This window comes from Dermochelys coriacea, chromosome 13 (genome assembly GCF_009764565.3).
Source record: "Dermochelys coriacea isolate rDerCor1 chromosome 13, rDerCor1.pri.v4, whole genome shotgun sequence".
In the NCBI taxonomy this organism is placed as follows: Eukaryota; Metazoa; Chordata; order Testudines; family Dermochelyidae; genus Dermochelys; species Dermochelys coriacea.
In genome coordinates this window covers 32,051,530-32,172,221 of record NC_050080.1, presented here as the reverse complement: position 1 = coordinate 32,172,221, position 120,692 = coordinate 32,051,530, and the positions used below count along the sequence as shown (strand labels likewise).

At 49.4% G+C, this 120,692-nt stretch overlaps 1 protein-coding gene across 1 annotated transcript; it reads right to left on the bottom strand.

Annotated features, from left to right (window-relative positions):
* Nucleotides 1-4,978: 4,978 nt before the first annotated feature.
* On the bottom strand, nt 4,979-117,064 carry LOC119842343 (fer-1-like protein 4). Its single transcript, XM_038370338.2, has 43 exons — nt 116,980-117,064; nt 115,139-115,238; nt 95,206-95,297; nt 94,437-94,478; nt 94,144-94,296; nt 93,414-93,474; nt 91,862-91,993; nt 91,243-91,305; nt 88,941-89,025; nt 87,031-87,190; nt 86,510-86,693; nt 84,915-85,101; nt 83,942-84,324; nt 78,929-79,037; nt 77,804-78,002; nt 75,110-75,230; nt 73,858-73,958; nt 73,226-73,313; nt 71,451-71,567; nt 65,868-66,020; nt 64,999-65,182; nt 63,996-64,120; nt 62,912-63,046; nt 58,993-59,166; nt 58,564-58,680; nt 56,573-56,734; nt 55,888-56,056; nt 54,201-54,304; nt 35,295-35,426; nt 34,565-34,613; nt 33,785-33,891; nt 33,270-33,401; nt 31,496-31,606; nt 30,783-30,910; nt 29,378-29,548; nt 25,711-25,865; nt 24,165-24,343; nt 15,715-15,800; nt 14,830-14,928; nt 13,813-14,054; nt 11,019-11,308; nt 9,019-9,119; nt 4,979-6,722 (listed from the first exon to the last, which is right to left on the bottom strand). Exons 1-43 carry the CDS (start codon nt 117,033-117,035, stop codon nt 6,542-6,544), a joined length of 5,919 nt encoding a protein of 1,972 aa, XP_038226266.1. The 5' UTR covers nt 117,036-117,064; the 3' UTR covers nt 4,979-6,541.
* Nucleotides 117,065-120,692: the final 3,628 nt, after the last annotated feature.

Below are 120,692 nucleotides of genomic sequence, written 5' to 3'. Positions count from 1 at the left end.
TCATGGGTTTTTGGAGTGAAGGAACTGAGGTGGGGCTGGGGTGGTGCCACCTCATATAGCCCAGGGAGGGGCCACAGCCACGAGGCATGAGCACCGCTCCTCTATGGGTACCATTAGGGAAAAATCTCTGTCTCCGGTGCACTGGGTGTACACACACCGAAGTGGAATACACGTCTTCATCATATCTTAAAGAACCGCAGTGACAGTGAGGACCCATTTCTTTTTGCAATTGGTTTAGGGGAAAGCCAAGCTGATGGTGTGATAGTAACAGATATTTCTTCCTTTGATACTGGTTGCTAGAGTTTTATATTTTCTTCTCTTATGTGTAGCCTGTTTGGTTCTGTGCATAAAGAATTCTATCACGGAGAACAAGAAGTTGTTCTGATCATAATAGGTTTTTCATTAAAAAGGCTGTATTTTTAGGGTCTGGTATTTCCTTTTTCTCGCAAGGGTGAGTTTCTTTTCTTCCAGTATAATTTGTTAGAGGAAGTATGTTTAATTATATTTTCCTCCCCATTGAAGCATAGCTGATGCAGCTGCCCCTGGTGGCTCTGAATGCTCCTGAGACTGTAATGTGGTCTTAGAGAGATTTCAAACCTGAGTATCTTTTTAACGATGTCAATGAGGTTTAGCCTTTAATAATAATAATGGGCTCTGCAATCTAGCAGCCAAAGGTCTAACAAGAGCCAGTGGCTGGGATGTGAAGCCAGACACATTCGGACGGGAAAGGGGGCCCTATTTTTAACGGTAATTAACCATGGGAACACTTTGCCAAGGACTCCATCACTAGCAAGTTTTATACCTGGGATGTTTTTCTAAGACATCTGCTCTAGTTCACCAGGGTTAATTCTGGGAGGAGCCCTGGCCCATGGTACCCAGGACAGACCAGCTGGACACAGTACTTCCTTCTGGCCGTGGCGTCTTTTTCACTTCAGCCCGCAGGGCTGCTGCCAGAGTTGAACTCTGCTGCCCCCTGTGGTACATCTTTATACCCCTCTGACATAGTTACTGACCCCTGACATGGCTAGTTATCACCTTGTACTTGTTGGTTCGATTAGAACATCTCTATTACCTACTGTTATCCTGATCTTATCTTTTAGGAGGGGTCAGTGTGTTCCTGTTATCTTTGGGGAATGTTTTTGTACCATCCTTGATATTGGGATGTGTTTGTGTGAATACTCTGTGCTTAGGAATGTGTATTTTCTGCAATATCAGCCCAGTTCTTGCCAGGTTTTGTGAGCAGGTCCTGCCTCATACCAGGCCTTTGGTCTCGGGCTCTCTTCCTACTACAAGCTGTATGTTTCATTTGTCAGGCAACCACTGTTGGGCCCAACACATGCGGCACATGGGTGAAGATGACGGACAGGCTATTTCATAGCTGTGCTCGCTAAGGCTCCCTCTGCACCCTGCAAATGCCCGTACCCTCTGCCCTCGCCCAGCACTGCTTCCAGATGCTCCTCATTCAACCTGCACCATCCCCCACATCATCACAACAAACCCTGAGCCTTTGCTTCCTTCTCACCCCTTTGCCTGCCCTGTCCATGCAGATGGTAAGTTCTCAGGGGAAGAGCAGGCCTCACTGTGTCTCTGCCCAGTGGGGCCTTGACCTTTGTGAGGGCTCCTGGGTGCCCAAGAATATGAACCCTAAAAATAGTGGCCAGTCAGCTCTCTGTGACCCTAACTAGCTTTGATGGCCCTAAACCTTCATGGCTGAGGATGTGAGGGAGATTCCCAAACCTGAGCCATTCTTTTTAGGTGACAAATCTGAAAACTGTCCCAGATTGATGTGTAAATAGAGGAAGTTTTGGAATAAACGGTAATAAGTCACCAGGACCAGATGGTATTCACCCAAGAGTTCTGAAGGAACTCAAATGTGAAACTGCAGAACTACTAACTGTAGTCTGTAACTTATCATTTAAATTAGCTTCTGTACCAAATGACTGGAGGATAGCTAATGACACGCCAATTTTTAAAAAAGGGCTCCAGAGGTGATTTGAGCAATTACAGGCCGGAAAGCCTGATTTTAGTACCAGGCAAACTGGTTGAAACTATAGTAAAGAACAAAACTGTCAGACACATAGATGCGGCAAAGAGTCCTGTGGCCCCGGGCCCCAATTCCTCGTGTGGGTATCGTAGTTCTGAGAATGCTTGGTGAAGATCTTGTAGGTGTTGGTACAGATCCAGACTACCCCTCTGATGCTAGACACATAGATGAACATAATTTGTTGGGGAAGAGTCAACATGGTTTTTGTAAAGGGAAATCATGCCTCACCAATTTACTAGAATTCTTTGAGGGGGGCTAACAAGCATGTGGACAAGGGGTATCCAGTGGCCATAGTGTAGTTAAATTTTCAGAAAGCCTTTGACAAGGTCCCTCATCAAAGGCTGTTAAGCAAAGTAAGCTGTCATGGGATAAGAGGGAAGGACCTCTTGTGGATCGGTAACTGGTTAAAAAATAGGAAACAAAGAGTAGGAATAAATGGTCAGTTTTCAGAATGGAGAGAGGTAAATAGTGGTGTCTCCCACGGGTGTGTACTGGGACCAGTACTGTTCCAACATATTCATAAATGATCTGGAAAAGGGGTAAACAGTGAGGTTGCAAAATTTGCAGCTGATACAAACTACTCAAAATAGTTCAATTCCAGGCAGACTGAAGAGCTACAAAAGAATCTCTCAAAACTGGGTGACTAGGCAACAAAATGGCAGATGAAATTCAATGTTGATAAATCCAAAGTAATGCACACTGGAAAACATAATCCCCACTGTACATCTAAAATGATGGGGTCTAAATTAGCTGTTACCACTCAAGAAAGAGATCTTGGAGTCATTGTGGCTAGTTCTCTGAAAATATCCACTCAATGTTTTGCTGTTGTGAAAGCAAAAAAGCAAATAGAATGCTGGGTATCATTAAGAAAGGGATAGATAATAAGACAGAAAATATCATATTGCCTCTATATAAATCCACAGTATGCCCAAATCTTGAATATTGCGTGCAAAAAAGATATATTGGAATTGGAAAAGTTTCAGAAAAAGGCAACAAAAATGATGAGGGGTCTGGAATGGCTGCCGTATGAAGAGAGATTAATAAGACTGGGACTTTTCAACTTGGAAAAGAGACAACTAAGGCGGGGCTGTGACTGAGTTCTATAAAATCATGACTGGTGTAGGGAAAGTAAATAAGGACGTGTTATTTACTCCTTCTCATAACATAAGAACTAGGGGTCACCAAATGAAATTAATAGGCAGATGGTTTAAAACAAGCAAAAAGAAGTATTTCTTCACACAACACACAGTCAACCTGTGGAACTCTTTGCCAGAGGCTGTTGTGAAGACCAAGACTATAATAGGGCTCAAAAAAGAACTAGATAAGTTCATGGAGGATAGGTCCATCAATGGCTATTAGCTAGGATGGGCAGGGATGGTGTCCCTAGCCTCTGTTTGCCAGAAGCTGGGAATGAGCGATGGGATGAATCACTTGATGATACCTGTTCTGTTCATTCCCTCTGGGGCACCTGGCATTGGCCACTGTCAGAAGACAGGATACTGGCTAGATGGACTTTTGGTCTGACCCAGTATGGCCATTCTTATATTCTTACAATGAAAGAGGAGAGGGCACTCTCAGACTCTCTGCTCCTGGACAGCAGCCCACAAGTGGCCCACAAGCTAGCCCACCCCGGATGTCCCCCACCATGCCAGCACCCCCACTGTCCCATGCCCACCCAGCTCCCATGGAACCCCCATTATGCCCTTCTAGCACCACTGCTCCCACCCACAACCTCTGCTGCTACAACACTCCACCGAGTCCAAGGGCCCCGACAAAAACTACCCCATCGCCAAAGCCCCCAGTTTCCTCTAAGACACCTGCCATGCCACGCCACCTCCAACACCTTCCTTCCCCACAGGGCTGGCACACTGCCCTGCATGCTGGGGAGAAGGACTGTACCATTATGCACCCTGAGCCACACCGCCAGAAACAATAGCCACGTCGAAATCTGCCCCAGGAATGCAGGCCTCTGTGGCCCCACGACCAATGCCCTCCCGCCGACAGAGTAGCATATAGGGAGGCGCTCTGGCTACATGCTAGCAATTCCTGGAGGCACCCGCGCACTTACCACTTCCCTCCCCATGGCTAGGCCTGGCCCCTCCTGCAGAGCCCTGTGTCCAGGACAGCAAGGCAAGGCAAGAGGGAGCTCTTGGCAGTGAACACAAAGGCCCTGCCTGAAGCTAGCATTAGCCCAGACACCTGCCTACCACATGAGTGCTTTAAATGGCCCCAGCATGTCCCAGTCCCAGGAGCTGGCCAGGCCTCAGCTCCGCAGCCAGAAGGGAAGGGCTGAAGTCCCAGCAGGGTGGAGGTGGCTGGGGCAGTGGTGGGCCAAGCCCAGCCTGCACACTCCACCACCACCACAGAGCTGAGAGTTTTGGACCTATTCCAGGGAGCTTCCATGCAGGCTCCCTCCTCAGCATGCGTGTGCACGTATGTGTGCGTGCAGTATGGTGGTGTGTGCTCATGCGTGTGTGTACATGTTCTGGCTTCACCCCTCCCCCCGGGGCGGCCAGGCTCTGACTACACCCCTCCCAAGGCCGGGATCTGGCTTCATCCCCCTGGGTCAGTGGAACACAGGCTGTCAGCCCCCACGGGGTGGGGGGTCTCAGGCTGTAGCCCCCAGGGCAGCGAGGCTCAACTTTCAGCCTGCTGGTGACAAGGCTCCGGCTGTCAGCGCCAGCCCTGGGTGGCAGGGCTTGGTGTTTCAGTGCCAGCCCCAGGGCAGGGGAACTCAGGCTGTCAGCCCCCCGCCCTCAGGCTTCAACTTCAGCCCACCCCTCCTCCAACCATACCCTGATTTTGTACATTTTTACCATGACTATTCAATGAATTTTGCTTAATTTTACCCTGATAAAATTTTATCTCTACTGACTTGTATCAGTAAAATCAGTACCCAGAGCACAAAGAATGCAGCAGAGGTGGAAGCTGCTCTGAGGCTATTTCTCGACGTTTGATTTACCTCAGTCTGGTGCCACTTTGCACTGTTCATATAAATACCATCTATATAAATATCTACAAATCTGGTGCAAAACACAACAATACAGGAGTGACTGTTAATCCCCTATATCAGTTAGTATGAGAGAGAAAGAAGCCCTGGGATGGAGTCTGAACCAGACAAACAAGTCGCCATTACGCTCTCCAGGTATGTTCACACTACAAATGCGCCAGTGGTGCAGCTGCACTGCAGTGTAGATACTTACTACAGCAACGCAAGGCGGGTTTGTTAGTTAACCCGCCCCGTTGCGAGACGGCAGCAGGTTCAATGGGAAAATTCTTGCACTACAGTGGGGGTTAGGGCAACCTCTGAAAGCCAGCTGGGAAACCCTAGCAAATGCTGAGTGGATGAGAAGCACCAGGTAATGGGTCAGATCCTTTGCGGGTTTCTATTCCAGAGGGAGTAAAGATCTAACACAAGGATTAAAAAGAGCTTCAAGTCCAGCCTTACTACATGGAAAGAAGCGTGTTTAACAGCAGTGTGGAGCATGGGCTGGGGGGCACGCCTGGGCTGGGAAACCCCAGCTCACAAGGGGACTCAGACTTTGCCTGTCCCTCACCCCTACCCAAGTCGTGGTGAGGGTCATGAACAGTTTGGCTCCTTCATTCTTTTCCCCTGCTCACTTTGCTGGCCTGCTGCAGCTCCTCTCTAGTTTCTCTACTTGTCACTCTGCTGGTCCCAGCTCTGCCACTGAGGCCTGGTCTATACTTGACCGCCAGGCTCACACAGCTACATTAGTCAGAGCTGTGAAAAAACACTTCCTGACTGACACAGCTCTAACCTAATCCCCCGTGTCAGCACAGCTGTCAGTCCTATGGCAATGGAAAAGCCCCTTCTGCAACGTAGTCTCCATAGTGCAGACGTGCCCTGACTCTCTGATCTGTACAAAGGGGACAGGAACGCTCCGTCACCTTGTAAAGTGCGCTAAGTTCTCTGGGTGAAAAGTCTCCACGTTAGGGTGACCAGACAGCAAGTGTAAAAAACCGGGATGGGGGTAGGGGGTAATAGGCACCTATATAAGAAAAAGCTCCCAAAATCAGGACTGTCCCTATAAAATCGGGACATCTGGTCACCCTACTCCTCGTTATTACGCTGACGCCATGCAGAGAAAGCAGCACTGCTCCTCCCACTGCTCTAAGAGAGGCTCCTCTGCTTAGCACAAGGGAGAGAGGTACAGAGGTGATATTTGTTGCAAATCTCCCCACAGCCAACCCCAGCTGGGACAGATTCCTCCCAACTAATGAAAACCAAACATTTTACCCAAATCATTATCGCTCTGCTCCACAGTGCTACAATCACAGTGTATCACAAGTTCTAAGTGTGAAATACAACTACCCAGAAAGGGCAGCTTCTCCACTCGTCTTCCTCCTGATGCAGCATTTACAAAGAGTCCCAGCACCTTCATCCACTGGCAAACTGTCCTTAAAATATTTGGTATAAAGTGTCAATTTCTGGAGCAACAGCCATGGTCCTCAGGGGAGCCCAGTCTCTGCCCGCACTTATCCATTGATGATCTTCTGGCTGATGTACCCAGGCATTGTGTAGAGTAAAAGGACCAGGAAGATGGTCACCACAGCAATAATGACCAAAGCAATGATGTACTTCTTGTACCGCTTCCAGATGAAAAAGATGAAGGTTTTCATGGGATTCACAAACCAGTTGAAGGATGTTTTTGGACGGCTAGAACAGAGAACGGAAAAGGCCGTTGAGCTCAGACAAAGCAAAGCAAAGCTCCACCCAGTCCAATTCAGTGCCCTGGAAATCTACAACGTACTATTAGCTGCTGCTGCTCATGGGCTGCAAATAACCAGGTATCACATCAGTGCAGATCAGCCTGTATCCCTGAGCCCCCAAACTCAAATTGATGCCTGTGCCTACAATGTATTTCTTCAAAACAGGACCCCATTCCCTGCATCCACATCACTGCCAGCACAATCTGGGGGCTTCATAGGATTCTTGCACAGACATTAGACTGGGGTAGCCAATAGGCAGACTGTGGGCTAAATCCGGACTGCCAGGCACTTCTGAACAGACCACAAAATCTATGTATTTACTTATTGTTATCGGTATTCTTATTTTTGTATTATTTTCTCTGGAGCCTGGACCCTGCACTAGACCAGGGTTCTGCAAGGCACCCATGCTGCAGATGATAAATAGACTCTCCCGGGATGAGTGAGGGACTTTTCATCCCCCCCCCCTTCATCTTCTGATGGATGCAGAGCACACACCGGCAGGGCCTGCAGAGCGCTGGAGGATGACTGCACTGGCAGCTGAGCCACCAGAGCAGCTAACTAAGGCCTCGTTAGTAAGGCTGATCTCCATTTTTGCACCAATTTAACTAGCTCACTAAAACCAATGTAGTTATATCAGTGCACCCTCCTAGTGCAGGCACAACTACAGTGATACACAAGCCCTATCACTTGTTTCAGTAAATATCTCAGAACTGCTCTGCTCCAGGATGGCTCCACCCCAGGGACTCAGCCCACACCCTCAGCGGAGATGGCTTCACCCCAGGAACTCTGTCTACAGCCTGAGCCCCGGAGTCCCCAACTGTCCCTGGATTCTGATCTTGGTTCCATTAAGCCTGAAAGCTTCTCCCTTTTCCCTCAGTGCCTGTGTGCAGCCGCAGGCAGACCCAAGCTGAGAGCAGGCATGGTATCAAACCCCAGCCTGAAATTCCAGTGCCTCTCTAACTGGCACATGCACATGGCATAAGTTGGCAGGGCCTGCTGAAATCCATCCTAGAATACTCAAGGAGCTGACTGAGGAGTTTTCTGAGCCATGAGGAATTCTCTTCAACAAGCCTTGTGGATGGGGGGAAGCAGTAGATGTGGTATATCTTGACTTTATTAAAGCTTTTGATACTCTCTCATATGACCTTCTGATAAACAAACTAGGGAAATACAACCTAGATGGAGCTAGTATAAGGTGGGTGCAAAACTGGTTGGAAAACTGTTCCCAGAAAGTAGTTATCAGTGGTTCACAGTCATGCTGGAAAGGCATAATGAGTGGGGTCCCGGAGGGATCAGTTCTGGGTCTGGTTCTGTTCAATATCTTCATCAATGATTTAGATAATGGCATAAGTACACTTATAAAGTTTGCAGACAATTCCAAGTTGGGAGGCATTGCAAGTGCTTTGAAGGATAGGATTAAAATTCAAAATGATCTGGACAAACTGGAGAAATGGTCTGAATAGAATGAAATTCAATAAGAACAAATGCAAAGTACTCCACTTAGGAAGGAACAGTCAATTGTACACATACAAAATGGGAAATGATTGCCTAGGAAGGAGTACTGCAGAAAGGGATCTGGGGGTCATAGTGGATCACAAGCTAAATATAAATCAACAGTGTAAGACTGTTGCAAAAAAAGCAAACATCATTCTGGGATGTATTAGCAGGACTGCTGTGAGCAAGACATGAGAATTCTTCTGCTCTACTTCATGCTGATTAGGCCTCAACTGGAGTAATGTGTCCAGTTCCGGGCACCACATTTTAGGAAAGATGGGAACAAATTGGAGAAAGTCCAGAGGAGAGCAACAAAAATGATTAAAGGTCTAGGGAACATGCCCTATGAGGGGAGTTTGAAAGAACTGGATTTGTTTAGTCTGGAGAAGAGACGACCAAGGGGACACATGATAACAGTTTTCCTGTATATAAATGGTTGTTACAAGGAGGAGGGAGAAACATTGTTCTTCTTAACCTCTGAGGACAGGACAAGAAGCAATGGGCTTAAATTGCAGCAAGGGTTGTTTGGGTTGGACATTAGGAAAAACTTCCAGGGTGGTTAAGCACTGGAATAAATTGCCCAGGAAGGTTGTGGAATCTCCATCATTGGAGCTGTTTAAAAGCAGGTTAGACAAACACCTGTTGGGATTGGTCTAGATAATGCTTAGTCCTGCCCTGAATGCAAGAGACTGGACTAGATGACCTCTCGAGGTTCCCTCCACTCCTACAATTCTATGATCGATACTCACTTGGGCTTCTCCAGGGGTTCAGGCTCTTTTCGGCCCAGACCAACAGGGCTCTTCTCAGCCTCCTCTGCAGTCAATAGCTGGAACTCAGCTTCCACTTTACCCTGCAGAGAAACACACTTGAGATACACTCGTGTCTTCAGGACAAGCCAGGCTGATACTGTCTCGTCTAGAGTCGCAAGGCCAGGTTTTCAACAGTCGCTCAGTGGGAGTCAGGCACCAAACTTGCTCAGGCACTGAGGCATCTGTGTCTATAGGCACCTAAATACCTTTGAAAATCTGCCCTTTGGGGCCTTTCTGGCCTCTGTGTCCCACTCCCCTGCATGGAGTGCCCTCAGGAGCCTCTCACAGCACTCCCAACACTCACTTCTGGCCAGCACCACCAGGAGCAAGTCAAGGAAGCATCCAGACACACCCATGCCACCAGAGCCCTGGCAGGCTGCCCTGCCCATGGAGCCACCTCCTCAAGGCTCATCTCCTAGGGCAGGAGCTGCCCAGCGCAGGGCTCTGTGCATTGTGCCTGTCATGGGGGGTCGACGTGCCGAGCGGCGCCGGCCCGTTTGCCCAGTGCGGGTTGATACCCCCCGTCACAGTGCCGTTCCTGGTGCTTTAGACATATCCTCCTGAGCATAGACTCTACAGGACTGGTGAATGTCCACTCGAGACAAGTGCTCGGCACAATGACTGCCCTCTCCAGAGATCAGGCACAAAAGGCCTCCCTCTTCCACTTGCCCAGTGAGAGAAGCCAGAGCCGTTGTCCAGCAGCCCACCAGGAGTGAACACAACCTTCCTCCTGGCACACTGAACCCAGCCTGCACTCCACCGCGCAGCCGGGTCCCACCAGGACAGCACTAGGTGCTGCTGTGTGGAGTTGTGAACACGGGCACGTTGCTGGCATGCTTCCTCAGCTCCTGGCACCTGGCTGGTTTGTGCAGCGAGCGGGGGAACCTGGTGCAGGCATATCAGCAGCATGCCAGGCTGCAGCTCCCTCCCCCTCCCGCTGCTGAGATCCTGGCTGCACCTCTCCCCACACCTGCTGATTTTCACATGCCCTGTCCACAGCCCCTCAGAGTCTCAGGACCTCCTGGCTACCCTCTCCTTGGCTGGGAAACTCCAACTAGTCATTGCCAAGGTCAGGGGCCATTTCAGCTCCTAGCCCCACATCCCCGGCTACCAAATATTCCTGCCCTGGGGGGAAGCGTCCTCAGTCAAACCACAGGAGACTGCTCAGGGCTTTCAGGGGAAATGTTTGCCAAGTCTAGGATCAGGCTTGACAAAGCCCTGGCCGGGATGATTTAGTTGAGGTTGGTCCTGCTCTGAGCAGGGGGTTGGACTAGATGACCTCCTGAGGTTCCTCCCAACCCTGATATTCTAAGATTCTATGATCACATCTCACCGCTATGGCTGATTCAGTAACTGCCAGTGTTAGGCTCTGTCTGAGTCCCAGGAGGACCCTGGGGCAGCCAACCCCATGCCCTCTCCTGTGCTTGTTGACAGGAATCACAGACCAGGCAGGGAAGGGTGAAACGTCTGTGAGATCCAGGCAGCTGGAGCTCACTGGGGAACCAGGCCTGACTTCTTGCTAGCCCAGGCAGGAAGCTGGAACCAGCCTGGGGAGGAGGCTGCCCTGTGCCCAGGAAAAGGGGCTCAGAGAAGCAGCTGCACCCTCACCAATGACAATGCCTTCACACCAGCCCTCCTCCTCTCCTCTGCATGGCAGGGAAAACCTCCCATAGACCCTGCTGCCCCCAGCAGGCTGCTCAGCTAAGCAAACAAGCTGTGAACAATGCTGAGCTGGAGGCTGAGAGCACTGAGGTACAAGGCTCTCTGCCATGCCCACCAGTCCTGAGACATGCAGCCGCACGCCCACTACAAAGCTTTTGCAGTTAGCCCTGACCCAGTCCATGCCAGCTGCAGGCCTCACACTCCCCACAGCTCAGGCAGGCAGGTACTGAACACTGCCTCACAGCACAGGGGCTCTTCCCCTCTCTCCTGCTCCTTACCGTCAGGAGGTACTTGTTCCCACTGGGGTCTGTAAACTCAATGTCTTCTGGATTCATCGACCTCCTCTTCTTTTTCTTCTTCTTCTTCTTCTTCTTCTCCTTGGCCTCTCGGTCCTCTCGCTCCTCATCTTCCTGGTCTTTCAGTTTGATGAAGGGCCACCAGCCCCTTATCCGCTTGTTCCGGAAGATGGAGAAGCGGGGGGTGGCCTTTTCCTTGGCCATCTTAATGGTGCACTGCTCAGAACTCTTGGCTCCCCGCACCATGTCGTTCAGCTTCAGTTCAATGGACCCTTCAAAGACAGGCAGGAAGTGAGAACCTCAGGAATTGATCATTTGTGTCAATGCAAGTAAAACATTAGGGCCAGCATCAACATGCTGCTTGGCCTGCACCCATCCCAGTCACCAGAGAATCAGTAACACTCCCACCACAGGCAGTGATTTCTGTTTGTAGCTCTCAAAGCAAAGGTCCATCAACAGTGTTATCCTCACTTTAGGGATGGGGAAACTGAGGGTCGGAGGGAGAGGAAGTGACTTTCCTCACATGCTGAGTTGGTGGCACAACCTGGAACAGAAACCAGATCTCCTGAGTCCCACTCTTCCAGCCTAGCCATTTGACCACACTGTCTCTTATACAGAGTCACACCTGAGCTGTGCCACATTGTGCCTCTCATCAGTACCTCTAGGTCTAAATCTACCTTCTTCTCATGCCCCAGCTTGTCCCTCATATTCAGTACAGAATGATAAAATCTTGACACTGTGGTGGGAGAACGCTTTGTTCAGGCTACAGCCAAGAAGCCAGTACCATCGCCTGCTCCCTCCTGTTCTGTTTCCCTCATTTTGTGTCTTTGTCACAAATGTAAGCAGCTCATGTCCCAGAAATACCATGATGTTCTGGGTCTAATGTTCTCTTCTTGCCATCAGTAGATGGCACTGCTGAGCAGGTTTCAAGTGGTAGCCGTGTTAGTCTGTATCAGCAAAAAGAACGAGGAGTCCTTGTGGCACCAAAGCTTTTCGAAAGCTTATGCCCAAATAAATGTGTGGTGCCACAAGGACTCCTTGTTCTTTTTGCTGCTGAGCAGGTTTGCTTTATATGCCTTTCCATGCCAATGAGGCCTTTTGAGTTGATTGGTAATGGGTTAATGAATACAAGGAGTTTTTGTCGTGGTTAAAGGTGTTGCCTAGAGCTGGACGAAATGCAGGATTTCCAGCTCACAGGAAATTTCATTTTTAGAAATTTCGTTTTGTTCCAAATCATAACGAATCTAAATTTTTTGAAATTTCCGGAAAACCAGAAATCCTGAATGAAAACTGTTTCGGAAACATTGACGCATGCTGTTTCCCACACACAACCAGCTCCTGGGACTCCGACAGCAGCTGAATAAAACTGACATGCTTAAAGAGACATGGTGGGGGAGGTAATATCTTTTATTGGACCAACTTCAGCTGGTGAAAGAGACAAACTTGTCTTTCCGATGTCCTGGGATCACCACTACTACAGCAATATTGCAAATGCCATTCTTGTCAGTTTCACAGCTGCTGTGAGCAGACCCTCTATGTCAGTTTCACCCAGCAGCACCAGGGGCTCCCAGGGCCTGCAATTCTGGGGCATCCTCACCATGGGGACAAGACGCCCTGTCTCTGGGCTCCTGGCTCTGCAGTAGGAAGCCTGGAAGAGGGAGTTCTCAGCCCTTCCAGGCTCCCAGCTGTGGAACCAAGAGCTGAGCCAGGGCTCCCAGGGATTTCAGGCTCCTGGGTCCACAGCAGGAGCCTGGAAGCCCCTGCTTGGTTGTGTGCCCTGGAGCCCTGGACTCTGGAAGACTGGGGTCTCCTGAGCATGGGGCAGCCTATACGGTGGGGCTGTCTCAGAGCTGTGGTCCCATGAACTCTGGGCTCATTTGCAGCCTGGTAAGGTGGCAGCTTTCCCAGAGAACACACTGAAAATGGCTGAATCTAAGATGTATTCAAGAAACACTTCAGGTTCAATGAATTGGCATTTTCAAACAAAACTGTTTCAGCAGAAAATTGCCAACCTTCTGTATTATTATGCTTGCAGTATAGCACATCCATATCCTTATGTTCCCCTCAGAGGGCCTAGTGTTTAGTGCCGAGGTTCAAAGTTTGGATAACTTAAGCATAATGGAAGTGGGGAGCATTTGCTGCACAGTCTGAGAATGAAAGGAACATCCTGAAAGCCCCTGGTATTTCTAAGGCACCTGCCACCATGGCATCTAAGTGCCATCAGCATCACCAGCCACTACCTCTAGCTGAAGGCTTCCCCCTTCAATCAAAGGCCCTGGATCAGGATGACCCTGGGACACAACAGTATTTTAAAAGCCGCATGAGGGCTCCAAGTCCCTGAACGGGGGAGCTCAGAGGCAGCGGGAAAGTGGCTATGCAAGAGCCAGAAAGAAGGTGAAGGTCACTATGCAAAGCCCCAGTGGGGTCAGCTTTGGAAGAAGCTGCTCACTCGCCCCCTGTTCCGCGGTTAGGAGGAACAGTACTGCACAGTGCAGAGATGGGTCAGAAGATGAATAATTGGTTTGAATGAGAGAGTTTAATCCCAATGCCAGGAGTCAACTGGAATCTGGTAGGACCCTGGTGCTGTAAGCAGAAGTTCTACCAGTGGGCCAGGAGGGAGCCTGCAAACGCAAAAGAGGGCAAGTGAGCTCCCTGCAGCCCCAGCTTATCTTGACTGGGAGCCATTTCCTGCAAAGCTCAGGGCAGGCGGTCTGGGCAGGCACAGAAGGTGAGGCACAGAAAAACAGCCCCTTCTCTCAGCAGGAGGATACTGTACCTAGAAAGTCATTTGCTGAAATCCTGTCATAATCCCAGACCTGAAGGACCAGGACAGCTGGCTCCCTGAACTCAGATTCCTCCAGGGAGAAAATGGAGTCCTTCTTCTTATAGGAGATCTCCTTCTCAGTTGGGAGGTAGTCGAAGTGGAACACAAACCTCCAGTTGAAGTTGCCTTCCCCAGTCAGGGAGTTAAAGTGAACGTCTGTTTCTTGTTTCTCATGGTCCAGACCTTTGATCCAGCTACAAAAGAAGCTCAATTAACATCAATCGTCAGGTTAAAGCAGCCCCAAGTGTCAGCATCACTAAGCCGCAGGGTGGTGGAGCAAGGGTCCCAGGCCAACGGGCAGCGCTCAGTCACTGCTCGACAGCACTTCACAGCAACAAACTCTTATTCAAAATAATAATGGGCTTAGCCAATGAGGCTCAACTGATTCGAATGTCAGGGGTGCAAGGTCTATGCTGGGCCACAACCATTACGAGGGCTCTAAAGGGGCCTCTCTCCAACCTCTCTTTTTTGGGGGTGCAAACCCCACCATTTAGATGGTCCAGTATCTGATTATGGGGACAAATTAGGCACTTGGTTTTCTAAATAATAGGAACTGAGCCCACAACTAGTTGCTGATGCAAAAAATGCAGGAAGGAATTGCACGCTTTGGTAAGCTGGTGCAAGATGTGTAGAATCTGCATACCATGTAAAGGGGAGACAGTGCCTGGGTCGGCTCAGAGAGCTGAGGGGTCATAGGGATGAGGACTGACATGTTCTGAAGAACAAGTGTGGGCTGGTATCAGGGCCAAGGCCTTTGTGGGTAGACTAAATGGACAGTGAGCTAGACTCCCCCAGGAGCTGGAGGCCCCATGGCTGGTGAAATACGAGGAGAGGCTGGTGATGCCTGCGGGACTCAGGCAGTAGGGAGTGCTGCACAGTGTCCAGGCAGGGTTAGACTGGACAGGCCAGCTAGTTGTTCTCTGGCCCTGCGGCTGTCTCTGTCATTTGATTCCCCATCAACTCGGGCACCTTTTCACGTAGATGTCGCTGGAGGTTTCTCCTGTTATTGGATTAACGTCATCAAGAACCACGTCGTCTGTGTTCCAGATGATGACGCGTAGCTCGTAACTACCAGAAGGGAAAGCCAAGGGCAGGTTAGAGAAGCACATTCCAGTTCAGTGTTTGTCAGGGCCAGGCGAAACTATCCCCATGGGACAATGGCCTGCAGCAGCACCCACTCAGCCCACCACCCAGCCTAGTGCTGTGCTTGTGCCCTCTGCAGCTCAGGCCAGGGTCCCAGGACACCTCGCAGAAGGCCCCTCTCATGTCACTCTGGCCCAGTTTTGCAGACTCTAGTACAAAGAAGTGTCTGAACAAAAGCACATTTCCAGAGTCCTGGAATCTGCCCAGCACGTGTCCGGCAGAACCAGCAGCAAGAAGAAAAGTAACGGCCCAGCCTTGGGTTTTTGAGGCACCGGTGCTGAGCTCTGCGCAGACAGTGGTACTGCTTCAGCTCTGACACTGCTGTCTGGGGTTTGGTCCCTGCCGGGAGCAGGTGTAAACCCAGGGGACACCTCTCCTCCCAGCCATGTCTGTGTGAGAGGCAGGAGCAGCTTTCCCTCCTCTCTGCCACACGGCATGTGGGGACAGAGGGAGTCCCTGGGGAGAGCAGGATGAGGTGATGCCTGCAGCCCCCCTGCACCGGCACAGAGAGGAAGCCATGGAGATGTGCCAGGGTCCCAGAGCTGAAGCAGTGTGAGCCTCCAAGGCTGACAGACCAGTTAGTCTGCCCTTCTCACCCAGCCACACCCTTCGTGGGCACAGACTGCATGGGAGTCATGCAGAGCAGGACCCCAGGCTGCGCATAAACACTGGGTTTGTAATGGCTCTGTCCCCATCTCCTAAGGCCTGTACCTGATTGGCAGCCGTGGCTTGATATTGACAGGGGGAGGTGCTGGGACGTCATTTGGAAACATGTCAATCCACATGTGGAGGGAGCCCTGCAGAAAGTAAAGGGCAGAGCTGCTTCAAAGGATTCATCAAGGCTGAATTCACAGACAGATTTACTCTCCCACTCCCTGACCTCCAGACCTCTTCCCAACACCACTGACCCGTCCTCACACTTCTGGGTCATGACAACCCTCAAGGCAAGCCCGTCAGGACACGCAGAGCACATGCCATCACTGGGAAAGGCCTGCCCATATTGTAGAAGTTGCTTGTATTTAAAATGTCTCCTTATGGCAGGGTCGGGGGAGTATTTTAAGAAATAATATCTACTCAGGACGTCGTTAACATGACGTTCACCAGTGTCCTTACAAAATGGTTGAATACAAGTTATTTATTATGTAAAACTGAAATAGAACATTTCTTTTCTATCTCACAATAGCATTACTTCACTGGATGTTTTATACTTGTCAGTGGCAACCTTAATTTGCTCTCTACTAAAACATCTCACCCCCAGGCTTGGCTTCCCATCAGTCTGATATTGATCCTGGACAAGATTGTGAAACGGTTGATATGGGATTTGATTCATAAAGAAGTAAAGGAGAGTAATATAATCAATCAGCATGGGTTTATGGAAAACAGACCCTACCAAACTAACTTGATATTTTTTTCTTATGAGATTACAAGTTTGGTTGATAAATGTAATAGTGATGGCATAACATACATGGCCTTCTGTAAGGTGCTTGATTTGGTACTGTATGACATTTTGATTAAACTAGAATGATATCAAATTAACATGGCACACATTAAATGGATTAAAAGCTGGCTAACTGATAGGTCTCAAAATACAATTGTAAATGGGGAATCATCATTGTGTGGGTGTATTTCTAGCAGGGTCCCACAGAAATCAGTTCCTGGCCCTATGTTAGTTAACATTTTTCTCAATGACCTAGAAGAAAACATAAAATCATCACGGAAGTTTGCAGATAACACAAAACATCGGGGGAGTGATAAATGGTGAAGAGGGCAGGTCACTGATACAGAGTGTTCTGGATTGCCTGGCAAACTGGACACAAGCAAACAATATCATAGAACCATGGGTTAGAAGAGCCCGCAAGGGTCATCTAGTCTAACCCCCTGCCAAGATGCAGGACTTGTTGTGTCTAAACCATCCAAGACAGATGCTCTCCAGCCTCCTTTTGAAAACCTCCAGTGAAGGAGCTTCCACGACCTCCCTAGGCGTCTGTTCCATTGTCCTCTGTTCTTACAGGTAGCAAGTTTTTCCTGAGATTTAATCTAATATGAGTTTTAACAGGGCTAATTGTAAATGTATACATCTGGGAACACAGACGGTCAGCCATACTTACAGGATGGGGGGCTCTATCCTGGGAAGCAGTGACACTGAAAAAGATTTGGTGATTGTGGTGGACAATCAGCTGAACATGAGCTCCCATTGTGATGTTGTGACCAAAAGAGCTGATGTGATCCTGGGATGTATAAACCGGGGAATCGCCAGTAGCAATAGGGAGGTTATTTTACCTCTGTGTTTGGCACAGGTGTGAATGCTACTGGAATTGGGTCCAATTCTGGTGCTCACGATTCAAGAAGAATGTTGATAAATTGGAAAAAGTTCAAAGAAAGCCACAAGAAAGATTAAAGGATTAGAAATCTGCCTGATCATGAGAGACTCAGCTCAATCTATTTAGCTAAACAAACAGAAGGTTAAGTTAAGGGTTTGATTAGTCTATAAGTACCACCATGGGGAGCAAATATTTAATAATGGGCTCTCAATCTAGCAGAGAAAGGTCTAAGAGAAAGGTATAACATGATCCAATGGAAGGAAGTTGAAGCTAGACAAATTCAGACTGGGAATAAGGTGAACATTTTTAATAGTGAGTGAGTAACTATTGGACCAATTTACAAAGGGTCATGGTGGATTTTCCATCACTGACAATTTTGAAATCAATTGGCTGTTTTTCCTCAAGCCCTGCACTAGGGATTATTGTGGAGACGTTCTGTGGCCTTTGCTGAACAGGAGATCAGATGAGATGATCACTGTGAATTTAGATAGGATCTCAAAGTGCGGTACCGAGGACATCAGTATCATTAGCCCCATTTTACAGATGGGAAACTAAGGCCCAGGGAGGCGACGTGCTTTGCCCAAGATCACCCATCAGACCAGAAGCAGGAAAAGAACTCTGGTTTGCTGAGTTCCAGGCCAGTGTTCTAGCCACTAGTCCACCCTGCCTCCTGCGATAGCCAGCTAGCCATTTGGCATCTATACACATCAATGCAGTTCTGTAGCATCAGCAAGTGAGGTGCTGCCTTTGAAAGACTGGCCTTGCTCAATAAGGTAAGGCTCTCCATATTACAGCTCATCCGGAGCTGAGCGCCCCAGCCACATACCTGTGTATTGAATCCGTCCTGGCTAAGGATGGGGCTACCTGCTGAATCACCACAACCACTTCCTCCTCGCTCAGGGCTCTCAGCCAGATTCTGCACAGATCCAGCCAGCTTGCGAGATCCAGGAGCCTAGCTGCAGTATTTCGGTGTGGTCTCATCCATGCCGTACAGAGAGACTCTCAGCTCCCTGTCAGGTGATGTGATGCTGTAACTTTGGCTATGCTGCCAGCGTGTTGCGGTCCATCATCAGGCCTGGTTCTTGCCACATTATAGGTGATGTCTGTAGCCGTACTCACCAGGTGTTTGGGGCTGAGATGGAGAGCTGGGATTGTGTCCCAGACGGCATCTCAGCAGCACACAGCGATGGAGCCACACACAGTACATCATTAATGCCTGGTGTTGCCCTTTGTGCTTCACCTCCCCCAGCTGCCACTTTTGAAGGTACGATTTCTGCTGTCCTGTCTCGTTTCCTGCACCCGGCATTACCCTGAGTGCTCCTCTGGGAGCATGAGGGACTAACCAGGGTGCAGGCTCTCTAGAGTCTCAGCTGCCATTTACAAACAGTCAGTCTCCAGCTGTTCAGAGTGCGAAGAATGCCCCCAACAGGTGATGTGCATGACACGGGGTGGGGGCTGCTTCATCTGCAGAGAACCTGACAGAACGGTTCTGAGGGGTGAATGGCCTGGCTCATTTCAGTGGGTGCTAACTCAGATGCCAATTCACTCCGCTCTAGTTGTGGTGGATTCTCCATCACTGGCAACATATAAATGAAGAGTGGATGTTTTTCTAAAATATCTGCTGTAGTTCAAACATAGGGAGATCCTATGGTCTCAGTTATCCTGGGGGTCACTTCTGCACTTAGAATCAATTAATCTAACTCAGGGGCAGGAAAACTTTTTGGCTTGAGGGCCACATCGGGTTTCCAAAATTATATGGAGGGCCAGTTAGGGGAGGCTGTGTCTCCCCAAACAGCCAGGCATGGCCCATCCCCTGCCTCCTATCCGACCCCCCCGCTTCTCGCCCCCTGATGGCCCCCCAGGACTCCTGCCCCATCCACCACTCCCTGCTCCTGGTCGCCTGACCACCCCCAGACCCTCCACCCCTGACTGCCCCCTCTCACCCCATCCAACCCCTGCCCTCATTCCTGACTGCCCCCCCGGGACCCCTGCCCCATCCAACCCCCACTGTTCCCCACCCTCTGACCACCCTGACCCCTATCCACACCCCAGACCACACCCTCAAACTCCCCTGCCCTCTATCCAACCCCCCCTGCCCCCTTACCGCGCTGCCTGGAGCACCAGTGGCTGGCGGCACTACAGCCGTGCTGCCCAGAGCACTGAGTCAGGCCGCAGCTCTGCAACTGTGCTGCCTGGCCTCCCAGAGCATTGTGCCGGCAGCATGGGGCACTGAGGCTGTGGGGGAGGGGGAACAGCATGGGAGGGGCCGGGGGCTAGCCTCCCAGGCCAGGAGCTCAAGGGACAGGCAGGAGGGTCCTGCAGGCCGGATGTGGCCCGCGGGCTGTAGTTTGCCCACTTCTGATCTAACTAGATGTGTGCATGCACGCAGCCCTGGTATATGGCAGTGACTATCTGTACAGAGGAGATTCACTGCCTCTCACGCTCTTTCTTCTTCTTTGCTATAAAGATCTCCCATCACTTTTGCAAAGCAGGGCGATAACTTGGAATCCTGGATAAGTTCCCTTTGGGGCAATTATGTTTTGTTTTGTTTTTTATCAGCAGATCTGAACAATGTGCATCCAAAAGTTTTAAAAGAAGTGGCTCAACTTCTGGACAGATGATGTTGGGGACATTCCAGAGAACACGAAGAAAGCTGATGTTGGGCCAATATTTAAAGAAGTCAAACCGGGTGGCCTGAGTTAGCCTGATATCAATCCTAGGCAAAATCATGGGACTGCTGACACCAAGAACTAAAGGATGGTTATGTACTTAGCACCACGCACCACATTTGTTGGGTGGTGTATTTTTTTTTAAATAGGACTCGTCAAATTAACATGATATCTTGGCAAACCCAATTCTAGATCTTTATCAGTTATCTAAGGGGAAACATACAATTGTTACTTATGCAGTGTGACGATGACACAAATACTGGTGGAGTGGTATACAGAGAAGAGGGCAGGTCACTGATACAGACCGATCTGGGGCGGTTGGTAAGCAGGCCTCGAACAAATAGCAAGCATTTTAATTAGGGCTGTTGATTAATCAAAAAATCAAATTATGGTTTAAAAAAATTAATCACGTTTAATCACAGTTTTAATCGCACTGTTAAACAATAGAATACCCCATTTAAATTTATTAAATATTTTGGATGTTTTTCTACCTTTTCATATATATTGTATTCTGTGTTGTAACTGAAATCAAAATGCATATTATTTTTTATTACAAATATTTGCCCTGTAAAAATGATAAACAAAATAAATAGTATTTTTCAGTTCACCTCACACAGTACTGTAGGGTAATCTCTTTAATGTGAAAAAGCAACTTACAAATGTAGATTTCTTTTTTTGTAACATAACTGCACTCAAAAGCAAAACAATGTAAAATTTCAGAGCTTACAAGTCCACTCAGTCCTACTTCTTGTTCAGCCAATCGCTCAGACAAACAAGTTTGTTTACATTTACAGGAGATAATGCTGCCTTCTTCTTATTTACAATGTCACCAGAAAGTGAGAACAGGCATTTGCATGGCACTTCTGTTGCCGGCATTGCAAGGTATTTACGTGCCAGATATGCTAAACATTCGTATGCCCCTTCATGCTTCACCCACCATTCCAGAGGATATGCTTCTATATGGATGACACTTGTTTAACAAATAATGCTTTAATTAAATTTGTGACTGAACTCCTTGAGGGAGAATTGTATGTCCCCTTCTCTGCTTTACCAGCATTCTGCCATATATTTCATGTTACAGCAGTCTCGGACGATGACCCAGCACATGCTGTTAATTTTAAGAACGCTTTCACTGCAGATTTCACAAAATGCAAAGAAGGTACCAATGTGAGATTTCTAAAGCTAGCTACAGCACTCGACCCTAGATTTAAGAATCTGAAGTGCATCACAAAATCTGAGAGGGACAAGGTATGGAGCATGCTTTCAGAAGTCTTAAAAGAACAATACTCCAATGAGGAAACTACAGAATCCAAACCACCAAAAAAAAAAATCAACCTTCTGCTGGTGGCATCTGACTCAGATAATGAAAATGAACATGCGTTGGTCTGCACTGCTTTGCACTGTTATTGAGCAGAACCTGTCATCAGCATGGACGCATGTCCCCTGGAATGGTGGTTGAAGCATGAAGGGACATATGAATCTTTAGCGCATCTAGCACATAAATATCTTGCAATGCCAGCTACAACAGTGCCATGAGAATGCCTGTTCTCACTTTCAGGTGACATTGTAAACAAGAAGCAGGCAGCATTATCTCCTGCAAATGTAAACAAACTTGGTTGTCTGAGCAATTGGCTGAACAAGAAGTAGGACTGAGTGGACTTGCAGGCTCTAACATTTTACATTGTTCTATTTTTGAATGCAGGGGTTTTGTTCATATTTCTACATTTGTAAGTTCAACTTTCATGATAAAGAGATTGCACTACAGTACTTGTGTTAGGTTAATTGAAAAATACACTATCTTGTTTTTTTACAATGCAAATACATGTAATCAAAAATAAATATAAAGTGAGCACTGTACACTTTGCATGCTATGTTGTGATTGAAATCAATATATTTGAAAATGTAGAAAATATTTAAATAAATGGTATCCTATTGTTGTTTAACAATGTGATTAATCATTAATTTTTTTAATCACTTGACCTAATTTTAATACAATCAATATAAGGTCCTTCATTGAGGAACAAAGAATGCAGGCCACACTAACAAGATAAGGGACAGTATCCTGGAAAACAGGGACTGAAAGAGACTGAAGAAGAAACGAAAATTCTGTCAGGAGAAACTAGCAGAGATTCCTGTATAACTGACCATACCAGATTTTACACCCTCCAATAAAGTTACAGGACAGAAAAAAAATCCATCAGCAGCCCCACTTATCCCAATCTCAGTAGCTCCCAAGCAAAGTGAAAGAATGGTGTTTGGATAGGAAGAGCATACATGAGACAGGCAACACACCATAAGCAGAGGATAAACATTAATGGAACAACATCCCACTAGGAAGAGATGTCCAGTAATGCTCTGTTGCAGTCTATAGTATGGCTAGGACTAATTCATACAGATATTGGCAATCTACAGGAAGTAAAACATACACTGAGTGTTGTTTGTCAGAGATACTAAACAAGTTAGAATTGTCGGCAGAGGGAGAGAGAAACTGCTGGATGTTCTGGTAAGGTGAGAGAGATGGGGCAATGGGAAGAAACTCAATTCAGATAAATAAGGCAGCAGGGGGAAGCTGTCTCCAAGCAGGAGGTCCTTACAGATAACCAACTGAATAGGAGCTCACTGTGCAATGATGTGGCTAAGAGGATGAATTTAATCCTTGGATTTATAAACAGCGGAATATCAAGTAGGGCCAGAGAGGTGCACATTACCTCTCTAATCGGCACTGGTGAGACCATTACAGGAACACTGTGCACAGTTCTGGTGTTCAAACTTCAAAAAGGATGTTGAAAACTTGGAGCAGGCTCAGATAAACGCTACAAGAACGATTTGAGGTCTGGAAAACCTGCCATATTGCGAGAGACTAACAGAGATCAAGGTATTCAGCTCAGCCAAGAGAATGTTAAAAAGTGGTCTACACACACCCCCCGTAAGGAGAAGACTGTGGATGGATGAGGGCTCTTCAGTCTAGCAGAGAGTCAGAACAAGATCCAACGGCTAGATCCATTCAGACTGGAAATAAAGTGAAAGGTTTTCGCAGTGAGGGTAATTAACCACTGGGGCAACTTACCAGGGATGTGGCAGGTTCTCTCTCACTTGAAGTCTTTAACTCAAGACTGGATGTCTCTCTCCAGATGACCTGCTCTAGCTCAGTCACAAGTTACTAGGCTGGATACAGCAAGCAGAAATCACCTGGCGAGGTTTTCTGGCCTGTGCTATGCTGGAGGTCAGACTAAATGAGCACAATGGTTCTGTCTTGCCTTAAAAACTATGATGTATGCCTATCTACATTACATTCTGTCTAACTTCAGCTCCTTACTTGAAGCTACTGAGCAGTGCTGTTGCTCACTTTAAAATGCTGCCAGGTTCTGCCCCAGAAGTGGCTGCACTTTATCTATAAGTTATTAACTGATCGCTGAGTCCATAGTTTTTTCTTATTATTTGTACTACAGCAGTACCTAGAGGCTTCAGCCAAGCTCAAGGCCCTATTGTGCCAGGATGTCCCTGCCCTGAAGAGCTTGCAATCTGAAGACACAAGAAAGGCAAAGACTGGGAGGGGAAAATGAGGCATAGAGAGGGGAAGTGACTTGCTCAAGGTCACATAGCAATCAGTGGCAGAGCCAGGAATAAAATACAGGTCTTCTGACTCCCAGTCCAGTGTCCTATTCACTACAGTCTAGACCACACTGCTCTCCAAGCACAGTGTGCTGCTGTCCGGAGGATGAAAAGCTCTGCACTCTGAGGAGATGGCAATGATTTACTGTGTTCAGTGATGGTCATTTCACTATCAGAAAAATGATAAACAATTGAAGGGTGTGACCCTGAGATATGGTGAAGAATTGCCCATGGCACTGCAAGGGGAGTTAGGAGTCGCTGGACAAATCTGAGCAAAGGAAAACATAGACAAGACAGGCAAGATATGGGGGGAGAAACTGCTGAATGTCAGGACACCTTTGTTATTGATGAGATCTAGTCCAGTGTGGAACAGTTTGCCAAGGGAAGAGGTGGGAACTCCATTGCTTGGGACAGTTCCTGCTGGACTGGTCAAAGCCCCAGGGAGGAGATGGTGAAGAATAGTCATGTTCTGGCTACGGGTCTGACCAGCCGGCCCAAAGAGCTTCTCTAGGCTTAGAACACAGTGGTACTCTGGTGTGAATAAATGTGTTAGTCTCACCTGTACGAGTCCGGGGTTCTCTGCGTTGTAAAGGGACCGAACCTCCACATGCTCCGGGACCAGTTTGTACCCGTACTCTGGCATCTCATCCCAGTGCTGCAGGACATACAAAGCCTTCTGCTCATCATATGCTGACCAAGTCTCATGGTCCATTTCTCTCTTGTCTTTTACAAAGGCCTCTAGAACACAAGGCAGCCAGTCAGAAGGGTCTAAAGACATGCGGCCAGCCAGATTAACAATGATGACTAGAGCTGTAAGGGAGAAGGCAGGAGCATCCTAGCACACCAAACGTCTACACAGAACAATGGAATGGGGGAAGAAGAAGGGGACAGCTGTGTAGAGGAGAAGTTGTTAAATGTTCCCAGGGAGCTGCTTTTGAAGAAGGCAGAGTGAGGTGGAGAAATCTTTTGAGTAAAGATTCAACTAAAGAGAAACAAGGGAAAATGACAGTGAGCGCCTGCTACCCCACCCCCCAGAACAGGAGAAGTGGGGGAACCAAACCTCCCAAAGCAGGGTCCCTGCCCTCTGGGGGAGTTCAACTCCCCAGATCTCTGTTGACAAGCAGGAGGCTCTCATGGGAGGCTGCATTTCACTCGCATGTGTGGTGTTGGGATAAGTGGGTTGTGGTATTTTCCGTATGCTGCATGTTCAGCTCAGCCTATGCAGCTAAATCTAGCCTCACTCCATGTGTAAGTGAGACGGGGGCATGCGTGAGGCACAAGTGGTTCAGGCACAATCTAACTAAGCCTGAATGAGATGAAGGATAATGGAAAAGAAAAGCACAAAGAAAACGCAGTAAGGAGATCTGTCAGCATGTCGCAATGGACAGCGGGTCACAAACAGCTGCATACAGGGACTGTCCCTTGTAGCTTCAATGAAAAATAAGCAAAGCTCTCTCAGGGGGAGTGTTAAAAGAAACAATCAAACCAAACCTAGCACACACGGCCTGCATGAAGGGCTGATGCTCAGCAGGGCAGCTGGTCCATGGGGTTCAAGTAGGGTGACCAGACAGCAAGTGTGAAAAATCAGGATGGGGGTGGGGGGTAATAGGAGCCTATATAAGAAAAAGATCCCAAAATCGGGACATCTGGTCACCCTAGGCTCAAGCATCGGCTAGGAATTAGTGTTTGGACTGCGCAGTCTGGGCCACGTTGCCACTTGGTAGAACTCCATTCTCTGTCTAATCTGAGGCCACATTGTGAACCCCACTCACATTAGTGAGCAGTTACTCATAGTTAGTGGGTAAACTCACATAAGTGACTGCTCACCAAAGTGAGTACGGGGTTCACAATGAGCCCTTCAACTGTGAACTCCTTGGTTCAGGGGCAACATTGTCTTGTGTGGCCTGTCAGCTCTGAACATGCTGCTGGAGCTCCTCGAAACATGCTAACAGTGGCTGAGTGGTTGGTCCGGTGAGTGAGGAGAGGGGGGCTCAGAGTGTATCCCAAGACATGAGCCTCACACAGCTGAAGGGCTGACAGAAGGCAACAGCTGGTCACCCTTGAAAACACCTGGAGGTAACTCTCCCCCCAGACACACACGGTACCTTCAGGGAAAGCTTCAGGAGGGACCTTGAAGATCTTGTTGTTCACTTTGACCTCCTCCCGCCTGTACTCTGCCGAGGGGAGAGAGCTCTTCTTGCACAAACTCTCCAAGATCTGGGTGGGCTTGAAAGCGTCTCGCCACATGTTATAGCCATCTCTGTGGGGAGGGGAGAGGATGTTCAAACATACACAATTCTCCCTGCTGTAGCCACAATAGATAATATTTCTACTGGGATGTGAGAGCTGCCTCCTTTGGCAGACTCTCCACGAGGTGGTGGGGCTGCCAGAGTACTGCGAAAGCACTCCCTATAGGCTCCCTCGGGAAGGTTATGAAGCAAGCAGTTGGCTTATCAAGAGACTAAGAACCTCTCCCTCTTGGATAATGAGGCAGTAACAGGCCCATGAAGAGAAATCTCCCACCTCACTTCACCCACTGGCCAATAAAAGCAATAGAAGAAATGACAGCAGTGATCTTTGCTGGGAAATTCTGGATGTAAAGTTGCTGGAGGGTGTCCATGGGGCTCTCTCCAAAGTGATAAAGGCCTGTCCTCTCTTGTTGAAATGGCAAGCTCACAGGCAACCTGTTCTGTTCGAACTTCCATACTTCCCTGCATTGAAATTATTATCTTATTCTTCTGTGGCTCTTTTTATAAGGGGCTAAACAACTTAGCAAGACAAAATCTTTCCCAGTACAACTGAATGGGGGCTTTCGAGGGGTAGGGGGCAAAGATTAGTTTAGGAACCTTAATATAAATGTAATTGAATTTTTTGTTTGGGAAATACCCCAGTTTCAAAAATGTTTAAGGAATGATCATGATGATGAATGATGTCAATGGATTATTACTATATTCATGAATAACTAGTATGAATGTATTTGTAGTTCATGTTATAATAATTCTTGGCTGCCACATGCAAAATGTGCCAATTTTCAAGAGAGCTCTTCAGAGACTTGGGTTGGCCAAAGTTGAAACACCTGAGATTTCAAGTTTGAGCCTCTCCTGCAGACTCACTGGTAAATGCAGGTCTCTGCACACCCACCAATACATGCATTATTTTCCTGGAGCACATCCAGATTTCTGCATTGCTGATTTGCATTTGCTCTGTCACTTAATTAGCCTATTTGCATTAAAAGCTGTAATTTTTTTTTAAATGTACAGCCATTTTGTTCAATGGTAGCCTGTTGTAGTGCAGGCATCACCCCCACAGCTCCCATTGGCCACCGTTCCCGGCCAATGGGAGCTGCAAAGCCAGTGCTCTGGGCAGAGGCAGCATGCAGAGCTGCCTGGCCATGCCTCTGCCTAGCAGCTGAGCGAGGGGGATGCATGTCGCCACTTCCGGGGAGCCACCCGGTGCAGTAAGATGAGGCCCTGAAACATAAACCCTTGTATCAGAGGCCCGGTATGAGGCCTAAGGACTGAGCTAAAGTAATGGTCAAGACTTTGCTAACATAAAGCAAAGTTAAGCTGTGAGCCAGAGGCAGGCCCTGCTCACAGACGCTGGCAAAGAAAGGGCTGATGTTGCAAAAACACACACATCTAAAAGGTACTGGACACTAGAGATATACACATATGCCAGGATGATACCAGAATACTCCAATATTTGCACATTCCACACAGATAACAAGGGACAGGCGGACCCATCCTAAAGACAGGGGCAAAAAGGTAATATGGTGGATAGAGCTGTTTTGTTTGAACCAACACATACAAGGTGAGAGGCAGCACCTTACAGCATAGAGGGGTTGCACCTCGATATGTCAGGAGTGATGTGTAACTTGTTTGTACCTGTGTATAAGAATGCATCGCTGGGGCGGTGTCTCTTGCCAGCCTAGGGGGGCAGTGGAGTGTCCCACCACTGACTGAGCTGTGTCCATTGTCAGGGAGCACATATGTACTAGCAGAACTGTAGACATCTGACCTGGGGAGCTAGAGACTGTGTTTCATTTAACAATAAACCTGGCCGGGTGCCTTTGTACCTTATTGGAGTCTGTGGTCATTGGGGGTTCTCTAGGGTTCTGCTGTTCAGTGATCTGCGCAGAGCCGGGGCAGCACATAGAGGGAGCACACACACGCAGCCGACTGTTATCAACATTGGACAGAGCAGAGCACCACACCGGTGGCGTCTGACAACACCAGGTAAGAGCCGCCCAGAGTCTGCCTCACCTCGTCCTGTGCCCCAACTCTCTGTCCCCTCCCACACCCAAACTCTGCTGCGGTGGGGAGGGTGCCCCAGCAGTGGCCAGTGTGCCTGGCGCAGAACATTCGGCAGCTCACCCAGCTATAAATGATGTAGCCCTGACAAAGTCCTGGACCAAGGGAGAGATCAGGACGGAAAGGCAGAGGAGGTCCATTGCCACCTGTTATGCCATTGGCATGGCAAGAGCTGGTGTCTGCATCTCCCTCATTGGCACCAGACTCAACAGATGCCCCAGAGCTGGAACCAGAGCTGACAGATCAGGGACTCTCCCTTCGCTACACAGTTGTGGGGAGCTGTTGGAAGGACCTGCTCTATCCCATGTGCCGGGAGGAACGCCGTGCTGGTCCATACTCCTCCTGGAGAAGGAAGAGTCTCCCTGAGGTCTGGAGTGGTTAAGAAGGAACTGAGCGGGATCAAACTGGCACTGCCTCATATAGCCAGCGGGATCAAACTGGCACTGCCTCATATACCCAGAGAAGGGACTATGATTACAAGGCCCGAGTGCCCCCTCCCACACGTACTGCTAGGAAAATTCTCTGGCTTCAGTGCGCTGATCGCACAAAACCTAAGTGGAATACATGGCTGCATCTACTTGACGAAGAACCAAGGCTGCCTTTCCAGAGTCCTGTTGCCCTTCCTCCCAGGGCCACACTCACCACTGCTTCTCTCACTCTCTCCTGGCTTTCTGCCTCTCACACACCCATGCACACAGCTACAACCAATCAATGCCCCAGACCCTGCATTTGCAGTCAATCCCAAGGGAAACCCCACAGCTCACATAACTTCTGCTCAGGCCTTGCCATGCTGCCAGTGCTTGAGCAGTGGCTTATACTGTTTCAGCTGTCACTACACAAGGGGGCATTTAATTGCTCCCTCCATTTACATTGAACAAAAGGTGCCTAGCACATCCATAAGCTTTAACTTCAGCCATGTCTACACATACAAGCTTACAGCAGCAAGCTATACCGATACAGCTGTGCCGCTGTAAGATCGCTCGTGTAGCCGCGTTATGCTGATGGGAGAGAGCTCTCCTGTTGACATCATAAAACCAGCGCAACGAGCGGCGGTAGCTCTGTTGGCCGGAGAATGTCTCCCACTGACACAGCACTGTGCACAGGAGTGCTTATGCAGGCAAAACTTATGTCGCCTGCAGGGGTGGGGGAGTTTTTTCCACACGCTTGAGCAACAAAAGTTTTGCCAACATAAGTGCTAGTGTAGACATGACCCAAGTCTGTGACTGATGGCATCCATCAGCACCATCCAGCATAACATCAGCAGGGCTCCATACTACGTAACTAGAGTGCTCGAGTTCATCCAGAAGCAATGGGCTGGACGCAGGAAGCCCTGGACGAAACTTTCTGGCCAGAGTAATACTGGGAGGTCAGGCTAAATGGTCATAAGGGTTCCTTCTAGCCTCAACATGGATGATTTTATGAAAGAAAGTCATATATGCCAGCCCCGTGTTCTGGAACGTACGTGTCATACTGGGAGGCCACTCCGCAGTTAGCTCGGTGTTTGCTGTAGAATCGATTCTCCAAGTCAATCTTCGTCTCCCCAATCAGGTCATCAGACCCAACCAAATCATGGTCAAATATTGAAACAGTGAGTTCTGATTCCATCGGAAAAGATATGCTCAGTTCCAGAACTCTGAATACAAAGCAAAGAGACACTCAGTCAGCAGAGAGGATGGAAGTTTCCCTCCCTGCCCGGGTCTGATGGCAGAACCGCATGTCTGTGGGCGCAGTGCTGGTGAAGCTCCAGTCTTCCTGCCCCACAGACCTCGCCAGCTCCTGAGCAAGCTGCCTGGTGCTCCCCAGGAAGGAACTATCTAGAAGGGGCAGCACCTTCTCCTGACTAATTCCCTGCTCCAAATACATTGGCACGCACAGGGCTGGACACTCCTGGTTCTGTAACCTCAGCAGGAGCCGGGCAGCCCTGATCAGCAGGTCCTTTTACTTCAAACAGCTCATTGTACATCATTCCGGTGACTCTACTCTGAGTTTCAATGACAATGGGATATAACAGGCTGCCGGGTTACAATGGCCTCCCGTTACCTTCCCCCACTTTGGACAAGCTAAGATTTCCACCCAGGGTACAATTCAGTGAGCCATCTGCACCACATTCACCCTGACTGTGTGAGCAAACCTGGGGGCACATCCAGGAGCACATTTGTGTGAGTGGAACTCTGTCCTCCATTTCTAAATTTGCCCCAAGGATTCCCTTGGAGATCAGACCCTAGAAATCATGACCAAGCTCCGAATCCCATGATCCTGAGTCTGCAGCAGTAACACAGGAAGTGTCCCCACTGGAGTCACAAACACACAAAGGGGCTGGGGCTTGCTGCTGCACAGATGTTCCTGCACTGTCACGACGTGTAATGCTCCCCTGGTTTTGGCTGCCAGGGGCCTGGGGTCTCCTTTCTCCTCACCATTTCTTGCTGTTTGAGAAGCGGCCTGGGGCTTTCCTTTCTTCCCCTTGGAAAAAGGGGTTTCCCTGCTCTCTGTTCCCTCCTGGAGTGTAGGTTCTCAAGGTATTATGCTGCTTTGCCCGTATATCAGTTATGGAATTTAGGGGTGCTTCTGTAATCAACACCCCAGATGTTCTGCCCATATGAGTGGAAGTCCAGTCAGACACATGCACCTACAGAAGCCCTGGGCAGAGCCCATCAGAGCTGCTGATGTGCAAGACATAGTCCCTGGCTTCTCGAGATAGCGCTACACAACGCGCCAATGTCCCCAGTGGACAGAGAAAGAAGCCCCGATGTCACACTGAGCTCAGAGTGTTGGCTCTGTGCAGTGACCCGGCCATCAGCCTTTTCAAGATGCACCAGGGAAGAGGCTGTTCCCATTAAACATCACCCGAGATAAAGCCTGCTCCTTACTCGCCAAACACAGGATTGAGCTGCTTAGGGATGTAGCGGTCCTTTGTGTCCTTCTGCTCTTGCCCAAGCGTTACCACCACATAGGGATCTGCCTTGCCGTTGGAGTCTGCAGGAGCCAGGTTCGTTGCCTAAAATACACAAGACAGGAGGTGCTGGGGCTGACATCCACAGCCACAGCTGTGACGTCCAGGCCAAGTGAGAGCATGTGCAGGGCACAGAGCTGCTGAGGAGTTTCTGAGATGGAGCACCGAAACCTCTGATCCTGTCCATCACAGGCCGCAGATGAATCTCTCGAGGATACGCTAGTCATATATCAGTACAGAAGCCCTTAGCCAGGGACCGAGAGCAGAATTTCCAGTTCATCTCTCAGGTAATGCCTCTAGGCAGAGCATGGGGAATGCCCCATCCGCAGTTCCAGTGCCCTTTGGAGGTTTGGGAGTGGGCAGGTTGTCTCCCTAGGGAGGACGGTGGAAACCCCAGCACTTCAGACACTTGACTCTAAACTGGACAAAGCTCTAGAAAAGATCCTGTGGGGACCAATGCTGCTATGGGCCAATCAGCTGGCTGGAAATGAAGAGACTAGTTGGGACCCAATAGCAAGGCCTTCTCCAGTCTCAGTTTTGCTGGTTCCATGAATACAGGCTGTGGGATGGCCAGGGATTCTCTAGCTGCTGATCTGGACAAGGTCTCCAGGACTCAATGCAGTCACTTACCTTAACAATATAAACTCGGACAAGCACCTTGATGGGTCTGTTTCTGGGAACACCCTGTGAGATCTTGTGCTCTGTACCTGCCTCCTCAGCAGGATAAACGAAGAATGAACCCTGCAGTGGAGACATTGAACAGGAACAGCAACATTGTTGGGATCAATACCCTTCTACAGAAAATATTTCAAGCAAATTGTAATGCCCAGGATTCGATCCGTAGCACCACCTTAATTGTGTCAAACTGAAACTGGCAGATTACATGTGTGTCCGTGCCCTGTGCCAGGCCACATAGTCCCTGGCTTCTCGAGATAGTGCTACACAACGTGCTATGTTCCCAAAGAGATGGCCAGGGCTTCTCTCACACACTCAGGTCAGCAGACTTGATCTTCTTTCCTTAGAGACAGGCTACTCTGCAGGGAACTTACCCCCAGCCCATGACAACCTAGGGCTGGCCTGCAGAGGAGGGCAGGGAGCCAGGCTATTCACAGTTACCTGCTAATCACTCCTCTGAAGTCAGTCTCGGGAGCGGACACTTCAGGAGACCATGGATGAGTGGAAAAGGCCTTTGCTGAAGGAAGGACTTCCAAAGTAATAGTACAAATTACAACTAATCATGTGTCATGGTAGCATGCAGAGTTGCCAGCCAAGACCTGTACGGAGTCCCTACCCCAGAGAGCTTCCCATCTAAAGACTAGTGACACAAGCGTAACAAACAATCAGAGGGAGGAGGGTAACAGAACATATGTCCACACAGACCAGATCTGAGGATTACCTGCTAATTCATAGCCCGGGGTGTCAACACAACACAGCAGACCCATGCCCTCCCCCTCCAACTACTTTGATACTGACAGATGCACATTATTTAAGCCATCTTTAGGGAGGCACCATCCAGGCATGATCCAGGTTAAATTTCACCAGAGGCAAACAATAAATACACAGCAGTAACAGAGCACTAAATACAGCTAAATACTGCCTCAAACAGACCTTAAACTAAAGCTGACAGGCCCCAAATGTCAGGAAGAGGCGATTTTGTGAGCTCAGAGACACTGGAGAGGTGGGAAGAGCCACTGTTGTCTGTGGTTAAGCCTCATGCATCTCCTAGTAGTGCAGCGGTACTCAAATTTCTCATGTCACGCCCCCTCCCCCATCAGTAACGGAATCTGCGCCCCCCCCTCCATTACTGCACAGCTGGCTCAGCAGAGGAGGTTGGGCTGAAGGTGAATGACAGCAGAGCTGGCCTGGGGGCAGAGCTGGCCTGGGTGGATTGGAGCTGGGGCTGGGAACGGAGTGGAGCTTGAGCTGGGTGGATTGGTGCTGGGGCTGGGGACAGAATGGAGCTGGGGCTGGGGACGAAGACAGAGTGGAGCTGGAGCTGGGGGCAGAGCAGAACTATGTGGTGCTCCCTCCCCACCCCCTGTGGGGGCTGGCCTGGTCCCGCTGCATGCCCCTCCGAACGTTCCTCCGTGCCCCATAGGGGGGCACGCCCCACAGTTTGGGGACGACTGCCCTAGCGGCTACTGCTTGTTTCGGTTCCATGGTGCTCAAGGAATGGCATGAAACTTCTACAACGCAGATCTGCCATGAGAATTTCATGCAGGAGACTTTATGCTACAAGGCATGCCTCCTGACTACACGCTATAATGAAGGAATTTAGTGTCCCAGTTCTTTTCTTAGTGAAGGATAAAAATATTCCAAAATGTTCTTACGCTGCAAATTGCTTTCCCCTCTTTCATGCATTGCTGTCACGCATAACATGAATGGCACCCAAATGACACAGTACCTTATACTTCCCCACAAAGTTCTCATCCTCATTTCCGTCCTCATCCTCATTCGCCTTCCCCCGATGAAGCGGAAAGATATACAGCCAGTCTTCAAAATTATCAAACTCGTTTTCCAGCTCTGAGTTGTAGATCTGAAATAAACTGCAAGTTATTTAGGCTCTTTCCTTCCAGCTCAGTCTCCCCAAAGGGAAGGAAAGAGTTAATGTGATCTAAGAATGATTTCTCCCATTGACCACGTGGCCCATTCCCGCCCTGGTTCTATGGCATTTCGGACAGCGTCCAAGGGAGATGAGGGCACTCAGCACTGAGCTGGACCAGGCCCTTTGTTCCGATGGACTCCCCATCAAGGTAAAGGGAGCTGTGCATATGAACAGATGGCAGGGCTGAAGGTCAGCATTCTGATTAGCTTTTCCACTTTAAGATCTGTGCTGTCACAGCTGGCAGGACTGTGAGGAAGAAGGAGCAGGAGGGAATAAGCTGAGACAGAGCAGATCAGTCACCCTCGGAGACTCACCTGCAACGTAGCTATGAGTTTCCTTTTGTGTCGCACTGGCTCAGCTTCCACTATCACTCCATTTTCCGCTTCCACATCAATAGAGTCCACATTTAAGTTCCCTCCATCTAAAAAGGGCATTAACAAGATCACTAAATGTCCTGGCTTCGCCAAACAAGGTATTTTTCTCTCTGATCTGATTGTTACTCCATGACATAATCTCAGCAATAGCTTTTGCTTTCAGACAGTCGCTTGTAAACACGATAAAATTTCATTGTGCAACATGACAATCAATGTCTTGTAAGAACTGTCCTTGAAAAGCATTTCCACTATTTACCTTCATGGAAGAACATGGGGCATTTACACAGCACAGAGGCCAGCAACAAAGGAAACAAAGTCACTGAGGACTTGGTACAGAAAACAGAGCGAATGGCTATTTGCCTACTGTCCAAATGGTGTGTCTGGCATAAGATTAGGAGAGATGACAGTGGCTGGGCAGGGGAGGGTCTGTGCCAGGACCTGGGTATAGTAAAACAAACAAAAAGATTCTGAAGCAGTTGGAGATCTGTTGATGAAAAGCACTGTTTTATCAGACTGAGGGGCACAATCTGCATGAGCCTGGGAAACTGCCCAGCATCAATCTCTCTAGCCCCAGTGCTATCAGCTTGCGGGCTGTACTCTGCTTCCAACTGAACAGCTGTCTGAAATATAGCACCAGCGTGTGCAGTGGCCTCTGATGTCAGGTCAGGATTTGGAAATGCCAGCAAAGCCTGTGTTTGCCTGGCTGGTCTAAGAACTCACCTGCCTCATTCGGGTCGTCGTTGTCCCCATCCTCCTCGTCACTATGGCACTGAAACACACACACGTTACCGCATTGCTCAGCCAGTGAATGCTCCTAGCTCATTTCATGCCAGAGTACCCCCTCCCCTGATAACATTATTATCTGGTATTACTAGATTGATTAACGCTATTGTGGGGGGCACAGCACTGTAGTTACGTGCTGCTGGGTTCAGCTCATTAGCCAAAGCTGCCCAGTGAACAACGAGACAGGCTGTAGAAAAAGAACCTCGGAGACACTTCTGATTCTCTCGGGGCTGACTGGAGGATGGCTAGGAAGGAGCAGTAAGATCCCCATTACTGCAGTGTGACTGTCCAGAACAAGTGAAGCCATGTGTAACACCCCCACACACACGACTTTGGAGCCAAAATCCCATTTTCAGGAGTGACATAGGCACTTCGGGCCAAATTCAGAAGATGCCGCTTTGCTCAGCACTGCAGCACCAACCGCTGGGCACCCTGCCACCCAGCCAAACTCTCAGCCCTGAGCTAGGTGTCCACAGGGTGAGTAGGGGATTCTCAGCAGTCAGCATACTGAACTGGGAGCTGCCTTCGCAAACCAGCAATGAAATGCTGAGACCAGGGCTAGAGCTTAGGAGCTGGATCTACACAAGTACTGTGAAATTTAATTCCCACTGATCTTGTGGCTGTCATGCCAATAAGGGACAAAGGAACTGAAGTGACAGACCATTACCTGGTTGCTCATTTCCTTTAAGGACTCATAGTACTTAGACCACCAATCCAGCTCTTCCAACTCTGGCTTTTCCTCCTCAAACTCATCCTCTTTCTTTATTAGTTTATTGATAGGAATTTTCTTCAGAGGAGCCTAAAAACACAAAGCAAAGGCCTGAGAATCAGAAAAGGGCCAAGCACAGGTTTCTGAGAGTCATATGTAGTGGACTGTATTGGTGCCTGACATTAGAGAGGCTTTGTCCCGCACCACCCCAGGGGCTCAGCTTTCCCAAAGACCACAACAACACATGGCTACCTGTGGCTCAGGTTTTGTGCATTTCTACCAAAGTCGCACTATTCCCACCAAAAAGACAATCCAAGGTATTAGCGATGCCAGAGCTCCTGGCTCTCTCAGCAAGTGCAGGATAACAGCACACAGTGAACAGGCAGGAGCTATGCGGAAGAGAGTCCATTAAAGCAGGTACACCAGTTTGACACGAGAGCCCTCCAGGTGCTGCGCAGGGTGACCATGGATGAAAGCTATCTCCACCTGGGGGACAGAGAATTAGACCTTTCTAGGACGGGCCCTTTATGGATGTACCATTCATTCCCCAGTGCACTCTTTCAGATTAAATATTCAATCAACAAAACCTTTCTGTCAGACACCAGCTAAGGCTGCTAAATGAAAGTAATGCTCTTCCCAATCACGTCATTTACAAACACAAACCCCAAGTCATAAGGAGATAGCTGGCTAAAGAGCACCTTGGGCTAGGCTCTCTGGCCTGCTCTGTCCTTTGTGGTGTGTGGATGGCATTCAGCCCTAACTCCCTTGCTGGGGATACGTCTAGCCTCAGGGAGTCCCCAGCAGCCTCTGACCCACAACTGTGCTCTAGCTATTCCCAGTTGGCAGGTGGCCTCTTCAGACTGTTGTCAACAGATGGAAGCTAGAGCAGCCTCCAGGCTGGTCTAAACTGCTCCTTGGTTGAGACAGGGGCACAGAATCAGGAAGGCAGAGCCAGTGCCCCGACAGCAGCCAGTAGCCAATGATTTTAGTTGATTGTTAATTTATTGTGTGGTTAGACAAATTAGAGGATTGGGCCAAAAGAAATCTGATGAGGTTCAACAAAGACAAGTGCAGAATCCTGCACTTAGGATGGAAGAATCCCATGCACTGCTACAGACTAGGGACCGAAAGGCTAGGCAGCAGTTCTGCAGAAAAGGACCTACGGGTTACAGTGGATGAGAAGCTGGATATGAGTCAACAGTGTGCCCTTGTTGTCAAGAAGGCTAACGGCATTTTGGGCTGTATAAGTAGGGGCATTGCCAGCAGATCGAGGGATGTGATTGTTCCCCTCTATTTGACATTGGTGAGGCCTCATCTGGAGTACTGTGTCCAGTTTTGGGGCCCACACGCGTCCAGAGGAGGGCAACAAAAATGATTAGGGGACTGGAACACATGACTTATGAGGAGAGGCTGAGGGAACTGGGATTGTTTAGTCTGAGAAGAGAAGAATGAGGGGGTATTTGATAGCTGCTTTCAACTACCTGAAGGGGGGTTCCAAAGAGGATGGATCTAGACTGTTCTCAGTGGTAGCAAATGACAGAACAAGGAGCAATGGTCTCAAGTTGCAGTGGGAGAGGTTTAGGTTGGATATTAGGAAAAAAATTTTCACTAGGAGGATGGTGAAGCACTGGAATGTGTTACTTAGGGAGCTGGTGGAATCTCCTTCCTTAGAGGTTTTTAAGGTCAGGCTTGACAAAGCCCTGGCTGGGATGATTTAGTTGGGGATTGGTCCTGCTTTGAACAGGGGATTGGACTAGATGACCTCCTGAGGTCCCTTCCAACCCTGATGGTCTATGATTCTATGATTCACTAACATGTTATATATAATCATTGTATGCTAAATGGAGTTAAATTGTAGGATTATAGAAGTATAATAAAATTGATCAGTATGTAGAGCAGGGGTCTCAAACGCAATTTACCTTAGGGCCAGTGCTAGTCCTCAAATTCTCCCAGCAGGGCAATAACGTCACTCATGCCGTCCAAACTCTGCCCCCCCACCTGCCTAAGTCTCTGGGGTAGGGTGACCAGATGTCCCATTTTTATAGGGACAGTCCCGTTTTTTGTGACTTTTTCTTGTATAGGTGCCTATTACCCCCCATCCCTGCCCCATTTCTTCACAGTTGCTATCTGGTCACCTACTCTGGGAGGGAGTTTGGATGGGGGAGAAGGTCCGGGGTAAGGGATTGGGGTGCAGGCTCTGGGAAGGAGTTTGGGTGCAGAAGGGGTGAGAGGTTGGGCTCTGGGAGGGAGTTTGGGTTGGGGAGGGGGTCTGGGGTGCAGGATCTAGGATGGAGTTTGGGTGCTGGGTGCAGGCTCTGGGCTGGGGCAGGGATGCAGGAGGAGAGGGGTGGGGTTCCAGACTCTGGGAGGGAGTTGGGGGGGAGAGGTTCAGGCTCTGGGAGGGAGTTTGGGGGTGGGAGGGGGTGTGTGGGAAGGGGGTGCACGCTCTGGGAGGGAGTTTGGGGGCTGGGGAGTGTGGGGAGGGGGTGCAGGCTCGGGGAGGGAGTTTGGGGGTAGGAGGGGGTATATGGGGAGGGGGTGCAGGCTCTGGGAGGGAATTTGGGGGCAGAGGGGGGGGTGGGAAGAGGGGGGCAGGCTCTGGGAGAGGGGTGGGGGGTGTGGAGCTTACCTGGGGCTCCAAGGTGGGGCAGACCAGGGGGCCTCCGCACGCTGCTGCCCCCAGGCACTGTCCATTGGCCACAGGGGCGCTTGGGGCGGGGGCCGCAGGGAGGGACCAGCAGACACATGGAGTGAGCAGGAAGACACTGCTCCACTCCGCTGCGTTGCTGGGGCCCTGGGCCATTGTAAATTGCCTTGGGGGAGCGCTCGGGGCAGCAGGCAAGTGAATGGATTGATTAAGGTGAAACTCTGAAACTACTTTAGGGATAAATTTGGGGTGTAGGTGTAAGGAAACTATCTTTGTGGAACACAGGGAATGGAGAGTCTGCCATCACAACTCTGAGTTCACCGCCCCTTCTTGCTGAAGTGATGACCACAAGGAAGGTGACTTTCATGGATAAAAGGGACATGGAACAAGTGGCTAAAGGCTTCAAGGGGGGCTCGTTAGAACCAAGAGAACAAGATTCAGGTCCCACTGGGCTGTGATCTTTTGAGAAGACGGAAAGGTTCATAGGAGGCTTTTCCAGAGTCGATTGGTTAGTGGGTGTGCAAAAATAGAGTGACCCTTAGTAGGAGGATGGAATGCACTGCTGGCTGCTAGGTGGACTCCTAGAGAGCTGATGAATAGACCTAATGTCTTTCAAGACAGGATATAGTCTAAGATGAGGGGAATGTCTGCAGTGTCTGGTGACACACTTCTTCACTGGGTCCAGGAAGAGAATCATCTCCATTTACCCAGGTAACATTTTCTACTAGAGTCCTTTCTGCTATTAGAGAGGATGTCCTGCATGGCTGAGGAGCATGCATGTTCTAGAGATGATGCCCCTCCAAATACCATGCCCTGCAGTGGAGTAGTTGTGGATTGGGGTGTTTGATTGTGCCATTGCACTGGGTCAGGAGCTCAGGGAATGTTGGAATGGTAATTGGTGGGTGAGCCGACATGCACAAGAGGTTGGGGAACCAGATCTGTCTGGGTGAGAAGGGGACAATCAGGATGATCATCACCCTGTCTTGTTGGATCTTGTGCAGCACTCATTGTAGGAGTTGTAGCAGGAGGAAAGCAGACTGAGCTGGCCCTACCAGGAGAGAAGGAGAGCATTGCCCTGGGAGTGATAACCAAGGGGTCCTCTGGAGCAGTATGTGTTGCACTTGGGGGTAGTCTGAGAAGCGAATAGATCTCTGGCTGGGGTTTCCCATTGCATGAAAATGTCACGTAGCACCCGCCATGGAGCTCCCACTCCTGACTGATCACAAAGGGTCTGCTGAGGGAGTCTGTGGGCACATTCCGTTTCTTAAGAAGGTAGGCTGCAGATAGGGTGATCTGACTGCTGAGGCACCAGTTCCTGAGGCCAACTGCTTCTGTGCACTGGGAGACAGATTTTGCTCCCCCTTGCTTGTTGCTGAAGAATACAGTTGTAGTGTTATCTGACATTATCAGGACATGGTGAAAGCAGATGAATGGAGGAAAGAATTCACATGCAATTCTTACTACCTGAAGTTTCAGAACATTAATGTGCATTCTAACCCATGTGTCGTGTGGTTACCCATATGAACTCCCCAGTCTATGAGGGACGTGTTGGTAATGATAGTCTTCTCCGGAGAAAAGGGAATGAAGGGGACACCTATTCATATGTGATAAGGATTTGTCCACCATAGGAGGGAAGACAGAACCTTGGCAGGGACCCTGAGCAGAAGGTTCAAGGAGTGGCAGCTCGGTGAATACACTGACAGTAGATATGCTTGAAGACAATGAAGGTGGAGTCTCATAAATGGAGTGACATAGGTGCAGGAGGCCATGTGGCCGAGTAGGGACAGATATGTCTTGGCTGTTACTTGAGGATTGCTCATTATGTGAGCTATGATCTTGGTCATAGTCTGGAACCTGTCTGTGGACAAATATGCCTGTGCGATGACAGAGTTCAAGGTTGCTCTGATTAAGTCCAAAGGGGGGCGAGCACAGATTTTTCGATGGTTACACTGACTCCCAGTGAGGAAAGGAGGCGGAGCATCATAGACGTTGATGTGTACGCCTCTTGGCAGGATCTGGTGGCGAGGAGCCAGTTGTTAAGGTATGGAAAAACAAGCTCTGACATGAGCAGCTACCACTGAAAAGACCTTGGTAAATACCCTAGGGGTGGTAGCTATCCTGAAGGGTAGTACTGGAAGGGTAGTACTGGAGTATCCCAAAGGGTAGTACCCTGAACTGGAAATGGTGCAATCCTACCATAAATCTGTTGGCGGGATGAATATCAATGTAAAAGCAGGCATTATTCATATCAAGAGCTGTGAACCATGTGCCTTTTTCTAATGATAGAATTATCACTGCCAATGTGACCATGCAAAATTTGAGATAGTGGATGAAGCAGTTGAGGTGACAGAGGCCACAGACTGGTCTCTACTCTCCCTTCTTTTTGGGTATCAGGAAGTAGATCAAGTAAAAACCTGTGCTCCGGTATTATGGAGGAATGTCCTCTGTTGCTCCTTGCTGCAGTAAGGAACTCGCCTCGTGAGTGAGGTTGCTGTCATGAGAGTGGCCCCAAAGAGGCTGGGTAAGGAGGTTTTAGAGGAGGTAGCATTACAAACTGAATCGTATGGCCACAGGGGATGACATTCAGCATGCACTTGACCATTGTTATCACACTCCAAGTGTCAAAAAAGAGTGCTAGGTGACCCCGAATGGAGTAGTGGGGTCATGAGGTGTTAGGCTCAGTGGTTCACAGCTCTTGAGCTCATATCAAAAAGAGATCGGGGGTTGGGATTGAGATGTCAAGGCTGGTGCAGAAGGCATGGGAAATTGGGATCTTTCAACCTTTTGCTTTTTATGTGGTGGTTTGTTCGTTCTCCGATGATAAAATTGTTGATACCTATACCATTGAGTGGTTGACTAGTGTTGAAACCTCCTCTGAGAGGCAGGTGTGTAGATGCCCAGAGAACAAAGGGTGGCCCTAGAGTCCTTTAGGGTATGTAGGGACTCATCTGTCTTCTCACTGAATAGGTGTAATTCATTGATGGGAAGGTCCTCAATGATGTTCTGGACCTCCCTGGGGAATCTGGGAGGCATGCATTCAGGACTCCCTTCACGTGACAATGACTGTAGCCATGGCCTACAGGTAGTACTGGCCAAATCAACTGCAGACTGGAGGGCAGTTCTGGCTATTAGTTTACCTTCCTCAATAAGAGCTTGGAAACGGGCCCAGTCCTGCTGTGACAGTCACAGTCCTGCTGTGAAAGACTGTTGATGAATTCCTCAAACTTAGCATAGTTAAGGAAGTCTTATTTAGCCAATAGGGCTTGATAACTGGCTATCCAGAATTGTAAACCAGGGGAGGAGGAAACCTTTCTTCCCAGTAGGTCTAAGCCTTTTCCCTCTTCATCTGTTGACATAGATCAAGGATGTTGCTTCTTGGATCTCTCTGAAGCAGCCTGACTACCAGCAAATTGGGAGCTGGGTGTGAGAATTGAAATTCTGAGCCCTTGGCTGGCACATAATACAGTCTCTCCACACCTTTGGGGGTAAAAGCACAGAAGTTGAGGGTATGCTGTACTGTCTTAGTATGGCCTCATTGACCGACAGGGCAATTCTCATAGGTGCCAAGGCATGGAGGATATTCAAGAGCTTGTGCTGAGAGTCTTGGATTTCTTATAATGGGATCTGAAGTTCCCTGGCAACTCTGTGAAGCCGGTCATGAGATTGTTTAAGGTCATCCTGAGGGGATACTGAGGTCACTGCTTCGTCTGGCAATAATTATGTAAATCTAGTCGGTTCCGGTGGAACTGCCAGAACTGGAGCACAGTATTTCTCCTGTCATCAGATCTGGGGGCAAGTTCAGTGGTTCTCTTGGAGGGGAAGCAGGTGGTGACTCCCTGTTGGAGAGGATGGATTCTGGAGGAGAGTACTGTTCACATGGTCTCCAATTTGGCCAGTAGAAGGGATAAAAGAGTCCATAGAGTCTCGGTAGTAGAGTCCCCATGGTATGGGATCTAGTGGCTCCTGGGGCACATTGCTCCCAGGATCGTGCAGGTCTCCTGGGAAAAGGATAGGAGTGGTACAGGAGAGATGGTTCTTCCAGTGGATCCGAATCTCTTGAGGAAGAAAATGCGGGTTCGGGCTCCAGCAGTGGTACTGTCAGTGCTGCTGGAGAGGCATATGCTGTGTATGGAGGGGCAATAAGCTCCACACTGCCGGGGGTCACTCAGAGGAGATATAAGGTCCCTGATGGAGAGGGGGATTCTGGATCCAGGAGAGTGAAAACGTCTTGTAGCACAGCCACGAATCTGGATCTCCCAGGTGTCAGAGAGATTCTCTTTCTGTTTGGGCCATTGGTGCCAAAGATGGTATCCAGCGGTGGTCAGTCCTCACTGGTGCTGGAGGGTCATGGGTCTTGTGAGGAGCCAATGACAGTGGTACCAACAGAGCCCAGTCTGGAGCCAGTGGAACCCAATGCTTCTGGGCTTTCTTCTCATGCCTAAGGGACTTAGGACATACCAAGTCCTCAAGGGCAGAGCTGGTGGATGGAGCGTATGATTTTTTGAAAGGGAAGACTTAGTCCCATGCTTATGGGGAATGCTTCCGAATGTCCCGACTAGGCTCTGCCATGGGGTCTGTAGGGATGGATTCTCCAGCACTGAAGTTGGACTTTGTAGCAAGAGGAGCACTCCTTGCTGATTCAGGCCAATGTACGCGGGGGAAGGGAGGGACATTGTTCAGGGGTCTGGGTCTGATTGGGGTCTCATGGCCATCTCTATGAGATATTTATGGAGACAAAGTGCCCACCCTTCTTGGGTACAGCTGGGGAAGGACTAATAGATACTGCACCAAGCTGCAATGTGAGCTTCTCCCAGGCAGTAGAGGCAGTGTTGATAGTCGTCTCTGACCGAGAAGGATCGCAGGCAGGAGGCACAGAGTTTGAACCCGAGAGTTCAGGACATAGTCTGATACCCACTGGGATACAGGGGGCGGGGGAACCCCTTAATCTACTCTAAAAGTACTAAAGGTACTAAAAACTATTAAAACTGCTAAGAACTACTAATCTATAAGTTATCTAAGAAAAAACTGTTACCTACCTTTCGTAACTGAGGTTCTTTGAGATCTGTTGCTCACGTCCATTCTAAGTAGGTGTGCACGTGCACAGTCATTGGAAGATTTTTCCACTAGCAGTACCAGTCAGATGGGCTGTGGAGCCCTCTGGAGTGGCACCTTCATGGCGGTGTATATAGGTCCCTGCCGACCCCCTGCCTCTTCAATTCCTTCTTACCGGATACTCTGACAGAGGGGAAGCAGGAGGGCATGGAATGGACCAAGCAGTCCCCCGGAGGGGTCAGAGTTCACTGAGTTACAGACTGTAGCATGGCTCTACCAAATGCGGCATCATCTCTAGCCTGCTGAGAGATGGCATAGTGTGACGTAAAGGTGTGAACAGACGACCATGTCACCGCCCTGCAGATGTCCTGGATAGGGACCTGCACCAGGAACGCTGCAGATGAAGCTTGTGCTCTTGTGGAGTGCGCTGTTAATGCTGGGGCTGGTATCTTTGCTAGGTCATAGCACACCCTGATACAGGGTGGGATCCATGACGAGATCCTTTGGAATGAGACAGGGAGATCTTTCATTCACTGAGCAATTGCGATGAAGAGCTGTGTAGACTTTCTAAATGGCTTGGTCCACTCAATGTAAAAAGCTAACGCCGGTCTGACATCCAGGGAATGGAGCATGTGTACCCTGTCATTAGCATGCAGCTTAGGGCAGAACACTGGAAGAAAGATGTCCTGATTCACATGAAATTGTGAAACTACCTCCAGGAGGAATGCTGGGTGTCGTCATAACTGCACTTTGTCCTTATAAAGCACGGTATAAGGGGACTCGGACGTCAGGGCCCTGAGCTCAGACACCCTCCTGGCTGACTTTATAGCCACTAGGAACACCACCTTCCAAGAAAGGTAAAGGAGAGAGCACATTGCTATGGGCTCGAAGGGAGGGCCCATCAGCCTGGAGAGCATCAGGTTGAGATCCCATGTGGGAATCAGCTTCCTACTTGCGGGTACAGTCTATCTAGCCCTTTGAGGAAGTGGCCAACCATGGGGTTAGTGAATACTGAGCGGCCCGCTGAGCTAGGGTGGAAAGCTGAAATCGCAGCCAGGTGCACCTTGATTGACACCACCACCAGATCCTGCTGTTTTAGGAGAAGTAATAGTCCTGAGAACGGAATCAATGGATTGGGATCAATGAATGGGAATCAAGGGAAAGGAAAGAATGAAGGGAATCAATGACTGCAATGGAGGAGTGCTCTTCTGTACAAACCAAATCAAAAACCTCTTCCACTTAGCCAGATAAGTGGCCCAAGTGAAGGGCTTCCTACTGCCTAGGAGGACCTCCCTAACTGAATCCGAGCATTCAGGCTCTAACGGGTTTAACCAGGAGTTTCCATGCCGTGAGGTTGAGAGACTCCATGTTGGGGTGCTGGAGGTGGCCATGATCCTACATGATCAAGTCTGAGACCAGGGGCAGGGCTATAGGTGCGTTCACTGATAGGTCTAACATCATGGTGAACCAGTGCTGATGGGGTCACACTGGTACTATCAAGATTATTGATGTGCCCTCTCTTTGGACCTTTAGGAGAACTTTGTGGATAAGCGGGAAAAGCACCCCTTCCAAGGGAGGAGAAAGGCATCAGAAAGCAAGCCTGGGCTGTGATTCAGAAAGGAGCAGAATTGCTGACATTTCCTGTTGCTTCATGTTGCGAACAGGGCTATCTGGGGAGAGCCCCACCTTTGTTGATCCTGACATCTGGGCGGAAAGACCACTCCGACCTGTGAAAAGACCTGCTGAGATGATCGGCCAGTTTGTTCTGCGAGCCTGGAAGATATGATGCCTCCAAGTGTATCGAGCGGGTGATGCAGAAGTCCTGCATGGCTTCCTGACACAGGGGAGAGGAGCGAACACCATCATCTGTTTATATAGAACATCGCTGTGGTATTGTCTGTCAATATCGATACACATCTGCCCTGTAGATGGATTTGAAATATCTGGCAAGTGAGGCGCACAGCACGCTGCTCCCTGACTTTGATATGCAGCAAAAGCTCTGCCTGGGACCATAGACCTTGAGTCCTGAGTCCAACTAGGTGTGCTCCCCATCCCATTGAGGATGCATCTGTGACTAGTGACAGCGAGGGCTGAGGTTTGAAGAAAGGTATTCCCACACATACTGTTTGTGAGTCGAGCCACCACTGGAGGGATTTGAGGACCTGAGGAGTCATCATGCCCAGTCTGTCTAGGTGGTCTCAGTTTGGCCTGTACACTCGGGCTAGCCACGCCTGAAGGGGACAGAGCCACAGCCTGGCATTCTGTACCACGTACGTGCAAGTCGCCGTGTACCTGAGCAGTTTTAGGCAATTTCTTGCCATTATGGTGGGGAATCTTCCATGAGTGCCTCATAGAGGATCTCAGGGTGAGGAACCGGGATTCCGTGAGGAATGTTCTGGCCTGACTGGAGTCCAGGGGAAGCTCTGATGAACTCTATCCTTTGAGTGGGAGTTATGGTCAACTTCGCCACATTCAGGAGGAGGCAGAGCTGGAGGAATGTTGTCTGCACCAGGCTCACATGGTCTTCTACTTGAGCCCGGGAGCGGTCCTTGATTAGCCAATCGGCTAGGTATGGGAATACTTGCACCCGATGCTTCCGTAGGAAGGCCGCCACAATTGCCATGCACTTGGTGAACACCTAAGAGGTCGCTGAGAGGCTGAAGGGAAGGACTGTGAACCAATGGTGAATGTTGCAGAGGAACCGTCTGTGGGTCGGGATTATGGACACATGAAAGTACGTGTCCTCCAAGTCAAGGGTGGCATACCAGTCCCCTGGATCCAGGGAGGAAATGATGGAAGCCAGGGAGACAATGCAGAATTTCAACTTCTTCATTAATCTGTTAGGTTTCGCAAGTCTAAAATAGGCCTGAGCCCACCGTTGGCCTTGGAGATTAGAAAATATTGGAAGTAGAACCCCCTGCCCCTGAACTGCAGAGGGATCTCCTCTACTGCCCCAAGTTGTAGGAGCATTTGCACCTTCTGCACTAGAAGTTGCTCATGAGAAGGGTCTCCGAAGAGGGACGGGGATGGTGGGTGGAAAGGCGGGAGGGAACAGAATTGGAGAGAATATCCCAATTCTACTGTGCTCAAGACCCATCAGGTTATTTCAGCCCAGGCACAGTAGAAATGGGATAGATGATTCACAAAGGGAGGCGAAGGATCCAGGATTTGGACTAGTACGTCGCCCCTGGGTGCACCTTTAAAAGTTTGGTTTAGAGGCTGAGGGCTGCTTTGCTGCGCCCTGACCCTGATAGAAGAGAACTGAGAGGGCCTCCTCCTGTTACTCCTGCCCTGCTTCCTGTTATAGTCCTGCCTGAGAGGAGCCGAGTAGAAATAAGGGGTGGGTTGAGGCTTTCTCTGTGGGGCTGGCGTATGAAGCTCAAGGGACTTAACAGTTGCCCATGAGTCCTTCAGGCTGTGGAGCCTAGTGTCTGTTTGCTCTGAAAAGAGTCCTGAACAATCAAAAGGCAAGTCCTGGATGGTGTTTTGGACTTCATGCAGGAGTCCCGAGACTTGAAGCCAAGAGCTGCATCTCATGGCTATCGCGGTTGCCATAGTCCAAGTCACTGAGTCCGCGGAGCCCAAGGCGGCCTGTAGGGAGGTCCTCCCAACTTCCGTGCCCTCCTCCGGGACAGCCGCAAATTCGGAGCAGGAGTCCACTGGTAGCTGTTCCTGGAACTTAGACAATGTGTTCCAGGAATTGTAGCTATAGGGGCTCAGGACCGCCTGCTGGTTGAATATGTAAGGCTGGAGTCCTGCAGTAGAATTCACCTTCCTACCGAAGAGATCTAGCTTCTTCACCTCTTTGGACATAGGGGTCGGCCCCAGTTGTCCCTGTCTTTCTTTCCGGTTGGCCGTCTCTACCACCAGAGTATCCGGCTGATGGTGGGTAAACAAGTACTCATATCCTTTGGATGGCACAAAATATTTCCGCTCTACCCCTTTCGCCATGGGGGGAATAGAGGCGCGTGTTTGCCACAGCACCTTAGTGGTGTTCTGGATAGTTTTAATGAGGGGCAGAGCCACTCTCAAAGGGCTCTCAGGAACCAGAATGTCTTGCATGGGATCAGTCTCCTCTGAGACCTCCTCCGCCTGCATGTCTAGGTTCTGACCCTGACTCCTGAGCAGGTCCTGGTGTGTCCTGGTGTCCGTGGCAGGCAGTGTGGTGGAGGTACCCGCCACAGCGTCATCTGGGGAGGATAAGGATGATGCCTGCGGGAGCAATGGATCCTCCTGCCCCTCTGGTTCACGTGGATCCCCCTGCATCAAGATACCTTGTGTGGTGCCAGGTCCCGCAGCATTCTCGGCAACAACCTGCGTGCCCATTGGTACCTGCCTGCCCTCGCGGAGGTTCCCGGGCTACCAAAGTCAACGATGGATAGACCCAAGCCTCTGAAGCCAATGACAGGGATCTGAACCCCAGCCTTTGGGCTTGGTGGTAGGCCCATGGGGTCCAGAAGGGCCACAGAGCTGGCACCTGCCACCGCAGAGGCCAGGACATCACATGTAGTGGCTGCCCTTCTTCTTGCCTCAAGTGGTGCCGGGAACGGTGCCAGGAAAGGTGCCAGTTCCACCTAGAGACATACGACTCTGCCTCTGACTCCGATGAATACTCCGACCTTGGAAACCAGGGCAGTGCAGACAAAGATAGTGTCGGGGAGCGGTGCCGAGGTGAGGGCAAGTGGTGCCACATTATTGTCGGCTTGCCTCTCGAGGGCACAGCGCCTCTCTGCAGCACCAGTGCTGGGGACTGTGCCGTCATCGCTATTAGGTCCCTAGCCACCTCAAAGGTGTCCAGAGTGGAAGGAAGGTCTATGTCATCCTCCCGACACTCCCGCACCGGGGAGTCCACGAGAACCGAACTCGACAGACCTCCCTGCGAGGCTGGAGTCAATGGTGCTGGCAGAGTTGGAGCCGGGTGTCCCGATGTGGAACACACCCTGCTGGTACCTGCTCGCTCCACTACTTTAGTGGGAGAGCGCTCTCTGACCTCCTTCTTCTTGTGTGGCACCGACAAATGGGAGCAATGATGGGCACTTGCACTGGAGGAGGTCTTTGGCACTGGGGAATGGTGGTGCCAGGGGTCCTTGGAGCCAAGTCCTTTCTTGGCGCCATGGCCTCCCTTACCAAGACTGGTGCGCCCTGCACCGAAGTGCCAGGCTTGGGGTTGGACGCCACCTGGGCTGGCTGTGAACAAAGGGCTGACCCCACAAGCAGCAGTTTCAGCCTAAAGTCCCTCTCCTTTTTGGTCCTTGGTCTGAAGCCTTTGTAGATTTTGCACTTGTCTGTTCGGTGTGCCTCTTCCAGGCACGTCAGACAGGAGTCATGTGGGTCTCCCTTTGGCATAGGCTTCAGGCAGGACCCGCATGGCTTAAACCCTAAGACCGAGACATGCCCCAGTCCCCGGGAGGAGAAACAAGATGGGTGGGTGACCCACAACTGAAACTTATCTAAACTAACCATATATTTATACTAATTATTTATACTAATTATAAGATTTTAACTATTCACAGGTAACACTGAATGAAAGTCCACTACGGGATTGCTTGCTGTTCGCAAGAGAGAAGCTGCTCCAGCGACCGTCACTGGTGGCAAGAAGGGACCGAAGAGGCAGTGGGTCAGCAGGGTCCTAACATGAAAGGGAAGGGAGTCCAGGAGAGCTGGCTGTATTTCAAGGAATCCCTGTTGAGGTTACAGGGACAAACCATCCCGATGAGTCGAAAGAATAGTAAATATGGCAGGCGACCAGCTTGGCTTAATGGTGAAATCCTAGCGGATCTTAAACATAAAAAAGAAGCTTACAAGAAGTGGAAGGTTGGACATATGACCAGGGAAGAGTATAAAAATATTGCTCGGGCATGTAGGAAAGATATCAGGAGGGCCAAATCGCACCTGGAGCTGCAGCTAGCAAGAGATGTCAAGAGTAACAAGAAGGGTTTCTTCAGGTATGTTGGCAACAAGAAGAAAGCCAAGGAAAGTGTGGGCCCCTTACTGAATGAGGGAGGCAAGCTAGTGACAGAGGATGTGGAAAAAGCTAATGTACTCAATGCTTTTTTTGCCTCTGTTTTCACTAACAAGGTCAGCTCCCAGACTGCTGTGCTGGGCATCACAAAATGGGGAAGAGATGGCCAGCCCTCTGTAGAGATAGAGGTGGTTAGGGACTATTTAGAAAAGCTGGACGTGCACAAGTCCATGGGGCCGGACGAATTGCATCCGAGAGTGCTGAGGGAATTGGCGGCTGTGATTGCAGAGCCCTTGGCCATTATCTTTGAAAACTCGTGGCGAACGGGGGAAGTCCCGGATGACTGGAAAAAGGCTAATGTAGTGCCCATCTTTAAAAAAGGGAAGAAGGAGGATCCTGGGAACTACAGGCCGGTCAGCCTCACCTCAGTCCCTGGAAAAATCATGGAGCAGGTCCTCAAAGAATCAATCCTGAAGCACTTAGAGGAGAGGAAAGTGATCAGGAACAGTCAGCATGGATTCACCAAGGGAAGGTCATGCCTGACTAATCTAATCGCCTTTTATGATGAGATTACTGGTTCTGTGGATGAAGGGAAAGCAGTGGATGTATTGTTTCTTGACTTTAGCAAAGCTTTTGACACGGTCTCCCACAGCATTCTTGTCAGCAAGTTAAGGAAGTATGGGCTGGATGAATGCACTATAGGGTGGGTAGAAAGCTGGCTAGATTGTCGGGCTCAACGGGTAGTGATCAATGGCTCCATGTCTAGTTGGCAGCCGGTGTCAAGTGGAGTGCCCCAGGGGTCGGTCCTGGGACCCGTTTTGTTCAATATCTTCATAAATGATCTGGAGGATGGTGTGGATTGCACTCTCAGCAAATTTGCGGATGATACTAAACTGGGAGGAGTGGTAGATACGCTGGAGGGGAGGGATAGGATACAGAAGGACCTAGACAAATTGGAGGATTGGGCCAAAAGAAATCTAATGAGGTTCAATAAGGATAAGTGCAGGGTCCTGCACTTAGGATGGAAGAATCCAATGCACCGCTACAGACTAGGGACCGAATGGCTCGGCAGCAGTTCTGCGGAAAAGGACCTAGGGGTGACAGTGGACGAGAAGCTGGATATGAGTCAGCAGTGTGCCCTTGTTGCCATGAAGGCCAATGGCATTTTGGGATGTATAAGTAGGGGCATAGCGAGCAGATCGAGGGACGTGATCGTTCCCCTCTATTCGATACTGGTGAGGCCTCATCTGGAGTACTGTGTCCAGTTTTGGGCCCCGCACTACAAGAAGGATGTGGATAAATTGGAAAGAGTACAGCGAAGGGCAACAAAAATGATTAGGGGTCTAGAGCACATGACTTATGAGGAGAGGCTGAGGGAGCTGGGATTGTTTAGTCTGCAGAAGAGAAGAATGAGGGGGGATTTGATAGCTGCTTTCAACTACCTGAAAGGGGGTTTCAAAGAGGATGGCTCTAGACTGTTCTCAATGGTAGCAGATGACAGAACGAGGAGTAATGGTCTCAAGTTGCAATGGGGGAGGTTTAGATTGGATATTAGGAAAAACTTTTTCACTAAGAGGGTGGTGAAACACTGGAATGCGTTACCTAGGGAGGTGGTAGAATCTCCTTCCTTAGAGGTTTTTAAGGTCAGGCTTGACAAAGCCCTGGCTAGGATGATTTAACTGGGACTTGGTCCTGCTTTGAGCAGGGGGTTGGACTAGATGACCTTCTGGGGTCCCTTCCAACCCTGATATTCTATGATTCTATATATACTACCATGAAGGCGCCACTCCAGGAGGCTCCACAGCCGATCCGATGGGTACCGCTAAGGGGAAAACCTTCCGACAACTGTGCATGTGGTGTGCACACACCTACTTGGAATCGACATGAGTAATCACTCGAAGAAGAATTAATAAAATAATTTACAGCTGTTTACTTAGAATGATATCAGAGATGAGGACACTGGAGGTTCCAACCCAGACCATGCGGTGCTGAAAATGATCTGAAAAGGCGGTCAGACCACCCTGCCATTTATCACCTGTGACAGACCCAGACCAGTGGGCTACAGGAGTCTGGTAGAAGGCAAATATACTGGCCAACAGAGGAACAGTTTTCTGTTCCCTGAGTGACCAGAGCAGGGGCTGCCCTAGAACAATCAAGAACCTGCTAGAACCAATTAAGACAGGCAAGCTAATTCAGACACCTGGAGCCAATTAAGAACATACTAGAATCAATTCTGGCAGGCAGACTAATCAGGACACCTGGTTTAAAAAGGACCTTCCATCAGTTAGGGATGTGTGTGTGCAAGGAGTGAGAAGGAGTGCTGCTGGAGGACTGAGGAGTACAAGCGTGATCAGGCTTCAGGAGGATGATCCTGCTGTGAGGGTAAAGAAGGTGTTGGGAGGAGGCCATGGGGAAGTAGCCCAGGGAGTTGAAGCTGTCACGCAGCTGTTACAAGAGACACTGCAGACAGTTGCAATCCACAGAGCCCTGGGCTGGAACCTGGAGTAGAGGACAGGCCCGGGTTCCCCCCATCCCCCTCAACTCCCTATTTGAGACAAGAGGAGGTGACCTGGACTGTGGGTCCCACCAGAGGGGAAGGTCCCTGGCCTATCCCCTGACCCACTAAGTGGGTCAGCAGAGACTGCAGGGATTCTTCTCCTCCCTTTCCCCATGCTGGCCACTGATGAGGTTAGCTGAGTGAACGGCAGGTTTGAGCCACTAGCAAAAGAAGCCAAACTGAGGGCTGCCGTGAATCTGTGAGGCGAGCAAATCCGCCAATAAGCGCAGGACCCACCAAGGCAGAGGAGGAACTTTGTCACACACCTCAGTTGGAAGCACGAGGCGAGGCAGGATGCATGCATGTACCACAGACATTACTTTCAAATTCTCTGACTTTGGAGGCATGCTGCTCATGCAGAACCCACAGTAGAATACAATAGGGACCATCACTCAAAGAAGAACACATGATTTGGGGAAAATTCAGGACGGGGTGGGGAGAAGGGGTCACCTTGCCAGGTGTAACCAAGGCTTGTGGAGGCCAGAGTGTGGCTGTGGTGTAGCAAGCAGGCTGCTGGAGTCAGAGCTGCTGGTCCAGGATGACTTACAGGCTTGTCTGCTGGCTGGGAGCACCCAGACAAGGGAGCTACAGCAGCCAAACATTTGAAGGCATTCAGGGTTCCAGGACAGGCAGTGGCACAACCCCTGACTGGTCTGGATTTCTCCCTGCTACCTCCATTCTACCGCACAAAGGCCCAGGAAAATCCAGCCCATTGGAAGTGAGATGCCCTAGAAGTTATTCCAAATACTGTGATCCAAAGTCTCCGCAAGGTTAGAAATTCTACAATGGAAGGAATGTTTGTTTATGGGGATGCTGTCATTACTGAAACAAGAGTGTGAAAAATCAGGAAATGCAGTGGCAAAGTTGCCCAAACACCCTTAACTCTGACCCCGTGCTCTTGTTCACTAGGTGGCAGCAACTGAGTCACATCAGAGAGTTACAGATATTTGGAAGGGCCAGTCAGGGGGCTTGTCTAAAGTGGGAAAAGCCATCCAGTTAGAACACAGGTTAACTTACTGGTAACCTACAATCAGCTAACACAGTTTGACACACAAGTCTAATCTACACAGTCTGATACCTTGACTAACGCAATGTGTGTTCTAACAGGATGCATTCTCCCAGCTGAGCCAAGCCCAAGATGCATCTTGAAGGGTGGATGTGGAAGAATGGAGGCTACATGTGTGAAATTTTGGTGAAATAAAGTGGGGGTCTGTGTTTGGGGTCCTAGGGCCATGTATGAAGGGGATTTCTACAGTATGGTAATTGATGACATTTTCAGTACAAAGCAGGGTCCAAATCCCTTGTCTGTAAAGCACCTTGTTTACTTTTGGTGCTCTATAAATAACAGTGTAACTCCAATCCTGACATCATTCCAGTAGTTCCAGTTTGGTAGTTCAGGCATCCTGGTTTGTATTGGAATGTAACTGAGGTCATGGTGCCGCATGGCTGTAAGAGATGGGGCAGGGAGATTGCTGGTGGATAGGCAGAAGGTGGCTAATCATATGGATCAGAGCAAAAGCTGTTTGTGGAAGCCCAACTATGAATTTCCTGACTTCAATGCCTTGCTTTTTGAACCTGAATCTTAGCACTGAATTTCTGGTTTTCCGACAGCTTTTGTTATATTTTGTTATATTGTAATTATAACCTTCCAATGGCATTGTTTTAACATACTGATAAGCTTGTAAAAAGTTATTTATGTCTTAATGAGATATGGGCCAGAGCTGTACAATTCCCTTCCACTCCCCACATCTGAATGTAGAGGGGTTTGGATCGAGGGCGCTGGTGTGGCATCTCTAATCTGACATGTAGCACCATGGTGCAGATTCTCTTCTGATACAGAAACTATACTCTGCAAGAATTATCGGTATAATGGGAAGTGAAATATGTAAGTGAAAAACACATTTTCAAATCAAACACTCCACAGTGGAGTATTTAGCCTGCTTGATGAAATCGAGTTCAGCTATGAAAGCCTGTGACCAGCCAGATTCAGACTGGTAATGGTGATGGAGTTTATAGCTTCCACAGGCTTCATCTTTCCAAGCCAATTCATATTACAATCAGGGAAGCAAAGAAACTCTGCTGGAACCTGGCTGAGTACTCAGATGTATACAAATCTGTCAGAAATGATTCTGAAATGTTGCACCCATGCTTGTCTGCGGTAACTCCCATCCAGGGCAACTGAATGACCAGCTCAGAAGTTTCCAGACTTAGCCATTAATGAGATGGCACTTACGACTTTATAAACACTAGAAGAATTTTTCAGAAAGTGAAATACAACTAATTTTTTCCAAGTCTCATATCCCAGAAACCCCTCATCGGATTAACCTCAACGTCTCCTCTCCACGTATATTCTCTCTAGAGTCCAGACAAGTGCCATTTCAAGCCGAAACAGCGGGCGGGGGGTGAGGAAATTAGAGGGGCAGTCCATCAAAATCAGGCTTATACCGGAAACTGAATTATGTTGTCATATGATCTGCTAGACAACACTGAAACAGGGAAGATGACTGTCATTTCTGAACTGTTACTATTCTTGGGTACAACCTAGAGATAAGATCCACATCAAAGCCAGAGAGGGTATTTCAGGCAAGCAGCATTTCCATTCAAATAGTAACATGAAGGTTAGTGTCAACATGGCACTGCACTTACCTTCACCAGATTCAGGGGGTTTGCTTTGCTGCCCATTTCGCTTGCAGTCAGGCCAATGTTGATCACAGTCTGGGAGATGTTGGGTTGAGCAGAGGCTTTTCGTGCTGAGCGAGAAAGATGGAGACTATGAATTCCAACAGGAAGAAGATCATTCATTCATTGTCTAATCTTCCAAAGTCTCATTACCAATTACAAATGGCTGTTGAGCCAAGGGCATAAACGTACCTCTCAGGTGCGCCTCACTGCAAGGGATGCCATTCCTGTAATCCCCATATTACCTATGTTACCCCCATCGCACTTTCAGTCTGAAATTTTACACCAGAAAGGCGTCGTCATGAAGCTGCAGGAGTCATTCACACAGCAGGGTGGGGTCCTGCTGCCTTTCGCATTCCCTTGGCGCTCCTCACACTGCGCCCCACATTTGGGTCTTGGTAATGAGAGGTCTGGCCCAGAAACTCTTAGCGAACATCTGCCAGCAAAGGTCTGCTCGGGGTCCTACACCCCACCCACAGCTCTCACGCACAGGAGCAAATGGAAAAAGGTGCTCTGGACACTTCGCTGGCCCTGAGCCAGAGGCAGCCAAGCAAGGAGATAAAGCCTGCCCTGGACAACTCAGGCAGTAGGCTTAGGTCAGTGCAGAGGAACAGAGACCTTGCCATACGAGTGGGTCACTCCTCTGAACAGAGCAGGAACTTGCCTGCAGGAGTTGCCATTACTGAGCAGAATTCTCTGCCCTGTGCTATGCAGGTCAGGCTAGACAATCACATTTGTCACTGCATGCCGGCATTACCCCCCACCGCACCATGTTACCCTGTGTGACCCTCCCCCATGGGCCGGCATTACCCCCCACCGCACTGTGTTACTCTGTGTGACCCTCCCCCATGGCCCAGCATTACCCCCCACCACGTTACTCTGTGTGACCCTCCCCCACAGGCCTGCATTACCCCCCACTGCACTGTGTTGCCCTGTGTGACCCTCCCCTATGGGCCGGCATTACCCCCCACCACACCATGTCACCCTGCGTGACCTGCCCCCACGGGCCTGCATTACCCCCTACCGCACCATGTTACCCTGCGTGACCCTCCCACGTGGGCCGGTATTACCCCCCACCGCACCGTGTTACCCTGCATGACCTGCCCCCACGGGCTGGCATTACAACCCAGCAGGCTGTACTTCATCCCCAGTAGGCTGCTTGGGACTGGTGTTTCTGAATACCATCCTGGGAGACGCAGGAGAGCACTAGGAGGCTCACGGGAGGAAGCCTCTCTGCTTCACACCACAACACAATCCCTAGCCCCAAAGGGGACTTTGTGAAGCCCCCACCACAGGTTAACAGCCTTGTCTGAGGGGTGAGGAGTTACTCCTGCAGGAATTCAGTCTGCAGACTCTTCTCGCCAGCACCACAGAGAGTCCACGGCCTCACAGCAAGACACTTGAGACCATCAGACCTGAATTCTGCCCCAGCTTGCCCTGCCTGGATTAGCCAAGGGGTGCCTAATCGCACCTCTGCTGCACTGCCCTGGTGAGGGACGGGCAATGGGGACATGCCAGCCTTGCAGAAAATGCTGCACTCATGCTGCATGCTGGGACAGTCCCGCTCCCCCCTGCAGCACTTGGCCGTGGAAAGCCCCGTGCCACCCTGCCATGTGAGGGGGCTGCATAGCATAGTTCAAACCAGGAAACTCACCTTTGGGTGGATTTTCTGCCTCCTCCTCCAGCTCCTCCAGCTCTTTGGGAGAAAATTTCATGATATGGGACACCACGTGGGTCCCCACCAGCACGGTACGTCCAAAAGCTCGCTGCTCCACCACAAAGATGCTTAGGGGTGGGTGCAGGTACACCTGCTCCGGGAGCTCCTGCAAAAGAGCCTCTCATACTGTCACCAGGGCTGCGGGGGGGGGGGGGGAGTGTCCCGCAGATAGCTCAGAGCCTAGCTTATAGCTCACTCATGTCCAGCTAGCAGATAAGGGCTGCGCTCCCACCAGCTGCACCCTGGTGAGCCCCTAGCACAGCAGCCCTGATGCTCCCTATGCAGGTAGATCCTGACAGCACCAGTGCAGGGACCCAGCACCTCAGTTCTGAACTAGAGCCCTGCCCATGCCTCGCCAGCAGACAGTCCCTGATGCTGGCTGAATTGATTCATGCTGTGGAGAGTTCTTTCCCATCAGCAGCTGGTTTTTAATGGGCCCCAGTTCTCCAGAGGGGGAGCCCAGCTGGGGCTTAACCCATTCTCCAGGTATATGCCCATTCTCCAGAAACACGGGCCTTGGAAACTCTGCCTCTCCCCTCCTCGCTAAGGCCCTACGCCAGAGCTAGCGGGGGTGTCAGCATTGCAGCCCAGGCCCTGGCAGTGAGCACTGCTCCCTACTTACCACGTTGACGTATTTGACCAGCTCGTTGAAGTTGGGGTTCTCTTTGTATGACACGATCACTTCTGATTCCACTTTCTTCCCGGCACATTCGATGATCACCTGTGGCTGATCTACCTCAAACAGGTTCACGCGCTTCAAGTCTCGCAGGCCCCAAAACAGGATCTGAACAGCAGGAGCCAAGTGCGTCAGCTGCTCTAGGCACTCAGCACTCTTCACACACGCCTTCCCAGCCACCAATCCCTCACCCCCAAGAGTGGCAATCAGCCCCAATCCACCCACCTAACCCCAGTACTAATCTCACTACACCCTGTCCAGCTGCCAGATGGTCCCTCATCCCCACAGGTAACCAGCATCACCATCTGCTAACCCTTCCCAGGTCCCTGGCAGTCGGACCCCTCTTTCCAACACAGGAGGAGTGAGGGCTGCTCCTCACCCACCCAGACGCTCCCAGGAGGAAAACACTAGACACTTCATCAACAGCAAATGAATGTGCCGGTGTGGAGGTGGGCAGACTCAGCAGAGCAATTTGGGGGCAGATGAGTGAGAGCCAATGCGCTGTCTCACAGCCAGGCTCCTCTGTTCAGTGTGATCGGGAGTTAATCAAACAACATGGGACACTTTCCAGGTGAGATACTGGATGAAATGGGGGCTTGTGACCCAACACACTACTGTATACACACCCTACACACCACTGTGATCGTCTCTGTACAAAATAAGTCTTGTGAGGTAGCATTTGAAAACTAAACTCACTGGTCAATAATATACTGGTGAAACACATATAGCAACATGACATGTAAAGTTAAAGTTGCGACTGACATGCGTTCACCAGACAAGCCTGGGGAGGGGTAAACAAGTTTCTCGAAGACAAAGGACAAGCTGACACCTCTAGCCAGGTGTCGTCAAAATTGATTGACCATCACCGGTCACATGGCCAGTCTTTGGCAGCGAAGCGGGGCAGGAACAAATAGATCTTCATTTTAACAAACAACATGGAAGCTCTTTCCCCATGAGAGCCCTGTGTCTCCATCCTCATAGCTGGAAGGAACTTTGTCTAGTGACACTCAGGAAAATGCATTGCAAAGGGTGACTAGAGTATGGAAGGGAGGGGCAAAAACACCCCCGGTAGGTTTTTCTCTCTCTCTCACCTGAGAAGACCAAGGAACTAGCCTTTGGACTTTGGGAGGGATTCCGACCTCAGAATTTGGCCAGCCCTCGTACCGAGAACATGTAGTAAGGATTTTACCTTGAACCAAGTCTATTTGTTAAGTTTTAGTTACTAGAAAATGCTTTATCTTTATGTCTTTTGTGAACATTTCTGACTTCCATGCCTTATACTTGTACTCACTTAAAATCTCTCTCCGTGTAGTTAAATAAACTTGTTCTATTCTTCTTTAATCAAAACTAATCCAGTAGTGTGTTTAAACTAAATTGTTTGGTAACTGCAGTTAAGGTAGCAAACTGTTGTACATTGACCCCTTACAAGGCTCAAGGGATCTCCAATATCTGGACTGCCGAGGAGAGGGCTGAAGAGTGCAGAACATACATTTGGGGAAAGTCCAGGACTGGAAGTGTGTTAGGGCCACCCAGCAAGTGGAAACCAGGGCTGGTGGAGGGTTGCTGGCAGGCTGCTGCTATACGCAGACACTCGAAGTGACCTGCATGCTCTCTGGCCGTTTGTGAGGGGCCCAGGGTGGGAGATACAGCAGCAAAGCATTGTGAGGCACCCCAAGATGCAGAGCAGGTGATGACAGCCCCTCTCCGGCCTGGATTGCACCCCAAAATGTGACAGGGCTGGTGGGTAGATGTCACCCCAGTTCCAAGCCACACTCCCTTCTGGCCTGCGAAAGTCCCTGGCGTGAGGAGGCAGCACGGGCATGTTTGAGTCCCAGGCATTGTGTCAGTCCCTTCTCCAACCCCCCGCCATAAAGTCACGGCGCACTGGTACCAGTCAGAGGAAACTCTGCTCAGAACTCTACTGAAAGCCACAGTACCTCTATGCGGAATTCTTTGAGGATGGGCCGGATTCCCTCTGGGATAATGAACCGTCCAGAAGAGGGGTCCTCCAGGAAGTCTGGCTCCTTGGGTTCCACGTCTTTGGGCACTGAAGGCTGGACAGAAGGAAATGGCCAGGCCACACAGAAATTAAGGAGCTCGTCTCTCCTGACCCACAACATCCCTTCACCCACCTACCCACCCATCTCTCCCATCTCCAGCTTTGTCCTCCTTCTTCACTGCTGCCCATTGATACTGGGGGGCCCTCCTATGATGAGAGTGCTCCTCTCTGCTTGAGGATGTGGCTAGAGCAGGGAGCCCAGCGTCATGTCCCAGGTGATAATCTGCCCAGCCCAGATAGCAGAAAGCAGCTGGAACGAGTTGCCATGCACCTCTTACCACACTGCTACCCCAGAGAAGCCAGTTACCTCCAAGTAGCCACTGTAATCCAGCTCAATCAGCTCAAAGGTAGCAATTAATTCCCCTGCTGCTCTGGATCCTTTGTAAATGTCAAAAAACTGCAGGGCAGGTTTGCAGTATGGTTCATCCACCAGCTTCACCTGTGGAGTAGCAAAGGCCCGGCCAAGGAATTCTGGAGAACCCTACAGACAAGAAGGAGCAGCCACTGGATACTGCCTCAGCATTCTCACAGCATTTCAGGTCCCAGTACAACATGCCAGAATGGGCTGAATCCCCACCAGGTGTAAGTTCTGCAAAGTCACTGGAAAGACTCTCTCTCCATCTCTGACCACCACGCACTGCTGCAGGGAGCCCAAGGCAGGGCACACAGTACTGGGCGTACATTCAGAAAGGGCTCAAACCATACCTCCCTTCCTGGCAGGGCCGGCTCCAGGCACCAGCAAAACAAGCAGGTGCTTGGGGTGGCACATTTCTAGGGGCGGCATTCCGGCGCCGGCCATGACACCCCTAGAAATGTGCCCCCACCGACCCAGCTCACCTCTGCTCCACCTCCGCCTGCTCCCCTGAGCACGCCGCCGCCACTCGGCTTCTCCCCGCTCCCTCCCAGGCTTGCCACGCGCCAAACAGCTGTTTTGCCCAGAGAGCCTGGGAGGGAGAAGCCGAGCAGCGGCGCTCAGGGGAGGTGGTGGTGGTGGAGCGGAGGTGAGCTGGGGCACGGAGAGGTTCCTCTACCCCCCCGTTACTTCCTGTGCTCCCCCCCGCTCACCTCCGCTCCGCCTGCTCCCCTGAAAGCACTGCCTCTCCCTCACCTAAGAGGGAGGGGGGAGAAGCAGAGCGGCGGCGTGTTCAAGGGAGCAGGCAGAGCGGAGGTGAGCTAGGGCGGGAGGGCTGCGGCGGAGGGGAGCCGCAGGAAGCAATGGGGGCGGGAAATGCAGCACGCCCGGGGGAGGAGGTGGGGCTGGGGATTTGGGGAAGGGGCAGAGTTGGGGGAGGGCACAAAAAAAAAAAGCGGGGAGAGCCAAAAATTTTTTTGCTTGTGGCGGCAAAAATCCTAGAGCCGGCCTTGCTTCCTGGGCTTTCCACTGACAGAACCATAAAACCCTAGGCACTTAGCTGACCAACCCCAGTCTTCCTCTTTTTATCTTTATAGGTGAGGGCTTCAGGAGAGCATAGGGATTGGCTCTTCTTATCTGCAATGCTAATGGCCTAATCTGAACTGTGGAAAATGTAACCAGATACCACAGAAATGGGTGCAATACAGAACAAGGCAAGGAACTCCTTCCTCTCACTGACAATGCAGCATTGCCTTCCTGCATTTCAACAATCATTGCATGCCCTGTATCTACTGGAGTTAGACTTCAAGTTATTTACAGTATGGGCCTGGTCTCCTTGCCTGTAAATTATCTGTATATCTAGGATGGTCTGTAAATAATAAAACCTGTGACTACTCTTCAGAATTAAAACAGTCTGTGTAAGATAATGCATGCATCTATGTATATTCTTACATACACAAAATGTTAAATTAAGGGTATTTAAGTTGCAAAGTCCAGCCCTCAAAAGTTAGGAAATGACCAAATTGGCCACCATAATTCAGTCCCCTTGTGTGTTTGCATTATTATTAGACAGGCTTCTGTTATGTGATCACATGCTACTTTTCCCACATGCTCCATGTCCAATTCCGAGCACAGGATGGACAGTGTTCAGGAACCTGTTCAGCGTTTCTTTCTATCCTCAGTATTCAGTGTGCGGCCAATTTTACAATTGGGAAACTGATCCAGGAAAATAAAGTGACTTGCCAAGGCCACACAAAGAATCAGTGGCAGAACCAAGACCAGGACTCAGGGCCACCTGACGCCCAGCCCTTTGCTCATTCATTCAGCCACGCTTCCTTACTGCCAGAGGTGCTGAGCATCCACTGCACCCGATGAGTTCAGCTGCAGCTGTGAATACTCAGCACGTCTGCATATCAAGCCTCAAGTGTCTCAAGCTGGACACCCACGAAACGAGGAACACACAGTGGCTACCTGCCACAATTGTGGTGTAGTGACTTTACCAACATCACACAGAGAGACAGTGGAACAGACAAGGATGGACTCCAGTTCTCCATTCAACCGCCTTAGCCACAAGACCAGCCTTTCTTCCTGCAATCCACTGCCTCATTCCTATACACCTTTCAACTTCTAGTGTGAATGAGGCAAGGCCTACAGACAACAGCCTCCTTTGTTACACACCCCGACTCATCCTCTGAGCACCATCCATCCTGTGCACTGCATGACACAAGGGTCCTGTGAAAAAGACAGTAGGTGATCGTGTAATGAAAGACCATATCAAAATGCAGGTTGCCAGTTCTGGCATTTCCTAGCTTTCAAGAGCTGGACTTTGCAACCCTAACAGCATTATGTTAACAGGCTTTTGGGACTGTGATAGGATTTAATTTGATATTGAGTTCAGTTTATTTTACAAGGCCTGTTCATTTTCAGTTTTCATCGTGCTGCTGCATTCGGTAGTGAAGACACATAACTACGCTACCTCAAGGAGGTTTCGACAGCTGGGAGGGGACAGCTGGGCTTTGGCACCAGCGGAGGCAGCTAGGAATGGTGGGAAACGCATATTAGCATGATCATGCTGTGGTTCAGTTTGACAGTCACATTCAGTGTGTTACGAATAGACTGCGACACCTCCACTCGGGTCTGTAAGGGAAAAATAGCCCAGATTCTTGGCTGCACCAAACCAGATGTCAGGGCCGGTCTGCATCATCGGGCCGCAGCAGAGGTTAGAGCACGTTCAGAGCTTGTCACAGGGTGGGCTGGGCTTGTAAGGTGTGCTGGGATCAGCCCCACCTGTGTCCAGTGATCCCCGCAAGTGGGGTGCCCAAGTGATGGGTTCAGGCTTCGGCCAGGTGACCGGAGATCATTGGATAGTAGCCCAGGGCAGGGCTATGTGTGAGGGGGCCTGTTCTCTCAGAGAAATGGGAAGATCGGGGCTGGGAAGGCCTGGGCCAGGCCTGATACAAGGGTTATTGAGAGCTGGGAAAGAGGCTGTCCCTACCAGCCACAGGGAGAGGCTTAGCTGCAGCTACCTGCAGTGAGCCACAACCACAAAAAACCTTCCAAGGGGATTATGAGCCCAGAGGAACCAAATGGACTGTGGCACTCAGGCTGGGCCTAGTGAGCTGCGGGGAAGGTGGCCGAGAGTCTAGCTCGGAGTTAAACTGCTCTCGTTAGGTTAATAAAGCAGGCCCCAGATGGGAGAGTAACCTAAAGCACCAGCTGAGGTGATTTGACTAAGGAAGGAGGAAGCTGAGGCAGTCGGGGGGCTGACACTGGGTGTGGTAAGACTGTTACAGACCTGCTCTGACTTCCGCCTTTGGGCCTCTGGACCTCAAGCCCCTGCCACATTTCCTGTGCACAGGAGCTGAGCTGGGCTGGGGCAGTGCAGCAGCCTGTCTGGGCACTGACTTAGAACTGTGCCACACAGCGGAATTCGCAGCTTGGCAGGTCTGGCTGCTTTCCAGACTGCAAACCAGAATCCAGCTCAGTGTTTGCATGTGAACCATCCTCTCCTCTACGAGCTCCTCAATTCTCCAGGCTGGTGCCAGCTCGGCTGGCTTCACTCATCACACACACACACACACACACACACACACACACACACACGACTCCACTGTTTGGCACCACCAGAGCAGACTGACAACGGGAAGCTCATCAAAGCCTTCCCCAGAGAGCCACTCCTGGCGGCTTCAACCTCCCTGCAGCTTCCAGCTGCCGTCTAGGTAAGAACTAATCACAGGAGCAGAGGCAGAGCAAATTGGTGCAGTTGTCCATGTGACGTCCTGTATTTGGACAGACATTCCCTCAGCTTTCCCCAGACTCCTGCACACACTGATCTTATGGACATAGAGGGCCAGGGTCATTCTGTTATACTTACAAATTTATTATGGTCAAAGATATTGATGACAACAATGGGGGTCTCAGTCTTCAAATCCTCTCTCCGCCCATCAATAATCAGCTGATCATATAAAAGTAGCTCATTCCACAATGGGCTCAGGGTTTCCTCCAAGGTCTGCATGGAGAGCGATCAGGATTAATAGAGCTCAGCAGAGTCTCTTGAATTCAGTCAAGTTCATACTTACAATGGCCCTTTAAGGAAGCAGTAGGGAGGGGAAGGGGGAGAGGGAGGCTGCAGACATCCCTTCCCCAAAGCAGGGCGAGAGGGACTATAGCGCGCGCGCGCACACACACACACACACACACACACACACACACACACACACACACACACACACACACACACCCCTCTAAGTGCAGTGTGCGCATGGCCAATGCCTTCAAGAGCAGGAGATAAGAGAATTCTGGGGGCTGATCTGGGCATTAGCCAGTCTCCCTCAGATACAACTGTTGTCACCAAAGATTCCTTAAATATTCACATTGCTCAGTGCAAGCCTGGCACGAACAATGAAAGGAAAGTGGACAAGCCACAGATTCACAGGTGGCCTTGTAAATAGCCTGTGGCTAGGAGATAAAGAAAGCGTAAGAAGAATGACACATGATAATCTGCAGCTTTGCTTACTAGCAGCTTGTGAACAGTTCATGATCTGTGCAGGGATTGGTTACCAAAATTAGTAACCCAATTACGAAGTGTGATAAATGTAACAGGGAATGTGCATGAGTCACTTTGGTTTAGAATAGGTATACAATCCGATCGATTTCTGTGTGCTTTGGCAAACCCCTACCCCCATCCCCTCAGCGCAGGACTGCTATATGCCAATAAAAAACCGCCAGCGATGAGTCCGGATTTGAGCTGATTCCTTGGGAACAGAGTGTGGAAAGTCTCAGAGAAAAATCCCAACACTCAGAGGGCATGAAAATGTCTCCACATCTGGAGTCAGGTAATTGGACAGTCTCCTCCTGTGATGCCAGCTTCCAACACTGCAAGCAGTAACTGGCTTGGTCCACAGGTGTGTTTCCTGAGGTGAAGGAAATGGGCTGCAGTAGGACCAGAGAGACCTTACCCTGGTGGTCTGGCACTGAGTCGAAAACACCACTCTTGCAAATGGGTCTGAAAGGCCATTGTCGTCAGCAGGCAGGATCCCCCGAGCCTGGTACAAGTGGGCTCGCAACTGGAAGTAACTGAAGTCTGGCAAGGAGAAGCAGAAATCACTGAGCTGCTATGAGATCTGAGTAGTTATGCCCTTGGAACTCTTGGGAGAGAGTTTCTAGGCAGGCCCAGAGGGAGAGGGGGTGGCCCTCAGAGGTGAGGAGGGCAGGGGACAGCACCTTTACAGGTATCTGCTGAAGTGCTTTGGATCAGTATATCTCAATATAGCTTGGGCTAGGCAGTCCACTTTTGGTTAATTTCTTAGTCCCCAGTGACAACTAGTGTTCTGGAGTCTTTGGGGGGTTAATTTTGGAGTGATTTGCTATGAACATGTGCCCCTCAGAGCTGCATCAGGGCTCAGCAAAGCCAGTGAATTACTGGACAGGTCTTGAGCAGATTACACACCCTAGAAATCGGGACCCAGCCAGCGACTTCCCAGTAGCTTATGAAGTCACAGTGACCCTTTCTCACTGGGGGGTCCCTGTGACATTCTGCCAGAACTTTAAACCCTAGAGCAGTGGTTCTCAACCTGCAGCCCATAGGCCATTTGCAGCCCAATCAGCACAGAGCTGTGGCCCACGTGACATCCTCAGGGCCGTAGAGGTAGTACTGGATGCGGACCACAATGGCAAATAGGTTGAGAACCACTGCCCTAGGGACACAGGTTGTCTATGGCAGGCTGAGGTGCCCTGCTCTCTCTGCCCCCCATGCTAGCAGGTCTATGCCATCCGTACAGAAGGAGACGGCAGCACTCTAAATGATGCTGTGGCAAACACACGTTCTGCGAGCCAAAAAGGCTCTTGGCGGAGCCCACATCCAGGTGCCCAGGCAGGACTCACTCAGCTCACCGCTCTCTCATTTGTTTTCACTTTAGACACCAGTGGGACTGTAGAGTAACCAGGGCAGTCTGTGCTCACCGTCCCTGCTGAGCCGGCTGGGCGGTAGGTGTGCTGGAAGCCGCTCTGTCTGCTGGCCGCTCTCATAGATGGGCTTGAATTCCTCGGGAAGTTCTGCAGTGCTGTTCTTCACATACTTGGTCACCCCCAGCCACATATAGATCTCTAGTTTCGCAAAGATCTCCCCGGTGTGTGACCCTGGGACCTTGGAGCGCAGAATGTTAGTTTTACTTCCCATCCAGACCCACAGGCCATCAGAGACTATATCACACGCCGGTGATTAGAAGTGCACCATCACTGTGCCTGCAGCTTTACACGTGGGTCTGAAGGACAACTGGGCAGGGACCAAATTTTCTGTTTCTTGGGAAATTCCACAATCTCAAAAAAATGTTATGTTTCAGAAGGAAACCAAAACTTTCAAAACTTCACATGAAACAAAATTTTTTAAAAAAATGTGTTTCACAATCAAAATATTTTGTTTCCATAAAATCAAAACATTTCCTTCCGATTCTACCTTTTTTACAATATTAAAGAAATTTTGAAATGAAGTGGTTTCTAAACAAAAACCAAAACATTCTGTTCTGCAAATGATGAAATGTTCCCATGTCAAAACGTTCCAAATGCTTTCTGCTGTTTTTTTTCTAAATGAAAACAACCACGCTGTGAGAGGAGAAGTCAAGAAAATTTTTACCCAGTCCAGGAGCTCACTTGTTTAGACCTGGTATAGAAACGAACAGTATTCTCACTATGCAATTAGACTGTTTGGCTTTCACTAGTCTTACACATTCTCTCTCAGATACAGAACCAATAATTAGAGCTGGAGAAGGAAGGGAGACGAACATGGAGTGAAATAAGCAGGAATATGGTTAGGTTTTTTACATAAACTCTACCTTTAAAAAGACGGTCTGGATCTTTGCACAGTCCTTGCCTTTCTCCTCTTCTACTACAGAGTAGAGGACATTCTGTGCAGGAATTCTTGTGTATGCCACTCGCTTATTATTGCTGAACATCCAGAGTAGGACATCGGGGAGCGTGCACTGGGGCTGGAAGATATTGACAATGCAGAGTCTCAGAGAGAATGTCCCCATGAGGGAATACAGATGATCCAGTCCTGCTTCCACCAAAGTTAATGGCAAAACTCCCATTCTGCTGAGTGCTTGGCGCTTTTGAAAATCAAGTCACTTGCTAGGTGCTTAACTGTGGCTTTAGGGGCCTAACTTTAGGTGGCTTTTTTGAAAATCTTGATTACGTAATACATGATAAGAAAAGGAGTACTTGTGGCACCTTAGAGACTAACAAATTTATTAGAGCATAAGCTTTCGTGAGCTACAGCTCACTTCATCGGATGCATTTGGTGGAAAAAACAGAGGAGAGAACACTTTTTTCCACCAAATGCATCCGATGAAGTGAGCTGTAGCTCACGAAAGCTTATGCTCTAATAAATTTGTTAGTCTCTAAGGTGCCACAAGTACTCCTTTTCTTTTTGCGAATACAGACTAACACGGCTGCTACTCTGAAACCTGTAATACATGATATTTCTCTTAGTAGGTGTAATATACAAGATACAAAGATAATGTTGCTTAGTGAACTTCACTTCTGCATTTCCTGACTTTGACATTTAAAATGTGTATCCTATCTTAGGTTTTTGCAATTAATTTCCTGGCAGTTTTTAAAGGTGACCTGCAAAGAGTTTTGCATAGGGTAGTATATTTCTTGTGTTGCTCTTGTTTTTTCATTAAAAATATCTGGAATATCCAACCTTCTCTGTTCTCACTGACAGACTCCTTGGGAGATCAGAGCGGTGGAGTGAGAGTTTTCTGTGCCCTCAGATGAATGGGACACTGAATCTTTTCTCTCAAGTGTTAGTGACTGAAGGCATGTTTATATTAATGTGAGCCAGGGCCAGATGAGCTCTCCTCTGCCATCTAGTGATGAACTGAGGGAAAAGACTTCAGGAGCAGACCGTATTTGCACAAACACATCCACTCTGCCTAGGTGTTCAGCAGTCAGAGCTGCTTTGCCAATGTGATCGGTTTGGGCTGTTTGGGGTTAAAATGCAGGGGGAGTCCTTATTGTAGGAGCAATAGGCAGAAGAACTGTGCTTAGCCTACCCTGACTGAGGGGATCACCCTAACTTGAACATCACTTGCTACACAGGGGCGGGGTGCCAACTTCAAGTGAAAGTTAGAGGGGGGGGAGAACACTCTGTTTAATGCTCTTAGAGACCACTTGAAACATTCTCTCTCCAGTGTTTAAAAATGGAGTTGATCAGACTCAATTGAGAGGCCTTGTTTCTGTTCAGTGGTCACCACAGCTGACATCACTGATGAGCAGGTCTAGGGGCCGAGCCTGAGACCAGGTGTGGGGCCAGAGTTGCAGTGAAAGACAAGGCAGAGGCAGCACCAGTGAAATCACTAAGAGCTGGGCTAAGCAGTAGAACCTCAGAACATGGCACTGTAGCAGTGCCAGCAAGCAGCAGCAGAGATAACAGCGGCAGTAGTGGACAGAGGCAGAGAGCAGCAAGGACAGCAGCAGCAAGAGGCATTGTTCAATGGCCCTCCCTTGATGGGTGGGAGACAAACCCACATGAACACACCCCACTGTGTGCAGCGGAGGGAAAGGGGACTGGCATGTTAAAGGGACTTTCGTCCATCAGACTTTCATACCGCAAGGTGACAAACTGAGGCAAAGGACATTGCCCAATGTACTGTGGGGTGGGTGTTTGCTTATGGTTTCAGAGTAGCAGCCGTGTTAGTCTGTATTCGCAAAAAGAAAAGGAGTACCGGTGGCACCTTAGAGACTAACAAATTTATTAGAGCATAAGCTTTCGTGAGCTACAGCTCACTTCATCGGATGCATTTGGTGGAAAAAACAGAGGAGAGATTTATATACACACACACAGAGAACATGAAACAATGGGTTTATCATGCACACTGTAAGGAGAGTGATCACTTAAGATAAGCCATCACCAGCAGCAGGGGGGGGAAAGGAGGAAAACCTTTCATGGTGACAAGCAAGGTAGGCTAATTCCAGCAGTTAACAAGAATATCAGAGGAACAGTGGGGGGTGGGGTGGGAGGGAGAAATACCATGGGGAAATAGTTTTACTTTGTGTAATGACTCATCCATTCCCAGTCTCTATTCAAGCCTAAGTTAATTGTATCCAGTTTGCAAATTAATTCCAAGAGTGATGGCTCGTCCTTCAGGATAGGTTGTAGATCCTTGGTGGGAGACAAGATCTCTATCATGCATTCCTACAACTACAATACCCACCTGCTGAAGTGAAGAAACAGATTGACAGAGCCAGAAGAGTACCCAGAAGTCACCTACTACAGGACAGGCCCAACAAAGAAAACAACAGAACGCCACTAGCCATCACCTTCAGCCCCCAACTAAAACCTCTCCAACGCATCATCAAGGATCTACAACCTATCCTGAAGGACGAGCCATCACTCTCACAGATCTTGGGAGACAAACCAGTCCTTGCTTACAGACAGCCCCCCAATCTGAAGCAAATACTCACCAGCAACCACACACCACACAACAGAACCACTAACCCAGGAACCTATCCTTGCAACAAAGCCCGTTGCCAACTCCGTCCACATATCTATTCAGGGGATACCATCATAGGGCCTAATCACATCAGCCACACTATCAGAGGCTCGTTCACCTGCGCATCTACCAATGTGATATATGCCATCATGTGCCAGCAATGCCCCTCTGCCATGTACATTGGCCAAACTGGACAGTCTCTACGTAAAAGAATGAATGGACATAAATCAGACGTCAAGAATTATAACATTCAAAAACCAGTTGGAGAACACTTCAATCTCTCTGGTCACTCGATCACAGATCTTAGAGTGGCTATACTTCAACAAAAAAGCTTCAAAAACAGACTCCAACGAGAGACTGCTGAATTGGAATTAATTTGCAAACTGGATACAATTAATTTAGGCTTGAATAGAGACTGGGAATGGATGAGTCATTACACAAAGTAAAACTATTTCCCCATGGTATTTCTCCCTCCCACCCCACCCCCCACTGTTCCTCTGATATTCTTGTTAACTGCTGGAATTAGCCTACCTTGCTTGTCACCATGAAAGGTTTTCCTCCTTTCCCCCCCCTGCTGCTGGTGATGGCTTATCTTAAGTGATCACTCTCCTTACAGTGTGCATGATAAACCCATTGTTTCATGTTCTCTGTGTGTGTGTATATAAATCTCTCCTCTGTTTTTTCCACCAAATGCATCCGATGAAGTGAGCTGTAGCTCACGAAAGCTTATGCTCTAATAAATTTGTTAGTCTCTAAGGTGCCACCGGTACTCCTTTTCTTTTTGCTTATGGTTTACATGCTTTTGAATTATTGTTGCAATGTTTTCCTAAAGGAATGTGGGGGGTGTGGGTTGTTATACACAGACTCAGTGCTTGTAAGCGGGGAAGTATTGTCTTTCAGAGATGCCCGGGGTGGGAGGGAGGGTAATTTTCCCAGATTTCTGGGTTGGGGCTCGAGCCAGTTCTGTTCTGCAATGTTAAGAAGAACCCCTAGATATTGGCCTGGCCCTTGCTGCTGCTGACACCGCCTAGCAGAAAGGTTACATTAAGACAATGTGTCCTGTGAAATCGCTGCAGTGCAAAACTGTACTGTAAATGTATGGCACAGGCACAGAGTGGGGAACCTGGGCAACTATGGAGACAAACAAAGAAGAGAGGTTTTTTTAAACACTAACTAAAAAACCTCTTCCCCCTCTTAATTGCTCAGGTTCCAGCCTTTTATGGACAGTTCTAACATAAAAACCACAACCTTTTTAAAAAAAAAAATCTTCCAGGTTTTTTTCACTCCTCAGAGAGAAACACAAGAAGGACACACTAGTTGTTTCCTCCGTGGACACTTTAAAGAAAAACGGACATTTAAAGGGTTGCCTCAGCAGTGTGGTCTATGCACAAACTTGCATAAAACAACGAAAAGTGTGTGAATTAAAACCGATGTAGTTAGTTTGGCGCCGGTTTGTGTGTGGACACTAATTTCAGAATAAAACCAACTAAAGTCCCCTTTGCTAATTAGCCCCTTTTATTCTGAAATTAGTGTCCACACACAAACCGGCACAGAAATAATTACATTGGTTTTAAGAAATTAGTCCGTTTGTAGGTAGACAGACCGTGCTTGGTGCTAGCACTTAGATGGCTTTGACAGGTGCTGAAGTTCACATCTCATTGAGGTAAGGAAAGGGAGGAAGTAAATTCCTGCCTTTGTCTCATTGCTGGCTGGGAACAGCTCTCTACTGGCTGGATTAACAGGGCAGCATCTCATTAGTTAACATTGTGAAGAAGTAGACCTTATCTGTGTTCAAAGCTGCATCCATATCACTGAAGGTGCAAATCCAAACCAAGGGAGTTAAACCCATGCAATACCCACCGGGGACACACACAACCCAAATTAAGCCTAGTTTATATGAATTTAGCTTAATTCAGTAAAGAATCAATTAAGACCTACATCGAGGAAGATCTAGTTTTAATCCAATTAAGAATATCCACACTATGTTTTCACCGGTTTAATGAATTAGTTTTGTAAACTGATTAAAACTAAACTGTGAGGAAACTTTGAATATAGAAAGGCCCAAATTTCTGCTACAGAAAAAGAAACAGAATTGTTTTAAATGAAAGCTCAGAATTCGCAGAACGTGCTCAACACAGCTCCTCCGGGGGAGAGACCCTGAGACAGCAGAACTGGAGATTGTCTCCCTGTTCAAGCGCCCTGCTGCCAAATGGCCGGGATTTGACTGTGTGTCAGACCAGGCCTGGCAGGGACAGACAGCAGCAATGTCACATATAGGCCAAGGATCATTAGGTTCTGCTCACAAATCACAGCAGATCCACTATTTCTCCATCACTTAGAACCGTTTATTCTATCATCTTCTATCACGTACACCTTGGACAGAGCAGGTTACAGGGCTGCTACTAATATGTCAGGCTCTTGTGCCAGATATGGACGGGCCACAGAGCTTCCTACCCCCAGAGGTGCACCAGGGATGTGTTCACCCTTAAGACACTAATGCACTGCCAGGAATGGCTGTTGTGAGTGTCAATAAGGTCTGAGACGGTGCCACCTAGTGGCTGAGCAGTATAATATAATCTAACATTCTCTACACACCTCCCAAGCGGGGTGAGGGTCCAGCTACAAGGGAGCAGGTATGGCCACAGCTGCCTGGTCTCTCGCTGGCATTGACCCCAAGCTCACAGGAGTGTTTACAATCGGAAAAAATAATTCAGAGTAGGGAGGCCACCTGCTTAGCAAGGGAGAGAGCCCAGCCCCCACCCTCTCAACTGGGAAAGAGGGAGCTCAGCCCCCGCCCATCCACGGGGGTAGGGGAGAAGGAGAGCCTAGTCTCCACTCGCCCAGCCAGTGGGGACCTGGCCCCCCTCGCCTGCCTGCCCAGAAGTGGGGGGTGCCCAGGGTCCCGGCCAGCGCACATTGTACCTCTTTAGCCAGGGAGCGCAGCTTTCTTAGGATTCTCTTTGCATCATTCATTTTCTCCTTCACGTTGGCTCGAGTCAGCCGCCTCCTCACGCGGAGCCCCTGCTTCGCATACAGGATCTGAACACCAAGCATGCCCGTCACACGCCTGCAGTACGCCTGACGCCCACCAAGAAGGCCAGAGACACCAGCATCCCAAGGCCATGTGGTCACATCAAGGCCTGTCTGAGGAGCTGTGCTCAGCGGGGTGGACCCAAGCCTGTAGGTCCATCTCCAGCACAGTTCTCACCAGCCCCATGGCTCCCACCAGGCAGGGAACAGGAGCAGCCATGGAGCAGGGACAGGTGTCCTCGAAACTATCATCACCAACAACTTCCAGCAATGTATTAGCAACACTGAGCCTGTCGCTGAAACTGAGCCCCATACAGCCCAGCCACACCCCACACTGAGCCTGTCGCTGAGCCGCACCCAGAAACCCGGCCCCACACGGCCCAGCCACACCCCCACACTGAGCCTGTCGCTGAAACTGAGCCCCACACAGCCCAGCCACACCCCCACACTGAGTCTGTCACTGAGCCGCACCCAGGAACCCAGCCCCACATTGCCCAGCCGAGCTGAGTGGGGCAGAACAGTGTAAAAGCAATGAGTGTTTGAAAGGCTGTGAGGGCTGCATTTTCACTAGGGTTTCGGGACTCCTGAGGCAGCAGAGCTTGCAGAATGTCAGTATGATGGGCACAGCAGCAGGAGCTGGAGTGGGCAGGGGGAACCCTCCCTGGGCAGGTGGGGAGTGGATGAGTGGGATCTCCCTGGGCAGGTGCAAGGTGAGCAAGGGGTTTCTTCATGGACATGGAGGAGGGCAGGGTGAGAGCAAGTGTGTGAAGAAGCAGGGGGGCAGTCATGGGGCCCTCACCTCTCACATTCCCCTTGGCATGCTTCCCGAGGCCTTTGCCAGCTGCAGGAGCTGCCCTGGCTCCCCTTTCCAGGGGCTGATTCCAGAGCCCTCTGGAATCTGGGCTGGGTTCCAGGCACTGCCCCAAACGAGGATGCACAGGACCCAGATGTTTACATGTGTGAGCCACATGGACTAGGATAAAATCAGTACGGGGCATAACGCAACCACAGAACAAACTGCCTCTGGGGATGCTTACTGAAGAACTGCCCCTTGTGGGGAGCCTGGCAACTTCCTCTAATGCATCTGGGGCCAGCCCCTACCCAGGACAGAATCCATGGGGAGATGGATGCCTGCTCCTATTAAGTAAGGGGGGCATAACAGGGGCGGTATCCACAGACTCTATTAGCTATTGTCACAGAGAGCCTTTGGCATTAGAACCACCCCTCTCTGCAAGGTGACCGCCCCTCAGGGCACAGAGTGAGGCTTAGCAGTTTACTTAGGGATTATCTTGAGTTGGGCAGGTAAAGGGATAGCCTCCTGCAGACAGGCAGTAGCTCAGTTTTACTGGCTAAGGTCTCGATCCTGCAAGCTGCTCCAGACAGCCAAGCCCCATCAGTCTCGAGGGCGCTCCAGGTGGGCAGACCCACACACCTGTGCAGAACTGTCCCAAGGATTGGCTGCAGGAACAGCAAGAAGGAGGCTGCGGTGATGGGCACATAACAATGGCCATGCAGACACATACAGTTCCTTCAGATTCAGCAGAACAGGCACTAAACATCTCCCATGATGGCAATTCTACCTTGTCCCCCTCCCCAAACTCCTCTCAGAGCCAGTGACCACCCAAAGCCTCTCCCTCCCTCAACCCCATAGACCCTACCCCACTTACAATATTGTGTGTCAGGGATTTCAGCCGACATCTGTCAAGATTGTTTGGACGTGTCATTGGTTTTTTCTCCACATTCAGTGAATACTGCCTGTGATTAGAGAGAGCCTGTGAGCCCTGAGCCAGGACCACGCTCTCCACATCCCTCAGGCAGGGCACGGCTCCAAAAACATGAACCTAATGCATTTCAAGGGAAACCACTAACATCCCCCCTCCCTCTGAACTGCTTTTCCTTCTCCAGCCACCAACAGCCCTTAGCAGCATTTGAGTTGTGCATTACACAGGACCTTGTGAATCCAAGCTTCAGTTCTTAAAGACACCGATGATTACCTAGAACTCACCAGTGCTGTATCCTCCATAGTTGGTCACACTAGGTTCCCAACCAGTTAATATAACTAGTGATGAGCCTTCACCACAATGTTTGGATCTGGAGCTAAGTATGATCTGATCCCAAGTTCTGGGACATTTCGATACACCTCTAACTGTGACTGAAAAATTATGGGTTTTGGCCTACACCTGTGACTGGGGCAGAACAGGCTGGGCGAGGTCTGGGGAGAGTGTGGTGTCCGGGTACATTCACTGACATGCAAATAAAGAGTTCAGAAAGAAACCAAAGGAAGCAGAGACTCACTAACCTGCATCCAGCTACAAACTCCTCCAGCACCTGCTTGAGTCTGTCTTCTGCTTTAGACTTTGGCCTCCTCAGGAGTGTCTCCACGTCATCCAGTCCATGTTCCTGTTGAGACAAGCATCACGTTCACATTATCCCTGGGTGCAAGTGCAGACATGCAGCAGGGAGAGGAGTGCCTTCATGTCAAGTCCCTGAAGAATTTGCCTAAAATAATCTTGGGGCCCCTTTGCCAAGAGGTAGCAAATGTTAGGGCCTTGCAGGTCAGCTTCCTGTTGGAGGAGAATCAGTGATATGGAAACCGGGTATATGAGTGTTACCTGTTACACTCCATAAATCAGTCCTGGAACAGAAGTGGTCACAAATGGCACATAGGTAACCTCTTTCAGATTTCTCAGCCCAAACACCAATGCCCAGTTCCCAGGAAGCAATTGTGCCCTAAGTAAGTATTGACTCCAATTAGAGAAATTAAGGCTGAAAACAAGTTCCTTTGTGGTTCGCAACAGCTCCCCCAAAGAACCTGCATCACAAAACACAACAATGCAGCATGTTTCCAAAGATGGCAGACTGCTCGCACGCAAAGAAAAAGAGAATGTGAAAGACCATGGAACAGCGCATCCAGCTCCCACCATCTCAATATTGCACATACTGTACTTATCATGATCAAATGCATATGAGTGGCCAGAGCTCAATCCTGCAAGAGGCTCTGACTGCTCACAGGGGGAGGAGGGTATTAAACTCCTGACAGATTAACGACACATGCTTTGGGCTTCCGATTTTCTGTTTTAACTGATAAACACCAATGAAATACCCTGAAACAAAATGAAACCAGTGTTTTTCCAATGAACACTGGGAAAACACCAGAAATGGTTATTTGTATCTAAGAGCTTGACTACAGCAACCTGTGGCTCATTAATTGGCCCATGTAGAACCTGCTTGTGCACACTGAAGTCTGCCTAGTGCACTTTAATGTAGTGCTGTTTGAAGAAGTGCTCTGTTAAAGCACACTGCAGAACTTTACAAAGAGACTGCACTCTCGGTATACACTACTGCCAGGAGTCACGTATGTGAGATACAATTACTCGTTACAGCACATACAAAGAGAAAGCCCCAAACACCCCCAATTATTGGACATCTACGTAAAACTCAAAAATTGCAAAAAATAAACCTCAAAGAAATCAGTAAGCCCAAGAAACAGCGACAGGAGGAAGCAGTGCGAGGGGAAGCAGTGGGGTCTCCCAGTCACTGTGATACTTTACCAGACGCTCTGCTATTTTGACAATCCAGTTGGAATTGTAGAGCCTCCAGGTGTGATCTTCCCAATAGCTCCAGACGTACACACAGGGCTTCTCATGCAGCATGGACAGGCAGCTGTAAGAACTAAGAGCAGCAGGCAGAGCAGGTTACAACTCAGACTGAGAGACTGAAGCAGCCTCAGAGCCATCCTAATACATGTCAGTCGCTTTTGGGGAACCAAGCCATGGGATGCATGGCTCTGCTGCTGCAGCCTTAGCTCCAAGAAAGAAGCACAGTGCTGAGAAGAGAGGCCCAGATTCACAAGGGACATAGGCGTGGTGACGCTGAGCATTGCAGCGCCGAGCTCTCAGGTGCCTAGAAAATCACAGGAACACACTGGGATCCTCAAAGCCTGAATCAGGCACCTGGGCTCCCTGTATAATGCATGGGGAGAAACAGGCGCCTTAGAATGCCATTCACAGCAGCCAGTATGCTAGGCAGGAGCTGCTTGTACTAACCAATGGGAGATGCCAGCTATAGGAGTGAGTGCTGAGCCCCGTCCCGCTCAGAGAAAGAAGTGCCTAAGTCCAGGCTGCAGGGAAGCTCCTCTCTGTGATCCAGATCTGGGACGTCAGGTCGCTGCAGGCGCCCAGGGCGTTTCTTGTGAGAATGAATCAAGTAGGAGCCTAAGTCCGCACAGAACAGCCAAGGAGGAGGGGCGCCATCACGTGATAATGTTTAGCCTAGTGGTTAAAGCACTCATGCAGGATGTGGAAGACCCACCAGAGGGGATAAAAGGATTTGAACTGGGGTCTTCTGGTGCTCAGGGGGCTGCTCTAACCACTGTGCTGTGGGATCATCTGATGCAGGGCTCTGTCAGTCTCTCCTGTGAAGCTGTTCCACTGGGGACAAATCCTTAGCGTCACTGGACCAGAGCAAGAGAGAGAATGACTCTATAGCCCAGTGGTCAGGGCACCCATGTGAGGTTGGAGACCCAGAGTTCAGTCCCCCTCTCCAGTGACTCTATAATGCACAGTGGAATAACATCAACAGGAGAGATTAAGGAGAGCCCCACATGAGAATAACCCATAACTCACCCCTGAGCGGGTGGGACCTATGTTCAGACCTCATTTTCCCCCTGCTTCAGTAGACAGAGCAATTGAACCTGGGTTGCCCATATCCCAGGTGACTGCTCTAACTACTGGCACAAAATTAGGCACCTCCTCTAGGCAGATTTTGCATGGGACCTGACCCAGCAGATGACCTCTGAGTAACCCCCACATATCAGGCCCCATGGGCAAAAACTTATCTTCTCAGATTCATGGATTGCTCTGGGCTTCGGCAGAGACAGGTGACAGGCTGGTGTCCGGATGCCTAAAGGGAGGCAGCAGTGTGCATACCCAGAGACAGAAATACAGGTGCCAATGGAACTTTTACCCTGAAGACTTAGGCACCAAGTGAGTTTAGATCCTACAGAGTTCAGTGGGGGTTTTGTGGACCTCAGTGGAGTCTAAAACTGGGACTTAGGCACCTAAGTCCATGGTCAGGGAGCTGAAGTACCTTTATGAATCTAGCTCAGAGATCCTGCCATATGGGCTGGATGCAAGGGCTGATGCAGTGCTTATGGCAGAGCCATCCCCAACAGGGAAGGTCAAAGAACTCCTCCAGGGCAGCCTGGAATGACCCTCATAGCTGGCACTTGTCTTCATCAAGACCCTAGACACTGAACCTTCTTTGGGGGTCAAGCTTGTCTGGCCACTGACACTAGACTCTGGCACCAGTCTTGAACCCCCAACAGCAAATCCCATAGGCAGGAGGAGGGCTGCATGAGCATTTCCACCAGCTGAGGTTTGGAGCTGCTCTCTAAAGTGCAGCATGCAGTTGGTGAAGCCCCAGCGTGCAGAGCAATGCTCAAGGCTGTGTCCCCCCCTGCAGCAGAAAAGGCACTGAGCATTCTCCTCTCTCATGGACATTGTGCCATCGCAGGAAGAACACAGGTTTGAAGCCAAAGGATTTGTCCTCTGCCATCCCAAACGAGTAAAAGGAGCCTCAACAGAATAGGATGAAGCTCAGTGGAGTCTAAGATGGCCTAACCCACCCAATAAAATGGGAGAATAGCCCCATGAGGCCAGGAGAAGTGGGAACGTGACTGAGTTCCTCCTGGTGTCTACGGCAGTCAGCTGGTCTGAACCCCCTCTGGGGTGAAGGCTCAACAGACACTGGTGCGTAGACAGCTCCAAAACCAGATTGGAAGAGCTAAATTCCTGTCTTTTGTCCCATAGCAATCATCTCCCTGACCATTCGGGAGGATTCCCTGTACCAGAGACGCACCACAATCCTCCACTCCCACCCTCAGCTGGAACACTTCATATCCGGCATTTGAGATGCTGAACACTTAATGTACCCAGCATGGCATTTCTGCCACCATAGGCGGAACCACTGCTCTCCTGGGGAGAGTGGCCTTTAGCTATCTATGTACGGCATCTAGGGCTGGGGGATCAAAAGCACTTAGGCCCCGTTCATTCAAATCAATGGAAGCGAGTAGCCCACAGCTCCTACTGATTCACTAGAGAATCTCGCTGGCTAGGTGGAACATGATCAGCTATGAGCCCTACTGTCTACACCCATGTACCTATTAATGCCTTATGGGATGAATAAGAGTCCAAAGCACCTTTGCGAAGGAGCTGACGTGAGCGAGCACCATGAAGAGGACTCACCTGTCATATTCGGTAGGCTCTGGCCTTTGGCTTTCTGTCATGGACTTATTCTGTAAAGTTGGACTCGGGGCCATAACTTCAATATCCAGCTCCTCGTCTGAACTGGGATCCAGCAAAGGCTGTTTGTCTTCAGGCCCTTCTCCTTTCACAGTTTTCTTAGGCATTTTGGTGATAACCTCTTCAGCTTTCCCATAGTTCCCTTGCAAATACATTTATTGTTCATATTTTAAACTAAATATCTTCCGTAGCCTAGAGGTGACAGACTGCTACTGTCCAGCCACTGGAGAACTAGAAGCAAGTGCCAGTGTTCCCGACATTAGAAGTGCCTTAATGTCCAGCCATCAGAATATGATGCATACAAGCTGGAGACTCTGGATGGCCAGACATGCACTCCTCCTACTCTTCAGAGTTCACAGTTTTACTATCAGGATCCTTTTGGCCCCCTGACACTCTCACTAGACTCAGAAGGACCCAACCCAGCTCAGCAGCTTCCCTTCCTTCTCCCACCCAACCCACTCCATGTGAGAAGCAGCAGCAGAAGCTGGCAGGAGCCTTTGCAGCTTCCTAGCATCATCGTTCACTTAACTCCGAAGTTTGGGACTTTGGACTTCTTTAAAAAAAATCTTTTTCCATGGGTTGTTTCCCCAGTTGCCCCATCCCTCTGATGCCCTCAGCTGCCTGGCATCACTCCACAACCATTGAGCTTCTCAGCCGCTCTCTCTCTCTCCCTCCACTCCCCCATTTCCCTCTCCCACTCCCCTCTCTTATTCTGCAGTTCCTTCTCAACATCCCTTTCCCCTACTCCCATCATGAGTGTCCCCCACCCCGAAACCTAACTCTGGAATGTTCCCCGGGAATTTGGACAATCTCTAATCCATTCTGAAAAGACCTGAGGTAGCTAGAATATTTATCTCTGTAACCTGCACCAGGAATTTCCACCCTGTAACCTCGAGGGTGATTTTAGCTATGACATTCATGTTGTGCAGTTTTGTGTACCTGTTAGGGCACTTTACAGCCAGAACTGTGAACTAATCTGTCTGGAAATTAATGTATTTTGATGAGGCTCAAAATATTTTCATTTTGTTCCTTCTAATTCAAGAAAACAGAAGCACCAGAAATATTTACCTATTGAGATCTCAAAACGGACGGGCTTGGAGCCTATGGAGGGGTCCATCATAGTCACCTCAAAGAAGGCAGCATATAGGAGGAATTCTTCCTTCACTCCCAGTGAGTTCTAAATAAGGACACACCAATCAGTCCAACCGTCACGGGGTCATGTCAAAAATACTCCTAGGTCGAGCAGCGGGCCCTGAGGTCTGAGAATGGTTACCAGGTCTGGGGCCTAGGCTGACATGGCCCTCACACAGCAGCGCCTGCATCCCATGGGCCATGAGGAGTAGCTGCCTTGACTGGCAGGACCCAGCAGAGAGGAAAGAGCAGGATGGTGTCACCAGTTATCCTTGAAAAATCATGGAAGACGGGAGAGATTCCAGATGACTGGAAAAGGGCAAATATAGTGCCCATCTAGAAAAAGGGAATAAGGATAAACTGGGGAATTACAGACCAGTCAGCTTAACTTCTGTTCCTGGAAAGATAATGGAGCAAATAATGAAGCAATCAATTTGCAAACATCTAGAAGATAATAAGGTGATAAGTAACAGCATCAATATGTCAAGAACAAATCGTATCAAACCAACCTGATAGCTTCCTTTCACAGGGTAACAAGCTTTGTGGATGCAGGGGAAGTGGTAGATGTGGTATATCTTGAGTTTAGTAAGGCTTTTGATATTGTCTTGTGTGACCTTCTCATAAACAAACTAGGGAAGTGCAACCTAGATGGAGCTACTATAAGGTGGGTGCAAAACTGGTTGAAAAAACGTTCCCAGAGAGTAGTTATCAGTGGTTCACAGTCATGCTGGAAGGGCCTAACGAGTGGGGTCCTGCAGGGATCAGTTCTGGGTCCAGTTCTGGTCAATATCTTCATCAATGATTTAGATAATGGCATAGCGAGTACACTTATAAAGTTTGTGGATGATACCAAGCTTGGAGGGGATGCGAGGGCTTTGGAGGATAGGATTATATAATTCAAAATTATCTGGACAAACTGGAGAAATGGTCTGAAGTAAATAGGATTAAATTCAATAGGACAAATGCAAAGTACTCCACTTAGGAAGGAACAATCAGTTGCACACATACAAAATGGGAAATGACTGCCTAGGAAGGAGTACGGCGGAAAGGGATCTGGGGGTCATAGCAGACCACAAACTAAATATGAGTCAACAGTGTAAGACGGTTGCAAAAAATGCGAACATCATTCTGGGATGTATTAGCAGGAGTGTAGTAAGCAAGACACAAGAAGTAATTCTTCCACTCTACTCCGTGCAGATTAGGCCTTAACTGGAAGATTGAAAAAACTGGGTTTGTTTAGTCTGGCGAAGAGAAGGCTAAGAGAGGACATGATAACAATTTTAAAGTACGTAACAGGTTATTACAGAGAGAAGGAAGAAAAATTGTCCTTCTTAACATCTGAGGACAGGACAAGAAGCAATTGGCTTAAATTGCAGCAAGGGCAGTTTGGGTTGGACATTAGGAAAAACTTCCTAACAGTCAGGATGGTTAAGCACTGGAATAAATTGCCTAGGGAAGTTGTGGAATCTCCGTCATTGGAGATGTTTAAAACCAGGCAAGACAAACACTTCTCAGGAATGGTCTAGATAATACTTAGTCTTACCATGAGTGCAGGGGGCTGGACTAGATGACCTCTTGAGGTCCCTTCCACTCCTATAAAAGAAAAGGAGTACTTGTGGCACCTTAGAGACTAACAAATTTATTTGAGCATAAGCTTTCGTGAGCTACAGCTCACTTCATCAGATGCATTTGGTGGAAAATACAGTGGGGAGATTTACATACCCACACAGAGAACATGAAACAATGGGTTTTATCATACACACTGTAAGGAGAGTGATCACTTAAGATGAGCTATTACCAGCAGGAAGGAGGGGGGAAAGGAGGAAAACCTTTTGTGGTGATAATCAAGGTGGGCCATTTCCAGCAGTTAACAAGAACATCTGAGGAATAGTGGGGGGTGGGGTGGGGGGAGAAATAACATGGGGAAATAGTTTTACTTTATGTAATGACTCATCCACTCCCAGTCTCTATTCAAAGCCTAAGTTAATTATATCCAGTTTGCAAATTAATTCCAATTCAGCAGTCTCTCGTTGGAGTCTGTTTTTGAAGTTTTTTTGTTGAAGGATAGCTACTCTCAGGTCTGTAATCGAGTGACCGGAGAGATTGAAGTGTTCTCCAACTGGTTTTTGAATGTTATAATTCTTGACGACTGATTTGTGTCCATTTATTCTTTTACATAGAGACTGTCCAGTTTGACCAATGTACATGGCAGAGGGGCATTGCTGGCACATGATGGCATATATCACATTGGTAGATGCGCAGGTGAACGAGCCTCTGATAGTGTGGCTGATGTGATTAGGCCCTATGATGGTGTCCCCTGAATAGATACGTTGACAGAGTTGGCAACGGTAATAGCTCATCTTAAGTGATCACTCTCCTTACAGTGTGTATGATAAAAACCCATTGTTTCATGTTCTCTGTGTGTGTGTATATAAATCTCCCCACTGTATTTTCCACCAAATGCATCCGATGAAGTGAGCTGTAGCTCACGAAAGCTTATGCTCAAATAAATGTGTTAATCTCTAAGGTGCCACAAGTACTCCTTTTCTTTTTTGTGAATACAGACTAACACGGCTGCTAGTCTGAAACCTTCCACTCCTATGATTCTATGATCCCTGAGGCTGTGGCAGAGCAATCGCTCTATCTCCCAGAGCTCAGTCCTGGCCCTCCCCTGGTTCAGTGCTCATGTGACACCACAGGGGAAGCCCGTGAGGGTCTAAAGGCTAAGGTGCCAGTACACTACTGTCATAAAAATAAAGGGAAGGGTAACCACCTTTCTGTATACAGTGCTATAAAATCCCTCCTGACCAGAGGCAAAACCCTTTCACCTGTAAAGGGTTAAAAAGCTATGATAACCTCTCTGGCACCTGACCAAAATGACCAATGAGGAGACAAGATACGTTCAAATCTGGAGCGGGGGGGAGAGGGGGGACCAAAGGGTTTGTCTGTCTGTGTGATGCTTTTGCCGGGAACAGATCAGGATTGCAGACTCAGAACTTCTGTTAAGTTAGTAAGTAATCTAGCTAGAACATGCATTAGGTTTCCTTTTGTTTAATGGCTGGTAAAATACGCTGTGCTGAATGGAATGTATATTCCTGTTTTTGTGTCTTTTTGTAACTTAAGGTTTTGCCAGAGGGATTCTCTATGTTTTGAATCTGATTATCCTGTAAGGTATTTACCATCCTGATTTTACAGAGGTGATTCTTTTACCTTTTCTTTAATTAAAATTCTTCTTTTAAGAACATAATTGATTTTTCATTGTTCTTAAGATCCAAGGGTTTGGGTCTGTGTTCACCTGTACAAATTGGTGGGGATTTTTATCAAGCCTTCTCGAGGAAAGGGGGTGTAGGGCTTGGAGGGATATTTTGGGGGAAGACGTCTCCAAGTGGGGTCTTTCCTTGTTCTTTGTTTAACACGCTTGGTGGTGGCAGCATAGGGTTCAAGGACAAGGCAAAGTTTGTACTTTGGGGAAGTTTTTAACCTAAGCTGGTAAGAATAAGCTTAGGGGAGTCTTTCATGCAGGTCCCCACATCGGTACCCTAGAGTTCAGAGTGGGGAAGGAACTTTGACAACTACTGATGGACTCAGCTCTCTCTCCTCGTGTGACTGAGCCAGATGGAGGTTTCCCTACTTCCCCAGCGCTTGATGGAGACATGGAGCTAGATAACAGCTGGCTGGCTCAGGCTGAGGGCGGGCAGGATGGAAGTGATGCTTTTTAGAAGAGGGAAGCCTACTAGAATTTCACAAAATAGGTGACAGAGGGTGCGTACAATGATCGTTTGGGCCAGTGGTGAGGGTCCCTGGGGTGAGGGGAGGGGCCAGCGCTGAAGCCCCTCATCCCCCGGGTCCCAGGGGTCCCCTTTCCTCTGAGTTACAACTTTATTTACCCTGTGATGAGCTCATAGCAGCCTCACCCACCCCGCTGACTCAGAGGCTCCAGATTGGCAATTGCCAGGGTGCGTGGCAAGGCTGCTCTGCTGGTCGCAGTGGGAGCATGGCCCAGCGGACTGAGTGTCCTGAGCAACCTGTCCTGCATTCACTCCACGAGCTTCCCACAGAGCGGCAGGTGTGTAGGTTCCAGCAATGACAAGGGTTTAGCGAGCGGGAGGCAAGCTCTGTGGTGGGGTCAGGGGCCTTGCCTATTGTGCACAGACCCAATGCAAATATTCAGGTACTGCACTGGCTTTCTGTCAGTCAAAGGCCTCCAGAGGGCCCTGCCTGCGACGGGCGGCAGCCGCTCTCCGAGACCAGAGCTCAATTTCTAAAAGCAGAGCGTCAGAGCTGCAGACACGGGACTGGCCTCCACCAAAGCCAAATGTGCCGACTCTGTGGATGCTCAGCGGCTGGAGCATCCATAGAAAAAGACAGTGGTGCTCCGCACGCAGCGACGACAGCTGTGCCTCGGCCTCGCTCATTAGCTGATGGGGGCATTGCGCTGCTGCCGAACCGCAATGGGGTGGCTCGGGAAGGGGCTTGCAGGAGGGTGGAGAGTGGTGGATGGGCAGGGGCCTCGGGTAGGGAGCAGAGTGAGGGTGGGAGGAGGTAGCACGAGGGCGGGGCCTTGAGGGAAAGGGGCGGCATGGGAGCGGGGCATCAGGGCAAAGGGGGATTGAGCACCCCGGGGAAAAGGAAAAATCAGCATCAGTAGCCGAAGCGCTCCACAGTAACGGACCCAGCTGCAAGGCACACCTGCAGCTTCCAGAGCACACACTCCCTTGGCATAGAAAGGGCCCCTCTGTATTTTAGCTTGGGTCTCTTCATTTGGGGCCCTTCTCATCCCACATACATGTACGCTCCGAGTGGCACTGCAAGAACAGCAGGTGTGAGTTACTAGTTTCTCCAGCGCCAGAATGTTTACACACAGCTCTCAGCCGGAGTATAAACCCGAAGCTCCTGGTCCCTTCCCTGTCCCCTCCCTTGGAATGGCCCATCAGTCCCTGGAACGCTCACCTCTGGGAGAGGATGGAGCTCCTCCACCTCCACAGTGACCTCGCTGGGCTGCTCTGCCTCCTCGAGGCTGCCAGCCTCGTCCCCATCTCGCCTCTGGCTCTGCTCTTTGGTGCTGGCCTTGGATTTCTCCTTGGCCTTTTTACTCTTCTTCTTCTTCTTCAGTGTCAGTTTGCTCAGGGTGCCCCTCAGCACCTCCTTGCGCTTGCCATCTACTATGCTGGGGCTGCTGAAAATCTCCATAGAAATGGCCAAGAGGATGCGGCCGCGGTAGAATATGCCCTCCCCCAGGCCCTCGTTCAGATCCTTGTGGACATCCCGCAGAGCCGAGTTCTGGGGAGAGCCATACAGATTCACCCAGGCTGGGCCAAAGGTGGGGTTAAAGCCTGCAGGGACAGAAACGCTTGCAATCAAATGGTTCAGGATTTGCCTTCACTGGCAGGTACACCTCCAGAGAGAGGTACACCTCCAGAGATAGAGAGACGCCCCACCCACTGACAGACCTGGGCAGTTCACCACAGACAGACACCCTACACACACACTGACATGGGCATATCCCCATAGACAGACACTCCACCCACAGACAGACACTCCACCCGGACAGACCTGGGCTGTTCACCACTGATGGACACCCCACCCACAGACAGACCCGGGCATATCCCCACAGACACCCCACTCACAGACAAACAAGCGTTGTTCACCACAGACAGACCCCCCACCCACAGACAGTCAAGGGCTGTTCTTCACAGACAGCCCTCTCACAGACAGATATGGGTGGTTCACCACAGGCAGACCCACCCCCCAACAGACCTTGGCACTTCACGACAGACAGACCTGGGTGTACCCCACAGACAGAGGCATACATGACTGTGGCAGGTACATGGAACGGGGATGGGGGAGCAGAATCATATTTGACGCTCGAGGTGCTGCCTGGATAGCTCCATGGCAGGGGACAGGACAGAGGCGGGTTCCTCACCATTCCTCCCAGGATCAGATATCTGCTGCAGGTCAATGAAGTGCGTAGCGAGTGCCACGTCCCCAATGTTTGCATCGTCTAACAGTTGGATTTTTATTTTTCTGGCAAGAGGGGGGAACATCTCGATGAAGCTGATCTGCTCGTTCCACTCCGGTTCTGCAGTGTCATTTTCCACCGAGGTCTCCCCCTGGGGCAGAGAGAGGCATGAGAACTGCACACCGCACTGCTAAAGAACTCCACGTGCCTTCAAAGCCAGCCACAAGTTCAAGAGAAATCACTGAGGCATTCTGGGAAAATCTGGATTCCCCATTAGTGTGTGGCTCTGTTCTGACCTCATTGCAAACGCGAGGAGAGTCATTCTAAAACACTGGTGAGTGGCAGCAGCTGCCAGGGTACAGATGCTGCATAAACCACCCTCAGCCAGCTGCGGGAGCTGAGCATGGGGGAGCTCAGCGCACTGGAGCACATGCAGACCTGGCTCAGGTGGGAGCACTCACAGCTGAGCAAGGGTCGGCGTGGAGGGGCTCCAGCCCTCTAACGGCCAGAGCCAGCCCTGTCATGTGGAGTTAAGGGGGGGGGGATGGCTTGCCCTGGAGGAGTAGGAGAAAGAAGATATAAAATGGGGGAGAAGTAAATGTCATGTCCTCAGGTGCTGTCCTGCTCTGAAGAGAAGCTATACAAAGGCCCCGTGTTTATTTTCCCACTAACCTTTATCAAATGACTCAGTTTATAAGAAAAACAATGGAGCTGCTCTTCCAGCCTGCACCTCTCTTACCTAGCCTGTATATAGAGCTGTGCACAACAGGAGAGTGCTAGCTTCAAAGCTGGGTGGACCGCTGCTCCTGTCCTCTCGTGCACCTTGTAATCAGACTCTGGGTTTAACAGGAGTGAAGCATTTCCTGAGGACTCTGTACCACACTACAGGTGTGAGGGAACAGCTGTGCAACCCTGTGACTGATTAACAAAGGCTCCAGGCCTCAGGGCAGGAGAGAGTCACAGGGTGAATCAGCAGTCACATCAGGCTCTGCCGGACAGAGACTGGGGCTGTACAGGACAGAGCTGGCTGAGCAGTTTCAATGCAGCAAGACACCATGGAACACACCCAAGGGAGCCAGACATGGAACAATCTGTGTGATTTCATCCTTGGGATTTCTTTTGAGCTTTTTCCTATACTCAGCAGTGTGAGGAGTTCTAGAAACATCTGTGTCTGTCTATGTCTGATAGCCAAGCCACCTGGACTATCACAACAGGCTGGGACAGGAGGTCCTCAGAGTCTGGGCGGCAGCATCAGTATCTCATCAACAGCTCCTCTCCACGATGAACCTATGCAGGCTCAGATTCTCCCTAATCACATGACTTTTCTACTTTATTACTGGCTCATGCTGCTGCTAACCATATGACTATCCAAGCTCTGATTGGCGCAGACTGTTTCTCCAAGTTTCAGTATGCTCCCTACATCCATTCATATGCATTTCCGAAACAATGGCTCAACTGCACAGACAACAATGATGTGGGGCTTAACATCCAGAAACCAGAGGGTCTGCCCAGGCCTCCAGGTGGAATACAGAGACCCAAATGCCCAAGCAGAGACTTACCTGTTGCCCGGCAAACGAGACCTGCACATATGGATCAATGAAAACTTTCTTCTCGCCCACAATCTTTGAGAACCCCCCCATGATTCCAGCACTCATGGTGGGCAGGCCCTCGGCTCGGTAAACCTTGATGCAGATTTTGGCCCACGGTCTCTCAGCTGGGACTCTCTTAGGCAGCAGCAAGTTCCTAGAAGAAATAATCATTGTTTTACTGGTCACAGTAAATCACCACAGCAAGACAAAGCCCAAGAACACCCGAAATGTGGGAACTGCTAGGCCAAGGGCCCATTTCAGCTGGTGTCCCATCTCAGACAATGGCCTGCATCAGGGGCTTCAGGAAATGCAGCGACTCAGCCCCAGCCGCACCACTGGTGAGTGCTGGGGGGTGGTTCCCCCTTGCCCCCACAAGCGAGCCCCTCTTCCCCCCCCCCCGCAGAGGCCTGGGACCCCACACACACACCCCGCGGGGGGAGGGGGGGCTGCATAGGGCCCCAGAATAGCTAGGGACGGCCCTGCAGACTTACTTTTCAATGTCCTCATTCTGGCTGCTAGAGGAAGTGGGCAGGGAGCCCATTATATCACCTCGTGCAAAGACAGAAATATTACATTTCACAAATCCTTTCACTCCTGCCCTGGTGTCCTTTGGGTCATTGATAACAGCCCACTTCTGAAAGAACCTGTGATCTAAAGAGATAAGGACAGGGACTCTGAGCTGTGAATTCCTAATCACACCACTGCCAGTTCTCCAAGAAACTCTGGCTCTGCACTTCTGAAATCAAAAATACTACTGTGCTGGAACCAGCGCCCTGGGAAAACCCCGACCGGGTTTAAGATGGGTAATCCCGGATAAAATGGCTCAGATATTTAAATATGAAGTGTCACAGGCGTTGACTTTCCAATGTCCTGGGGGGTGCTCCACCACAGACCCTGTCCCCACTCCACCCCTTCCTCCAAGGCCCCACCCCCCGCCACTTCCCACCCCCTTCTCCCAGCACGCAGCACCCTCGCTCCTTCCTCTCCCTCCCAAAGCTTCCTGCAGCTGCAAAACAGCTGATCGTGGTGGGCAGGAGGCAGGGGAGGTGCTGATCAGTGGGGCCCGCTTGCTTGCGAGGGCAGCAAACACTGGGGGACTAGAGAGGGAGCTGATAGGGGGGCTGCCGGTGGGTGCTCAGCACCCACCATTTTTTCCCCTATGGAAATTTTTCCCCTCCAGCCCTGGAGCACCCACACAGTCAGCGCCTATGTGAAGCATAGTTATTGAGGCGCTGATGGGAATAGAAGTTTTACTTAATTAAAGACTAGAAGATTTGACCCTCCAACTTTCTTTCAAGAGGAAGAGCTGCCCAGAGCTCCTGTGCCCGTTTATTTTCCTTTCCTGCCTGCAGTGGCTCTGATATACCTTAGAAGTCTCAATTTGTCTCTCAACTTTAAAATGTGGAATTTTCTTGGTGTTTGGTTTTAAATATTCTCCTGTGAGAACCACAACTCAGTCACTGGAGTGTTGTGTTTAAGGGCCTTCTAGAAAGTCACTCGCCTTTAAACTGAAGTGCAGTGTTGCCAACTCTCATGATTTTGCCATGAGTCTCAGGATAATTATTGTTTTCCTTAAAGCCCCAGCTCCTGGAGTGAAGTGGATATGTGGTGATTTCAGCCTTCATTCTTAAAGAAAAATGAAGGTTCTAGCCCTCGGGGCTGTGGAGAAAGCTTCAAAATGTGACCCCAATGCACCCTCAAGGCTCAAAAAGCAGAAGGCAAATAAAAAGAACACCAAATCTATTATTTTTACATAATCTCACTTTTAAGACAAATCTCATGACTTTTGGTGAGCCTGATTCATGATTTTTGAACATTTGGGATTGACAGTACATTGAAAGTGACCTGGAAGTGTCAGATTCTAGGCTATTATTTGCAGTGGGGTAACACCCCTAGAGCCCCAGGCAGATGCAGCATAAACTGACGGGGCCTTGGCCTAGCAGGACATTTCCAAAAGTTAAATGATCTATCCCAAGCTTTTGGTGAACTGCAAAAAAGTGATAGAAAGTCATCTAGATTTTTCTGCAATTGGTTCAATTGTTATATTCAAGAGTTAGTAACAAAGTAAAAATATACATTAAAATTTTAAACCTAACCAGTGTCCCTTAGGTGAGTTGACACAAGATGTCAGAACATTTTAGTATTACAGCTGAGTGGGTCTAATATTTATTTAATTTTCTTTCTTTATATAGGAATTCAATACAGTGCTCCTATCAGATAATAATTTCCAAGTTATTATCTGCAAAAAAACAAGAGTTTTCAGGTGCCCAAGTAGCCCCTGGAATCATGTTTAAAGTTGCCCCCTCCCCCCCAAAAAAATCTGAAATGGTGCCCCTGAAACAATGTGGAGGGATAAAACAGGGAAGCAAGAGTAGCAGCCCCAAGGCTCTGCACACTGTACCTGGCTGGCTGTACACTGTCTCTGCGTCAATTTTGAATGTTCCTATGCGTGTTCCCAGGAACGGGATCTTCTTTGAATGAAAAACCTGCACATAACACACAAATCCCATTCAGCCGCTGAACGGCACGGCTGTCAACGGGACGGAGTGCAGCTGCTCAGAGAGGAATGGGCAGAGGGGACAGGCTGCTATGAACAGAAGGATCCTGCAAGCAGAGCTCCGCTTCATTGGCACGGATGGCTGCATGCTTGTCGGTGGTACAGGACAGGTGAGACACACATGCTGCCCAGAAGCCGAGTGCCCCCCCCCCAGACATTAGGCCAGTCTCCCCACTGGACTGGATCAAAGGCCCAAACCAGCCAACCTTTCCCTCATGTCCAAACCGACTCTCTCCTGAGCCAAGGCCCACACCAGGCCGACCACCCAAGGAGCTCGGGCCAAGGCCTGAGCCAAGCTGACTTCTCCCTTGGGCCCTAGACAAGCTGCTGCATTTGCCCAGACCTGCCTGAACCGTGCCAACCCCGCTCTCATGTGCAGGCCCAGGCTCAAGCCAGGCTGACCTCCCCAACACACTGCGGGCCCAGTGAGACCCAGGTTGACTTTTCATGTGCCTGAACTGACTGCATTCCTGCCCATGGGCCAAGGCCTGGACTGAACTGAGCAAACCTCTTAATTCATGCCCAGGAGGAGGCCTGAGCTGGGATGGCATCACTCCGGTGCCAAGCCAAGCTGGCCTCTCCTTCGTGACAGGGCTGAGCACATTCCTGCAGGGAAGAGGTGCCCCGCTTGGCCACAGGTGGAGGGCAGCAGGCTGCAGTGGAAGAAGAACCAGCATCTCTGGTCTCCGGCCTACGTTTCAACGAACAGGTGCTGCTTTTAACCCTCTTATTATAAAGAGCCTCAGGTGAGTCTTCTGAGCTTCAGGCCTCAGAATCTTTCAAGGGCCTGATTCTGCCCTGCCTTGCACTGGCATTTATACACGTGCCAGGGTGGCCGAGTCAGAAAGCCCTTCCTTCCCACCAGCATGTTACACTCCTCTGCAGGCCAGGGGACAGGCAATGGGAACCATTCCTGGGGTGCCACTGGCTTCAATCTCCATCTGACTGGGACTGAGAGCAGCTCGTGCCCTTACTAGGGGGAGCAAAACCACTACAAAATGTCAACTCCTCTCCAAGAGACAAAGTGGGTGAGGTAATATCTTTTATAAGCTCTTCCTCAGGTCTGGGAGAGGTTCTCCGCGTGTCACAGCTAAATGTCAGGTGGAACTGATTATTTAGCAGAAGTAGTTAGCTCATATTCTAGGACCCATTCAAGGTAGAGTGCCCCGTGACCTTTCCCGGACCAGAGGAAGAGCTCTGTGTGCCTCGACAGCTTGTCTCTCCCCAACAGAAGTTGGTCCAATAAAAGCTATTACCGCACCCTCCTTGTCTAATATCCTGGGACCGACACGGCTACAACTACACTGCAGACAAGTAAGTACAGCTGGAAATGGAAAAATAAACTCGGGGAAAGAATCTGGGCACATTTCTCCTGATATTTTACTGTGAGGAAGGGGTGCTTGGTTCTCCCTTGGGGGCTCAGTCAAGGCTGGGAAGGATCTCTCCCTTGGGTCAGTCTCTGCTGGAGGGCCAGGGGACCCCTACGACAGTTGTGCTGAAATAGCTGAACGGTATAAAATTACCACTGGCGTTTGCCAAGCAGATGTAACCCTGTGGGGCGCTATGAAAGCAGGAGACTGACAAACTGCGTGCAGTGGGGATATCGACGTGATCAGACGCTGTGGCCCAATCCGTACCAACGTGTAAGAGGGCATACTTGCTATATATGGCTAAAAAAGCAACAACACTACCATTGCCTGCTCTACCTGCGCTGCTGAAGGCGCTTGCCTAACAACACATGAGATGTAAAGTGTGTTACAGACTGCTATTGACTACAACAGGCTTTGGAGCAGGCCCTATAGCTACATATATAGCTTGTGTTACCTACAAGGAAGGCAGCATTGTCTACTGGCTAAAGTAAGAGATGAGAGTCAGACCCTTTGAGATTTATTTCCAACTCTTCCACTGACTTGCTGTGTGATGCTGGACAGGTCCTTTAACTTGTCTGTGGCTCAGTTTCCCCACCTGTAAAATGGGGATAATACATGCCCTAACTTTGTACAAGAGCCTGAAGATCTCCAGGTGGAAGGTGCTGCCATAAACACACACACACATACGGCACCTCAGTGCAGCATGTCAGTTGTTGCCATTACACAGATTCTTGCCAATGTGACCCAAAGGGGTGTGGACAGCAGGGCATACTTACGGAAATCTCTATGAGTCTGTGAAATAAAACTTCCCTTGGTTCATGAAATTCAAACACAAAATACTGCAAGAGAAGAGAGAGAAATCTGAGCAAAGCGCTCCCATCGCAACCCCAAGATTGGACACAGCCATGTCAAGTGTGTCTTGAATGAGACTCAGCACCTGTGGAGGTGCTGTGCGCTCCGCGTGACCCTGGTTGGATGCAGGCAGTGCTGTGCGCTCCGCGTGGCAAGCAGTGCTGTGCGCTCCGCGTGACTCTGGTTGTGTGTAGGCAGGGCTGTGCGCTCCACATGACCCTGGTTGTGTATAGGCAGGGCTGTGCACTCCGCGTGACCCTGGTTGTGTATAGGCAAGGCTGTGCACTCTGGATGACACTGGTTGGTGTAGGCAGGGCTGTGCGCGCCACCTGACCCTGGTTGGGGGTAAGCAGTGCTGTGCGCGCCACCTGACCCTGGTTGGGGGTAAGCAGTGCTCGTGTTGTGACCCGGGTTGTGGAGAGTAACAGCAGCACAGCCTGCTTTCAGCCACACTGCAGTGTCCCTGGTCCCTTCTTCGCACCGTGACCTGTGCAGGTGGCTCTGGACACTCTACCAATAAGATCCCTGGCCCACCCCACATACCTCATTGTAAAAGGGGCAGTTCGTTGACTTTTGCGTCGCTGTGTGCCTCTTCTCTTCTCCAACCTTCACCACCACAAAGGGGTCAATGTTCACCCCCACCAGCTTCTGGGCTTCAGTGACATTGATCCCAATCTGTGGAAACATGGGAAAGGAATGCACTGACGGGTCCTTTCGGAGCAGCTAGGAGTGCCACCAATGAGAGGAAAACTCGCCTGTTTCCTTCCTGCAGCCAGCTCTTTTAGAGACACAGCCTGCCCGTTAGCCCATGACCCTTCTCCACTGCTTTTTAAAATGTCCTGTGGTCATTAGCATCACTTCCCGCCTTAGACATGTGACGGCATGCTCAGGAGGAGCGGAACAAATGGGAAATCAAAGACTTTACTACAATCCAAGTTACCTTTCCACTGATGTGTGGCAGAGCCTTTGCCCCCTAATATTCTAGGCGTTCACTAGAGTGTCCAGAGAAACACTGTAAAATAGCCAGCGATTAGAGAACCGTAACATTTAGAGCCCAAATGGGCACTCCCCCGAAGCATGGTCAAGCTAGCCTGGGAGTCATGGTTCTGCTACTGAGTGGCAGTGGGGCTTAGGCCAGTTGCGTAACCTACTTGGGCCATGTTCATTGCTGGGATACAGTGGCATCTCCGTGTGTCTGTTTGCTCGTCCCTAAGATGGGAATGAAAACCCCTGCCAGCTGGGCTATGAGGGCCAGTTAATGTCTGCACTGCACTTGGAGGATGCAAAGAGCTACAGAAGCACTGTTACTGTTTCAGAGTAGCAGCCGAGTTAGTGTGTATTCGCAAAAAGAAAAGGAGTACTTGTGGCACCTTAGAGACTAACAAATTTATTAGAGCATAAGCTTTCGTGAGCTACAGCTTACTTCATCGGATGCATCCGATGAAGTGAGCTGTAGCTCACGAAAGCTTATGCTCTAATAAATTTGTTAGTCTCTAATGTGCCACAAGTACTCCTTTTCTTTTTACTGTTACTGTTGTTATTACTAAACTACTAAACTGTTGTTTAACAGCTGAGACAGCAAGAGGCTGATGGCTCTCCCCACACTGGGTTCGCAATTTCTAATCTCCCTTAAACTCGTATCTAACTTTATGGCCCAGTAAGAATCCTGGCTCACACTGTTCAAACGATGCGTTCTGGATCCAGTTCCATCCCGTACAGAATGTTCACACAGACTCTCAGCCTCCGCATGGAGAAACACCGCCAGCAATGAAAGGAAATATCAACACCCATCTGGGCCCGGCCAGTGGGGTTGGAAATGTAGGCGTTTAAGAGCTTATACATCAGACAAGGAAAGGAGAGCTCTGCTGAGGCCAGTAAGTGATTAACATGGAATAGGAAGCAGGGATGTGGCAAAGAGGAACTGCCGGACAGTTCCTTGGAGAGGGCGGAGGGGCAGAGACAATAGACCTGCCTGTCTATTACACATTGAAGGGAGACACTCGCCTGGCGGTTAGCCGCCCTGACCGTAGCAGACCTGGCTTCGGGGAAGGGATCCAAGGGGAGGCACATGACTTGCAGGTCTTCAGTACAATACCTGGAAGCTTTGTGGTCTAGGAGTGGCAAACAGGTCCCACTTGCAGAGGCGTCTGGAACGGCTGCAAGGGAAACAAACCAGCTGAGTAGGCCTCTAAGCAAAACCCTCCTTTAACTTACTGGGGCTGCAGCCTGCACACATGCAAAAGTAGCTTCATTACCCACTGGCACTGATAACACAGTTATACCTATGGTGGAACTGTAATGGCTGGAGACCAAGGGCCAATCAGCCAAGACATGAGCAAGGGGAAAGGAAACTCCAAACACTCCTCCCAGGCAGCCCCAGCAATTCCAAGCAAACTCCCTCCCTAGGTGGGTCAGCTGGAGGCTCCATGAAGAGGCCACATTTCCCCAAGAGCACCATCATGTCCTGCTACTGGAGAGCAGAAACACCACAGCCTGGCTGCACACACAGACACAAGCTGCAGACAGATGCATAGCCAGGTGGAGCGAACAGGGGGAGCGATCCAAAAAAAGCGCACCACACACTACGGCGCTTTTACTCACCCAGCGGCGCTCCAGCGGCCGGCCCTCACTCGCTCCGGGTGTCTCTGGTGGCACTGACGGTCCCGCCGCCAAAGACCCAGAGCGAGTGAAGGTCCCGCCACCGAGGTGCTGCCGGGTGAGTAAAAGCGCCACAGTGGATGGAGACCCACACCTTCACCAAGCAAAGGCCATGCAGAGCACTGACCCCTGCTTTGGGGGGGAGAAGAGGAGCATGTGTCAGGTACCTCTTGACAGGGCTGAAGACGATGCCCAAGAACTCCATATCAGACTCATCATCGTACTCCTCCTCCTCGTCACTCTCCAGGCCCTTCACCAGCTTCCTGCCCAGTGCCGTGGCCTTCCTATCCAGCTCTTGAGCTCGCTTCACGTCAGCTGGCCTGAAAACACATACATACTTGTCAGCCTCATGCGAGACTGCCCTGGCAAGAGCAGGGAGTCAACCAAGGAAGCATTGCTTCTCCAGTCCCCGAGCACCTGTGCATTGCTCCGAGAGGGCACAGGCCCCCAGGGTACTTACTGCAGCTCCTCGAATCCAGCATTGCGGATAATTAACTCGGAGCTGTAAGACACAGAAACACTAGTCAAAACAGCGAGCCCATTATTGCTATTCACCAAACACATGCTTCCGAGTCTGCTCTTGCTTTAACTGAACTGCTCCCTATTCTAAGGCCTTTGTTTTCATTGCAGAGACTGTACAGACTCTGTACAGCATCACTATCTGGCCACCTCCTTACCCCACACCCGCCACTGTAACCTCTGAGCTCCTCAGGTCAGAATTTCAGAGCAAGGACAGCCATGATAATCCCCCCTTCTGACTCCTCTGCATGCACACCACATTGCCAGTCTGTGTGCCACCTCGCACAGCCTCTGGAGATTGCCAGGACCAGTGCTTACTTACCCCTGTCTCCGCTGCAACCCTTTGTCCCTTCTCACTTTGACTAGTGCCTTTCCTACTTGCATGGTCTTCTGCAGGGCAGCATGGACCAGCCATCACTGAAGGGAGGTGCAGGCTATCCACCCAGTGTTGAAAAAGACAAGGCTGCAGGTCTGTTGGATGCTGACACCTACCCCATGCCTGCCAAGTGGTTTGCAATCCCACGTCCCAGCGAGTAGTCTGGGCTCCTTCACTGATCTTACACACAGCTAAAACAGTTATGTCTGACCAGGCAATCTGTCTCAAACCATCCCACTAACACTGTAAAAAGCCACTGCGGACTGGCCCTAAGGAAACAAGGATGGGAGTGCAGAAGAGGCCTGATTTTTTCCTCTTCCATTATTTTCAGTACCTGTCTTTCATCTGGTAGACAAAATCCTCTTCACGCCATGTACCTGCTGAGCCATCAGGAGGCTGGTAGCGCAAATCTAGCTCGATATAGATCTAGGAAGGGAAAGCCAACATGCATGAAGGGCACAGCAGCCAGAGACTGCCCACTGACACACCAAAGGGGAGGAGAAAGGACATTACAAATAAGAAGGAAAAGTGAAGAAAGCTGTCAAGGGCTTTCCTTCCTGGCTGGCCAGTGGAACAGGCAGCCTGGCTATGCAGAATCCCTGTCTGATGGTTCAACAGACGATACTGTATTTGCCCAATACCACTTCCAGCCACAGCTCCCTGCAGTTTCCCAAACCCAGGGACAAATGGAAACTAAGATAAGCTCAGGTTTCCAAGTTTAAAATGCACCATTAGCAGCTTTCCCCATGGGCTTGGTGCACTGGCTTTGAGGGCTTGTGCAAACTGGGAAATGAGAGAGGGTCCCCGGGCTTGGTCATGACCAGCTAATATGGCTTTAGCCATTACTGTCTTTGCCTTCACTTGAAGCAAAATAGGGTTGAAAATGTGCTCATAACCAAGTTAGTGAATCTGTTCTAAACCGCCACCTAGGGGAGGTGGATTTAACCTGCAATGCTGTTACATAAACTTCACCTGCAGCTCCTGGAAATCAAAAGAGGGGACAGCTTTGCCACTGACATCAGTGGGAGTGGGAGCAGGAGTTGGCACTATGGCTACAATTTTCAGAAACAACCAGCAATTACTCAGTTTGGGGACATCCAATCAGAGATATTGCAGCTCCTATGGACTTCATTCAGCTGGGGCTTTCTACAGCTGACTGCTAAGAGAGATCTTCTGTCCACAAGTGAGAGAGAGAAGGAAAGTATGCTCAGGTGGTAGAGGCTAGAGCCCTGTGTGGGACAATTTTTTAAAATCCCTCTCCCATCCCACCCCACAATGCCCATTCCCACCTGCTCTGTCATTGTTTCATGCATTTTTATCCCACTACCACCTGCAAAACCTTAGTCCCCTCAAATCCTTCAAGAGAGACAGATTCCCCCATGCTACCAACAAAAAAAAAAATACGGTCAATTAACACAGTAGCTCTCAGCCAGGGGTTCGGAGCCCGCGGGGGCTGTGAGCAGGTTTCAGGGGGTCCACCAAGTAGGGCCAGCATTAGACTCACTGGGGCCCTCGGTGGAAAGCCAAAGTCCCGCTGCATGGGGCTGAAGCCCAGCCCCAACCTTGCCACCCAGGGCTGAAGCCGAAGCCTGAGCAATGTGGCTTCACGGGGGCTCCTGTGGCATGGGGCCCCAGGCAGTTGCCCTGTTTGCTACCCCCTAACTCCGGCCATGGCTTTTATAAGCAGAAAAGCAGTTGCTGTGGCATGGCTGGGCCATGGAGTTCTTATAGCATGTTGGGGGGGCCTCAGAAAGAAAAAGGTTGAGAACCCCTGAATTAATAATTAATATATATAAACCGAATTCAGTCATAATTTTTACCACAAAAAAAAAATCACATCTTGCTTAAAAAAAATACTTTAACTTCTTGTTATAATAGACATCAAATCTCCTTCTACCCTCCAGGAACTTGTTTAGTTCTTTTTTGAACCTGGTTATAGTCTTGGCCTTTAGCCTTCTCAACATCCCCTGGTAAAGAGTTCCACAGGTTGACTGTGTGTTGTGTGAAGAAATACTTCCTTGTGTTTGTTTTACATCTACTGCCTATTAATGTCATTGGGTGACCTTTGGGTCTTGTGTTATGTAAAGGAGTAAATAACACTTCCTTATTTACTTTCTCAACACCAGTCATGATTTTATAGACCTCCATCATATCCCCTAATCGTCTCTTTTCCAAGCTGAAAACTCCCAGTCTTATTACACTCTCCTCATACAGAAGCTGTTCCATACCCCTAATCATTTTTGTTCCTCCTCACTGTTTTTTTTTTTTTCAAATTGTAACGTTTCTTTTTTGAGGTGGGGCAACCAAAACTGCAGGCAGTATTCAAGATCTGGGCATACCGTGTATTTATATAGTGGCCTTGTGATATTTTCTGTCTTATTATCTATCCCTTTCCGAACAGTTCCCAACATTCTGTTTGCTTTTTTGACCAGCTGCTGCACATTAAGTGGATGTTTTCAGAGAACTATCCACAATATCTCCAAGATCTCTTTCTTTAGCGATAACAGCTAATTTAGACCCCATCATTTTGTATATATAGCTGGGATTATGTTTTCCAATGTGCATTACTTTGCATTTATCAACATTGAATTTCATTTGCCAATTTGTTGCCCAGTTTTGTGAGCTCCCTTTGTAATTCTTCACAGTCTGCTTTGGACTTAACTCTCTTGAGTAATTTTGTATCATCTGCAATTTTTGGCAAAACAGCATTTACCCCTTTTTCCAGATCATTTATGAATATGCTGAATAGCATTGATCCCAGTATAGATCCCTGGGGCACACCACTATTTACCTCTCTCCATTCTGAAAACTGACCATTTATTCCTATCCTTTGTTTCCTATCTTTTAACCAGTTAATGATCCACAAGAAGACCTTCCCTCTCATCCCATTACAGCTTATTTTGCTTCGGAGCCTTTGGTGAGGGATCTTGTCAAAGGCTTTCTGAAAGCCTAAGTATGCTATACCCTTGTCCACGTATGTTGACCCCCCTCAAAGAACTCTAATAGATTGGTGAGGCATGATTTCTCTTTGCAAAAACCATGTTGACTCTTCACCATAAATCATGTTTATCTGTGTGTCTGATCATTCTGTTCTTTACTATAGTTTCAACCAATTTGCCTGGTACTGAAGTTAGGCTTCCTGGCCTGTAATTGCCAGGATCGCCTCGGGAGCCTTTTTGAAAATTCGGTGTCATGTTAGCTATCTTCCAGTCATCTGGTACAGAGGCTGATTTAAATGATAGGATACGTACCACAGTTAGTAGTTCTGCAATTTCATATTTGAGTTGCTACAGAACTTTTGGGTGAATATCATTTTGTTCCAAAACCTCCTCTAATAACACCTCAATCTGGGACAGTTCCTCAGATGTGTCACCTAAAAAGAATGACTCATGTGTGGGGATCTCCCTCACATCCTCTGCAGTGAAGACTGATGTAAAGAATTTGTTTAGTTTCTCCACAATAGCCTTATCTTCCTTGTGTGCTCCTTTAGCACCTTAATCGTACAATGGCCCCACTGATTGTTTGGCAGGCTTCCTGGTTCTGATGTACTTAAAAAAATTTGCTGTTACATTTTGAGTCTTTGGCTAGTTGCTCTTCAATTCTTTTTTGGCCTTCCTAATTATACTTTTTCACTTGACTTACGAGAATTTATGCTCCTTTCTAGGTTTCAGAGTTTTAGTCTGTATCAGAAAAACAACGAGGAGTCCTTGTGGCACCTTAAAGACTAACAAATTTATTTGGGCATAAACTTTCATGAGCTATAATCTGAGGTGAAAGTAAGCCAGTATGCCCCGGTACAGCATACCGGCAAGAGCCTGTGCGCCATACCAAGGTGGATTGGCTTCCCCAGGCGCAATTTAAAGGGCCTGAGGCTCTCAGCTGCAGCTGGAGCCCTCGGCCCTTTAAATTGCTGCCAGAGCCCAGCTGCCAAAGCCCTGAAGTAGCGGCGGTGGGGCTGCGGCAGCAATTTAAAGGGCCTGGGGCGGTAGCGACAGCCGAGCCCTGGGCCGTTTAAATCGTCCCCGGAGCCCCGCCACCGCTTCCCCAAGGCTCTGGCAGGCTCCGGGGATGATTTAAAGGGCCCGGGGCGGTAGTGGCGGCTGGAGCCCCGTCCCCGGAACCCTGCTGCCAGAGCCCTGGGAAAGCGATGGCGGGGCTCTGGGGACGATTTAAAGGGCCCAGGGCCCTTTAAACCGCTGCCAGAGCCCCCAGCTGCCGCTGTTACCCCGGGGAGGGGGAAGGAGGCACTTGCCGGTACAGCGTGGGCCGGGGCTGGCTCTGACCTCCCTCAGCCCCGCCCCTTCCGCCCCGCCCATTCCACGGGCCAGGGCCAGAGCCAGCCCCAGCCCCAGCCCAGCCCTGTACCGGTAAATCCCTAGACTTACTTTCACCCCTGGCTATAATCCACTTCATCAGATTCATGGAGTGGAAAATACAGTAGGCAGGTATAAATACATAGCACATGAAAAGATGGGAGTTGCCTTACCGAGTGGGGGATCAGTTCTAACGAGGCCAATTCAATTAGGGTGTATGTGGCCCATTTCCAACAGATGACAAGAAGGGATGAATATCAACAGAGAGAAAATTACTTTTTGTAGTGCTAACGAGGCCAATTCAATCATGGTAGATGTGGCCCATTCTCAACAGTTGACAAGAAGGTGTGAGTATCAACAGAGGGAAAATTATTTTTTGTAGTGACCCAGCCACTCCGAGTCTTTATTCGGGCCTAATTTGATGGTGTCAAGTTTTCTATTTTCCTCAGCATAATTTAACTTCCAATTTTTACAGGATGCCTTTTTGCCTCTAACTGCTTCTTTTAATTTGTTGGTTAGCTGTGGTGACTTTTTTTAGTTCTTTATGTTATTTTATTTTGGGGTAAACATTTAATTTGAGCCTCTGATATGGTGTTTTTTAAAAGTTTCCATTCAGCTTGCAGGCATTTCATCTTTGGGACTGCACCTTTTAATTTCCATTTAATTAGCTTCCTCATTTTTGTGTAGTTCCCCTTTCTGAAGTTAAATGTTACTGTGGTGGGTTTCTTTGGTGTTCCCCCCCATAAGGGTGTTAAATTTAACTACATTATGGTCACTATTACCAAGAGATTCAGCTATATTCCCCTCTTGGACCAGATTCTCTGCTGCACTTAGGACTAAATCAAGAATTGCCTCTCCTCTTGTGAGTTCCAGAACAAGCTGCTCCAAGTAGTAGTCATTTATGGTGTCAAGAAACTTTATGTCTGCATCCCACCCTGAAGTGACATGTACCAAGTCAATATGGGGATAGTTGAAATCCACCAGAACTATTGAAAAAAAACAACGAAGAGTCCTTGTGGCACCTTAGAGACTAACAACTTGGGTTTTAGCCCACAAAAGCTTATGCCCAAATAAAGTTGTTAATATCTAAGGTGCCACAAGGACTCCTCGTTGTTTTTACTGATACAGACTAACACGGCTACCACTCTGAAACCAGTATTATTGAGTAAGGTTAAGATTCTGTCAGGTATTTTTAGTAAAAGTCAAAAGAAAAGGAGTACTAACAAATTTATTTGAGCATAAGTTTTCGTGAGCTACAGCTCACTTCATCGGATGCATTTGGTGGAAAATACAGTGGGGAGATTTATATACACACACAGAGAACATGAAACAATGGGTTTTATCATACACACTGTAAGGATAGTGATCTTTTTGCGAATACAGACTAACACGGCTGATACTCTGAAAGCTGTCATTATGCAAGGCACTGAATTTAGTCGTATAGAGTGGAAATCTGTCAACTTCATGAAAAAACTCGTACAGATACAGACAGACATCATCTTCCTCTCTAAATGCAAACAGATGGACATCATACCAAAGGGACTGAAGGTAAAAAATCCATTACAATCTACATACCACACAGACTATGCTGACAGCTTGTGCCACACACTCTCAAAGAAACTGCGGAACCACCTGATCAACATCCTCTACAGCAAACAGGGAAAGATTAAGAATGAGCTCTCAAAACTGGATACTCTCATAAAGAACCAACCTTCCACACAAACTTCCTCGTGTCTGGACTTTACAAAAACTAGACTAGCCATTTACAACACACACTTTGCTTCTCTACAAAAGAAAAAGGACACAAAGCTATCTAAACTACTACATGCCACAAGGGGCCACAACAGTGGTTCCCGTAACCCACCCAGCAATATTGTTAATCTATCCAACTATACTCTTAACCCAGCAGAAGAATCTGTCCTATCTCGGGGCCTCTCCTTTTGCCCTTCCACCCCCACAAACATGATACAGTTCTGTGGTGACCTAGAATCCTATTTTCGACGTCTCCGACTCAAGGAATATTTCCAACACACCTCTGACCAACATATTAACCCACAGAGACCTTCCTACCAACACTACAAAAAGAAGGATTCCGGGCGGACTCCTCCTGAAGGTCGAAACAGCAGTCTGGACTTCTACATAGAGTGCTTCCGCCGACGTGCATGGGCTGAAATTGTGGAAAAGCAGCATCACTTGCCCCATAACCTCAGCCATGCAGAACACAATGCCATCCACAGCCTCAGAAACAACTCTGACATCATAATCAAAAAGGATGACAAAGGAGGTGCTGTTGTCATATGAATAGGTCGGAATATGAACAAGAGGCTACTAGGCAGCTCTCCAACACCACTTTCTACAAGCCATTACCCTCTGATCCCACTGAGGGCTACCAAAAGAAACTACAGCATTTGCTCAAGAAACTCCCTGAAAAAGCACAAGAACAAATCCGCACAGACACACCCCTAGAACCCCGACCTGGGGTATTCTATCTGCTACCCAAGATCCATAAACCTGGAAATCCTGGATGCGCCATCACCTCAGGCATTGGCACCCTGACAGCAGGATTGTCTGGCTATGTAGACTCCCTCCTCAGGCCCTACATTACCAGCACTCCCAGTTATCTTCGAGACACCACTGACTTCCTGAGGAAACTACAATCCATCAGTGATCTTCCTAAAAACACCATCCTAGCCACTATGGATGTAGAAGCCCTCTACACCAACATTCCACACAAAGATGGACTACAAGCCGTCAGGAACAGTATCCCCGATAATGTCACGGCTAACCTGGTGGCTGAACTTTGTGACTTTGTCCTCACCCATAACTATTTCACATTTGGGGACAATGTATACCTTCAAATCAGCGGCACTGCGATGGGTACCCGCATGGCCCCACAGTATGCCAACATTTTTATGGCTGACTTAGAACAACGCTTCCTCAGCTTTCGTCTCCTAATGCCCCTACTCTACTTGTGCTACATTGATGACATCTTCATCATCCGGACCCATGGAAAAGAAGCCCTTGAGGAATTCCACCATGATTTCAACAATTTCCATCCCACCATCAACCTCAGCCTGGACCAGTCCACACAAGAGATCCACTTCCTGAACACTACGGTGCTAATAAGCAATGGTCACATAAACACCACCCTATATCGGAAACCTACTGACCGTATTCCTACCTACATGCCTCTAGCTTTCATCCAGATCATACCACTCGATCCATTGTCTACAGCCAAGCGCTACGATATAACCGCATTTGCTCCAACCCCTCAGACAGAGACAAACACCTACAGGATCTCTATCATGCATTCTTACAACTACAATACCCACCTGCTGAAGTGAAGAAACAGACTGACAGAGCCAGAAGAGTACCCAGAAGTCACCTACTACAGGACAGGCCCAACAAAGAAAATAACAGAACGCCACTAGCCATCACCTTCAGCCCCCAACTAAAACCTCTCCAACGCATCATCAAGGATCTACAACCTATCCTGAAGGACGACCCATCACTCTCACAGATCTTGGGAGACAGGCCAGTCCTTGCTTACAGACAGCCCCCCAATCTGAAGCAAATACTCACCAGCAACCACACACCACACAACAGAACCACTAACCCAGGAACCTATCCTTGCAACAAAGCCCGTTGCCAACTCTGTCCACATATCTATTCAGGGGACACCATCATAGGGCCTAATCACATCAGCCACACTATCAGAGGCTCGTTCACCTGCACATCTACCAATGTGATATATGCCATCATGTGCCAGCAATGCCCCTCTGCCATGTACATTGGTCAAACTGGACAGTCTCTACGTAAAAGAATCAATGGACACAAATCAGACTTCAAGAATTATAACATTCAAAAACCAGTTGGAGAACACTTCAATCTCTCCGGTCACTCGATTACAGACCTGAGAGTGGCTATTCTTCAATAAAAAAACTTCAAAAACAGACTCCAACGAGAGACTGCTGAATTGGAATTAATTTGCAAACCGGATACAATTAACTTAGGCTTGAATAGAGACTGGGAATGGATGAGTCATTACACAAAGTAAAACTATTTCCCCATGTTATTTCTCCCCTCCACCCCACACCCCACTGTTCCTCAGATATTCTTGTTAACTGCTGGAAATAGCCTACCTTGCTTGTCACCATGAAAGGTTTTCCTCCTTTCCCCCCCTGCTGCTGGTGATGGCTTATCTTAAGTGATCACTCTCCTTACAGTGTGTATGATAAACCCATTGTTTCATGTTCTCTGTGTGTGTATATCAATCTCCCCTCTGCATTTTCCACCAAATGCATCCGATGAAGTGAGCTGTAGCTCACGAAAGCTTATGCTCAAATAAATTTGTTAGTCTCTAAGGTGCCACAAGTACTCCTTTTCTTTTTGTGAATATAGACTAACACGGCTGCTACTCTGAAACCTTAGTAAAAGTCAGAGACAGGTCATGGGCAATACAAAAAAAATCCACAGAAGCCTGTGACCTGTCCTGACTTTTAATAAAAATACTTGGGGGAGGGGCGAGGGAGAGATTAACAGTCAGACCGTTGCCAAGGGCCGACCTCTGGCAACTGCTTCAGCCAGGGGACCGCTGCTCCAGCCCTGCCACTGCAGAATCCGTGACTTCTGTGACCTTCATGATTAAATCGTATCCTTATTATTGAGTCTTCTAAATTTTAGAACCTCTCTAAATCTCCTGGAGCATTTCAGTCTCCATCAGCATCCTGGTCAGGTGGCCGGCAGTATATTCCTAATGCTATATTCTTTTTATTCAAGCATGGAATTACTATCCATAGAGATTCTGTGGCATAGTTTGATTCATTTAATATTTTTACTACATTTGACTCTACTCTTTCTTTCACATATAGTGCCACTCCCCACCAGCACAACCTCCTCTGTCATTCCTGTATATTTCATAGCCTAGTATTACTGTGTCCCATTGATTTCCATCGTTCCACCAAGTTTCTGTGATGCCTATTATATCAATATCCTCATTTAATACCAGGCACTCAATTTCACCCATCTTAGTATTTAGACTTCTAGCATTTCTATATAAGCACTTAGAACATTTGTCACTTGTTCACTGTCTGCCATTATGTGGTGTCATTGAATGCAACTTTTTTGCATTTGACAGTTTCTCGCCAATTCCTACTTGTACTTGATCATATTCCATCCTCTCCTCCTTACCAGAATATAGAGAATCTCCATTAATAGATCCTCCCCTCAGGGACGTTTCTGTAAGACCCGTGTGCACTTCCACACAGGGGTGAAAGTGGGCCAGTACGGTGTACTGGTAAGAAGCCGGTACTGGCTCGTACACAGCGGACGTTAAAACACTGCTGTTGCTGCCCCTTCCCCGCCCCCATTGGCAGCCCTGCTGGTAGGGAGCCTACCGGCAGGGCTGCCACTGACAGGTGGCGGGAATCATAGAATCATAGAATCATAGAATATCAGGGTTGGAAGGGACCCCAGAAGGTCATCTAGTCCAACCCCCTGCTCAAAGCAGGACCAAGTCCCAGTTAAATCATCCCAGCCAGGGCTTTGTCAAGCCTGACCTTAAAAACCTCTAAGGAAGGAGATTCTACCACCTCCCTAGGTAACGCATTCCAGTGTTTCACCACCCTCTTAGTGAAAAAGTTTTTCCTAATATCCAATCTAAACCTCCCCCATTGCAACTTGGAAGGGGGCAGCGATGTTAAAGCGCTGCCACAGCGCTTTAATGTCATTTCCCCTTTTGCCCCCCCCCCCCCCCCGGGCCACCGACAGGGGCAGGGCAAAAGGGACCGTTTCCTCGGGCCCAGCAATTTAAAAGTGCCCAGGGCTCCCAGTCGGAGCCAGGCAGCACTGATGGGCATCATAGCATCCCTGTACAAGGGTACAGAATCTTGCATCAAATGTGGCAACTACCAGCCAATCTCATTGCTACAATCCCCATAAAGGTCTTCACTCATGTCCTGCTTGGTAGGATGCAGCCACTCCTTGACAGACATTGTCATCCACAACCATCAAGTTTCACTGCTGGGCAGTTGATAATGGCTGCTATTCTTAGCCTCCAGCTTCTGACTGCACCAAGCATTTAACTGCCCGCTTCATGTGCCATATATCAACATCAAGCCTGCTTTTGATTTGGTCGACAGGTGAGAGCTTTGGCTTGCACTAAAAAGAGTTGGCAACCCAGATGTTCTGCTAAATCTGGCATGCCATTTTCACACCAGTCCCATTGCAAGAGTGCGCATTAGTTCACTGTCCTCAACACAACCTCACATGTGACAGGAATGTATTGTCGCCCTGGCACCATTAGGTCAAGCTATCAACTGGATATTAGGACATGCCGTTCCACATGTCGGAATCAAGGTTGGTCAAGAAACGTTCACCAGCTAAGACTGTGCGGACGATGCTGTCATGCACTGTGGAGAGTATTGACAAGTTCACCTACATAGGCTGCAAACAGAATTAAAGTGTTCACAGCAAACTGGACATCCTCCAACAAATAGGTCTTACCGCTCCTGCATGAAGTCCATGTCTCACCTGTGGATGCAAAAAATGTCTCTGCACTGAGAGACAGTTCAGGATCTATCAAAGCTGGGTCCTGCCTGTACTGCTATATGGGTCAGAAACCTGAACCCTCCTAGAAGCAGACTTGGAGCTGCTTGATACATTCCATATGTGTCATCCTCACCAAATCCTGAGCATAAAGTGGTTTGACTTTGTATAAAATGCCATAATCTTGCAGAGCTCTGGCCCTCCTCAAATCGCCCACTACATTCAAAAGCGGCTTTGTATGCTCTTTGGCCAGGTCACCAGGACGGACAAAAACATCCCAGCACACCATGCTCTCAAACTCTCCTCGAATGGACACGCAGCCTGCTTTGGCACCAAAGCCCTATTGGGTCAGAGATCCCCCTCAGGTTCTGAGAGCTCTGACACTTCATATTCCAGAGCAGCCACCTCTCCAAGAAATGGAGGACCCATTCCACACTGACAGCGCTGAGGAAAAGGTCACATAAGACCAATTTAGACCACTCCAAGTCTCAGGGCGACTCTTTCACCTAACGAAGAGAGGGAAGAACATCTTCGCAAGCAGGCTGGTTAACCTAGTGAGGAGGGCTTTAAACTAGGTTCACCGGGGGAAGGAGACCAAAGCCCTGAGGTAAGTGGGGAAGTGGGATACCAGGAGGAAGCACGAGCAGAAGCGCGCGAGAGGGCAGGGCTCCTGCCTCATACTGAGAAAGAGGGACGATCAGCGAGTTATCTCAAGTGCCTATACACAAATGCAAGGAGCCTGGGAAACAAGCAGGGAGAACTGGAAGTCCTGACAAGTCAAGGAATTATGATGTGATTGGAATAACAGAGACTTGGTGGGATAACTCACATGACTGGAGTACTGTCAATGGATGGATATAAACTGTTCAGGAAGGACAGGCAGGGCAGAAAAGGTAGGGGAGTTGCATTGTATGTAAGGGAGCAGTATGACTGCTCAGAGCTCAAGTATGAAACTGCAGAAAAACCTGAGAGTCTCTGGATTAAGTTTAGAAGTGTGAGCAACAAGGGTGATGTCGTGGTGGGAGTCTGCTATAGACCACTGGACCAGGGGGATGAGGTGCACGAGGCTTTCTTCAGGCAACTCACGGAAGTTACTAGATCACAGGCCCTGGTTCTCATGGGAGACTTCAATCACCCTGATATCTGCTGGGGGAGCAATACAGCGGTGCACAGACAATCCAGGAAGTTTTTGGAAAGTGTAGGGGACAATTTCCTGGTGCAAGTGCTGGAGGAACCAACTAGGGGCAGAGCTCTTCTTGACCTGCTGCTCACAAACTGGGAAGAATTAGTAGGGGAAGCAAAAGTGGATGGGAACCTGGGAGGCAGTGACCATGAGATGGTCGAGTTCAGGATCCTGACACAGGGAAGAAAGGAGAGCAGCAGAATACGGACCCTGGACTTCAGAAAAGCAGACTTTGACTCCCTCAGGGAACTGATGGGCAGGATCCCCTGGGAGAAAAACATGAGGGGGAAAGGAGTCCAGGAGAGTTGGCTGTATTTTAAAGAATCCTTATTGAGGTTACAGGGACAAACCATCCCGATGTGTAGAAAGAATAGCAAATATGGCAGGCGACCAGCTTGGCTTTACAGTGAAATCCTTGCTGATCTTAAACACAAAAAAGAAGCTTACAAGAAGATTGGACAAATGACCAGGGAAGAGTATAAAAATATTGCTCGGGCATGCAGGAGTGAAATCAGGAAGGCCAAATCACACCTGGAGTTGCAGCTAGCAAGAGATGTTAAGAGTAACAAGAAGGGTTTCTTCAGGTATATTAGCAACAAGAAGAAAATCAAGGAAAGTGTGGGCCCCTTACTGAATGAGGGAGGCAATCTAGTGACAGAGGATGTGGAAAAAGCTAATGTACTCAATGCTTTTTTTGCCTCTGTCTTCACGAAGAAGGTCAGCTCCCAGACTACTGCACTGGGCAGCACAGCATGGGGAGGAGGTGACCAGCCCTCTGTGGAGAAAGAAGTGGTCTGGGACTATTTAGAAAAGCTGGACGAGCACAAGTCCATGGGGCCGGATGCGCTGCATCCGAGAGTGCTAAAGGAGTTGGCAGATGTGATTGCAGAGCCATTGGCCATTATCTTTGAAAACTCATGGCGATCGGGGAAAGTCCTGGACGACCGGAAAAAGGCTAATGTAGTGCCCATCTTTAAAAAAGGGAAGAAGGAGGATCCTGGGAACTACAGGCCAGTCAGCCTCACCTCAGTCCCTGGAAAAATCATGGAGCAGGTCCTCAAGGTATCAATTCTGAAGCACTTAGAGGAGAGGAAAGTGATCAGGAACAGTCAGCATGGATTCACCAAGGGCAAGTCATGCCTGACTAATCTAATTGCCTTCTATGACCAGATAACTGGCTCTGTGGATGACGGGAAAGCAGTGGACGTGTTGTTCCTTGACTTAAGCAAAGCTTTTGACACGGTCTCCCACAGTTTTCTTGCCAGCAAGTTAAAGAAGTATGGGCTGGATGAATGGACTATAAGGTGGATAGAAAGTTGGCTAGATTGTCGGGCTCAACGGGTAGTGATCAATGGCTCCATGTCTAGTTGGCAGCCGGTATCAAGTGGAGTGCCCCAAAGATCGGTCCTCAGGCCAGTTTTGTTCAATATCTTCAAAAATGATCTGGAGGATGGTGTGGATTGCACCCTCAGCAAGTTTTCAGATGACACTAAACTGGGAGGAGAGGTAGATATGCTGGAGGGTAGGGATAGAATACAGAGGGCCCTAGACAACTTAGAGGATTGGGCCAAAAGAAATCTGATGAGGTTCAACAAGGATAAGTGCAGACTCCTGCACTTAGGATGGAAGAATCCCATGCACTGCTACAGACTAGGGACCGAATGGCAGCAGTTCTGCAGAAAAGGACCTAGGGGTTACAGTGGACGAGAAGCTGGATATGAGTCAACAGTGTGCCGTTGTTGCCAAGAAGGCCAATGGAATTTTGGGATGTATAAGTAGGGGCACTGCCAGCAGATCGAGGGACGTGATCGTTCCCCTCTATTGGACGTTGGTGAGGCCTCATCTGGAGTACTGTGTCAAGTTTTGGGCCCCACACTACAAGAAGGATGTGGAAAAATTGGAAAGAGTCCAGCGGAGGGCAACAAAAATGATTAGAGGACTGGAACACATGACTTATGAGGAGAGGCTGAGGGAACTGGGATTGTTTAGTCTGCGGAAGAGAAGAATGAGGGGGGATTTGATAGCTGTTTTCAATTACCTGAAAGGGGGTTTCAAAGAGGATGGATATAGACTGTTCTCAGTGGTAGCAGATGATAGAACAAGGAGTAATGGTCTCAAGTTGCAGTGGGGGAGGTTTAGGTTGGATATTAGGAAAAACTTTTTCACTAGGAGGGTGGGTGAAGCACTGGAATGGGTTACCTTGGGAGATGGTTGAATCTCCTTCCTTAGAGGTTTTTAAGGTCAGGCTTGGCAAAGCCCTGGCTGGGATGATTTAGTTGGGGATTGGTCCTGCTTTGAGCAGGGGGGTGGACTAGATGACCTCCTGAGGTACCTTCCAACCCTGAGATTCTATGATTCCACCTCCCCCAGGAAAAGCGTGGACCAGCATGGAGTTGGTGCTGGCACACAGATTGGCGGAGGTGCCTCTAACCCTTCCCTGGTACCAAGTAGGGAGGTTAGAAACTCTGTACCATGACTCTGGTTCCAGCCTCTGGGCGTCCCTTGAGACCGGTACCAATGAGGGAGATGCCAGTACTGTTTCCACAGCAGCAGCATATCAGGCAGCTACAGACCTCCCCTGCCTTTCAGTCCTGACCTCTCCTTTGGTCCAGGACTTTGCCCGGGCTGCACCATCTACAGCAGTGGCTCTCAACCTTTCCAGACTACTGTACCCCTTTCAGGAGTCTGATTTATCTTGCTTACCCCAGGTTTCACCTCACTTAAAAATTACTTGCTTACAAAATCAGACATAGAAATACAAAAGTGTCACAGCGCGCTGTTACTGAAAAATTGCTGACTTTCTTATTTTGTCTGTATGAAATCTTAGTTTATACTGACTTTGCTAGTGCTTTTTATGTAGCTTATTGTAAAAATAAGAAAATATCTAGATGAGTTGATGTATCTCATCGAAGACCACTGTGTACCTCAGAGGCACGCATACCCCTGGTTGAGAATCACTGATCTATAGCCCCATCGACTGATTGAACTCCTGAGCCCTTGGGTCTGTCGGCACCACACCCCAATCTTCCCCTTTCACAGGCTGTGGAGGCAGGGCCAGGGATCAGTATGGGGGACCTCGGTACCGGGAACCGTTGACACTGCAAAGGCTTCCGTGGCGACTTTCACTGGCCTCAGCATCAGTACCTTCAGGCACTCCAGTACTGCTACTCACTTTGGCACCGACACCACTTCCGGCACCAGCATACTCGGTACTAATGGTACTGCTTCCATCAGCAATGCCACTTCCTGCCTCCTTCTGGCAATGGAGGAGTCAGACCGATGACTCACTCCCTGCAATCTCGCTCCGCCCTTATCTCTCGGATCCCAAGACTCCTCTGCGTCTGAGTCGGGGTCATCATCCTCCTGCTCTCCATCACATGACCAGCATCAGGGGCCATTGACAGCCCGTTACAGGTACTAGAATTGGCGCATGTCTTGTGGTCAAGATGGAGGCCACTGACCCAGCACCTACTGGCCACCAATGCCTTATCAATGTCAGAGGCCTCCATGGATTCCCTGGGATGCTCCTCAGTCCTGCAGGCCAGGCACCAGCAGTCCTTCTCCCTGCAGAGCCTCCAGAGTCATCCCGTCCAGTTCCATCAGCCCTGGAACAGGATCCAGCTCTGGCCCACTTAAAGGTCTCGTCTTCATTTCCAGACAATGCTGTACTCTCTGGCTTTTCCTTCCCTTCGGCACCGGAGAATTTTAAAGCCTACCAAGATCTTTTGTGTAATGTAGCTGCTTCCCTTGGAATCCAAGCAGAATTCTTGAAAGATACCAACCAGAAATGAGTGGCTATCCTGCAGCCATCCACCCCAGGGAGAGTCACCCTTCCTATCTGTGATGCACTCCTCGAACCAGCTAAGGCCCTCTGGAGCGCACCGACTTCAGTTCCACCTGGAGAAGCACTATTTCATTCCCACACAGGGATTTATGGGGTTTTACTCCCATCTGGCCCCAAATTCCCTAGTCAGAACTGCAATGAATAACAGAGCCCAGCAGGGCAGGGTCAAGTCCACCTCCAAGGACAGGGACATTAAACAATTGGATCTCCTGGGCAGAAGATTTACATCTCCTCTTCCTTACAGTTGCAAATTGCTAACCAGCAAGTCTTGCTGTCTCAGCACTATTTCATCGCTTGCCCAGCTGTGTCAAAGTTCGCAGTCCAGCTGCCCAAGGCCTTCCAAGAGGAATTTCAGGCATTTGTCACTGAGGGCTGCTTGGTGGCTAAGACGTCCTTGCAGTCCGTGCTACATGTTGCGGACACCTTGGCCACTCTGAGGACAGCTTCCTGGCTACACAATTCACGCATTGCCCCCGATGTCCAGCAAACCATTGAGGATTAGCTCTTGGAAAGTCAAACGCCATTTTTGGACAAGACCGATGAGATGCTGCACTCCTTCTGGGACTCTAGGGCTACCCTCTGGTCCTGGGGTGTGCACGCAGGAGGCGCACAGGTGCTACTGTGGAATTCAATAGCAACAGTAGTATCATCCACAGAGCACGTTTGCTCAGTCTTTCTCTCATCCAAGGCAATGGGATGACCCAAGAAAGAGGGATAGAGCCCACAGGAGACAGCAGCCAGGTTCAGGGTTCAGACAGTTCACACACACTCCACTGGCACCCTCCAAGCGTCCATTTTGACTCCTTGGTCCAGAGCACTGTTCCAGTCGTTGCTCTTCCCAGTACCGCGGTGGTGGGCAACCTCTGGCCTGCGGGCAGCCCATCAGGGTAAGCCGATTGCGGGCCACGAGACTTGGCCTCTTCCCCCCAAGGCCCTGCCCATCGTTTGCTCCTCTATGCCCCCTCCTGCTGCTCGCTCCTCTCCGCCCCCTCCCCTCGTGTGAGCAGCGGGGAGGCCTCAGGAGGAAGAGGCCAAGCAGGGGCAGGGCCTCAGGACGGAGCAGGCAGGGGGCAGGGCCATGGTCCAGGTGCTGGGGCCTACAAAAGGTTAATCTGGCCCTGGCTCCTTCTTCCTCCTTTCCCCCCTCAGTGGACAGGCTGGCCCACTTTCACATTGCTTGGGGCTCCATCACCACCAAGAGCTGGGTCCTAAGCACCAGCAGATTGGGATCTGCCATCCAGTTCCTCTTCACACATCCTCCCACCTTCCCTCCCCGTCCCTCTAGGGACCCCTCTCACAAAATACTGCTCCTCAAGCAGGTCTGCTCTCTAGTGGCTTTGGGAGCAGTGAAGGAGGTTCCATTGCAACACTGCAGTCACAGCTTCTACTCCCAGTACTTCCCGGTACCCAAATCCAAGGGAGGGGTGAGATCTACCTACCTTTGCGGCCTCAACAAATACATCAGGTACATGAGGTTCCAAATGGTCACACTATTGACTGCCCTCCCCACGTTGTCTCAGAACGACTGGTTTGTGCTCTGGACCGTCAGGACACCTAGTTTCATGTGGTGATTTTGCTGAGCCACAGAGAGTTCCTTCAATTTGTCATGGCAGAACACCACTTTCAGTGCACAGTGCTCCCATCTGGCCTCTCTTCTCCCTCCTAGGTTTTTACCAAATGCATGGTTGTTGCTACGATGTAGATCAGGAAGGAGGAAATTCACATCTTCCCGTATCTGGACGACTGGTTACTGAAGGGCAGAGCCACAAAGGAAGTTCTCACTCACGTCAGCACCATGCTGTGCTTGCTTGGCCATCTGGGTCTCATGTTAAACACCGGAAAGTCAACCTTGGCTCCCATTCAGAACATTGAGTTCTTTGGGCCCCTGTTAGATTGCACAATATCGAGAGCATTTCTGCTGACCGACCATTTTCAGACCAGTCACCAGCTTTGCCTCAGTCTGTAGTCTCAGCCTGCCATGACAGTTTGGACGTGTCTGAGGCTCTTGGGCTACAAGTCCACTTGCACACAGGTGATCCAGTTTGCAAGGTTGCGCTTTTGCCCCCTTCAAATATGGCTCAGGATGGTCTCATTCCGTATCAATGAGTTGGAGCTTCGGGCCATCTACAAAGTATGCTGCGCTTTTCAGGACCATATCAGAGACTCAGTGGTTCACATATCCACTGACAATACCACTGCAATGTACTATGTGAACAAACAAGGGGAGCATACTCCAGGTCGCTCTGCCTAGAGGTGATCAGGCTGTGGCTGTTCTGCTTTGAGGAGAACCTCACTCCCATAGCTGTTCACTTGCCAAGGGCTCAGAATCATCTCGCAGACCATCTCAGCAGGTATTTTTCCCTGAGTCATAACAATCTAGGTTGCTATACAGCAAGTGCAAGGAGAGATTTCCCATCTTTATGCAGTAGGCCTTTCCCAAGTCTGGAGTGACTATTTAGCACTGGCTGAGGGGACCTGCCAGTCAGGATTGAATGAAAAATTAAATGAGCTAATCTCAAGACATGTGAGGTTAATGTAAAGTTCCATTGCAGGCAAAGGAAACGTAGCCTGTAACTTCAGTGGGAGAAATCTTGTTCCTCTGCAGCACTGTGTGTTGTCGAGTGGCAACTGGTGTTCCACAATTAGGTTTCCAATCTAAGTGCTATTTTACTCTGCAACCACAATTGACCCAAAAAGTCACATCAGCCTCCAAATTGTTACATTAGCCCTGGGACTGGGGTAGAATCTCCTTGCTAAGCTAGAAGTGAATTGGACAAGCGGTTCATGGATAATGGCTCAATAACAACCCCATGTTAAATGCAGTTGCAGCCGTGTAACTTCTTTATTTTATCATTTGTAACAAAAAAAGCCAGAAGAAGGAGAGAGATCTCTGGGTCCCCTCCCTCAGATCCAGGGCCAACCCCAAAACATAGCTAACGAATGCAACATTACGAACCGTGTTATCATTTTCCACTGTGGTGAGCTTAGTCCAGGATGCCCAAGGGCTGCTAGGAACCTGAGCTTCCATGTAGTATGGAAGCTCATTGGAGGCCATCACCACACTCCTGAGCCTGAGGGGGAAAACTCCTTGCTGGGGGCTCAGCCCACCCTGGAGCCGTAGAAGCCAACACCGATCCCCATAAGCCTTAGCAGGCTATTTAGTCCCCCCAGGAACCATTCTGGATGTTCCCAATGTGCGGACACATCTGGCAGGCAGGCAGAGAGATGTGCTTCAAAGAACTTCTCAGTGCCTGTCTCTGCTGCTGCCTCATCATTCTATATTTGTTCCCACACTCCAACACATTCGGGATACCTCCCAGCTTCTCCCCAGCCACTTTTCTGATTAGGCTGCCCACATTCCAGCCTCCCAGTCGCAAATGAATACCTTCGCTACCACTGAGCCACGCCCCTGGCAAAGCTCCCAGCTCGAAACTGACACATTAATACATCCTCTCTGTGTTTGCTTTGTAATTGCTCGTGTTTCTAATTCACCCACCATCTAGTTCCCCCTGGCCCCCAGGACACACGGTCTGTCTCAGAGAGACCCAGAATGAAAATGAACAGAATTCACACTTTTCTACTTCTTTCAATCAAAATAGTTTTCTATTACAATTTTGTACCCGTTTCTATTTTTAAAAACAATCAGCCAGTCCTCAGCTGGCATAAACTGGTGTTGATTTACATCAGCTGAGAGGCTGGCCTCTGGCCTTGGTTCACAGTGACGTCCCCATCTTCATGCAGCTCTGCCTCTCTCTCCTTAACTCAGATCCCAGTCCTCTGACCTGCTTGGCCAGGCTGTCTAGTAAGACCTCATAGCCCTGCGCTATGGTTCAGCTTTAAGCAAATTCAAGGATTTATACACACTCGGGTCTATTTAGTATCAACTAATATGATAGATTGTCAGTGTGAAAACTAACAAGCCACAAAAAAGCCACATGTCAGCAAGAGCAACAGGAAGCGCCTGGGATGATCTCAGTTCAGATCATAAAGGACAGCACGGTAGAGTAGCCTCTAGCAACGTCTCATTACAACTGTTATTTGGTGCATATTCACATAGAAAAATGTCCTAGTCAATAGGCTTGGAAAAGACCCTACGAGGCCATATCAAGCCCAGCATTCTGCAGGACTTCTCACTACCTCATTCCCAATAATGTCTTGTCTAAACTGTTCTTGATCTCTGACAGGATGAGGCCTTAACCAAGTTACACGGAGTTGCTGGATATTTTCTGATATGAGGAAATCAGAGCATGGGAGAGCAGGAAAAACTTTAACAGGTCAGACATTTGCTGGCTGTGCACCTGGGACCCTTCTGGTGTTCTGGTGCTCTCTCCTTTGGTGCTTTCTAACGTCTAACCAATGCTACGGTAACCACATGCCTTACCCCAGTGATGCTGTGGTTCTTGTCAACGAGGGCGTCTCTGAGGGTCAGGCGTCCAGATGTCACTAGGTGCTGAAGGCTGATGACTAAGGTACCAAGCAGTCTACAACAAAACAACAGTCAGAGGGGGAACATTCCATTATGCTTTCAGTCTCAGCTAGTTATCAGAGCTGAGGAAGTAACTCATTGTACAGTCTCCACCCTGATAACTCACATCATGGTTGTATATATAATATTACCAAAGTATTTCCTGGAGGTCTGTTAGTATATAAGCCTGTTTGTTAGCCTGAGATAGAATTTTGTGTTTGACTTTTGATACTCTTATATCCTATACTAATGTATGTGAACAAAGACACTGTGTGTTACATCTTCCTACAAACAGATGGGGAGGGGGGAAGAGATAAGCGATAGGGTAAAGACATTACAGGGATGTTGTGATTATCTCAGAACCAAACATTACAAAACCAGGAACTGTAGCTGTTAAGGCCAGATGGGACCGCCATGATCTAGTGTGACCTCCGGTACAGCATAGGCCTGAGAACTTCCCCCAGAGGTTCCTGCAGCAGCCCAATGCCTTGTGGTTGAGCTAGAGCAGAATTTTTTTTAAAAACCTACAATCTGAAGGTGACAGAGAATCCATCACGTACTTGGTCAGCTGTTCCAGTGGCTAATTACCCTTGCTGGTGAACTCTTGTGCCTTATTTTTAGCCTGAATTTATCTAGCTTCAGCTTCCAGCCACTGGATCTTGTTATGCCTTTTTCTTCTAGATTAAAGAGTTCCCTGATATCAGAAATCTTCTCTCTTTGCAGGTACTTAGAGATCATGATCACACCATCTCTTAATCTTCTCTAAATAGATTGAACTTCCTAAGTCTCTCACTGTAAGGCAGATTTTCCAGGCCTCAGGTTATTCTTGTAGCTCTTTTCTGAGCCCTTTCCAATGTGTCAACATGATTTTTGAACAGCAGAACTATGCGCAGTATTCAGTAATGGGCTCACCAAAAATGTTGTATATAGAGGTCACTACCACCTCCCTAATCCTACTCAATATTCTCCATCTTATACAGCGAAGGATCACATTTGCCCTTTTAGTTACAACATCTCACTGGGAACTTATGTTCTGTTACTTATCCACCATGATCCCTAAGTCCTTTTCAGAATCACTGGTTTCCAGATAGTCCCACACCCTCTAAGCATGACCTATGTATGTTCTTTGCTCCTAGATGTATGATCTTATATTTGGCTGTATTATAAACTGCATGTTGTTTGGGTTACCAAGCAACCCAGATCAGTCTAGATAACTGATCTGCCCCCATCATTACATACCACTCTGCCAGTATCTGTGTCATCTGCCAACTTTACCAGCAATGATTTTATATTTTCTTCCTGATCATAAAGATATTCAAGAGCATTGGGCCAAGAACAAGCCTCCTCCTAGAAACCCCTCCGTTAGATGATGATTCCCTATTTACAATTGCATTTTAAGATCTATCTGTTAGACAATTATCAACCCATACAATATGTGCTACATTAATTTTGTACTATGTTAAGTTTTTAATCAGATCGTTGTGCAGTACTGAGCCCAGCACCTTACAGAAGTCAAGGTATATGACATCACCAGGGTGCCTCTCTCAACCAAACCTGCAATCTCATTAAAAAAATCAAGTTTGTTTGACAAGACCTATGCTCCCTAAAACATACACACGCTCACTGGTGTTATGTTCTGATCCTTTCAGTCTTTCCCGATTGCATCCCATATCAGGTTTTGCTTGATTTTTTTCTGGGATTAATGTCAGGTGAACCAGCCTCTATTAACTCAGGTCATCCAGTTTACAAGAACCTACCTGTTACTGAAAACTTTACTGCAGTTGTAAACTTTAACTAGCAGCATCTCTTCCATAATGAGCTTCCCATAATGTGGCCAGCGAAAGAGCTAAACACAAACACAAATATACGGTGAATTTTCAGAGCTTCTGCAGCACCTCACAGACACAGGGGATCACCACTAATTCTCAATTTGTCCCCATTTCCTAGGGCCTAGGGTTATTTTCCTCTCAACGCTCCCACTCTAGTGAGAGATTCTGTAATAAACCCCTGGTTGAGTGAAAATATACACCCCATTGGCTTCACAGCCCCAGAATCTTCTTTGGGGCAGAACCTTTCAGTAGTGGGCACCTGAGATGCTCCAGGGACTCGAGCTGTTTGCCTGGTCTAGCCAAGCCCTAGGACATGAAGACCCCATGTGTTCCAAGTGAGAGCTGGGACACCCATTGCCTTCCCCTCCTCGCCCTTCCACTGGGCGTGAGGCCCTGTCAAAGGACAGCTAGTGAGGGGGTGCAGAGCTACAAAATAAAATTGCTAAAATATAAATTGCAAAATAAGCCCAACTCCATCCCGCAGCCAAGAGCAGAAAAGGAGAGGTGAGCCAATTGGAGGATGAGCCAGGGCACCTGGCCCCCAGCACTGCCCCAGGGCCCTGCATCGCTAGGCATGGGCCAGGGGGACAGAGGAGGGAGCCTGACAATTCTGGGCAGGGGACATTCTCCCTGTTTAGGTCTCAAGTCTCCTGTTCCCATGGTTTTGCTGGAGGTCTAGTTGGAGGACTCAGGGAAGTGAACTGGGATTTCTTTAGCCGTATTGGAAAGGACTGGGTGCTGAGTGTTTAACAGAGCATTCCTTCACACTGTTTATTCAGGCACTTGAATTAAACATGCAATAAAAAAACCAAATTCAGTTCAAAGTGTTTCAAATATTAGGCCTAAAGCTCCCTCTCTCTCCACCGCTTAGCTGTGCTTACTTAGGGTCTCTGATTTCATAAGCCTTCCAGCTCCCCAGTCAGCCCTGGAGTCTACCAGGGAAAAGCGGGGTGAGACCTGAATTCCCAATGTAAAAACAAGCAGAATCCCCCCTCTGGCTGAAAACCCCACCTTTACACCCTATAAAACAGGGTATGCACCATTTCCCCACCTCCCCTTGTCAGCCACCCTCACCCCGAACTTGCCCCAGGTCCCAGCAGTGACACTTCTGGGACTCAGCCCTGGGCAGGGCTTTCTGGCCGCTCCTGTCTATATTTAGCATTACTCCCTTCCGCATTTTCAGTTTCTTGATAACAAACGCTGGAAAGGCAGGAGGGAAGCAATGTTAAGTACAAACAGGAGCAGCCAGAAAGCCCTGCCAAGGGACTCCAGCTGTACTGAGAACATGGCCCAGCCCCCCGGGGTCACTAAGTGCCACAGCAGAACACTGTGGGCCCCCAGGGCAACATGCAGCTTCCAAAGCAGCAGGTTTCCCACCATGCTCTGATGCTCTGGGGCCAGCTGGACTCCCCAGCCCAGAAAGGAGGCCGCGTTGCACCACTCCCCACACCTGACAGCCAGATTCGGGGCACTCTCGCCTGGGAGCCTCAGCCTCCCACAGAACCAGGGCAATGGGGAGTCACTTTCACCACGAACCGGCCAACTCATGCACTCAGCGAGGCTGCTCCTGCCACAGACTGAAAAGGCTCGCTGGGCCCATCCCTACTGTTCCCCACCTCCAGGCACCCCTCATAGCACAGAGACCTGGGTGAGGAGGGGCTGGAGCACTGTGCAGGCAGGGCCAGAGCCGCCTCTGGGATCCCAGCTCTCCGGGCACTGGGCAGGTGGGTGTGAAATAGCCCCCAAGAGAGGGAGAACCTGACCCTAAGGAGCCAGGCACCTTAGGCTGCCTCTGCCAAGGGCAGCTGTGCAGCCTGTAACATCCATGGACCACACCTGCTGTTTCCATCGTGTGACAGAGAGCCTCTCCTACCCGCGCCCCCCTCAACTCCTCCCCTCTGCCTGACACCCCTCGCTCCCCATCCCCTCCCCTCAGCCTGACACCCCTCGTTCCCCATCCCTGCCCCTCCCACGACACCCCTCGCTCCCCATCCCCTCCCCTCCCCCGACACCACTCGCTCTCCATCCCCTCCCCCACAAACCACCTCTTGCTCCCCATCCCCTCCCCTGCACCACCCATCGCTCCCCATCCCTTCCCCTGCACCACCCATCGCTCCCCATCCCTTCCCCTCCACTTGATACCCCTCACTCCCCATCTCCTCTCCCCCAGCCATCCCTCACAATTAACCAGCCCCGCAGCCCAAGCTCCAGGAGCCCAAGCCAGCCAACAGGGTCAGCTGCAGCTGTCTTATTGCAGTGTAGACAGAACCTACAAGGCCTCACTACCTATGAAAATCTGGCCCTTGGGTACTAGAAACCCTGCGCTTATCGAAGTCAGCAGGTGCTTCCCTCCACACCTTCCTCCAAGAGTCACCATGTCAGCATTAATGACCGTGCTGTGAACCTTCGCTGCAAACCTGCAGGGAGAAGGGCGCGTTCCTTCACACCCCTCCAACGGCCCAGTGAGACCCAGCGCACGGCAATGAGACAGCAATAACCCTCAGACAGCAAGGGGAGACACTGTCCCCCTTGCAAGTAGCACCGGTCTCTAGGGGTGCATCTGCACTGCAGCGGGGAGCGAGCCTCCCAGCCCGGGGACACGGCAGCCAGGCTGGAGCTGGTGTGTTGCAGCTCTGGTACAGGCTCAGGCTGACCACCTGAACTCAAACCACCTGACCCCATGCTTGGGTGGGCTGGAGAGCCTGAGCAGCCACGGGGGCCACAACAGCCACGCTGCTGGGTATTGCACGCTCGCCCATGACTGTATTGACATACCATCCGAGCTAGAGTCAGAAGGGGACTCAGCCAAGGGAGAGTCAGGCTCAAGTGCTGCTCCACACCCCAAGGAAGAGCTCGGTGTAGTTCAAACACTTGTCTGTCTCACCAACAGGAGTTGGCACAATAGATTTTGTATTACCCCCCCACACACACACACACACCTTTATCTCACTGATATCCTGGGACCAACACAGCATGCCCCAAATCAGGCACAGTAAGAACTCAAAGCTAGATCTCCCACATCCCAGGTGGGTGGCCAAACCGGTGGGCTGTTAGATACACTCAGACACACACATAGCCACCCACAGCTGTGTTTTGTGCAAGGCCCAATCCAGGAGCCATGCTCTCTGAGCACTCCCACCAGATCAGCCCCGAAGGCAGACGGGCACTGGAATCCCACCTGGGCTCAGACGTGAGCTAGGACACAAGTTAGCTATGGGGCAGTATCAGACTGTGCACCAGTGGAAGTGCAGCCATCTCAGTGATTCGAGGAGCCTACAGGGCAAGGCAGCAGCTGTCCAGGCACTTAAAGAGGCAGTTAGACCTGAAATCCTCTTTGTGAATTCAGCCCTAGCTCCCTAAGGCTTCCCAGGAGAGGGGACAGAGTTCTGTGAGAAATGCAACAAATGGTTGGGCATATCAGCCAGGCACAACTAGCCTACAGCTCAATCACTGGGAGTTTATGGAAGGGCAGGTCACCCCCAACAACCCTCTGCTCACAGACAAGCTGCCAGTGTTCAGTCCAGTGGCGACAGGTCTATTCTGTTTTCCAGAACCAACGCAAAGGCACATGCCTCCCTACTGTCTGTGTACTTCACTTTCCTCCTGGGGGAATTCTCTGCCCTGCATGCACACAGAATTCA

Coding starts and splice junctions, on each gene's coding strand:
- LOC119842343 (XM_038370338.2), bottom strand. CDS start 117,035: ATGGAAGAGATGCTGCTAGTTAAAGTTTACAACTGCAGTAAAGTTTTC. Junction 33,892..34,564: donor CGACGACCCGAATGAGGCAG/GTGAGTTCTTAG, acceptor TGCCCTTTTTAG/ATGGAGGGAACTTAAATGTG. Junction 9,120..11,018: donor GGAACAAGTACCTCCTGACG/GTAAGGAGCAGG, acceptor GTTTCTCTGCAG/GGTAAAGTGGAAGCTGAGTT.